The 144,179-nt window shown below is 42.3% G+C and overlaps 8 protein-coding genes across 10 annotated transcripts in view; 1 reads left to right on the top strand and 7 right to left on the bottom strand.

Moving 5' to 3' along the window:
* The window catches only part of LOC134446605 (meiosis regulator and mRNA stability factor 1), a 42,461-nt gene extending 24,652 nt beyond the window's left edge, over nt 1-17,809 (bottom strand). For both annotated transcript variants that reach the window (XM_063195922.1, XM_063195926.1), the window contains exons 1-11: nt 17,738-17,809; nt 16,708-16,923; nt 15,559-16,524; nt 14,559-14,718; nt 13,773-13,987; nt 12,574-12,691; nt 11,880-12,052; nt 8,533-9,126; nt 6,297-6,466; nt 3,421-3,561; nt 558-747 (exon numbers count right to left, since the gene is read on the bottom strand). In XM_063195922.1, coding sequence (XP_063051992.1) covers nt 558-747; nt 3,421-3,561; nt 6,297-6,466; nt 8,533-9,126; nt 11,880-12,052; nt 12,574-12,691; nt 13,773-13,987; nt 14,559-14,718; nt 15,559-16,524; nt 16,708-16,866 — 2,886 coding nt within the window. In that variant the 5' untranslated portion in view covers nt 16,867-16,923; nt 17,738-17,809. The remainder of the gene's footprint in view (nt 1-557; nt 748-3,420; nt 3,562-6,296; nt 6,467-8,532; nt 9,127-11,879; nt 12,053-12,573; nt 12,692-13,772; nt 13,988-14,558; nt 14,719-15,558; nt 16,525-16,707; nt 16,924-17,737) is intronic.
* Nucleotides 17,810-24,430: 6,621 nt separating this feature from the next.
* bmerb1 (bMERB domain containing 1) lies at nt 24,431-55,885 on the bottom strand. The gene is made up of 6 exons (XM_063195920.1): nt 55,635-55,885; nt 51,126-51,246; nt 40,372-40,445; nt 38,015-38,129; nt 26,020-26,102; nt 24,431-24,549 (listed from the first exon to the last, which is right to left on the bottom strand). The coding sequence occupies exons 1-6, from the start codon at nt 55,735-55,737 to the stop codon at nt 24,431-24,433; spliced, it is 615 nt and encodes a 204-aa protein (XP_063051990.1). The 5' UTR covers nt 55,738-55,885.
* Nucleotides 55,886-58,189: 2,304 nt separating this feature from the next.
* LOC134446563 (mpv17-like protein) lies at nt 58,190-63,049 on the bottom strand. 2 transcript variants are annotated; one of them, XM_063195918.1, is made up of 4 exons: nt 62,371-63,049; nt 62,041-62,111; nt 59,831-59,860; nt 58,190-58,478 (listed from the first exon to the last, which is right to left on the bottom strand). In XM_063195918.1, exons 1-4 carry the CDS (start codon nt 62,672-62,674, stop codon nt 58,227-58,229), a joined length of 657 nt encoding a protein of 218 aa, XP_063051988.1. In that variant the 5' UTR covers nt 62,675-63,049; the 3' UTR covers nt 58,190-58,226. The 2 variants fall into 2 exon arrangements, with proteins under 2 accessions (XP_063051988.1, XP_063051989.1); XM_063195919.1 differs by lacking the exon at nt 59,831-59,860.
* A 1,559-nt stretch (nt 63,050-64,608) lies between these two features.
* LOC134446539 (uncharacterized protein DDB_G0271670-like) lies at nt 64,609-70,936 on the bottom strand. The gene is made up of 3 exons (XM_063195906.1): nt 70,097-70,936; nt 68,132-68,352; nt 64,609-67,678 (listed from the first exon to the last, which is right to left on the bottom strand). Exons 1-3 carry the CDS (start codon nt 70,198-70,200, stop codon nt 66,621-66,623), a joined length of 1,383 nt encoding a protein of 460 aa, XP_063051976.1. The 5' UTR covers nt 70,201-70,936; the 3' UTR covers nt 64,609-66,620.
* A 774-nt stretch (nt 70,937-71,710) lies between these two features.
* On the bottom strand, nt 71,711-80,126 carry ntan1 (N-terminal asparagine amidase). Its single transcript, XM_063195916.1, has 10 exons — nt 79,919-80,126; nt 79,612-79,714; nt 79,434-79,499; nt 79,215-79,323; nt 78,798-78,871; nt 78,371-78,424; nt 77,989-78,042; nt 76,235-76,332; nt 74,430-74,543; nt 71,711-72,597 (listed from the first exon to the last, which is right to left on the bottom strand). The coding sequence occupies exons 1-10, from the start codon at nt 79,997-79,999 to the stop codon at nt 72,400-72,402; spliced, it is 951 nt and encodes a 316-aa protein (XP_063051986.1). The 5' UTR covers nt 80,000-80,126; the 3' UTR covers nt 71,711-72,399.
* Nucleotides 80,127-84,411: 4,285 nt separating this feature from the next.
* LOC134446528 (cytosolic phospholipase A2 gamma-like) lies at nt 84,412-106,655 on the bottom strand. The gene is made up of 15 exons (XM_063195895.1): nt 106,418-106,655; nt 103,798-103,839; nt 102,803-102,896; nt 101,659-101,801; nt 100,541-100,742; nt 100,086-100,194; nt 98,962-99,108; nt 98,600-98,689; nt 96,990-97,022; nt 96,766-96,867; nt 94,915-95,088; nt 92,433-92,516; nt 91,376-91,530; nt 90,006-90,171; nt 84,412-85,621 (listed from the first exon to the last, which is right to left on the bottom strand). Exons 2-15 carry the CDS (start codon nt 103,812-103,814, stop codon nt 85,434-85,436), a joined length of 1,704 nt encoding a protein of 567 aa, XP_063051965.1. The 5' UTR covers nt 103,815-103,839; nt 106,418-106,655; the 3' UTR covers nt 84,412-85,433.
* Nucleotides 106,656-122,948: 16,293 nt separating this feature from the next.
* Nucleotides 122,949-132,140, top strand: LOC134445590 (B-cell receptor CD22-like). Its single transcript, XM_063194645.1, has 10 exons — nt 122,949-123,015; nt 123,698-124,000; nt 125,112-125,393; nt 125,684-125,812; nt 126,158-126,310; nt 127,025-127,288; nt 127,810-127,909; nt 128,502-128,559; nt 129,558-129,796; nt 130,706-132,140. The coding sequence occupies exons 1-10, from the start codon at nt 122,949-122,951 to the stop codon at nt 130,761-130,763; spliced, it is 1,653 nt and encodes a 550-aa protein (XP_063050715.1). The 3' UTR covers nt 130,764-132,140.
* Nucleotides 132,141-136,477: 4,337 nt separating this feature from the next.
* The window catches only part of crtac1a (cartilage acidic protein 1a), a 19,051-nt gene continuing 11,349 nt past the window's right edge, over nt 136,478-144,179 (bottom strand). The window contains exons 8-14 of the mRNA XM_063195884.1: nt 143,951-144,087; nt 142,151-142,233; nt 140,524-140,624; nt 139,902-140,070; nt 138,224-138,369; nt 137,445-137,487; nt 136,478-137,335 (exon numbers count right to left, since the gene is read on the bottom strand). Coding sequence (XP_063051954.1) covers nt 137,325-137,335; nt 137,445-137,487; nt 138,224-138,369; nt 139,902-140,070; nt 140,524-140,624; nt 142,151-142,233; nt 143,951-144,087 — 690 coding nt within the window. The 3' untranslated portion in view covers nt 136,478-137,324. The remainder of the gene's footprint in view (nt 137,336-137,444; nt 137,488-138,223; nt 138,370-139,901; nt 140,071-140,523; nt 140,625-142,150; nt 142,234-143,950; nt 144,088-144,179) is intronic.

Raw genomic sequence — 144,179 nt, 5'->3', positions numbered from 1 at the left:
TCACCTAGAACACACACACACACACACACACACACACACACACACACACACACACACACGCACACGCACACACACACACACGCACACGCACACGCACACGCACACACACACACAAAGTATTGTTCTGAACCATCAAGCACAGGATATTCATGTGGACACTGCACACTCTTCCGCACACACACACACACACTCTTCCGCATACACACACACACACACACACACACTCTTCCGCAAACACACACACACTCTTCCGCACGCACGCACACACTCTTGCCCGCACGCACACGCGCACGCGTGCACGCACACACGACGTGGCTTTTGCGGAAACTTGTTCTGCCTGATTCAGCATCTGAATATCATCCTTCCAATGCACTGCTGCTAAAGTGAAAATTATGATCCTTCAAAAGACCAGATAGATTAATCTAATCACAGCATTTATCACAGCATTGCATCACGGCAGTACCAGTCTACGACAGGTAAGCTCTTACCTTCCCATGCTTGCTAAAACGTTTCCTGCAGTATATGACAGTACCAGTCTAAGACAGGTAAGCTCTTACCTTGCCATGCTTGCTAAACGTCTCCTGCAGTATGTGCTGCAGCTCCTTGCGAGACATGCGGTAGTCCAGGTTGGACACCTGCACGTCGGCCCCGTCGGAGAAGGGCTCGGCAGGGGCAACAGAGTCCGGGCAGGGGCTCCTGGGGGCGCTCAGGGGGGAGGAGCGGTTGGACAGGCACGGAGAGGCACTCCTAACAAGAGGGGAAAAGAAAAAAATATGTTTTATTATAAAAATTATTTATTATTATTACTACTACTACATTACTACCATTTCTACTTTCCTCATGCAATATTGGCAGTACAAGTCTACTAAGGGCACAGGGACATACTCCTAACAAGAGGGAAAAACAAAAAAAAAGACATTCTTAGCATTCGTATTACTACAATTTCTTAGCCTAGAAATCTAGACGCCCCTAGCGACCGCAAATTGAATTTGCTCCCGGGGGCAGTCTAGCGGACCCCGGTCGTTTTGCGAGGCTGAAAGTTATCCGATGACAGGGCCAATCAAATCGCGAGGGGGGCCGGGCTACCTAGTAAACAGGAAACTTTCTAAGAAGAAGCATGGTGTCCGTCCGTGCTACGTACAGCACGAAAGTGTTTACTTAATTTAAAAAGCCTGGATGATAATACATTTCGTGGCTGACATGGATTGATGTAATAATACACCATGAACTTATCGGACACAAATAGATCTCAACACATTACCATTTGATCATTCGATGTTTTAAACTAGCTCGGTAAGCTAAGTTGAGCATTTTACAGAACCAGATAGTCACACGCTATTATCAGACCACTACTGTAGGTGTAGAATGAAATTGCTGCCCCAATTTCTAATAAGACACATGCCATTAAAAACGAGACATTTGGGAGCTTTGAAAGTCTTTGAGTAGCTCACTAAATAGATGGGAATGACACCTAGTCTACCAAGCTAGTGGCTAGCTAACCTGTCGTCAATAACACAGAGCTAGGTATCCAGCCTTGTATTATATGCCTGCCCCAAATTCTAATAAGATCCATGTCATTAAAAACGAGACATTTGGGAGCTTTGAAAGTCTGTAAGTCGCTTACTAAATAGATGGGAATGACACCTAGTCTACCGAGCTAGCGGCTAGCCAACCTGTCGTCAATTACACAGAGCTAGGTATCCAGCTATGTATTAGTTATGGGTATACAGCTAGCTAGCTAACACCGAACATGCCATGTTGACAACAATCATAAATATAACCATTTAACAAGCCCCAAATTGCTCGACATTTCGCTGGTTGATCAAGGAGGGCCATGTGGTTGAAAACGAGGCACTTTTGAACTGTATAAGTGAAAACACGATTTATTAGGAAACTTGTTTGTGACTGTGGTCATCACACGCATTCACTGCTACGACGGCTGGAAGTTGCCGCTTCACCTACAGAGGCCCTCGCTAGTGGCTAGCTAACCTGTCGTCAATAACACAGAGCTAGGTATCCAGCCTTGTATTATATGCCTGCCCCAAATTCTAATAAGATCCATGTCATTAAAAACGAGACATTTGGGAGCTTTGAAAGTCTGTAAGTCGCTTACTAAATAGATGGGAATGACACCTAGTCTACCGAGCTAGCGGCTAGCCAACCTGTCGTCAATTACACAGAGCTAGGTATCCAGCCGTGTAATAGTTATGGGTATACAGCTAGCTAGCTAACGCCGAACATGCCATGTTGACAACAAACATAAATATAACCATTTAACAAGCCCCAAATTGCTCAACATTTCGCTGGTTGATCAAGGAGGGCCATGTGGTTGAAAACGAGGCATTTTTGAACTGTATAAGTGAAAACACGATTTATTAGGAAACTTGTTTGTGGCTGTGGTCATCACACGCATTCACTGCTATGACGGCTCGAAGTTGCCGCTTCACCTACAAAGGGGCGTGTCGCGTGTACGTTGTGAAAGACAGCTGTGACGTTACACAGAAGTGTGTGGGGATTGGTTGTTCCACCATCCTATTGCGTGACGTTGAGTGCTGAAGCAACCGTTTATCCCGCCCACACTGCCGCCCAGCCCTCCTAGACCCTGGTACAGCTTTTTGCTGTACGGGTCTGGCTCGCTAGGCTAACAATTTCTACTTTCCTCATTCAATAAATGGTAAATGGACTGCATTCATATAGCGCTTTTTCACTCCTTCGAGCACTCAAAGCGCTTTACATTTGCTTTACAATATTCCAATGTTCTGTCTGTCTTTTTTTTAATTATCATTTTAAACCAAGTACGGTACGTGATGTGTACCCTTTTATACTTTGAATGTTATGTTTTGTGTATGTTATGTGGGCCTTGCAGGCTTCCAAGGTGTTTTGGTGCACACCCAATGATCTCTACTCAATCTACCTCTGAGTAACAACTCAAGAAAATGTAAGCTTAATGTAATGTAATGTAGTCTCACCGTGAGGACCAAGCAATAATTTTACAAAAATGGGAGCAGAAAAATCCTGGTTGAAGCGGACTTTTATGTTATTTGTAAGATAAAAAAATGAAAAAAGTTAAGTAATGTAGTGTAATGTGTCTCACCGTGAGGACCAGGATCCCTGTGAGAGGAGCATGGAGTAATGTTGTGCAATGTAGTGTAATGTAGTGTAATGTAGTGTAGTGTAATGTAGTGTACTGTAATGTAATGTGTAATATTGTAGTGTAATGTAGTCCCTCACCGTGAGGACCAGGATCCCTGTGAGAGCAGCATGGGGTCATGTAGTGTAGTGTAGTGTAGTGTAGTGTAGTGCAATGTGGTGTAATGTAATGTAATGTAGTGTAGTGTAGTGTAGTGTAGTGCAATGTGGTGTAATGTAATGTAATGCAGCGTTATGTAGTGTAATGTAGTGTAGTGTAGTATGTCTCACCGTGAGGACCAGGATCCCTGTGACAGCAGCATGGGGCTGAAGGTCCTCTGCAGGCTAAGCTTGCTGAAGGCCGACGGGGTGCTGACCTGGAAGTGGTCCACTGGGGAGTCACCGGCACTGCGGAACCCAGCCAAGTCCCTCCTGGAGAACCGACACGCCACATGAAATAAATGTAGTAGTGCGAGACTAACGCTCATTTAGGGGATTCAGGCCGACCAGAACGGAGCCGGTGTCGGTGCCCGCACCAGTTACGTTCCGCACTAAAGTGCTTACCTGCGAACCGCCTGTGTTCATACCGGGCTCCGAACTTTTCCCGCACGTGACTTTGTTACCCGGATGAACCTGCTGACGGCCAAGTTGTCGTCACGGTTCGCAGAGAAAAAACAACTATTTTGTGGTTCGCATTGAGAATCAACTTTCCGGTTCGCAAACGTTAATATTAGGGGTGGGCATAGATTAATTTTTAAAATCTAGATTAATCTCACTGTAATTATGAAATGAATCTGGATTCATCTAGATTCAGATATCAAAATGGCTCATTCAGAATAGGCATGCTAGCAAAATAATGACGAAAAAAATCTTCAGATTTCTTAAGACAGATGGCGCATTAGACCAGAGCTCATCTTTTGTTCCAAAATGCATCTCATCTTCAAAAAATGGTTATGTTGATACTTGGTGATGAAAAAAATATGTGTAAAGTGTGTCCAATATATTAGGAAGCATTTACAGTTATAAGATGCTGAAATTTCAAAATGAACAGCGCTATACATTGTAGAGGCAAATACAGATAAATCTATCAAACATTTAGGCTATTTAAACAAAATTACCTCAACAATTCAGCATTTCTAATGGAGAGAGAGAGAGAGAGAGAGAGAGAGAGAGAGAGAGAGAATCTGCCACTGACTGTTAAAAAGAGCAGCGGCTCCTTTAACAGAGGGAGGAGCTTTGCGCGCAGTATAGGCACAGCAGCCCTCAGCAGAGCCAGGCTACTCGCTATCTAGAACCTGCAGCACTGGCACACGGCGATTTGGCCTAGTAAACCTGACAATTGTTTTCAGAGTCAGAACGCCAGAGGAGTTACAACTCGAAATTAATTCAGTTGGCAAAAAAAAAAAATCAAGCGTGACAACCGCGAGGATTATTACCGTTTGACATGAGAATATCTCACTGAGTCGCAAATGTGCGCGATTGCAACACAAACATTCAGTGAGAGTAGATATTGACAGTTTCAGTTTGACAATCTTCAAAATGCATATCACACGGAATGTTTTGCAATTATGGCACAGGCAAGATTTCTGGAAGTTGTTTAGGCTATGTGTTCCATGCAATGCGTGAGGAAATGTAGGCTATGTCGGGCTGGTAGCCTACTCACACACAATAATGTCTCTCTATGTTCACCTTAAACAATAACGTCTCTTTAGTCTACCACTTATGAAAAAGCTTTCAAACAACACCTACCACGGCAGAGGGATTAATGTTTTCAGCATGCAAACACTTCATATTTAGTAGGTCTGCTGAAGCAGCAGGTGGAGAGGAGAAACAACTGGAGCGCAGTCTGAAAGCGTCTGTCAATTAAACGCTATGGTGACGTGCATACCCAAATTCCAAACCTATATTTTGAGAATAGATTAACGTGCGATATTTTCTTTATCGCGCGACAAGAGTCTCACATTATCGCAGCACGTTAACGCCGATAACGGCCCACCACTAGTTAATATCTGTGGCGTGAACACGACGGCCAGTTCGCGATTAGGTGCGGGAACGGGCTCCAGCACGGTTCTCAGTCGGCCTGAATGCCCTAATTGAGGTAATGCACCTGAATAAATATGGGGCAATGTGCCGAGGGGGACCCAGGTTCCAAACCGCCCAACCTCATCCCGTCTCTCCCACACATTTCTGACTAAAAAATGTAAAAAACAAACAAACAGAAAACATCAAAAAATTAAATAAAAAAGAATAGACTACAATTAATAGTACAGGTGCATGTGCGCCTATAACCCATAATTCGTATGCTATTGAAGTAGCTAATTTTGTGTTCAATTTAAATGATGCATCCCTCATCACAAAAGAATGTAATTAATGTTTGATGACATTTAATCCAATTTAATTTCTTAATCCTTGCCAGCGTCAGTGCTTGACACCTTGATGAGCAGTGATAATGACGGATCACTAGGAGATGCCTTTGCAGTGTTACCACTTAAAAGGGACACTGTGCTGGAAATGGTCAAAAAAGGTACTGCAACTATGCTGCTCATTGAAACTGGGCTGCCTATTGACAAATTTGATCTTTACATGAAAGTTTAAAAGTAATAAACAAATATTTTCTAGTATGGTCCAAGTAGTCATTTTTGCAGCTAAAAATGGTTATTTTTGGAAATTCAAAATGGCGGACCATGGAGAAGATCCCCCTTTTCATGTATGAAAAGTGCAATTTTTCCAGTCATTATGAATACTTAGAATTTGATGCTGGTGGTAAGTATTCATGAAAAATGTAACATTAGTGAATGGGCAGCATGAATTCTGGAAATAAACAACTAAAAATCTCACACAGTGTCCCTTTAAGGGCCGTACACACACGTCGCTGCTAGCTACTCGCTCAGCGAATGGACTCGATAGAATGTCAATGTGTTCCAGCGAGACTAGCAGGCGAGTACTGTACAAGCGATGCGATGTGGGCGGATCCCGAGTTGAAAATATTTTACCTTCGAGTAAGCGAGTAACCAATTGGAAAGCAGAGTTAGGTACTTCTCGCCTGTTCATTGGCAGTTAAAGTCGCGGGAACTTTCAGCGAACGTTCCATGAAAGAGTGGCGAGCAAGCGAAAAGCTAGCTTTGCGTGTGTACGCCGTTTGAGCCCCGGAATTAGTCCGTACGTACCGCTTGTTGCGGTGTGGAGCGTCTCCTCCAGCCAGGCCGGCTTGCTGGTGATTGTGGACGGCGTGAGCGTGGGCGTGGTCTCCGTTGCTGTAGGGGGAGGCTGAGGAGGCGCGGGGGCCCTTGTCTAACAGGAAGCCCATCTTGCCCTTGGTCTCCGCAGGGCCTGACTCCTGTTGTAAGTGAAGGAGGTGCAAAACACACACCAGGTGAGGAGGTGCTGGCAACCAGTAAAACACTTGCAAGAGGAGAAAAGTGCCGCACACTCACGAGTTTCATAAATACATTTTTCATTTATGCAACTCGGGAGTGTGCGCCACTTCTCTCCGCAGGGCCTGACTCCTGCGCCAAGAGAGCGGTCACATCACATGTTACAAAAAAATAAATTCAAGTGATACTCAGGCTTGTAGGAAATTCCGAATTGAATGAATTGAAATTCAAAGTAATGGCATAATACAAACACTAGGTGGTGTCATTACCTTGAATTTCTTTGAATTTAATCTACACCACGCATTGAGAGTACATAGAACACCACCACCTAGTGTTCATATTTTGGCATTACTGTGAATTTCAATTCATTCAATTCGGAATTTCGTTCAAGTCTGGTGATACTGTACCTTTTTTGGCAATAGGCTCATATTACACCTCCTCTTCAGTTAAATGATTAATTTCTACCTTTCTCTTGTACTTTCAACCGTTCTCTGAGTATGGCAGTGCAAATGTTACCTCCACAGCCGCTAGCTGGTCTCATAGGACTTAATTGTTAATTGCTAGCTTGGCTTTAACATTTGCACTGCCATACTCAGAGAACGGTTGAAAGTACAGGAGAAAGGGATCACTCAATCATTTAACTTCAGTGTAGGTACAATATGAGCTTATTTCCAAAAATGGTACAGTATCACTTTAAGTCATCAGCCAATGAGCTGACACTGGCTCTTTGCAACACTTATATAAAAAAAAATTAAAAAAAACAAGCCGTAAGCAGGGAAAATGACTCAAAACAAGCCAAAATGAGAGACAACCAGGAAGACACAGACAATGTTATTCACAGAGAAAGGGTATGGGTTTCATACATAGATGTTAACAAGCATATGTGTTAAAACAAAAATACTGTTAGTATGTTAGTTGAATTAACTGGATGCTTGTTGATTTGTAGAAGGACCAAGAAGTCTCTCAACCCATCCCCTTTGTCACTGGGTCCACCTGCTACCTCAAAGGGTTCACAAGCAGCAAGTCAGGAAAAGGGCCAACAGGCAATGGGTCATATACAAGAGACAATGGGTCATCTACAAGGGACATACAGTCATCTACAAGAGACAATGGGTCATCTACAAGAGACATGCAGTCATCTACAAGAGACATGCGGTCATCTACAAGAGACATGCGGTCATCTACAAGAGACAATGGGTCACCTACAAGAGACAATGGGTCACCTACAACAGGCAATGGGTCATCTACAAGAGACATGCGGTCATCTACAAGAGACAATGGGTCACCTACAAGAGACAATGGGTCACCTACAACAGGCAATGGGTCATCTACAAGAGACAATGGGTCACCTACAAGAGACAATGGGTCACCTACAACAGGCAATGGGTCATCTACAAGGGACATACAGTCATCTACAAGAGACAATGGGTCACCTACAACAGGCAATGGGTCATCTACAAGGGACATACAGTCATCTACAAGGGACATACAGTCATCTACAAGAGACATGCGGTCATCTACAAGGGACATACAGTCATCTACAAGAGACATGCGGTCATCTACAAGGGACATACAGTCATCTACAAGAGACATGCGGTCATCTACAAGGGACATACAGTCATCTACAAGAGACATGCGGTCATCTACAAGGGACATACAGTCATCTACAAGAGACATGAGGTCATCTACATGCTAGAAAGAGTGAGCAGAGGGTTGGATTAGGCCAAGCAGCAACAGCAGCAGCAGCAATGTTATGGTTGATGATACAGGCAAAAGTGACAAAAGCTGGCAGACACAAGGTAAGCAGGAGTTAGGGCAAAGAAGGCAAAGGGGTTTTGGGGGTTTTGGGAAAGGGAGCGCAGGCATGTTATTGATGATGATGATGATGATGATGCGGGTAACATTAACAAAAGCTGGCAGAGGGGCAGAGACAAGACAAGGAGGAGTAGGGCAAAGGGGGACTTGGGGAAGGGGGAGCGCAGGCATGCTTGCTTTGGGGGGGCCGGCGAGATCATGCATGCATGCTGACCTGATGGGGCCGGCTGGCGCTGGCCGCCCCTTTCCGGGGGCTGTACGGCCTCTCGGGCACCGTGTGTCGGGCCCCCTGGCACGGCCGCGGGGTGTGGCTGCTGGCACTGGCGCGGCGCGGCCGGCGAGGGGAGCGCGGCTTCTCTACAGGGAGGAAGAACGAGGCGGGCAGAGAGGAGGAGGCGGCGGCGGAGGTGGAGGAGGAGGAGAGCACAGGAGGCACCCGGGCTACACGTCTGGCGGCATAGCCCCCCTCCTCATCGTCATCGTCTCCCTCCTCCTCCTCCTCTGCGCCTCCCCTCCCTCCTCCTCCTCCGCCTCCTCGGGCACCCGGCTGCTGCTCCTCCTCCTCGTCCTCGGGTGCGTCGGGGGAGAACGAGACGTGAATGCGGCACCCGAAGACGTCCTCGTTCTCCATGCGCTTCTGGGCTCGCTCGGCCGCCTCCAGGGAGCTGAAGCGTAGCACGGCCGTGCCCGCCGACAGACCCAGCACCTTGCCGCCACAGTTGTCGGACAGGCGCCGCAGCCTGTTGGCTACGCTCTTGCCGTCGCGGTGCGTGGGCAGGTTGTGCACAAACAGAAGGTTGAAACCGGGCTGGTGGGCGAGAGGCAAAAGAAGACTTCAAGTATTGGCAGAGGACGCGCTCAACTTCTTGGAAAAACGAAAGTCTTTGGGTGCAAGATAAAAAGCGTCAACTTAAGGAAGAAAAATCCGCACTCACAAACTGCGTCTCATTATTTATTTATATTACCACCATGTCCAAAAAGCAAACGCACTGATGAAGGCTTGTTAGCCGAAACGCGTTTACTTTTTGGACATGGTGGTAATATAAATAAATAATGAGACGCAGTTTGTGAGTGCGGATTTTTCTTCCTTGAGAGGCAAAAGAAGACATGGAGCTACTATCGTTGGGCTGTGTCCACTGTCTGCTCTCTGTGTCCCTCACAGGGGGAGTCAAAGAGCCAAAATATAACCCGGAAAGGTCAATCAGGTTTTTTTTTTTATTGCTACAGTTGATTTCAACTCCCTGACCTAATCAAGTGTGTGCATTGCGGATGCACTGAACCTTTTCTACGGTCTGCTTTTGATCACGAAAGGTCTTAGTAATATCAGCATATTAGCAGTGGCAACAGCTTTTTCGGGTAATTGCTAACTGCCAATTCTCTGCTGTTCAACTGTGCAGTGACTTATCTGAGCAGTCTCACGAGACCATGCAAAGGTGGTGTTTCATCCGTGTATGAAACGGCTAAAACTGATGGCCTGGGCGAAGATAGTCTGGCCAAGCACAAGTTTCGAATCTCACTCTGGTCTGAAGGCAGTGAACATTTCCAACAGTTCGACGGTTTGTTTAAGGTGAAGACGCACACATCCTGGCATTGGCCCTACAAGTAGCTTAGTCAAACTTTGACCAGGAAACTTTGACTTTGAAAGGAAAGATAGAAGGGATAGATAGACGATTGATAGACACCGGTGAAGCCCGCCCTCTGTGAACTGAATTTTTTCAGCATGGCCAGACCAAGCTCACTACAGCTTTATCGTCACAAAAGCCAGGCCAGAGATTGTAAGATTCTATAGGGCAGGCTTGTACGAAAATCCGAATTGAATGAATTTCAATTTAAAGTAATGCCATAATACGAACACTAGGTTACCACTCATTACCTTGAATTTCTTTGAATTTAATCTACACCACCCATTGAAAGTACATACAACACCACCACCTAGTGTTCGTATTATGGCATTACTTTGAATTGAAATTCTTTCAATTCGTAATTCCGTACAAGCCTGCTATAGGGATATGCCATTAGCTTCCTGTAGTCTCTCTGAATAGCCTATACATGCATTTGGTCATATCTACTTCATCAATTAACTTGCTCCTTCACTTCAGAAGTCCTTGCGGATCTCGTCAACAGCAGTCTATGCCTCGGCTGCTCTCTCAGGTGCGTACATGTCTCCAATTGAGTAAAGTGTCTCTATTCAAAACAAGTCAGATGAATCTTGTCAATCGCCTTCGTAACGTTTCCATAGGCTACTATTTATCGGCTTGACAAGTTAGTATTGAAATCTCTATGCGATGAAAGCACGATTCTACATTATTATTTTTTTTTAATCTGGAGACAACAGGATGAAGCGTTTTAGATCTCCACTCAGGCAGATTTTTGTGCTTTTTACAGCCGTCGACAACGCTAACACCAATGTCAAAACAATATGGGGAACAATATTTTGCTTTTGGGGAATCATGAATAACATGAATAAGTTACACAACAATGAATATTTTTTGTAGATGCGTTAATATGGCCCTGTGTTGCTAGAGTATTGGTTCACCAACTGTTAAAAACACTTCATGCAGAACTGAGGATGCTTCTTTAATTTGGAGCTCAAACACAAGTGATGCTTCAAAAACAAAAGCCATTAACTCAGCATTAAAGAGGTCATCAGCCACATCTCAAAGCCTACATTCTTCCACAGCAGCACATCAAACACACACACACACACACACACACACACACACACACACACACACACACACACACACACACACACACACACACACACACACACACACACACAACAAAGTAGCATTCTAGTTTCAATTAAGGCAAGGGTTCATAACACTAAAAAAGCTAATCTGTGGTAAGGTTGCACTTCAGTAAGTAAGTCAGTCAGTCAGTCTCATCCATGTATCCTCGGCATATGTAAGAACTGAGGAATGCTGGGAAACCTGCCTTGAAAGGTTAAAATGCAGTACAATTAACTTGTTCAACCTTAAACTTCAGGATTCTCACACTGCCAAGCAAACTGCTCTGATAACCGCAATGGTGCAACGAGTGATTTCAATTAAGTGGTATATCGGGAAACCTCTTGGCATGTGTGTGTGTGTGTGTCTGTCTGTCTGTCTGTCTGTCTGTCTGTCTGTCTGTCTGTCTGTGTCTGTATTTATGTAGCTACTTGACACCTGAATTTCCCCCTGGGGATCAATAAAGTTTCTCTACTCTACTCTTGCAGCTGTTGAGGTATTCCAAGGTCATAGTGAAGGGATAACCTTGGCTATGTTAGCCTGCAGCTATGGTGTAGCTAAAAAAAAAGGACTGCTATCTCGTTTATTAGCCTATTCTCCGCTACCTCCAGGTTACTCCAACCTGGCCTAAAGAAAAATTCTCAGAATACCTCCCAGCTTGCCTCAACGATTCAGGGGTTTATTTCTCGAAAGCATAGTTGTTAGCCAGTTAGCAACTTGGGTAGTTGTCAATGGGAAATTACATTTCAAACAACAAAGTAGCTAACAAAGTCAGCAACTATGGTTTTCAGAAATGCACGCCAGGACAGTGCAGAGACTTGGGCAGACCTACCTGAGATTTCAGGGGCGTCCTCGGCGGCAGGTCCACCAGGAACTCCTCGAAGGCCACGTGGCGATGCGCGTGCTGTAGCAGCGCTCCGGACACCTGGTTCTTGTGCACCAGGATCACTTGGAAACCGTGGCGGTGGCGCAGGTCACTCAACTCGCTCGCAAAGTTGACGTCAGCTGCATACGCAGACACATCGAGCACCACAGAGTAAGTCAAGAAAAAGCTTCAAGGCCTACTAGCACTGCTTGTGCTACATCTAATACTGCTAACAGTGATGGGCACAATATATTCATCAGCTACATACGCAGACACATCGAGCACCACAGCGTACGTCAACACAAAGTTTCAGGGCTGAGCCAACACTACTAGTACTGCTACCACTACATCTATTACTGCTAACAGTGATGGACAAAATTGATGCATTAGTTACAATCCATTGCCACATATTCCAAATGACTTACCTGTCCAATTCAGCCAGGTGATTGGCTGGTTGAATGATCACCTGGTTGAATTGGACAGGTAAAATAAGGTCATTTGGAATATATGTAGCACTAGATTGTAAGTAACGAATCCATTTTCGGTCACAAACGACTACATCATTGAAGACACAATATTTGTGCAAGTAGTGTTCTGATTTAGAAATAATACAATGATGTGATTTGAAGTGTCGCGGTTGGTTGTCGCCTGGGTTACTCACAGGAGACGAGCACCACCGTGCCTGGGGCCGTGTGCGTGTCGGCAAACCGCCGTAAGCTCTGCCGCAGCTTGTCGTCAGCAGCGTTCTTGGCTGTGGCGTTGATGTGGGCGACGGTCACCTGTGAGTTAGTTTGAGACACAGTCAGGTTTCCTCATCAGATGGTCCGCCCCAACACAGTCTACAGCACTAAGGGAACTCCAATTATTCTCAACCTTAAAGGGACACTGTGTGAGATTTGTAGTTGTTTATTTCCAGAATTCATGCTGCCCATTGATTAATATTAAATTTTTCATTAATACTTACCACCACTATCAAGTTCTAAGTATTCATTATGACTGGAAAAATTGCACTTCTCATACATGAAAAGGGGGATCCTTCTCCATGGTCCGCCATTTTGAATTTCCAGAAATAGCCATTTTTAGCTACAAAAATGACTGTACTTGGGCCATACTCATGAAAATATCAAATTAGGCAATAGGCAGCCCAGTTTCATTGAACAGCATAGTTGCAGTACCCTTTCTGACCATTTCCTGCAGAGTGTCCCTTTAAAGTGATACGGTCGTTCCGTAGAGTCCGCACCTTTGTGTGCAGCATCACAGCAAAGAAAGTAGATCTAACAAGAAGCGTCATTTTGTTTCTTTTCCGGTATCCACTTTATGTCGGGTGAACGCCCCTTTAGGAGACCTTCGGTTAGGAGACCTTCGGTTAGGAGACCTTCGGAGTCCTGAGGTTGAGAATCAATGAAGTCCCCTTAGCGCTGTAGATGGCGGTAGCACCCGTCGTGTGCAAACACCACGAAAAGAGAAGAAGAAGGAGGGACAACGCCCCCTTAGGAGACCGAATTTTGAGCACTCGCTTTTGCATTGAGTGGGCGTGTTTCGAGTCCTCTTTATTAAATATCCAACCTCTTTGATCACAGTGTTCATTGAAAGATGCCTCTGGGTCAAAGACGTCCAAAAAGGAATTGTCATTTAGTGTAACGGATACCTTCTGCTGACTAACTGTAAAAAAACATGATTTTTAAATTGTTTCAAGTGAATGGATGACAGCCGAGGCTTTCATGAATTCACTGGAAAAAAATAAAATATAAAAGAGTCATGTTTTTTACAGTTACAGTCAGCAGAAGGTATCCGTTACACTGAATGACAATTTCTTTTTGGACGTCTTTGACCCCTCTGCAATTGATGCGATTGTGTTACCTGGCAGTTGTTGAGCTCCTGGATGACGTCCTTGTTCTCCTTGCTGATGTCGCAAACGCAGATGAACTCGGCCTCACGGTGCCCGGGGAAGAATCGTGCGCGGAGCCTCTGCACCACGCTGGCGGCGGAGCGACCCGTGGGCACCGAACAGTTCTCGATGTCCCAGAAGACGCCCACGGGCGGCAGGCTCTCCTGCGTGCCACTGTCCGGTGATCCTGAAAACACGCACACACACACATACACACTCGATTAAAAACTTTCAAGATAAAAGAAAAAAACAGCCCGGGTTTACAATATGAATCCAGGCAACTCCAAGTGAAAAAGAGGAAGTGCATTAAAAAGCCTTTATTATCTTAGGGCTAAAACATGATTAAAAGAGCGAACATGTTGTTTCGACCACACTGGTCTTCATCAGGGCTTTGTCATTCCTAATGCTTTCGTTGGCCATAGTTTGCGAGGAATTTTAAAACCGCTTCAGAAAAGTATACTAGCCACCACATTTGACAAAAAGACTACCATAAGGGGCCTTGCATAGTTGAAGCATCGTTGTGGCTGAAAGGCTACGCATCACTGCACTTCAGTCTTTCTGTTTCATGTGTAACAGTCAATATTGTTTTTCTCTCATCAATGAACCCTACACCAATCAACTGGTTTGTGCAGATGCAGTGTCTGAAAGGCTTGATTTGTGTATTGTGAGATTAATGCTAAATCGTTTGTATGCATGTGGTGAAACTGAAGACGAACTTCCACATTCTGGACAATAAAGTATTCGTATTCGACACTGACCATATTTCTGGGTGGTCTTGCCCATCAGCAGGCCATCTGTGGAGGCTCCTCCCACTCCGCAGCCGTTGCACACGGGCACAGGGATGGGGGCGGACTTGGCATGTGGCGGCGGGATATTGGGCCACAGATTGTCCAAGTCGGACACAAAACTGCGAGCAGGCTGAAATAGTTTACGACACAGGTCAACAAACACACACAAATGATGCACTTTCTTCAAGGTGAATATCATGCAACTTTGCAACCATCCTCAACATTTTCAAAGCCTAATGAAGACACTAGGGATGCACCATGCATCGGCCAGATGTATCGGTATTGGCCGATATTTGACATTTTTCAACACAACGGACATCGGTCCGATGATTAAAACCGGGCCGATGTTAATGCCGATGGTTTTTTTTATATGTTACGGTTCTAAAAGATTGGACTTGACTGTGACTTTCATTGTTTTTCTTCTAGTTTGTTTCTATTTTTATCTAATTTTATCACAGGGAGCGAAAAAGTGTTTTTGGAAATAAGAGGACATTCAAAAATTCAGTTTGTTTGCATCATTGTCAGTCTGTATTAAATGTTATCTCTTAAAAAAAAAAAAAACATCGGTATCGGTTAATATCGGTTATCGGCCAAAACCGCAATATCAATATCGGCCGAAATTTTAACATCGTGCATCCCTAGAAGACACACAACCAAAACAGAATTGATTAACTGAAAAACCCTGAAATAATGCCGCACATACTGGACATTTCTCAATGTTCTAGTGTGCGCCCTATGTATTGGTGTATACTAGTTAGTGTATCAGCCTAATTAGTCACGCCCAGTGATTGGATACTCTTTGGTGAACTCTGCGGTGTATCCAATCACTGGACGTGACAAATTAGACTGATACACTTAGAAGGGCGCACACTAGGAACATTGGGAGATGGCCATTGACTTGCATAACATAATGTACAGTCCTACCATCTCCGTAAAATGCAAATTAAGACAAGAACTCGGTCCAACCAACCTTGTGCAGACAGTCCTGACAGTAGTGCAGCCCTGTGTGACACCCGGTGCACTGTACACTGTGGTGGTGGAGGTGGTGGTGCACAGGGCGTGAGCGGGCGCGTGCCGGTGAGGCGTGAGGAAGGGGATGGTGCTGAGAAGAGGAAGAGGAAGAAGAAAGCTTCTCTGCCACCGCCCCAGACTCAAGCTCCCCCCCACTGTATTGGAAGTAGCTGGGGGCTGGCAGAGCCGGCTGCGTCCCCAGCCCCAGCCCAAGCCCCTGCTGCTGGCCATAGCAGGCCTGCGAGAGCTGGGGGCAGGTGGGGGCGTGAAGAGGCTTCAGCAGGCCAGAGCAGCAGGGGAGCTGGGAAACGCAGCAGGCCGCGGGCTGGGAGGTGGCCACCAGGGGAAGGGAGGAGGGTGCAACCACCTGGCCAAGAGGAGGAGGCCCCGAGAAAAGAGACAGGTGATGAGGAACCACCACAGCAGAGGAGGAGGAGGTAGAGCTGTTGGCTAAGGAGGAGGGGGAGGGGAGCGAGGGGAGTAAGGAGGAGGAGGTGAAACCCTGACATACAGTGCAGGAATTCGCAGTAGCACCCAAAGGTTTGGAAAGATAAATGGAAGAACTGCCGCCACCACCACCACCAATAGTGCTGCTGCTGCTGCTACCATCCCCACACACATCTGTGAAGCCGCCTCGAGTCGGGGTGCCCTGTAGGCCGAGGCTGGGATACGGGGGGTGGTGGTGCAGGCCGGGAGCAGCAGCCTCACACTGTGAGCAGGAGCAGGCGCTTACTTTGGGGCTGCCAGGCTGGAGGAGCATAGTCGTAGTAGCAGGAGCTACTATGGGGGCTCTCGGGGGAGGAGGGCATGAGGGCGGGAGGGGGAGAGGGGCAAGAGGAAAGGGCTGGGAGGAAGCAGCAGGCCGCGGAGGTGGGGGCACATCCTTCAGCTCCAACACAGGTGCTTGACTGTCCATGTACTCTTTCTGTGCGTTTTATGTGGGGACGGGACACAAAAGACAATAAAAGACCAAGATCAGCACACTGTATATTCGCTATTCTACTATACATAACAAAAAAAACCCTCCCCACCATACCTTTACATAAACATTATTAGACAATTAAGTTACCGTTATTCGTCCATTTCTACACAACACAATTGAGGTCACCTGATTTCCTGCAGACACGGTCGTCTTTGAGGAGAAGCAATCGGTGAGTTTCCAAAATTTCGACGGCGGGGTCAAGATTACTTTCGCATCTTCTGGTCGCTCGAGCCATACCAAGGATCTAGCGTTGCATATCGAACTTTCCTTCCCCGATCTGTCCATTGTCTTTCTTCCAACACGAGTGTCTGGTCATTCTTTCAAAACTCCCGTTCGTGCACCCTGAAAGCGACAAACATAACGCGTTGAGCCCGGACGTTGGGGGGGTGGGACTTGCTAGCTTCCCCAATTCAAACCCAAACAATACCTGAGGTAGAGCTTACTGGCTGTTGGTGCCCACCTCTGTTTTTACAAATTACTGAGTGAACCACTTCTTTTAACCGAGAAGATTTGGTGTTTTCAGACGAGTTAAGTTATGTGCTGCATATTATGCTGTCTATGACCATTAAGTGTTATAAAATCATATATTGGGCTTAAATGTGCATACCACCGTTAGCTTGATCAACATGCTAGGCAAAATGCAAAATGTAACATAGCTCACTAGCGTTACCAGAGCGGCCCAAATGAAGCCAACATTTCCAGCATGCCATTCAAAATATATAATATTCTCGGTCACCACGCGTTTCTTTGTCCTTGTATGTGGCGTTTTAAAACTATGCTTATCAAACAATAGTGTCGCTGTTGCGCAAGAGTTTCACCCCCGCGTAACGTTTGTTTTTCTCCCCTTTTCGGCTGCCAAGAATGAAACAAAATGAAATTTGCATACAGTTATCCTCTACCAGTAATCCATTTCAAGGCTAACCAAATTCTAAAAAAGCGAAAGAACCAGCTCCTATTGCATATTATATTGTGTGCCACAGAATTCAGCTAGTGTTGCTCTTAGCTAAATGGTAAACACTAGCCTACCGTGCCATACACAATACAAAACTAAAGTGTGCGCGAATTTGGGGTGAATTACAGGAGGACACGTACTGGTACACACTAGCAAGACGCGATACGGTGTTTTTTTCTTTAATAGAAAAACGAAAGCACTTGCCTTGCCTTACATGCTACCTGTGTCCCATCTTCCCACCTAGCCTGCTCTCCGAGCAAGCTCGCGCTACTGCCGAGTTTCCTAGTAACCCGACCTTTATTTATGCCTTTTTGAGATGCCACAAAACTGTACCAGCTGTCGCAAATGAACAGACAACTGAATACTGGTGATTGATTAGAAACTTTTTTTTTCACCTCGTCTTGCAACTCTACTGTTGAATAATCCTACAAAGACCAAAGGGCGTTCTAAGGTTAAATGTCCATTGTATTACATAATTAGCCTACATTTAGAAACTTTGCCCAAGCAATAAGGGCATAGCCTCAGCCTACAAGTACGGCCTAGGCCTACTGAATATATTCAATAATTTAATCAAATCAATAAGCATCAGGAATATGGGATATTACTACAACTACTACTAATTCTACCACTAATAATAATAACAGAATAATAATAATAGGAATCATAATTTATTCTATCCATGAAAATGTACTACTACAGGCTACTACTAGGCTACTATACTACAACTAATAATAATAATGACAACTACAACTAATAACAACAATTACAACTAATAACAACAATTCAGATCTTACCACTTCAGAAAATCAGCATTGGCAATAGGTGTGTATTGGGGTCATTATCAAGTCTATGTCTTGAGGGCCATTTAGGGCTCTTGAGGCCGTTTTATCCGGCCCCCGATAGCCTATAATTTTAATGTTATGCAGCTTCACACGAAATATGAAATATTTTGTAAAGGAATCTTAGCATAAAAAGAAGACAATCCGCACACTTCAGGTCTATTTTTGTGCAAAGAAGCTTTACTTGACTTGCAAGCTTTCGGTCCTTAGACCTTCATCAGGCACTCTCTCTGGCACTCTGGCCTATCACTATTGTCTGGCCTGTCACTATTTTGGGGCTGGTTTGCCAAGGTTTATAAAGGTGGTAAAGTGTCTTATTTTTCATGTAAGCCGTTGTCTTGCTTTAACCCTATCCAGACTGGGGGAGGGGCTAAAAGTGCCAGCACCAACTTTGATGTTGTGTAATTCCTTAACGACTTAAAGGGACACTGTGTGAGATTTTTAGTTGTTTATTTCCAGAATTCATGCTACCCATTCACTAATGTTACCTTTTTCATGAATACTTACCACCACCATGAAATTGTAAGTATTCATTATGACCGGGAAAATTGCACTTTTCATACATGAAAATGTCGATCTTCTCCATGGTCCGCCATTTTGAATTTCCATAAAATGGCCATTTTTAGCTGCAAAAATGACTGTACTTGGGCCATACTAGAAAAATTAAGTTTATTACTTAGTAAACTTTCACAAAAAGATCAAATTTGGCAATAGGCAACCCAGTTTCAATGATCAGCATAGTTGCAGTACCTTTTTTGACCATTTCCTGCAGAGTGTCCCTTTAAGCTATGACTACGAAACTTGTTGACTTTTCTTAAGATTTAGTTGGCTACAGCTTAGTACCAAAAGATTAGGTTTATCATTTTTGCCGTTGCCATGGCAACGGTTTTCTGACAGGTATGTCTGAACAAAATTCACTTTACCATATCTATGACGCCATATATTTTCATATTTTTTTGTTATTCCCATTAGCATCAGACAACCTTGTGAGCATTTAAGTGGTTTGAAGCATAAAATCATTAAAATGTAAGTGCATTACCTAAATTTGATGGAAAATACATTATGGCGAGATTTTGGGCATAATAAGATAATGATGTCATAATGATGTCATAATACCAGATAATTACACAAAAATTATGTCATTCATAGATGTCCATATGTAGATCATCTCCCCCAAGTTTCGTAGTCATACTGTATTCCGTTCATGAGTTATGAGGGGGGGGGGGTCAAAAGAGCCCCCCCCCAGGCCCAGGAATGCCAAAAAAGCCCAGTCTGAATAGGGTTCAGATACGTTAAAAGAGGGAGCATGTCGCTAAGCTAGTGAAAGTCAATGAATCCGTGTAGCATGCTGACGAAGTGTAACGAAGATGCACGAAGCACTAGGGGTCTCGCAACAGCCAGGCTACGTTGTCCCCTCCTTCTTCTTCTCTTTCTGTGGCGTTTGGTGATGGCTTGCACAAGCTGTGCGCTATACCGCCATCTCCTAAAGGGACGTTCACCTGACGTCACATGGATCCAGGAAACATACTGGCTTGATGCATCTTCCTCTAGTATACTAGAAGATGTTTGGTGTTGTGGCCAATAGGGCTGCACAATTAATCGAAATTAATCAAAAATCGTGATGAAGTCAGAAATCTGTCCACCTAAGTTTCATGCTATCGCCTTTACATAATTATTTCAATTCATTTTATTTTGCTCATCCCGTATATAATTAATTCTTGGTAATATTTCATCTTGTTATAATTTTCAAACAAATCTGCAAGAAAAAATCAATAATCGTGATTAATAATCGTGATTATGATTTTGACCAAAACAATCGTGATTATGATTTTGACCAAAACAATCGTGATTATGATTTCGACCAAAACAATCGTGATTATGATTTTGACCAAAACAATCGTGATTATGATTTTGACCAAAACAATCGTGATTATGATTTTGACCAAAACAATCGTGATTATGATTTTTTCCATAATCGTGCAGTCCTAGTGGCCAACATACTGGTACCAGGCTTGTACGAAATTCCGAATGGAAAGAATTTCAATTCAAAGTAATGCCATAATACTAACACTAGGTGGTGGTGTTGTATGTACTTTCAATGGGTGTTGTAGATTAAATTCAAAGAAATTCAAGGTAATGACACCACCTAGTGTTCGTATTATGGCATTACTTTGAATTGAAATTCACTCAATTCGGAATTCCGTACAAGCCTGACCGGTGCACATCACTGCGTTGGATCTGAAGGAGCATGAATAAATAAACATATTGATCTTCCAGTGAGGTGAAACAGACATTTGTGTGCCATTTCACAAGAGCAGTCCAGAAAGATGCCATTTTATTTAAATATATATTTACAGACAAAGAGAAGAAATAGTCACATTTTGCATAATAATTACTGATACTGTATCTTGCAAAAAAGGTCCTAAGAGACTTATACATACACAAATACCAATTAGTTGAGGTGAGTACCAGATCTTTCATTTGGCAATTCATTACTAGTCTAAATTCTACTGACTGCCGGAACTATGACTGCTTTATTTTCAGAGCTTTATTCCGTAGAGTATTTACAAAAACTTTGCATTCCCATTTACATGTACATTATATAATGTCCTTTTTTTCTTTCTTTCTTTTTCGCTTTTGTCAGCAACTGAAAAAGTCCAGAGGTTATATCAATATTGATGTTCATAATAAAACCAATAAATAAATACATCTGAAATTAGTAAGGTAACACTTTATTTTAGTGTTACATCTATTAGCACTAATACATACCTGTACAATGCTAATGCCTGTATAAGTAACTTGTAAGGCATGTACTAAGCAAAATAAAAAAAATGTGTTAGGCATGTATTCGCAAATGTTTTGTTGATGCACAATTAGGGATTTATTACTAATGTGACGTTAGTAAGGACCTAGTAGGCCTTGATTTTGCTTTGTACATGCCTTACAAGTTAGGCCTACTTATACAGGCATTAACACTGTATGTATTAGTGCTAATAGATGTAACACAAAAATAAAGTGTTACTGTAAGTAATCAATGCATAATATAACATTTGTGTGTTTGCATATGAAAGTAAAGGGATGAGGGTCAGGGCTCATTTATGAAGGGCTCAGATATCATTAGCTACTTGGAGAAATCACTTCTGTTACAGATGCAAAAACAGGAAAGAAAAAATGAGATCCACCTTCAGAAATTGGGAACTCAACATTGCAAGCTGCAATGCCAAACCTGGTCTGATCAGAGACTGTGTTATATTAAAGGGTTGCAATGGAGTAATATTTTTGTATATGTACACTATACCCGTGATACATCGTTCCTGTACATGGTAAGATAACAACGAGGGGCGACTCCTCTCAACCACCTGAACTTTGAGAAATCTGGGTGGTGCGGATGTGTAAAAGCATCAAGGTGCTTGTGCTTACCTGTGAACATGAGTCATGACAAACATGCATGCTAATTTCATTTCTTTCTAAAAACAAAAAAAACATTGCTAATTTGTGTTTGAAGTGTTACTTACATTTTTCGCCTTCTTCTATGCTTCCATTTTTTTATCGTGTTAAGAGCAAGAAATCAAGATTGTCAAATCATCATTAGGCTGTTGTTTCAAAGCAGATCTTTACAAATCTTCAGATCTTCACACATGTTGCTGCTCCCACATGTGGCATAAACAGTTTTGTGAAGGAGGTATAAAGGAGGGGGTCATAACTATTGAACACTTTCAGCTTACACCTCTGGCCTGTGTTGTGTTTGATCACAGACTGCTAAGAACCAGAGGAATGGACTTTCACTATGTCACCTTGATTTGTCACAAAAGTACCTCAAAGCACACCTGTTTACAAAGGCCTTCGATAGTAGTAGATCTTCCATATACACACATACAGTCCCAGAAAAAAGTTTGTACACCCTTTGCCATTTCTTACATTTCTGTCAAAATTGGTCATAAAACATAGTCTGATCTTTCCAGAAATCACAAGAAGGAACAACCAGAGTCTGCTTTAACTAATTCAACCCAAACATTTACAAGTTTTCATATTTTCATTGGCCATAAGATGTAAACATTCACAGGACAGCAAGGCATAAGTAAGTACACCCTTGCATTCAATAGGTTTTAACCTTAAGTTAGTCGCAATAACCTCAACCAGATGTTTCCTGTAGTTGCAGATCAGATTAACAAAACAATCTGGATGTATCTTGTCTCCCTCTTCTTTAGAAAACTGCCCTTCTTCAGCAAGGTTTCTGGGATATCTTTAGTGAATAGCTTTCTTGACTTCATGCCATATCATCTGAAATGTTTTTGTCAGAGCTTTGACTGGGCTATTCCAGAATGTGTATTTCATTCTTATGAAGCAATTCAAATGTCAATTGCCTCTAAAATATGGGTAGTTGTCCCATTTCAGCACCCATCCTCTTGTGTGCCTCAACTGTGTGACAGACTACCTCACATTCTTTCTGTAAAATATCTCAATAAACTTCTGAGTTCATTGTTCCACTGATAATAGCTAACTGACAAGGGCCTGAGGCACCAAGGTAGCCGCATATAATGATGCTGCCGCCACCATACTGAAAAGTGGAGATGATGTTTTGGTGAAGGTGTGGTTCTCCAGTTCTCCTCCAAACATGATACTATGTGTTCCCCTGAAAAATTCAACTTTGGTTTCAACGTTGGTCTACAGAATATTTAGCAGTAATTTTATGAAGCATATAAATGCTTTTTCGCAAACCTCAAAGGTGCAGCAATATTTTTTTGGACAGAAACCCCAATAATTTTAGATTGGCAGAATGAACCCCATTTTTAGCTTTTCTTGGTTACATCTCCACATCTGAGTATGGTGGCGGGAGCATCATTATATGCGGCTACCTTGCTGCCTCAGGCCCTTGAAAGTTTGCTACTATCAGTGGAGCAATGAACTCAAGTTTATTGTGATATTTTACAGAAAAAATGTGAGGAAGTCTGTCACACAGTTGAAGCACACAAGAGGATGGGTGCTGAAATGTGACAACAACCCATACTTAAGAAGCAAATCGACATTAGAATGGCTTCATAACAATGAAGTACACATTCTGGAATAGCCCAGACAAAGCCCTGACAAAAAAACAATTGAGATTATATGGCATGAAGTCAATAAAGCTATGCACTCCAGACATCCCAGAAACCTTGATGACGAGAGGCAGTTCTCTAAAGAAGAGGGAGACAAGATACATCCAGATTGCTTTGTTAATCTGATCTGCAACTACAGGACAAGTCTGGTTGAGGATATTGCAACTAACTGAGGGTTAAAACCTATTTAATGCAAGGGTGTACTTACTTATGCCTTGCTCTCCTGTGAATGTTATAGCCTTATGGCCAATAAAAATATGAAAACATGTAATTGTTTGTGTGGAATTAGTTAAAGCAGACTCTGATTGTTCCTTCTTGAGATTTCCAGGAAGATCAGACCATGTTTTATGATCTATTTTGACTGAAAAGTAAGAAATTTCAAAGGGTGTACAAACTTTTTCTTGGGACTGTACATACACATAGGCCTCCACCCATTGTTAAGTAATCTTGATCTTGATTTGAAAATCAAATGTATTATTATTATCTCTGCCAAGGAGATCGTGTGATTGGCCGAGTTTGTGGGTGCACTCGTTTGCTTGTACGTCTGTAGTGCATGTGTGTTTCTGTCCACCAGAGGGCGGATGTGCACTTTTTCGATTCATTAATTTCACTTCTGGCAGGAGAGTTCTGATGGACACCCAGGTTTCTCAAAGGAGCAGGGGGTGGTGTGAGGCGAGGGCTACGTGGGAGAGACACAGGAGGGAGGGAGGGAGGGAGGTTAGACATGGTGGATGTGGTTGGTTTGGGGTGGTGGTGGTGGTGGAGATAATGCCTTTGTTACAACACTTTAGATTCTCTTTCACTTAAGACATGTAAAAGTTTTGTCTTTTCCCTGACATGTGATACCGTCGAAACATGTCAGGGAAAAGACGAAACTTTTACATGTCTTAAGTGAAAGAGAATCTACAGTGTTGAGTTAAACAGTTAGACATAAGGATCGTAATACATATATAATGCCTTTGTTACATGATAGTACACTGGGTGGCCCCACAGCAGTCCTTGATGATGGCAACGCTGTTTTTCACAGCGTCTGGCTTGTTGGGTGGGCGCTCCAGCACCGTTGTCTGTGGTTTGGGAGGACCTGAGGGAGTCAAAAACAAGAGGCAAGGAAACATTGGTTGAGGTTTGGTGGAGGACTCTGATGAAGACGCATGTCGAAACGTTAGTCTTACTGCATTGAGAAAATAAATGACAGAAAATAGACATCCGTGTGGCACCAGATTCTTTTTCCTTTGTACTTATAATTTAGACCTGCTCTGGTTGCACCGGATTGTTAATTTAGAAGCGCGGAGTGCGTATCTCCTTTGTTTTATTGGTTGAGATTTCTTTCATCAAAACATGAGCTGAATCTGAAATCATTCACTGCAGGTTGTGTTGTGAGCAAGAGTGCATTGGTGCTTAAGGGGTTAATGGCGCTTTTGCAGTAGCACACGCCAGGGTGGCATCGTTCCAGAGAGCCGGGTTCGATTCAGGAGCAAGGACATTTGAAGGCTTTATTTGCAAAACGGTGTATCTCCATTTTGTAGAATGTTGGGAAATTGACATTTTTGTAATGGGCATTCCATTAAATTGCATTGCAAAATGCATTTTATATAGGTTGAAAAAGTATGTTCTCAAAATATTTGAATGGTAAGAATTCACACATAGGTGATAGGCCCCCTGAACAGTCATTTACAATAATAAAATGCAAAAGTCAAGAAATGGAGATACACCGTTTTGCAAATAAACCCTGATCCTTCCCCTCTCTCTTTTCCCTTCACATTCTCACATTGTCCTATCAATAAAAGGCCCAAAAAAAGGGAAAAAACCTGGCACATGAGCACAGTACTGGCTGCAGTGGTGCTCATCCTGAGCCACGTTGGCACCTGCCAACCAGCCAAATGCTGGTAAAAAATTGGCTGTGGCTAGTAACAAATTCAGTCTCATTAGCCACTTTGGCAGGTAACCTATTCTTTGGTGTGACAAACCAAAGTAGTTGCATCATTTTTTTGTATTTAAAATGCAAGAATATTCTAAAGCAGAAGAAAAAAAAACGACAACAACACCCTGGCAGAAAGTCTAAAGGGCTAAAAGTGATTCAGGAAAACTCTAGCCACAGTGGCCGGTGACAAAAAAAAGGTAAAGGGGTATGCCACTATTTTGGGGTAAGGGAGTTGAATCACAATGGACATGTTGAGAAAATATTGATTATGCGTCTGCGACGGGTTTTTTGTCAGTGCCCCGTTGACTCCCGTTGTATGGCGGTCTGTGGAACTCGAAAAACCTAATATCTCACAGAAAGCTTCAAATCGAAAAAAAATGCCACAGGTATGTAGGAAAGTGTAAGATACACCTGAATTAAGGCTCCAATTGCAAAATACCGACCTATTCCTTTAATACAGTTAAAATTGTTGGCTGGGGTTTATAAAGGTGGTAAAGACAAGTTAAAAGAGGGAGTATGTCGCTAAGCTAGTGAAAGTCAATGGATCACTGCTACAGTAGCTTCACTAGCTTAGCGACATGCTCCCTCTTTTAACTTGTCTTAAAGCAAGACAGCGGCAGTGGTACTCACCCTCTGCCACGCTGGCGAGCCGCTCCTGTGGTGTGAGCTTCAGCCTGAGATAGTCGGCCATCTCCTTATCCTCCTCTTGCTCCCTGTGGAGGAGAGAGAGGAGAGGAGGACAGAGAGAGGAGGGGAGGACAGAGAGAGGAGGGGAGGACAGAGAGAGGAGGACAGAGAAGAGAGAGGAGGAAAACAGAGAGAGGAGGGGAGGACAGAGAGAGGAGGGGAGGACAGAGAGAGGAGGACAGAGAGAGGAGGGGATGACAGAGAGAGGAGAGAAGGACAGAGAGAGGAGAGGAGGACAGAGAGAGGAGGACAGAGAGAGGAGAGGAGGACAAAGAAAGGAGAGGAGGACAGAGAGAGGAGAGGAGGACAGAGAGAGGAGAGGAGGACAGAGAGAGGAGGGGAGGACAGAGAGAGGAGAGGAGGACAGAGAGAGGAGAGGAGGACAGAGAGAGGAGAGGAGGACAGAGAAAGGAGAGGAGGACAGAGAAATGATGGGAGGACAGAGAGAGGAGAGGAAGACAGAGAGAGGAGAGGAGGACAGAGAGAGGAGAGGAGGACAGAGAAATGATGGGAGGACAGAGAGAGGAGGAGAGGACAGAGAGAGAGGAGGACAGAGAGAGGAGGACAGAGAGAGGAGGACAGAGAGAGGAGAGGAGGACAGAGAGAGGAGGGGAGGACAGAGAGAGAGGGGGGCAGAGAGAGGAGAGGAGGACAGAGAGAGGAGAGGAGGACAGAGAGAGGAGGGGAGGACAGAGAGAGAGGGGGGGCATAGAGAGGAGAGGAGGACAGAGAAATGATGGGAGGACAGAGAGAGGAGGAGAGGACAGAGAGGAGGAGAGGACAGAGAGAGGAGAGGAAGACAGAGAGAGGAGAGGAGGACAGAGAAAGGAGAGGAGGACAGAGAGAGGAGAGGAGGACAGAGAGAGGAGAGGAGGACAGAAAATGAAACAGAGGTCATATTCCACCAAAACTATTTGACCACAACAAAACATTTCATAGGCTTTTCCGGGCACGTTTGCTAGTGTTTAGTAGGCGCCGTGTTCTGCAGGCTGTTCAGTGCACCTTGTTTCTGTTGAATTGAATCTGTTGCATTAAATGTTTAATGCGTCTTTGAACAGGATGACTCATAGGGCCTCAGGCGCTGAGTGTGGGTGGAGAATACTACAGACTACACAGTCTGGCCAAGTCCACAACCACCAGCACTACAACCACCCACTATTCCACCCCCCCCCCCAAAACACAGCATCCGTACCTCTAGGCCCCTGGCCGTGGGTGGTGAAAAGTGAGGCTACAACCTTCTGGCCAAGACCCAGACATACTATAGACCCATCACCAGCAGCTCATCACAGTTGTGGCTCAGTGGTTAGAGCACTGGGTTGGCAACCCAAGGGTTCCCGGTTCAGCACCCAACCGAACCACGGCTGGAGTGCCCTTGAGCATGGCACCTAACCCCGACATTGCTCCCCGGGCGCCGCTCAGCAGGCAGCCCACTGCTACGGACTAGTGTGCGTACTTCAATGTGATTCACTAGTTCAAATGGGATAAATGCAGAGAAATAATTTCCCACAGGGGACCAAAATTGGCTCCAATTGGCTTCATCATCACAACCACTACAACCACCATGCCATTACCCGCATAACACAACATCCTTACCACCTGACAAGAACAGACTAGTATAGTTCGGGGGTGGGGAACCTTTCTCATTCGAGGGGCCACTGCAAATTCCTCCAAGGGCTGTAAAAGTCCTCCAAGGGCCACTCTATGAACACAACCCAGGATTTCACCCTGCACTTTAGACCTATATTAAAAGGCACTCACCTTAAAAAAACACCTTCTCTAGGTCCCCTGAATATAACTTAATTGTAATGTGACTGTAATTTCTAAGATTCCTAAACAAAATATGTCATATTTCATGTGAAGATGCATAACATGCATATCAGGGGCCGGATAAAATGGCACTTGAGACATAGGTTCCCCACCCCTGGACTAGTTAATCGCTCTAACACAGTGATTCTCAAAGTGTGGTCCGGGGACCACTGGTGGTCCGCGACAGAGATCAGGTGGTCCGCTAGGGGATTTCTACTTTTCCAAGACAACCTAGCAGTATGCTATATTCGTAACATTATTACAAAGCTAAACGTAGCTGAAGTCTTATTTTCACCACAAGAAGACAGGCTTATAATGTGAATAAAAAGTTAGATGATCTGCATCGAAATTAGCAGTGTCCATCTAGCACTCGTCAACTATCAATTCAGTTGACAGGTGGTCTTTGAACATTTTTTGGGGGACAAAGTGGTCCTCGTTCTGAAAATGTTTGAGAAGCACTGCTCTAACAGGAGTTTTCTCTCCCTCTCTCTCGCTCCCCCACGGCCTGCAAACCTTTGACTCCCCCACTAAAGGGACTGTTTTCCAGATAGTCAATAAACACAACATGAAGACTGATGGGGGTTCTGTCGGGGTTCGTTCATACCCTCATCTTTGATCCCTCTGGGGGGGAAGTTGTTAGTCTACACATGACCCAGGCTGGACTTGAACTTGGGTCCCTATGGGCATTCAAGCGCCTACGCTGGGGACATATGAAAGAAAGTGAAAGCCCATTGGGAAACTCCAACTCCCATTGTCATTGTGACACAGCACTCCACAGCACACAAGTGAACACTGCACACTGCACACAACGAAATTGCATTTATGCCTCACCCGTGCAAGGGGGCAGCCCTCAGTGGCGCCCCATGGGGAGCAGTGCGGTGGGACGGTACCATGCTCAGGGTACCTCAGTCATGGAGGAGGATGGGGGAGAGCACTGGTTGATTACTCCCCCCACCAACCTGGCGGGTCGGGAGTCGAACCGGCAACCTCTGGGATGCAAGTCTGACGCCCTAACCGCTCACCTATGACTGCCCAGATATGGGAGCCATATGGAAGCCAACTGAGTGAAATTCGCTGTTCCATTCTGCCAGCTCAACAGTTAACAGTTCATTGCGGTGAATCAAATCGATGAGTTTGCCGAGTTGATAGACCACCGCAGGCAAAATTGCATATATTTGCAAATATTTACATAAGATTAAACTTGGCAAATACTTCACTTTGCTCTAGACCAGGGGTGTCAAACATACGGCCCGCCAGAGGGTTCCATCCGGCCCGGATGTAAAAAAAAATAAAAAAATATATATTTTTTTATTTTTTTAACTTTTTTTTTCTCAATGAAATAACCGAAATGCGCAATTACGCCAATCGGGACAAAATCGAGACCTGCATGACATTAACCCAATGGTCCCTCTGTTATACTGTATATATGTAGTAAAGTGCACATCACACTTCTATTATAAATGGTGAATTTGTACTGTAACAGGCATTTGATAAAGATCATATATTATAGACCTCATATATAGAGATAAAATGTTAATACTTCTTATTCGTATTGTATTGGTATTGGTTGTAATTAAATAATAAATATAATTGGATTTGTATTGGTTCCTATTAAGCTGAAACTGGAAACGGGACGTTAGAATGCGTGAAAATGCAAGAAATTACATCTAAGAAATACAAAATTTTCTGGGGGAAACCCCCAGACCCGTGCAAAACGGAACGGTCCCATATTTAATTCATTGACAGTTGGCAATGAATGAATGAAGTCAAGGATATGTTGCATAGGATTTTCAGTATTGCATTGCTTTCTACATATTCAACACATTTAAAACGTGATAGTACTGAACACTAATCCTCTGCTTTACGTTTTTTTGCGATGATGTTACTAATGCGGCCCGCTTGAGGTCCACATGGGTTATATGCGGCCCCCGGACCAAAATGAGTTTGACACCCCTGCTCTAGACTCTACAGACAGGAGCGCAGTACATATAGTTGCTTCAATGTGGTTGAGGTAGAGGTGCTGTGGCACTGCATGGGAACGCTGGGGACATATACACGCGAATTTGCGAAGCGAAGTGCAATTTGACATTCATTCCTATGAGACAAGCGACGAGAGGCAACAGCAAGCACACTGGGCGAAGCGAAAAATATTTGGCCAAGTTTAATATTTTGCAAATATATGCAATTTCGCCATCAGCTCTGCAAACAAATGTTCATCGATTTGATTCGCCGCAACGAACTGTTAACGGTTGAGCTCGCAGAATGAAACAGCGAATTCCGCTGTTCCTTTCCTTTGCTCGGTTCGCCTCCATATGTCCCAGGCGTAAGACACTTGCATGCCCATAGAGGCACAAGTTGGAGTCCAGCCTGGATCATACCCCAAATCCTACCCCGTCTCTCTCCCCTCCTCATTCCCTGTCTCTATCTTCACCGTCCTGTCCCAATAAAGGTTAATATAGTATACACACAAATACATTTTTCAAATGTGGCCACTCATGCTGATAGTGAGGTAGCCTATGGCAGTGTTTCCCAACCTTTTTTGACTCGCGTACCCCCTTAGCTTTTTTGTTGTACCTTGAGTACCCCCTATCCCATGCTCTCTATATATATTCCTTTATCCCAGTAGACTACTCTATTCAATTGTCATTATCACATTTTTCCGCGTACCCCCTGAGGTGTGCTCGCGTACCCCTAGTGGTACACGTACCCCTGGTTGGGAAACACTGGCCTATGGGGTAGAAATTCTGACTGCAATATCATTCAACCTTTATGTGTATCGTCGGTGTGACGGGAATGTTCGGACAGTGAAAGTTCTATAGAATTCTGGGCGTCATACAATACAATTTGGAATTTCACAATCTCACATCGTTATAGAACGCATTCTTTTCATAGAATGCTCAAAAACCCACACTCTTACAGGTTAATCAGCATATTGGCTGATAGCCTTTACTCACTACTGCCTAACTGCCATCCCACCACCAAAGCTGTGTGTAGGATATTGTTATAGGACTGGGTTCTTCTTGTTTCATTCTATGTTCAACGGGTGTATGAAAGAACTTTTACTTTTTTACTTTTTTTTTTTACTTTTACTTTACTTTATTTGTTCAGGACATTGCACATTAATGAACATATACATACATGTACATATATGTAAACATGCCAGATTGTATCCCAAGGGCTAATTTCCATCTGGTGTCCAATAGGCAGGCTACATGTTTACAAGCAATAGACTTTAAAATAAAACAAACTGTTAGTAACAAAAGAAATAAAACCCACTACAGAAGCAAAAGGCATGCATGTAAATAAAAGGAAAAGAGAAAAGAAAAAGGTCCCAAAAAATAGGGCCATGTGTTATGTGAGTGTGTGTGTGCGTGTGTGCGTGTACACTGTGTAGTGGCTCAGACCATCAGTGTGAACATGTTTGTTGGGCTCGAAGCCACTTTTTATACTCCATCTTAAAGGTGGCTAAAGAGGGACATTCCCTTATATGCAGAGGAATAGAGTTCCATAATATGCCGCCTTTACTGGATAATGCATTTTGACTGAAAGAGGTTTTCCTGAAAGGAATCTCTACATCTTTATTGACCACTGCTCGAGTTACTCGTGTTTGACGATATTTTATAAAATCCTGTAAACAAGGTGGCGCCAGGCCATGCAAAGTCTTATAAAGAAGACAGCTATAGGAGAATTTACAGAAATTGTCAAAACTCAATAGGTTGTACTTATCTAAAATGTTACAATGGTGGTATGAAAGAGGTTTTTTATCTAAAATTTTAAGTGCTTTTTTAAATAAACTCTCCACTGGTTTGAGAGTAGTGGATCCCACCATGGTCCAGCTAGTAATGCAATAGCTTAGGTGAGAAAATATCATTGCATGCAAGTATGTCAGAGCAGCACTATAGAACATATGTTATGATGCAGGCCTACGTAGATACTGTATTCAGGGGAGAAAATAAGTGTAATCCTCAGATGGGCAGGGTAAGATTAAGGTTGTTTTTTTTTCTGGATGAATTCCTGACATTCATCACACACTGTGAAGGTGTTGCCTCTGAAGAATTATGGACAGATAACAAATCACACCCACACCCCTCTCTCCCTCCCTCCATCCCTCCCTCTCTTCCTCCCTCCCTCTCTCCCTCCATCCACCTCTCCGCCCCCAAGGAGAACAGTAATCCCTCCTCTGCTATACTCACAGTTACTGGCTACATCTCGCTATAAACAATAAACGTCAACATTGGTGAAGATTTCTCAGTGGGACGACTATTATATTATATTACACGGATTTCATGATGAGCCCTTGCTCCCCTCCCTCCATTCCTGTCACCCACCAGGGGTGAATTTCTCAAACCCAAAGTTGCTTACTACATTAGCTACTTTGTTGGCAACTACCGAAGTTGCTAACAGGCTAACAACTTCTCTTTTGAGAAACTCACCCCAGGGTTGCCAGATGTGACTAAATGATGATTTCCACCCAAGTAAAAAAAAAGTGTACTTAATATATACTTAATAAGTACGTTTTATTGTATTTAAAGTGTACTTCAAAAGTGTGTATTTAAAGAATGTTATTTTGGGACAACTTATAGTATACTTAAATGTACTTGAAATATAATTAAGTAGAGCTTAAACACATTTTAAGTTGACTTTTTTGTACTAAAATTAAACTTTGTATAAGTGTACTTAATATACTAAAAATATATTTAACTTTAAGTACATAATACGTATACTAACCAAGTCACTTTAAAATGTGTTTAATGTGAACTTTAGCATGCGGATAAGTGCATTTTAAGTACATTAGAAATCTATTTCAATGTCATGAGAAAGTACTTTATAGTATACTGCAGAAGTACATACTTAAGTTGTGTTATTTTGGGACAACTTATAGTATACTTAAAAACACTTGAAATATAATTAAGTAGAGCTTAATCACATTTTAAGTTGACTTTTTTGTACTAAAATCAAACTTTGTACAAGTGTACTTAATATACTAAAAATATACTTTACTTTAAGTACATTGTAAGTATACTAACCAAATAACTTTAAAATGTGTTTAATGTGTACTTTAGCATGCAGATAAGTGCATTTTAAGTACATTAGAAATCTATTTCAATGTCACAAGAAAGTACTTTTTAGCATGCTGCAGAAGTATATACTTAAGTTGTGTTATTTTGGGACAACTTATAGTGCACTTAAATACACTTGAAGTATGATTAAGTAGAGCTTAAACACATTTTAAGTTTACTTTTTTGTACTAAAATCAAACTTTGTACAAGTGCACTTAATGTACTAAAGCATACTTTACTTTAAGTACATTTCAAATATATTCACAAAAATCGCTTTAAGTACATTTTAAGTGTATTGACTCTAAATGTATTTTAAGTATACTACAAGTAGATTTTACTTTAAGCACATTTCAAATATATTTATTTTAAGTACACTTTAAATATATTTCAAAAGTATATGAAAAAAACATAAATGTAATTTCTAATTACTCATTTCCATTGTACATTGTCTTGTTCACAATCATCAGCCATTCACATGAACCTTCCTTTCACCTTCACTTCAGACAACAACCACTGCCTCAACCAGGATTTGAACCCACAATTCACTGAACCACAGACCTGCACTCTAACCACTAGACCACAACTACCTGTTCTACAACAGGCACAATTACGTTCTTGAAGTAATAGTCTTGAGCAGTACACTTTAAGTATACTTTTATATACTTCATAATAATACTTAGAAATCATTGGTGGTGGTATGCTTTTATCGAATTAAAGACACTTTTACATGTTTAATTTGTGCACCAAAAAGTACACTTAAAGTGCACTTAATACACTAATAACACAACTTAAGTACAGACTTCAGTATTGTGCTTAAAAGTTTAATAGGTAAGGCCTTACATGCCTTTTTAAGATCTGTTTGTGCTCTTCAATATGGTGTTTTTACCATGAAAATACATTAACAAAATGGAAGGTGGAAGGTTATTTAATGTTACAAAGCATAATGAATAAATAAGCCTAGGTTAAAATACACTAAAATGATGGTTAAAAAAAAGTACCCAGGTGAAAAAAGTGTACTTAATATACTTAATAAGTATGTATTTTTGTATTTAAAATATACTTCAAAAGTGTGTATTTAAAGAATGTTATTTTGGGACAACTTATAGTATACTTAAATACACTTGAAGTATGATTAAGTAGAGCTTTAACACATTTTAAGCTGACTTTTTGGTACTAAAATCAATCTTTGCAGAAGTGTACTTAATATACTAAAATCATACTTAACTGTAAGTACATTTTAAATATACTTACTAATTCACTTTAAAAGATGTTTAATGTGTACTTAAACATGTGGTTAAGTGTAACTATTTGAAGTATGCTACAAATCTATTTCAAGGTCATGAGAAAGCACTTTATAGCATGCTGCAGAAGTACATACTTAAGTTGTGTTATTTTGGGACAACTTATAGTATACTTAAATACACTTGAAATATAATTAAGTAGAGCTTTAACACATTTTAAGTTGACTTTTTGGTACTAAAATCAAACTTTGTACAGGTGTACAAAATCATACTTAACTTAAAGTACGTTTCAAATATTCTTTCTAATATAATAAAATAAAATACAAATACACTTAAAATACACTTAAAATATACTACACTAATAGTATGTTTTCAAATACAATACATTTAAATACAATACACTAATAGTGTATTTTATAATACTACACTTTAACACATTACTTTTAAAATACAAATGTACTAAAAATAGACTTAAAATTGAATATACTAATAGTATATTTAACAGTACCACACTTAAGCACATTACTTTAAAAATACAAATGTACTTACAATACATTTAAATACAATACACTAATAGTGAATTTATAATACTACACTTAAGTACATAACTTTTAAAATACAAAGATACTTAAAATACACTTAAAATATAATACACTAATAGTATACTTTATAATGCTACACTTTAGCACATTACTTTTAAAATACAAATGTACTTAAAATACATTTAAATAGAATATACTAATAGTATATTTAACAATAGCACACTTTAGCACATTACTTTAAAAATACAAATGTATTTACAATTCATTTAAATACAATACACTAATAGTGTATTTTATAATACTACACGTTAACACATTACTTTTAAAATACAAATGTACTTAAAATAGACTTAAAATTGAATATACTACTAGTATAATTAACAATACCACACTTAAGTACATTACTTTAAAAATACAAATGTACTTACAATACATTTAAATACAATACACTAATAGTGTATTTTATAATACTACACTTAAGTACATAACTTTTAAAATACAAAGATACTGAAAATACACTTAAAATATAATACACTAATAGTATACTTTATAATGCTACACTTTAGCCCATTACTTTTAAAATACAAATGTACTTAAAATACATTTAAATACAATACACTAATAGTGTATTTCATAATACTACACTTAAGTACATGACTTTTAAAATACAAAGATACTTAAAATACACTTAAAATATAATACACTAACAGTATACTGTATAATGCTACACTTTAGCACATTACTTTTAAAATACAAATGTACTTAAAATAGACTTAAAATACAATATACTAATAGTATATTTGACAATACTACACTTTAGCACATTACTTTTAAAAAACAAATGTACTTACAATACATTTAAATACAATACACTAATAGTGTATTTTATAATACTACACTTAAGTATATAACTTTTAAAATACAAAGATACTTAAAATACACTTAAAGTATAATACACTAATAGTATATTTTACAATACTACACTTAGCACATTACTTTTAAAATACAAATATACTTAAAATACATTTAAAATACAATACACTAACAGTATATTTTATAAAACTATATTTAAGTACATAACTTTAATAATACAAATGATTTTAAAAATACCATACTTAAGTACTGTACTTGATAAATAGAGTGTACTTAAAATATACTTTCAGAAAATTAAATATATTTAAAGTACACTTAAGTACACATTTTTTTGACCTGGGTCCACTCCAGGCCAAAACATGGTCAAAAACCTCCAGCAGGTAATAAATAATCTGAAATAAATTCTATTTATCTCTATGGTCCTACATCTACGGAAAAACCCATCCGATTCATTTTTTTTACTCATCCTGAACAGCCCAACTGGGCGGGAAAGCCACCCCATCTGGCAACAATGCCACCCACCCACCCATCCGCCTGCTGGGAGAGTCCTTCCTCCGCTCACCGTAATCTCTCCACCTCTGCATCGTCCACCAGGAAGTCACTACAGACATTATAGAAGTCCCTCTTCTATACTATAGACACTATCACTATAAACCTGCAAACCTCTGATCACCTCTCTAACCTTTAGGCCACGGCTGCCCACATGGAGGGCCTTATACTTTAGAAAATGAGGACTCCAGGCTCTTCTATTAGATGATTTACCTCTTAACTTATCCTGGTTTACTCCTGAACCAGCTTCGTAGTATTGCATAGGTCCCTGAACGGCCCTATTGGGTGGGAGGAAACCACACCCCATCTGGCAACAATGAGTCCTTCGCTCACCGTAATCTCTCCACCTCGGCGGCGTCCACCAGGAAGACACTATAGACACTAAAGACACTACAAACCAACCATATGATCTTAAGCAGGGCTTTGAACCGGTTCAAGGAACGAAAACGAAAACCGGGAACTTTTTGTATTTTACAGGGAACAGAAACGAAACCGGAAACGTTATTATTTTTTATGTTCTGGAACGGGAACACTTATTTAAAAATAATGGTAACCGGTTAATACCGTTTAATACCGTTCCTCAAACAAAAAAAAGTAATTATTTTCCTGCGCACGTTACCATGACGGCTGAGGTGAGTGTGACATCAGACATTCTCTGACTGAATGGAGAGAGAGCTGTGGATTACAAAATCTCCACTCCACATCTGAAATAAGAGAAACCACTGTCATACAAAAGGGCAGAGTTTCCATTGCATCATTGTAAGACATTGCAGAGAAGCGCGTGTAAAACACACCGAGAATGTTCAACGTTATTGGGCATCCATGGCCGCTTCAAATATGCACAAACTCACGATGTCCATCATAGTGCTCCCCGTGACCCAAGTCAGCGTGGAGCGATTTTCATCATTGTGGTTTATTCTCTGCTTCTACGCTTAGGTCGTCCCTGAATGACAAAATTCTGGAGGATATTCCTTTCATCCACTTGAATAAACAGTTTGGAATGTAGGCTGACTCATTGCACTTCCGTCTTTCTGGTTAACTATGGGGAGTAATCATCTGACAGGAACGAAATTAACCGTTCCGGGAACAATATTTTTTTGTTCTAACCGGTTCGGGAACGTCAATTTATTGGTGGAACTCATAACCGGAAACGTTATAATTCCGTTTCTGTTCGGAACGGAACGTTTGGAAAAAAATAACGGTTCAAAGCACTGATCTTAAGACCACCTCCCTAACCATTACGTCACAGCTGCCCACATCCTGAACAGCCCAACTGGGCGGGAAACCACCCCATCTGGCAACAATGCCACCCAAGAACGCAGAGGTCGCGAGCACATCACAGTGGCACAGGTGCTGGACACAAAAGAAAAGAACTGAAGTAAAAGATGAATCTCCGCAATACTGTTAATGCTCCTTAAAAAATCGGGGAGCATTAACAGTGTTGTGGTGTGGATATTCATTCTTTACTTCAACGATGCCACCCACCCATGCGCCTGTACCCGCACAAATACACCTACCGCGACAAGAGCGAGGCAAGCGACGGAAGCAATTGACTTTGTATTGAGTCGCGCGACAAAAGCGATTCTGGAGACTAGAGCGATTTGCGCGACGAGCGCGACAGTTTGAAGTTGAAATCCTTTCAACTTTCTATGACGCGGTTCGGCGACAAGCCGCGACAGCCAATGACTGTATAGAGGTCAGTGACCACAGCCAATGGGAATGCTTGAATGCTTTGCCCTCTGCCTGTACGGACATACTCTAGTCTCTTCAACCGCTCGTATCGCTTGCTGCTGCACTCTGTCGCTTGAATCGCATCGCGCCTGGTCTATTCGCGCCTGTACTGCTGGGAGAGTCCTTCCTCACTCACCGTAATCTCTCCACCTCCGCATCGTCCACCAGGAAGTCCCTCTTCTGCACCAGGTTGTTGATCTTCTGGAGGAGCTCCTCCTCTCTCTGCCGCTGCTTCTTGCTCTTATCCTCCTCTGACGTTACGGGACCACAGGGACACACACACACACACACACACACACACACACACACACACACACACACACACACACACACACACACACACACACACACACACACACACAGACACACACACACACACACACACACACACACACACACACACACACACACACACACACACACACACACACACACACAGACAGGGACACATAGAGCAGAGAAGGGGGTTAGATCAGCAGAGATATTGGTACACACACACGCGCACACACACACACACGCACACGCACGCACGCACACACACACACACCACACACACACATCACGCACGCACGCACGCGCACATGCACACACACATACACACACACAAACACACACACCCTTCAAATGGAGCTATTATTTATGGTCCCACATTGTAAAAGTCCTCATGAATCACCCTAAGCTATAACATCTTCAGAAATATACAGTAAGAGTTCATTCATTGGGGTTTTACAGAGTAGGGATATGAATACATTCCAACCACACTACTGCCCTACAATCTAAGAACGCAGCAACTCTGAAAACGGCAAACTGAGAAAAAAGGCTTCAAAGTTTTCCATATGGCGCGACAACTGTGTTGTCGGTAAATTGGTGGTGACACTTCCTGGTAATGCTTGTTTAGGATAGAAATTTAATGCACACAAAAAAACCCAAAAAAATAACATTTATGTGTCTTTTTGCCACAAAAAACAGAGTTACTGCGTTCTTGGCTGGTATTACTGCCACAAAATGGAGTTACTGCAGGAGTTACTGCGTTCTTGGCTAGTATTACTGTCTACTCCCAAACCAGTCCCATTGGAACGTGCAGCAGTAACTCGCCGACTTACTGCGTTTTTGTTTTGTACGACATAACCTGTTAATACAACAAGCAGTAACTTTTTTTTGGTCATTTTTGCACTTTCAAAATGAGTTTTCTCCAAAACGGGACGGTGTTGGACCACCATTTTTTGACACAAGACAAATGAGGTAGTCTAAAACCCATTTCCGATATAAAAAAAAAATCGACCATTTTGAGTTACTGCGTTCTTGTTTTGCACGGCAGACTAGGCCTACTGTATGTGCTGCTGCTGCTGTATATGGAAGGATGTTGACATGAGGATAGCTCCAGGATAGCTCAAGAAATAGCTTCAGTCTTTAATTTTGAAGTGTTGTATTGTTGGTCCCCTACAGTGGTGTAGTCTACTTTTTTATGGTGGGCATACTGTATATTTGAGATTTTTTTTGAAGTGGGTATACTGTATATATTTGTGCTATTCAAAACAATGGATCAATCAATTTTAAGTGGGTATACTGAAACCCCTGAAATTTAGAAGTGGGTATACTCCGTATACCCGCGTTCTACGTAGACTACACCACTGGTCCCCTAATAAGATAACAAGATGCAAGATACATGGATGTTTTTTCATCATATACGTAGAGACATTCTCGTGTCACACGTAATGTTATGAATGGCCAGTGCAAAAAAAAAAGTGTGCAGAAGAAAGGTGTGTGTGTGTGCGCGTGTATAGAAGGAGCTGGTGTCAGCCGGCAATTGGATTGGCCCACCTTGATATACTATTAGGGGGCGGTGGCGAGGGTGTGCAGATCCGTCCAATGGGAGTCGTTCATTTGATTCCCAGAGTCTCTAACGGGCATGATGTTTATGGCGGGGACAGTTGACCACATTAATGTTTTAACCAGACTAGCCCCGGGGGATGCATCTCTATAAGCTCGCTTACAGCAGTGGTTTGTACTTGTAGCTTTTATTACTGGGGGCCAAACAGCACAATTTTGGCCAAATTTAAGATGCCAAACTGTCCCTGATGTAGTATTTATTTAGGTTCAAAGTTAGGCACCTAACCCCAACACTTCTTCAGGGACTGCGACCCAATACCCTGTACTAAAAAGAACAGCAACCCAATACCCTGTACTCAAAAGAACAGCAACCCAATACCCTGTACTAAAAAGAACAGCAACCCAATACCCTGTACTCAAAAGAACAGCAAGTTACTGTACTTTGGATAAAAGCATCAGCTAAGGGTAAAGTAATGCAATGCAATGTAATGTAATGTAATGTAATATAACAGAATGTAATGTAATGCAATGTAATGTAAGGTAACAGAATGTAATGTAATGTAATGTAATGTAAGGTAACATAATGTAATGCAATGTAATGTAACATAATGTAATGTCATGTAACGTGATGTATTGTAATGCATGTAGACCTGCCAAGCTTACCTGGCACTGTCACGATCTTCCTCAACTCTTGCTTCAGGTTCATGATGTCTTGACACAGTTGGATATCGTCCATCCTGAAACAACCACAACCAGATGGGACAAAAAGCAGGTGTTGCTGAAAAGGTTACTGCAACGTAGATTTTGAGCCAACCAGCATGTCCTGCTGTCTGACACAAAGCCGCACTCCCTAATCCACTCCCCGGCTCCCCATTGACGGGTTTAATTCCATCAGAGGCCTGCAGGGTTTGAGCCTGGCATGTTTTATTAAATGAATACATTTATAAATGAACTAGAAGCACTCAGAGAGCGCGGACCTCCGCCAAGGAAGCTGCTCGATACATTTGACTATGTTGCACCCTAAAGCTAGATTTATGCTTTGCTCGCATAGAATCTGCGTCCGTCCGTTTTCTGTCTATGCGAGTCCACGCCCCCCTCTCAGAGGCTCTGCGCCCGTCGTCTAGCGCCTCGAAAAAATTCTAACTATCCGTCGGACGGACGCGGAGTACGCAGACAAAAAGGCACTATGATTGGTCGTCTCGCTACTTCCTTGTTCTGTTCTTGTGGCAGCGCAATGCCAGTAGTTTGCGAGAGCAGAGCTGTATTCTGTTAAAAACTTTATTAATGCCTTGTGTGTAAATGTGTGTAAATACACGAAGCTAAGCTAAGTAACAAACAATGAATCAGTTGAACACTCGTGGCACAATGCCTGCGGTTTTACTACCGTTCCTCCACCGAATGTAAACACACATCGGCAGAATCAACTGTCTTTACATGCTTGCATTTTCTGCTCGTGAAAACAGACTGGGTATGTCAAATAATTATACCACTGCATTGCCTTTGCAATTTGTGTGAAAACTAACCGGGATAGAAAGCAACATTGCTTAATAATGACCGCAGTGCTTACAATGTAGTGAAAGTAGCCTAATCGCGCAATTTCAAATGTGGCTGGCAACGAGACCTCGGACCTCGCAGAGCTCGCAGATGCATGAATACAAAATTGGTTCGTGGCCACTCCCACGCGACTTTTCACGCTCGCAGTTGCTGAAGTCTAATCTGACCTTAAGACTTTCTGCCTTTTTTTTGTGGTGTTCCCGCAATTCAATTTCTGGCCACTAGGAGGCATCTAGATGGTGAAGAATCTTTTGATAAGTCCTGAGGCCTCATTTATCATCAGTTCGTAGAATGTCTTCTAAATTGTGTCTTACAAGTGAAATTTAGAATGTTCGCAAGTACAGAAATATCGGGATTTATCAAACGTGCGTTAGCTGCTCCTATACGCACACGTCTGCGCGATAAATCCCACACCTTCCAAATCACTGTGCACGCGCGCATTCGGGGTACTTTGCATCCCGAAACGCCTCCAAGTAACCATATATGGTATTAACATATATTCAAATGCCATGTTAATTCGAAGGCGCCACCCTGTTTGGACACACATGAACACACGCGGACACACGCGCCAGTCGAAGCGCTGGTGGGAAGTGCGGAGATAGAAACATTTCCGCAGCAGAAGTGGAGGTGCTTTCGACAGGAGGAGGACAGTGTTTCAAAATAAGTAAAAGAAGGAGACACACATGGACGAAAACACTGTAAAATAGCACGCTGTCATACTCCATTGTCATTCAAAGTAAACTGTACCTTGCACGGTACCTTGTTTGCAATTTCGTGTTTCTTCCACTTGCACGCATGGTCTGAGGTGTGCGTAGATTTAGGCACATTTCTACGTTCAAGTACATGTTCATAAATCCCACACTTTGCTCAGGAATGATCGCACGCACGCTTTACGCACAGATCTGTGCCTAAGAACGCTTGATAAATGAGGCCCCTGGTTCCGGTTCGTGATCCAGATCACCAACAGAATTTAATCACTTGTTCATTGGGTCATTACTAACAGCTCCACAAATTTTCGTCGAATTCCGTTGATTAGTTTTTGAGTTATCCTGCTGACAGAATCTTTAAAAAGCTCCTGGTTCCGGTTCGTGATCCGGATTACCACCAGAATTTAATCACTTGTTCCTTGGGTCATTATCAACAAACCCACAAAGTTTCGTCGAATTCTGTGGATTAGTTTTTGAGTTTTAGTTTTTATGCTGCTGACAGACAGACAGACAGACAGACAGACAGACAGACAGACAGACAGACAGACAGACAGACAGACAGACAGACAGACAGACAGACAGACAGACAGGATGAGCATTCCCTCTTATAGAGATGCTAGGACGCATCTAGAAAGACCACTTGTGCATTTGCGTATGCGCTCCCTCCATTGAGGCCCATTGGGAAATACCCTGTGTGTGTGTGTGTCTGTCAGATAACCAGTCCTGGCCAGTGGAGATGTACTGTAAGTAGAGTCAAGTAATTGTATTAATACCGAGGGAAATTAAGGTGTCTGTCTTCGACTTACATAAATACACAAATAGAAAAATAAACAAATACAAATAAACATTATTACACATGGCAGTAAACATATAGCACGCACTGCAGCAGTTCACACACACACACACACACACACACACACACACACACACACACACACACACACACACACACACACACACACACACACACACACACACACACACACACACACACACACAGGGCAGCACAGTGTGGTGGCATGCCATCTGTTTGTGAGTGGCAGTCCTGCTCCACTCACTCCCTGAGAGCTCTATCAGGGTGCAGTGGCAGTGGCAGTGGTCCCCTCCTACTCCCCTGGCTTGGCTTAACTGTGCTCGTGCAGGGCTGGGCTCATAACTGACTCACCGGTGGGCCCGCACTCTCGTGGGCCCCTATTTTCAGAAATGTAATTAAAAAAAAAAAGTTAACATTTCTGAAAATAGGGGCCCACCGGTGAGTCAGTTATGAGTGGCCCCTTAGCCAAAAGTGCCCGGGCCCTATTTCTCCCCCCGCCCAGCCCAGTTTGCTTGTCTCCGCTCCGCTCTGCTCTGCAGTGACAGCCACCAAATAGACCTCATCCTCACAGTGACAAATAAGCTGATGACTCATCCATACGCTTCCATACACCAGCAGCAGCAGCACCACCACCACCCTCTTCCACCCCTCTCCCGCTCCTCCCCTGTCATCATCCCCCTCTCCCTGTCATCCCCCTATCCCACTCCTCTCCCGCTCCTCCCGTCATCCCCCTCTTCCACTCCTCTACCGCTCCTCTGTCACCCCCCTCTCCTCTCCCTGTCTTGTGTTCATGCACTCTCCTGCTGCCTCTGACAGCACGGTAAATAAATATCCTGCAGTGTTGTTATTCAACACTATTTTGAGCCAGCCTTATAAATTAACTGTTTTCATCTGGAGCCAATGTGGATAGTAGATGTTAAATATACTCTGTACAACCAGTAAAAGTGACCATTAAAGTGATACTGTCCCATTTTTGGAAATAAGCTTATTTTACACCTCCCCTTGAGTTATATACTTTCAACCGTTCTTGCTTATGGCAGTGCAAAATTTAACCTCCAAGCTAGCAGTTAACATTGAGTCCTATGTAGAGATGTCCGATAATATCGGCCCACAGATATTATCGGCCCGATAATAGCATAAAATGTAATATCGGTCAATATCGGTATCGGATTTTTGATCTATCAAAACCAATATAATAATGCTTGAATTACTGTACACTTTTCCCCTTAATTATTTTTCTATTTTGCACAGACAATGTTAATATTTGGAAAGCTTTGTTGCATCCGAGAATGCATCTAGTGGGGCATTACAATAAAATTAAGCATATTTTGTTCCACAACAGGAGATGTGTAATGTTACCTAAAATTTGTTTTGAGGAAAAATAACCCACATATATCGACATCGGTATCGGCCGATATCGGAATCGAAAATTGAGAGTTGGACAATATCGGCATATCGGATATCGGCACAAAAGCCAATATCGGACATCTCTAGTCCTATGAGACCAGTTAGCCGCCAGCCGCCAGTTAACTGCTAGCTTGGAGGTAAAATTTGCACTGCCATACCCAGAGAACGATTGAAAGTACAGGAGAACGGTAAAATCTTATTATTTAACTCAAGGGGAGGTGTAAAATAAGCTTATTTCCAAAAATGGGACAGTATCACTTTAAGTTTGCTTTCCCTCCATGCAGCGATAGGGGTTGTGAAAGACTAACTGAAAAGCCTAGGCTACGTAAAAAGTAGAGATGCCCCAGATCCTGATTTTTAGGTAACTGCCAGATACCGGATCCATTGCTCAAGATCCTGCCGGATCCGGATAGTCAGAAAAACCCTATTATCCTGCCGGATCTGGAACCGGATCTTGGATCCTGTACATCTCTAATAAATATATAACATATCTCTTTGTGTTAATGTTCTGGCGGCTGCAAAATAAACATTTAAAACGTGAAAGTCATAAGGGAACGGATCAGGCAGGCGGAACGCGTTGGGCACCTACAGTACCTTCTGCTTGCTCCGTCCCCTTCTGGTTGGTACTCAGGCACCCTCACGCTGCCTCTGACAGATTCTGGTATCTCTACCTCCATCTGTTTCTGAGAAGGGTGTGCTGTGCGTGGGTGTGTACATGTGTGTGTTTTGTACATGCAAGGGGTTTTTGTTTGTTCCTTCATGTGGATGTTTTCATTTACTGTGCATGAGTATATGCTTGCACTGAGTAGGGAGTTTGGTGTAATTCTGATTGAAGATTCAAAAGCGTTATTGTCTAACATGTCGCCATGATATATTTGTGTGTGTGTGTGTGTGTGTGTGTGTGTGTGTGTGTGTGTGTGTGTGTGTGTGTGTGTGTGTGTGTGTGTGTGTGTGTGTGTGGGTGTGTGTTGGTGTTTGTGTGTGTGCATGCATGTCGTGTGTGCATGTGTGTGTGTGTATTTGGATTAGGCATGGTACGGTTTGCGTTGCAAACCGAGACCGTACGGTTTGCATGTCACGGAACGGGGTAGTGGGCAACCGCACGGTGCCCACGGTTTCAAAAAAAAATAAAAAATAGAGTGACCACCGGCGGACGACGCTATTAAAATCCTACTACTTTTACAAGCATAAAACACAAAGACTGCGTAGGATATTGAGTGTGGAAAGACTGATTTCTATCAGCCAACTGAAAGGCATAATGTAACAGCATGCGCCAGCTGGATAGGCTACAGTAGCCTACAAGCAAGTGCAGGTCGGTCAGCAGCGTCACCCTCTCCCCCCTCTCTCTCCACGTTAGCGCAAGTGACTGTTCCCAGCCTTTATGCTGACCATTTTAAATTAAATGAACATGAATTTACAAACAATGACAGATTAGCAGAACAAAGTAGACTATGACTTACGTTACAGTAGTGTAGGCTATATCCACGTGGCATTGAATGGGGATTCCGGACGGCAAAATGCGAGATAATTGAACATATCCATCAGATTCACTGCGCTGTCCTTAACTGCAATCAACTGTAGGCCTAATTATATGTAGCCAGTTAAACTCTGATGGACGGAAGGGGACTTTGTGCTGTTGCCTAGTTAATATTGATGTTAAACACTATAACAAAAATAAAATTTGACTGTTTTAAAAGGCTCAGCTTCACAGGAGCTTTGTGAAACATTCTTTTGCATACACTTCAAAAAAAAACCTATCTTTTAAAATTATTTGTTACCTTAACTTTCACATTTTAACATAACATAACCCTATCACTTGTTCACTTAAAATTGAATTTGACTTCTGATTTTACTTCTATGCTTCTCACGGCCGGTGTTCTGTCGAGATGTGTTGCCTCGTCGAGATGAGCGACCGGTCGCCCTATTCGATAGTGGTGTTCTATCGATTTGCGATGCCTCATCTAAATGAGCGACCTTGGTTTTCCGCGGAAGGCGTTTCAATCGGTCCACGTAGGACTGTTTTAACAACCCATACTTTGTTTATTTCACGGACAGGGGTGTGCAATCGTTCGTGCGGAGTTTAATAAGAACGTGCGGCTGCTGACAACTAAAACACAGTGAGCCTCTCGTTTGAGCAAGTTAAGAAACGTGCCATATGAAAGAGACTGAGTTGAGTTTGCGCAAATACTGGAGAAAGTGTTTGGGATCAGGGCCTGACTACGGGTTGTTTAATGCAGTCATTTGCTGTTGGTTTGGTTTCAATGCGACGTGGGCTCGCAAGGCAAATTGCCACATGAAATCATGTGCTATGGGGATTAAAAACAGCGTGGTTTAGATATTCCCAGATAGCAGATAGCGTAGCCTATTGTGGCTTTGTTTTGGTAGATGTCTGTCTTTTAATGACCGGAATCATATTTTCATAACATCCCCACCAGTGCATTTCTTATTACCATGTTCAGGCATTTTACAATGCAGTCGATTCAAATTATTAAGTGAAAAGGGTGGAGGGAGCATTTTAGAGGTGGCAATTTTTTTCCATTTTGCAATGAGAACGCATCCTCTGCATAAATAGTCTTTTCTGATCAATGTTACAATGTTCGAGGCTGAGTGTGTGAGCGATTACGGTTAGGCAACAAAGTTGCAAATGTTCGAGGCCACGCTATTTCGCAGATTTTCCAATGATCTGCTGGATGATCCACGCAATTTCCCGTTTTCCCCCCAGGGGATATATCGTAACTTTCAGTCCATGACAGTCGGTGGACAGGCTACAGGCTAACTAGACTATGGATGACTGGTGGTAACCTCGGAGGACATAGGCTACAGTTTGAGTCACTAAAGTTGACAGTCTCAGGGGATCCTATATGGTAACTTGCGGTCTCACAATTCGATGGGCAATCACCCGCGAAAACCACAGCGAGGGTGTGCGCATGCGTGCGCATGCTCAGTAGCGAAGAGAATCACATCTCGACGGGTCGCTCATATAGACAGGACACCGGCAGTTTCATGATAGGAAGCAACTGATTCATAAGCGCAAAACTCGCAGAAAGCGGTATCAAAATAAAAGTCCAATTCGTTCTCAGTGTGTCATTAACCAAAATAGTCATACTGCACTGACCTAATGGTCCCATTGCCTACAGGAGTGTAGCTGTTTTATTTTCAGGTTTCAGGTTTCAGGTTTATTTATTTAAAAAGGGACAGCATATATTACCAGCATTTAAAAAATGCTAAATACACAAGATTATAGCCATGAGGCTAATTTCCATCTTTTGTCCCTTGACAGGTTTGATGTTCCTTAAAAAAAAACAAGGTTAAAACAAAACTAAAAATACACAGTTATAGTACACAGTTGTAAAATTATAGCCAAAGATATGTCAAACAGTTTAAAAAATAAATAATACAAAATACAGTTACAAGATAAAATACCCAAATAAGTTAGAAGAGCAGCTGCCAGTAGTAGCCTAATTATGTTGACAGCATTGAGAATCTAATAACCACTGTTTTAACTGTTTGCTGAATGAGTGTACTGTTGGCAGTGCTTTAATTTGAGTGGGAATTGTGTTCCAGGTGTGAGAGACTCTGTAGGAGAAAACAGCCTGACTAAAAGCGCTCTTTCTAAAAGGAACAGAGCAATCACCCCTGGAACTGGCTCTGGTAGCCCTATTTATACTTTTTGTAATAAATATTTGTAGAGGAGGAGGGGCCAGGCCATGGAGAATTTTATATAATAATATTGAATCATTATATTTAATGTAGTTATCCCAGTCCAACAGTTTTATGTTTTTCAGTATTTTACAGTGATGATAAGTTTTGGGCTTTCTATCCAAGATTTTCAGTGCTTGTTTGTATAATGTTTTAATGACTTTTAAGGTTGTGACATTTGCTGATGCCCAACTAGTTAGACAGTAGGACATATGTGACATAATCATTGCGTTAAAATACAGTGTAGCTGACTCAAAGGTTAAATTATTCCTAATGTACCTGAAATTAGCTAGATTAAATTTTATTTTGCCTGTAGTTTTTTTAACATGTTGCTTGAAACCAAGTTGTGCATCTATTATAACCACCAAGGTATTTAAACTCTTGGACAACATCCAGTTTCTCACCATGCACCATGATGCTGGGGTCTGGTTCAGTAGTAACCCTTTTAGATAAATACATACAAACAGTCTTTGACACATTGAGATGAAGACGTGAGTGTTGTAGCCATGTACACACATTGTTCATGACTGATGTTAACTGTTGTGCAGCTAGACGTTTGTCTTTTGCGTGGATGTATAATACTGCATCATCTGCATATAGCTGACAGGGTTACTGATGCAGGACAACAACTAGACAAGTCATTTATATACAAGCTGAACAACAGTGGACCTAGTATGGACCCTGTGGTACTCCAAGAGAGTTGATGCAGGTGCTTGATTTAGTATGCTGCACTCTAACACACTGTGTCCGTGATGCTAGGTATGACTCCATCCATTTCAATGAGTCAGCCGAAAACTTAAAGTGAGTTAGCTTTTGCAAAAGTATCTGGTGGTTAAAAGTGTCAAAAGCCTTTCTAAAATCTAGGAAAACAGCCCCAACCACACCGCCAGCATCAAGTTTTAACTTTACATTTTCCAAGAAGAAGCAGACAGCCGTCTCTGTTGAGTGATGTTTTCTGAAACCAAACTGCATGCTGTTAAGCATATGACTATTATTTAGGTGCTGTATGAGTTGTTCTGCCACTATTTTCTCAGTTATTTTGGATATAGCGGGAAGTATGCTAATTGGTCTATAGTTACTAGTTATTGTTGGGTCACCAGATTTGAGGATTGGAGTTATAACTGCACTTTTCAAGCTGTCTGGGAATACCTGCTGGGTGAAAGAGTCATTGACAATGGTTGTGAGTGGTGAAAGGAGGGATTGCTTATGGGTTTTAATAAATAGTGTATCCATGCCATGTGCGTCTTTAGCTCTGGAGCTTTTTAGCCCACAGATGACCTTGTCAACCTGCGCCTGAGACACCGTGTGTATGTTAAAAACTGGCGCTGTGGTGCTGATGAGTGTGTGACCTAAATTTATAATTTCAGTGTCAGTGCTTTGTGTTAACTGTGTTACTGAATTAATAAAATATGTATTGAGTGCTGTTGCAATATCCTTAGGGCCCTCTATTATAGTGTTATCTATCTGCAACTCTTTAATATCTCTATGTATGTTGCTGTTGTTTGTAAGTTTTTTAATATTCGTCCATATTTCTTTGGCATTTCCCCTAGCGTTGCTAATTACATTGATGAAGAATGTTGCTTTCGCTGTTCTAAGAGCCTTCACCACTTTGTTTCTTAGTGACACAAAAATCTGTCTGTCAAGAACAGTTTTTGTTTTAAGAGATATCTTGAGTGCATGGTCTCTCTGTTTCATTAAGGTCCATATGCTTTCGTCAAGCCATGGTAGGTGTGTTTTTTTGTTGGGCTTTTGTTTAACCTTTTTCAAGAATTGCTCCATAGTATCCTTGATTATCTTAATAAAATCTTCACAGTTTTTGTTTGCATCACTATTTACTAAGTGATCACCCCAGTTTATTTCATTTAGAGCTTGTTTTAGGTTCTCTGTCTCGTTTTTTGGTACTCTTAAATGCCCATTTGTTTGAATGGGTGGGCGTAGCAGTCTGTTTTTAGATAACTTCCGTGAGAACAGAACCAGGTTGTGGTCTGACAAACCTGTGAGCAGACTGTACGTTTTATGAATCCTATCACATTTTACACGTCAAATGTGTTATAGCATGTAATATTTGAATATTTGTCAACTTAAAAGTTAGGACTTAGTTCTCCCTTTTTGTGAAATAAATGGAAGCATGTTAAAATCATTGATATCTTTCCTCTTTCAGTTGGGTTAAATTAAGTCAAATTCAACATACCCATGATAAGCTTACATTTTCATTCTAATTTTTATATAATACATTTTATTAAAAAAAAAAAAAAACAGAACCGTACAAAACCGAAAACCGTGACCTTGAAACCGTGACATTTGTGAACCGTACCACCCCTAGTGTGCATGTGTGTGTGCATGTGTGTGTGTGCATGCATGCTTACGTGTGTGATATTGTGTGTGTGTGTGTGCGCGAGCATGCTCCTCAATTTAACTAGTGCATTTTCTGCACATGCTCTTGATGTTTGGGTGTTAGCGTGGCGTACGGTACCCTACTGTATATCTGGCTTGCGTGGCGTACGGTACCCTACTGTATATCTGGCCTGCGGGGCGTACCGTACCGTACTGTATATCTGGCCGGCGTGGCGTACGGTACCCTACTGTAGATCTGGCCTGCGGGGCGTACCGTACCGTACTGTATATCTGGCCTGCGGGGCGTACGGTACCCTACTGTATATCTGGCCTGCGGGGCGTACGGTACCCTACTGTATATCTGGCCGGCGTAGCGTACGGTACCCTACTGTAGATCTGGCCTGCGGGGCGTACGGTACCCTACTGTATATCTGGCCTGACCACTCATGAGGGCTGACGTGGCCAGGCTGCCTGCCCTGCGTTGCCAATAGCAACTGTAGTGATGCTGATGGCGTGGCAGAAGATGGTGACTCACACACACACACACACACACACACACACACACACACACACACACACACACACACACACACACACACACACACACGCAAGCGACCTCGGACTTGCATGAAACGCAGCTCTGACCCCCCCACACATGCCCAAACGCACACACACAAACGACCTCAGATTTACATGAAATGCAGCTCAGACTCTCGCCGCACACACACACACACACAAGCTCAGACTTACATGAAACGCAGCTCTGACCCACACACACTCACACACACACACACACACACACACACAAGACAACTTCAGACTTACATGAAACGCAGCTCAGACACCCGCCCCCCCCCACACACACACACACACACACACACACAAGACAACTTCAGACTTACATGAAACGCAGCTCAGACTCTCGCCGCACCAGGACCTCGCGCAGGCGTTGGATTCGTGCCATCTCCATCTCAATCTGGTCAGGAGACATGCTGCTCTCTGCCATGCACACGTCCCCCGAGTCTAAAGGGAGGGACAACAAACACGCCACAGTGTGGGACAATGTGCAGTAATCTCTATGGTGTGGACAGGGGCGCAACTACAGTATATGCGATGTATGCGTTACAGGGGGGCGCCAGAGAGAGGGGGGCACCAAAGAGAGGGCAATTGGAGGGCGCCAAATAATTATTAAGTGTTTTATTTTTTGGGGGGGGCACCTAAATAGTTCTTGCATACCCCCACAGAAATGAGTAGTTGCACCCCTTGGTGTGGAACAACGTCCCAATGTTGAGGTGTACACGTCCCCCGAGTCTGCAGGTTACAGTAAACACGCTTGAGCCAAGAAGTCATCAAAGTCTTTGCTATAAGGAACTGTTAACCCATTTTGTCCTAAGACCTTTTTGAGAAAGGGTGCCCTCTGCCTATTAAATCCTAAATATCTCAGCCTCCGAATCATACACAAACATGAAACCAGTTGTATTTAAAAGCTAGGACCCTCGTTCTGCCTTAGAATGTGTTCATTCAGCTCTAACTTACGCACATTTTTAATAAAACAGAAACCTGAATGCAGTGTATATGTGTCTCCAGGACACAATGGGTTAAACATAGTTGTAGATATTCACGGTTGCATCCCATTAGTCCGACAACACACGTTAAAACTATGCCCAAACCTAAACAATTCCTAACCCCAACCGTCAGTAAAGGCATGTTCTGTCAGTATACAGTTATTTTAGTGTCATAAGTTTATAAATATTTACTTTTTCAAGTTTACTGAAAAGTAAAAACTATGCCCAAACCAAAACAATGCGACAGTGTGGGACAATGGCTATGTTTACACGAAACATTTAATTCTGAATTAACTCCATTTAATTCTGAATAAATCTTAATCCCCCTTTGAAAACGTCATGTAAACACCTCTTAATTCAGAATTATAGGACAGATGAAAGTAAACTCGATGGAACTATTTAATTATGAATTATTAATTCGTAATTAAAAACATCATGTAAACGTAGTGAGTGTGCAGTAATCTGTATGGCAAGGAACAATGTCCCAAATGTGTAAGGTAAACTAATAACTGCTGGGACAATCTGCAGCAAACTGCAGTGCATAGCTAGTCACAATGTCCACAGCATTGACATGTTGGTAGCAGGGGAAAGCACAAAGTCTCAACAATAAAAGATGCCAAGAAATCTAGGAGAATTCATTAAAGGGTGATATTCACACCCTAGAATTGAGAATTCTATCCTTCCAGTGCTCCAAACCTTTAAATTGTTTGTGAGGACAATGTTTACAGTGCAGTGTAATGCAAAAGAAAAATGCCATATTAACTGGCTATGAAATTTCAAGTTTCCAAAACAATGTGCAAACCTGGAAAACAAAAAGTGTTTTTTGCCTTATCTTTTTCAAATCAGCACTGGACTAACAGCCTGTAACTGTGTACTAACAATATTTTATATTTATGGACATACAATTTAAGACACAGTCAGTTCAGAAGGCAGCGTATGTTCTAGGCCTAAGCTTACAGCTCGACACTACGCTATAACTCGGCCGCCACTTTTTGCTTTTCGAATTGGCACGACACAGCTCAATCATAAAGCAAAAAGTGGTGGCCGAGTAGCGCTGTAGGCCTAATAGAAAACCGGCAGTGGCAAAGAGGCATAAGCTGCCTGTTGTCCAATGGAGTTTCACTGCAGGAAGTTAAAGACCCAGTAATCTTTTCTTACTCTCATGTTGGGCAATTATAAATGTTCTGCTTCGGTGAAGCAAGGGACAAGATAAGTGCTGCTAACGTCCTGTACCGTGTCAGAAAACACAAAACAAAGATAACTGTTCAGCATTAAGCTAAGCTGCCGTTGTTTTGTCAGTGAAACTTCCAAACTGCGCAGCTAGAATGAGATTAATTTTTAAAAACCCACCAAATTTCTTGAACCAACGGCTGCCATTAGAACGGTTTAACTGCATGTGACAACACAGCCATGTCTGCACAGTGTTAAGCCTTCCCCCAACAACTCACTACACCGATTCAGACAAATAACCTGGTACACGCAGATACGTAGAGTACTCAAAGCTATGAATCTCCTAATATGCACAGCCAGGTGCTGGTGAAGTGCAGTCACAAGTAATCCAGAGAATAGGAGAAGAATAACAGCACACTGGTGGACTCAATTTTGCTGATTTTTTTAATTATTATTATTGAACAACGTATTTCGCTTGTGCATCATCAGGTGTTTCCTCTCCTATTCGGACACATAGAGAGTGTTGTGGTTGAAGGAAGGACTTGGCATCCTTTTAGACTCTGATGGTGGCGTAAAAGACCAACTCAAAAATATTTTCTGCAAAAGTAACACACACAATAACCACAGATGTCTAATGTCTTCGTTGTACAGTCTTTGATAGCCAAAAGAGTTTCCAGTGGGAGGAATCTATGCATATATGCAGTCATGATACAGTATCGCGGTGCAACATGGCAGTATCGCGATACGCCCTTTTCAAACTTCTGTTTCCCTTCAGTCCAAACAACAACCACCTGATGTGATAACACTTCCACGTTTTAAATCATCATCCTTATCACTCATTTTTAACTTTTTAAAATTATTATTAGCCTCATGTAACCTATTCTACTTGTAATAGGCTAATCGTTCATCAAAAAGATATATTTGAAAAATCGTGGGGTGTATTGAACTGTAGGTCAAAAATCGCGATACAAATCATGAGTTGAGTGTATCGTTACAGCCAAGGGTTTCCAGTGAGAGACACCTACAGTATCAGGTCAGCTCCATTACAGTAAGCCTATAGCCAGCTCAAATAACTGCTGCTCTGCTCCGAGCCGAGAGAGGTGAGGCATGCTAGGCTGACAACACTGGAGTCAGCACAAAGTGACAGGAGAGAGAGACAGACTGTGGATCTGGCCCATAGGGAACGGACATTTGTCTCTGTGATATCTTTTTGCATAAGCACACACACACACACACACGGAAAAATAAAGAGGCCTACCAAAAAAACAACAAAAAAAAGGAACCGAGCCAAGAGAAAAACAGGTATAACCACCACTGTGATCGTAAACATACAATGCACATAATAGAGCAAAGAACAAGACACTGACATACTGTACACCCCCCCCCCAACACACGCACACACACACACACACGCACACACACACACACACACACACACACACACACACACTAGCCAGCAGCCAAACCTTTGATAATAAAATCCAAAGAAAAGCTTTGAAACAAGCCCAGTGTCGTCTTCGCCACCCCCCCCCCTCACTGCAGTTCAATACAGAAACTGTGGACTCATGACAACACAGAACAAATGCAGTCCAATTGCAATAGCAACAACAACAACAACAACAACAACAGCAAAAACAACAACATTAATATGCCTAATAGGCCTAATAATAACAATAATAATAACAATAATAATAATAACTGTGGGAATACATCTACTGATAATAATAATAATAATAATGCATAAGGCAGCCTTTTTGTTGTTTCTTTTAACTTTAAGGTACTTGTTTAGTAAGTATATAGTAAGTAATATTATTATGCTTATGATTATTATTGGAGTAGGTATAGTAGCCTAGTGTGTTGTTATTGTTGCGTGAGAGTGTGTGAGTGCTAAAAAAAAAAAAAGGTTAAAACGGTTCCTATTCACACTGCACCCCATGATTAATCTTCAAGTCTATGTGTGCACCCGCCATGATCTCTGTATCAGACCACAATGCATCCATGTGATGGGTCTATGGTGGTCAGATCTCTTTTACTTGCTAGGAATTCAAACAATAAGGGATTCTCACTCTCTTCTAGGCCTATATTGAGAGACTTTTGGTAGTAGCAGGGATTATAGGCAGTATACTGCTATATATAGCCTCGTTGAAAAGGCAGTGAGTCACCCTGGAGTGGCATGCAAGGTTTGTTTTGAAGTGGGCTAACCATCACACTCTACCATAAAACCCAACTCCCTGATGCTCACTGATGTCTTTGTAAGCATATTTCCTGCAAACATGGAGCAGTTATGCTACAGCCTTTGAGCGCCTATGTGTGACCTACTATTTTGACAATGTCTTGTAACATTACAATTGTGGCAACCTAGCTGCCTGCCCAAAAAAAATGTTAAGCTGGCGTTTCTTATCGTGTCTCGAATTAGAATGATCAGCAATTCGTCATCTAAAAATACCTCACTTCAATTAACCGCCTGGTGACCATAGTGAAGTTAGATTAGCCTACATAGGCATGCAAATGGCAGTGATAAGAGGCCAGCACAATAACATGTTATGGTCACAAATATGCTAATAGCCGAGACAATGTTTCCACATCACCTTCCACGCGGTATACGTTCACAACGTCTTTTCAAAGGAATGTCCTCAGAAATCTTTTGGGTCTTAAAAAAAGACAAATAACCCTCACCTTTCTCCGTGCTCCATTCGGTGTCTTGCACGGCGCCGTAGCTCTTCAACGATTTATCTGAATCCGACATTGACTTCTTTAATTCTATAGACAAACACGACATATTTATGTATCCACGAGGCTTAAATAAGAAAAATCCGTATTATCCCTGCCACCCTCAAGAGCCTCCACCTGGTTCCAGTTCGTTCAGGCGAAATCAGTGTTCAGAGCTCTCGTGCAAACCGAGAGGGTGAGGAGCATCTTTCTGCCAAGACACACGGCTTCTTTGACGTCTAGGATGCTGAGGGATGCGGTGAGCATGCGCGCAACGGTATGCGAGATAGGCTATGCAAGATGCAGGGCAAACGAACAATATGGACGGTGACGAGTCGTATAGGGCCACATGGGTAATTTTGCGATCTAGCCTATATTTGTACATTTTCCATTTTTTATTCGTAGGCTTGTCACGTTCTAGCTGCATCGACCAGGTTAGGACTAGCAGACTTAATACTTCAAAACAATAGGCCTACTTAAAAATAGAAATAGGCCTAGAAGTCTGTATCCACATAGGCCTACAAAAAATATTGTCATTTTGCCAGAATTTTAAATAAATGATTGAAAACAGATGGACTTGTCAATATTTATTTAATATAATTTAATATTTACTCAAACTCATGGCACAAATTTACACCACAACTACATTACAAGAGATCAATAAATTAGAGGACTATTCAGCATAAATATGCCTGATCATTAGGAAATGAGTAGGCCTATAGCACCAACCGATCAGTGTGTAATCTGTGTATACAAAACAGTACCGAGAGACCTTAAATGGGGTGTTTGGTTGTCCTTATGTGCATTTGAGGTTGAATGATATATTATGCCTATTTAGTGTTTGCATTTTCAGGTCAGTCAGAAAATATTTCATTGCACAGGTCTAACAAAAAATCCTACCCCTGTGTAAGGAACAAAAACCCCAATCACCCCATATGCGGTCCTCTAGGCCTATATTTCATAAAAGCATACAGCCTACATTCACATGTATTGCATTTGCATAATTTGTCCTTTGCTCTGGACATTCAAATTCTTCATAAAAAAAAATGTTCATTTTCACTACAGAATTGTTTCATCAAGGTCAACATTAGATCTGCCAAATGGTTATGTTATCATAATGTCAACATGTGCAAACTGATGAAAAAACAAAAACAAACAAACAAACAACAACAACAACAACAAAACAAGCAGCAGCAAAACACAAGTTCATATTCTACTCTACAAATCAGAATATGACCCAATACAAGCACAATACATCTAACAAATGTTGCAGTGTTCATTCAACCCTTACAGCGTAGGGCGGACACTATGGGTGTACAATTCAACTCTGTGTTGAATCAGCACTGCCAAATGTACTGTGTAGGTCAATAGATTATATAGCCTCGTTTAATATGTGTAAATGAGTGTAATTTCAAGTAAATGAAACACCAATAATTTCATGCAAAATAAATTTAAAAAATCAAGATTGGTGCACTTATAGCTACCATAAATCATTGACCTACTTATGACAATGAATCAATTTTGGTTAAGATTGGCGTGCAGCTGGCTCGATAAGTAATAATCTAGCTTCGTCTTGCCGATTCTCTGAGCAATATGACCTCAGAGGCACATCCAGACTGGCTCAAAAATGTTAACTCGTAACAACTTAGTCTACTTACTTTCTAAAAGGGTTTGATTCCAGTGGCAAGCAGGAGATGATGAAGTGTGCAAAATGTGTGCCAGTCAGGATCAATAACAATGATAACACAAATAATAACAGTTAGAGGGAAAACTGGGACTAAAATCTTGTAGATTACCAAAATATAGGCCTAGTTGTTTCCTAGAAAATGGACGGAATTTAATTGAAGGAAATCTTGACTGGTCCCATAATAATGTTATTGTTGGAACAGAGAAGCAGACAGTGGAATTCTGGGTAAAAAAAAAGAGTGTAAAAAATTCAAAAGTAAAAAAAAATTAGTAATGTGATCAATGTTCAAGGTCATCAAGTATTGGTTGAAGTGTGCAGCAGTCATTTGTCTGCACTGCAGCTATTAAAGTAACGTGCAGTCAGTCACTCCCTCAGTAGCATGTGGCAAATTAAAACATGAATTTGAAGGAATTAGTTAGTTCTTCTTTTGGTTGTGTGCAAGCATGCACACACACGCACGCACATACACCCACACACACCAGGGCTTGACACTGGCACCTGCCAACCGGCCAAATGCTGGTAAACCTTGGCTGTGGCTGGTAACAATTTCAGTGTCACTAGCCAATTTGGCAGGTAGCTTATTCTATGATATGATATATCAAAACAGTGTATATTCTTCCCTTTGTGTATCAATAGTTTGCATGTAAGTTCAAGAAAAAGCTCAGTTATTTCTATTTGTTCGTTTTAGTTCCGTGTAAAAACCCATACACTCATCTTTTTGCTTTAAGCACCTCATCTTCTGAGGTTAGATGTACAACAGCATCATGATTTAAAAAAAGTCAATGTCAAGCCCTGACGCACACATACACACACACACACGTAGACACACACACCCTGAGATTCCATTTCTTTTTATGCATCCATCTCCGTGTTCACTTCTTGTCTTGTGCGCTTGGTGCTGAGATGTCTGTCCCAGAGGCTGGTGCTGAGATGTCTGTCCCAGAGGCTGGTGCTGATATGTCTGTCCCAGAGGCTGGTGCAGGGCGCCGCATCCAGGCGAGGGCCGCCATGGCCGTCCCGTCCCCGCTCTGCTGTGAGAAGCAGAGGAAGACGGCCCACACGAAAGCACAGCAGCCCGTGAACGCCGTACGCACATACAGGGGCACCAACGCAAAGTTGAGGAACTGGAACCAAGAAGAGGAAGAGGGAGTGGCCATCAAGAAGACAGTAGGCATACAACAGGACACATAACTAGCTAACATAATACCAAGAAGACACACAACCAGCTAACTTAATACAGTCCAACAGGACCCTTCACTATGCTAGAGGGAGTGACACAAAGAAGACAGTAAGCATACAACAGGACACATAACCGGCTAACATAAGACCAGGAAGAAGGAGTGGGAGTGACATAAGCAAGACTACAACATACAACAAGCATACAACAGGACACATAACTAGCTAATTCAATACAACGTGTTGTACGCGTCACAATGACAAATATATTCTATATTTTCTATACAACAAGACACATAACCAGCTAATTTAATACAGTGCAACAGGACCCTTTATTATGCTAGATTTGGACTTATGGAGGTGGCTGCATCCTGTAATGTGAACCAGTGAAGGTGTTACAATATGTGTGTTTTTTTGTTTTTGTTTTTTTGTTTTTTAGAAAACGGGACACATAAACAGCTATTTAAATACAACAGGACACATCACCGGAAATACAACAGCCAGGTGTCCCATAGCATAGCAGGCCCCAAAAGCAAGAGGGCCAGACAGGGCATGGCCCAAATAACTTTTCTTAGCTATTCTCAAACTGTGGGCCTTCTCGATGCCCCCCTAGGGCTCCTCAACGACCCCTGGGGGGGGGCTGTAGCGCCCTCGTTGAGAAACACTATGCTAGAGCAGTGGTTCCCAACCTATGGGTCGGGGCCCACCCTATGGGTCGCCAAAGATCCACAGTGGGTCGCGAAGCCCTCTTGATTTTAAGGGGATTATTTATAATAACATATATAACCAATGTTGAATAAATGACAAAGCATTTAAACTACTATAGAAGTAGCAAAATGTAAGTGATACATTAAACATGTAGGCCTATTATATATTTGACTGAACACAAATTGCGGAATAAACTGATAACTAATGAGTTTTCGAATGAAATAGAATATCGTGTGACTAGCGCTCGCGCGATTGGGTCACCAAAGCTTACAATGGTAAAAATATGGGTCCCTGAAGAAAAAGGTTGGGAACGACTATGCTAGAGGCTATATATAGGCATTAAGCATGACATGCATGACTGGGTGTAAATGCTTCATGTGAGGTGCAGTCCATCAACAACCAAGTAAACAAATAACTGGAGAATCTTACCCCACGGCCCACGCTTCTCATCATGTGGCCATGATTTAGAACTACCATCTAGCACAATTGTGTGTTACTACTATTCACACTTGAGTTTAGGCGAAGCATTGTTTCTATTGCATGAAAAACAATGTGATGATTGATGATGTGTCTGCAAGAGTTGTCACCTTACCTGTACAAATGGCCAGTACATCAAGCCAGTCTGAAATAAATAATTAGAAAAAATATATAGCCTAAGTAGTGTGCAGTGTGCTATCTGTGCAAACAGAATAAAAACCAATGGAAGCCGTACTAAGTAATAAATACATGTTTTCTAGTATGGTCAAAGTACAGTCATTTTTACAGCTAAAAATGGCTATTTTTGGAAATTCACAATGGCGGACCATGGAGAAGATCCCCCTTTTCATGTATGAAAAGTGCAATTTTTCCAGTCATAATGAATACTTAGCATTTGATAGTGGTGGTTAGTATTCATGAAAAAGGTAACATTAGTGAATGGGTAGCATTAACCCTTTGAGGAGTACCATCACAAATATGTGATTAGAATTTTGCCAAAATTTTGAGTTCTCATTATGATGTCATAAGGACTTTTCAAGATTTTTAACACGGACTTCTATGGGAGCTGTAGAGTGTTCAAGTACAATTCTAGAAGAACTGGGGGAAATTCCTTACTCCTAGGGCTGTAACGATATTTTATCGAACCGAGAAATCGTGATACAAGGACTCACGATACTGTATTGTGATACAAGGAGGCAGTATCGTGATACACCCTTTCAAAGTTTTGACACCCATCAGTCCAGAAAACTACCACATGATATGAAGTGATGGTGCTTCCAAGCTTCAAATCATCATTATTATTATATTTAAACTTTTTAAAATTGTGTGTAGCCTCTTGTAACCTATTCTACCTACAACATGTCATAGTTTTATTCATAATTTTATTTTATAACATTGGCAAATCTGAAATCGTGGGGTGTATCGAACCGTAGGTCAAAAATCGTGATACGAACCGAATCGTGAGTTGAGTGTATCGTTACAGCCCTAAAGTTAATTCTGGAAATTAACAACTAAAAATCTCACACAGTGTACCTTTAATGCCGCCGTCATAAGCATGACATGACAGTGTCATAGTGTCATAACAGTGTCATGACATATTCATGGACAAGTCATTAACATTATGTTCATGTCATAAACCTTTTACAGTCATGAAAAGTTGACATTGTTAGGGCTGTCTTTAACTGAATACATGTTTATGACACGGACATGACTGTGTGATGACAATGTCATGTTATTCAACCCCTGAAAGATTACCATCTTAAAAACAGAGGTTCAATCAAAACTGTTCAATCAGGTGTTTAAAAGACCAGTAGTCGTGAGCAGAACCATAACGAACAGAGACAGAGCAGATTTGTGAAAGGACTGTGATACCCAGCTTCTTCTAGAACCTGACTGGTATCTGGTAACTTTTACTTGTATCATGATGAAGTCGAGGGAAGGGCCAAAGATGTCAAAAAAGGTGACCATTTTTCCTCACAGGAAAAGTTATGGATATAAAGACATTAAATATTTCAAGAAACAAAATGGGAAGTCTTAAGTTATCCTCCAAATCTACTCGTACTGTGCCTCCCATTCCCGAACTGATGTAGTTGACGAGGTGGCAAGTTTGCGGCCCCGAGGGGGACGAACTGTGCAGGAACGTGTGTGTGTGTGTGTGTGTGTGTGTGTGTGTGTGTGTGTGTGTGTGTGTGTGTGTGTGTGTGTGTGTGTGTGCAACATGTTTGACCAGCATTGCACCTTGTGTACTTTGATAGACTGATTTGGCCACAAACTCCTGAGCATTGTTGGTTTGGTTCTGCCCAGACTAGATTCCACCCCTTTCACTCTTCTCTGCATGCAGAGAGGGAAACTCAGGACTCATTGACCTTTCTTGCTTTTGCATGGCTGGCAAGCAACAGACAAGGTCAACTATTCAAATCATTAACTCGTGTAATGGATGAATTTTCCAGATTGAGTTCAGCTGGAAGAAGAAGCAAGAATAAGGTAAGGGCGTGTGTGTGTGTGTGTGTGTGTGTGTGTGTGTGTGTGTGTGTGTGTGTGTGTGTGTGTGTGTGTGTGTGTGTGTGTGTGTGTGTGTGTGAGAGAGAGAGAGAGAGAGAGAGTGAGTGTGAGAGAGAGAGACAGAGAGTGAGTGAGTGAGTGTGAGAGAGAGAGACAGAGAGAGAGAAAGGGAGGGAGGGAGAGAGAGAGAGAGAGAGAGAGAGAGAGATGCTGTTACCACATTATTACAATAGGGGGCACTAATTGCCTACATGGGCTCTGCATGAGGTCCTCCACAGTGAGTGAACTTCTAGTGCCCCCTTTAGACTTTGATGTGCTAGTTACCCGGTAAGTATTGAAGAACTTCTGCCTCCAGTCTTGGAAAATATCGTCTTTTCCTTCGAGAAAACTAACACCTGGTATAAAAAAATAAAAATAAAAGACACATTGGTCATTCCCAATGATACAGTAGCCCAGGCTACGTCCCTGATAGGCCTGTAGAACTGGTTGTGACATGATGACCTGTGTTCTAATGCGCGTGCCGTGAGCGTGCGCAAGCTCACACTACGTTACATTGTAGCACATCTACGTTAACAATTAACTTTGTGTCATCTGGCGTACACCTATAGTCTACGACTGTTACTGTACCCCGAATGACCTACCCAGGCTACTCACCAGTGTAGAATACGCTTGTAACCAGTGGCGCCGCCAAGGTCTGGTCCAATAGAAGTTTTCGTACTACCATCCTCACTGAGCTGCCGGGAAACTGGCGTTCCAAAAGCCTCATCCAGACGAAATTAAAATTACCGTGAAACGTGAATGCCACCACTGCTACATTTCTGGTGTGTTGCCAGTCCATATTTTCCTTTCCCGATAACCATTGATGGACGACATCTCCACCGGCAAATAAACTGCCGTATAGGGTTACGTTAGTTATCCACGGAAAACGTTTCACTTGTTTTAAGATGACCTTTATCATTATACATAATATGCATACGAGGAGCCTATCGTGCTGCTGAACAGTGGGACGTTCTCAATCAGCGTTCTGTTGTTTTACAACCGGCTGCCTGGATGACCTCTCAGATTAAAAATATATATTAATGCCGGGAAAGATCGCCATGCAATTTCCGTGTCGAGCTTCTGTCTATTCGCATAGTCGAGTGTATTCACCTAAAAACGCAGTCTTTTACCTTCGTGCTCCCCGCATTTGGGATTCCATAGCCTATCAACACAAGCGAACGATGAACGTGTGTGTAAAACACGAAATGTCAACCGCTGTATGGTTGCACTGAAAAGACCCTCAGTCAGGTGGCATCACCGACCATCTTTGACAGAGAGGCGAGGCTGAGGCCAGAGAGAGCCCGCCCATTCTGACGTAGCCTCGGCCACAACCACCACCGTGGCTGTGACTGGCATCAGAAGTTGTTAAGACGTGGAGCAAGCCTGGTTTGAGAATGCATGGCATGGGAATCAGTGAAGTGTGATGGAGGGTGGGCAAAAATCAGTTTGGCAATTAAATATCCATGGTTTCAGTCACTCAATAACAAATTTATATAGGCTATGCACACATTTTTTTTTACAAACCTGCTGGCAATTCACATTTCATTTTAAAATTTGGATTTGTAATGAAAATAGTTGCTAGGTCTGTCTGGCATGGCAGCTGTTCAGCTGCAAACAAGACAGTAGCGGCTACTGAGTAGCCTATGGGCTATTACTGGTGGTGGTGAGACAAGACACTATGGGCTATTACTGGTGGGGGTGAGACAAGACACTATGGGCTATTACTGGTGGGGGTGAGACAAGACACTATGGGCTATTACTGGTGGCGGGGGGTGATGACTGCTGAATCAGCAGATCACCCTGACCAGCCATTCGTTTCACACTGCTCCAAGAGAGCCCAGGATATAATCAGACAACTACACATTCACACAGCACACAAACTGTTCTCCCCACTGACATCAGGTTGGCAATACCACCAGAGCCGTATAAAAAAGTAGCCCCCATCCAGGTTCCCTATGTACTTCCGCCAGCGGATTGGCTCCACTACTAATGAAATGGTAGTATTATGGGATGGTCAGGACCAGGCTAGGTTCCCTAGTCGTAGCAGATCATTTTGGGCCCTATGTGCAATCAGCTCCAATGGAGCCTGTAGCTGGAGCCTGTCTGTAGCTGAGTTTAAAACCTATCTTAATGACACTTTTAAATCTGTCTGCACTTGCTTTTAATATTTTAATCTCCTTCTAATGTTGTTTTATGTTTATTATTTTATGGTTTTTATTGTGTAATTTTATCTCTTTATCCATATTGATTTGTTCTGTTTTGTCTGTGTCCTGTCTGTAAATGTAACTGTTATGTGTGCTGCCGCCTTGGCCAGGGCTCACTTGTAAAAGAGAATTTTATTCTCAATGTGATTTTATTTCCCTGGTAAAATAAATGTAAAATAAAAAAAAGCCTCCCAGTCGTATATCTTCATAAATCGGACAGTGTGTGGGCTCCATATATGGGACCCTGGTGACTCAGTCACACTTTACCCCCTGAACCACAGCCCTGAATACAATACCGCAGCATGTTGAGCTGCACATACAGCCTGGCTGGGAAACTGATACCGCAGGCCTAACTCTTTCCACAATGCTCATCAACACATTGTGAAACATTTCATGCATTTGCACTTTTTTACTCTGGTGACATTACAAACTTTCACATTGACCTTATTATTATTTTTTTAAATAACGTTTACTTCAATGTGCTTGAACAGCTACCAAAAAGGTAGCTCAGGCATTTCTGCTTCAGGCCCAGGAGGTTTCAACAGTCAATTGGTCTTAACTAGTGTTAATTAATATGCTGGTGTGGCCGTAACAGACAAAACGCTCCCTGCCGTGTGGCTGTGGATTCAGCCTTTGTTGTGGTGCTCACACAAGAACAAACACCCTCAATACAAACACATACACGAGGAGGATGCACACATGCATTAACATTGACAATCTTCCATAGGCCTCAAGTAGGCTCACCACTACCAACAGACGTTTGTTTTACGGACATTGCAAGTAATGGAAATAAAAAAGCTTAAACAATGTCAAAATACCTTTCTTTATTGTACTTCAAGTAGTTCTGAAACCTGGGTACCTGAAACATCAATATAGCATACTGATGTTTTTAAGTGCTGTCCCAAGTGTTCGAGAGGGGAAAAATCCATAAAGTCCTCAAACACTGTCAAGGCAGATGCTGTCATTTACAACAAGAAGAAAAGAATGAATAAATAAATTATGAATGATTCTCGGAGGAGTAGGTTGAAGCCCCCGTACATCCAAAATGTAACTTACAATCTGGGAGCAGGAGAGCCAAATAACCGGGCCGGAATCGAACCCGTGTCCCCGGCGTAACAGTGCAGTGCCGTCCCATTTGTGCCATGTTTTAAAGCAGTGTTTCTCAAACTTTTTCAGACCGAGGCCCACTTTGTCCCCCCCAAAAAAATTATCGGGGACCACCTATCATCTGAATTGGCAGTTGATGGATGCTAATTTGACACTGCTAATTTTTATGCAGATCACTTACTTTTTATTCACATTATAAGCCTGTCTTATTGTGTTGAAAACATGAAAATGTTACAAATATAGCCTACTGCTAGCTTATCTTGGAAAATTAGAAATCCCCTTGCGGACCACCTGAGCTCTGTCGCGGACCACTAGTGGTCCCCGGACCACACTTTGAGAATCACTGTTTTAAAGGGACACTGTGCAGGAAATGGTCAAAAAGGTACTGCAACTATGCTGCTCATTGAAACTGGGCTGCCTATTGCCAAATTTGATATTTACATGAAAGTTCACCAAGTAATAAACTAATATTTTCTAATATGGCCCAAGTACAGTCATTTTTGCAGCTAAAAATGGCTATTTTTAGAAATTCAAAATGGCGGACCATGGAGAAGATCCCCCTTTTCATGTATGAAATGTGCAATTTTTCCAGTCATAATGAATACTTAGAATTTGATGGAGGTGGTAAGTATTCATGACAAAGGTAACATTAGTGAATGGGTAGCATGAATTCTGGAAATAAACAACTAAAATCTTGCACAGTGTACCTTTAGTGATAGCCTACTGTCCCATTTTTGGAAATTCACACCTCTCCTTGAGTTAAATGACTGAGTATTATCTTTCTCCTGTATTTTCAACCGTTCCCTGAGTATGGCAGTGCAAATTTTACCTCCAAGTTAGCAGTTAACATTGAGTCCTATGAGACCAGTTAGCTGCCAGCTGCCATACTCGGAGAACGATTGAAAGTACAGGAGAAAGGTAATACTCAGTCATTTAACGCAAGGAGAGGTGTACAATAAGCTTATTTCCAAAAATGGGACAGTACCACTTTAAGACAGTGGGAGAAAAAAAAACTCACATCAATCCCTCACATCAACGCCACAGATAGTAGACAAAGTAGGAGCCGGTACAATCTATTCAAGGCACCGACAATCTATTCAAAGTCCTTGGTGACGTGGTGATGCCAGCTCCATCAGCACGACGGCACCTTCCTCTACTCACTTCACAGTGGCTGGAGTTATGCACTTGGGCAGTGCAAGAAAGACAGACAGCACTCATTTCTCCAGGACACTGCCTGCCTCTGTAATCACAGGGTGCATTCCAATATACACACTACTGTCCTTCACTTGTGCTTGTGGTCTCGCCCCACCTCCTGGCCCCGCCTTGGTGTAGGAAACAATTAAGTTACCCAGCTGTCAGCATAGCCACAACAACTTTTGAGGGACTGTTTTCATTCACCATTCCAATTGCAAATGAGAAAATGACTTTACAATTGAGTTTTTGCAAGATATTGAATTCATTTTCTGGCGTCAGTGACATTATATCATGAGGTCACAAGCAGGCAAGTGAGCAAGGGAGGACAGAAGTCCGCTTATTGGAACGCACCGACAGTCTCTAGGTGCAAGTCTGGGCTTTTGTCAACTCCGCCAGACATTTCTCTAACTTCTCAACCTTTAATCTCAGTCTGAACGTCCTCATTCGCTCCCTCTGCAACAGTCGGAGATGCTTGTTAGGGTCCGGCTTGGTACATCGCGGATGTCGAGAGTACCAAGTGGCCGGGTCCCAGTCGATGACAATCTCTGCTACCTCATCAAGAGGAGGAGGGGAGGAGGAGGAGCCAGGTGAGGCCACACCTGCTCCCGCAGCAGAGAATGAATAGGAGGAGGAGACTGGTGGAGGAAGAGGAGTAGAGGAGGAGGAGGAGGAGGAGCCAGGCGAGGCCACACCCGCTCCCGCAGCAGAGGATGAATAGGAGGAGGAGACTGGTGGAGGAAGAGGAGGAGAGGAGGAGGAGGAGGAGGCTGTGGCGGCGGATAGACCGTAATTATGGTGTGAGCCCACGTATACTGATTTCCTTGATCTCACTGAGGTGTAGGGCAAACGTGCACTTGTGGAGCAGGGTGAGGAGGAGGAGGAGGAGGAGGAGGAGGAGGAGGACGCACAGGCAGATGCTGAGCTAGGTACGGCCACACACACTGCCGAGGATGAGGAGGCTAAAGTCAGAGTGCTGGTGGAGGGCGCTGTGACCAAGCTGGCATCAGCGATGCGTTGTTGACGTCCGAAAGCGTTTCGTTTGGCCACCACACGCGCCAAAGTTGTGGAGGAGGGCGAGGAGCACGGCCGAGCAGAGGAGGAGGAGGAGGAGGAGGAGGAGGACACACACGCAGAGTCTGAAGAGGCCGTAGCCAAGTGGGCGTCAGTGAGGGGTGGACAGTACGCCTCATGTGAGGCCACTACACACGCTGCTGAGGAGGAGGACACCAATGCAGATGCTGAAGAGGATGGAGTCATGTGGGTCGAGGTGGAGGAGGAGGAGGAGGAGGGTGTGACACTGTCCGCTTCAACGATGGACAGATAGTAAGAATGGCAGATGGCCAAACGCGCAGAGTCCGAAGACAGGCTGGGCGAGGCTTTGAACATGTGGGCTTCAGGGAGACAGTAGTCATGGTCAACTGAAAATGACAAACAAAAACACAAAGCTTCAGCCATGATGTATTTCCAGTGTTGCCAGATTTGTCTAATCAAAACCCGCCCAAAAATGTTCTCAAAAAACGCCAAAATGTGCTAAATTCCGCCCAATTTCAACAAATTGCATTGGTTTCTATGGGCACAAAACGGCTTAAAAAAAACGCCAAATGGCCAATTTTTCCCGTTTTTACCCGCAGACGGCCGTCCCAAGTAGCCCAATTGGGCGGGCAACCATCCAATCTGGCAACACTGTGTATTTCAAATAGATATATAGATTGGATTAATATAATGCACTAAAAATGTAGCCTGATAAACGAGCCAAAATGTGAGATTGGATGTCCAGCGAGTGGCGCTGGTTTACTAGGCTATAAAATATGCACAACATTTCATTACTGTGAATATTGAATGTAATCAATTGATCAATTTATGAAGTTCACCTAGCGCTGAATCGGCGTCGATGGCCATCTGTGGACTCTGGAGTACTCTGGAGTGGTGGAATATAGTTGGGATTGCGTCCCTCTTAAGGCAGGCTTTCGAGCGGCCTATAAACTGGTCATCTTCAAAATGTTCTCCACACAAGCGGTGGGAGTGCGACAGAGCACGCGAGGGCTTGCCCAGTAAGTCTGTTCTCCGACAGTTTTCCACCCATTTCTGAGACCTACAGGTACAGCCAGGGAAAATGGTAGTAGAGTAGAGTAGAGTACTTTTATTAATCCAGAGGGAAATTGAGGTGTTTGACTTGAGCTTACAAAGATACATAGGTATAAGACATAAACAAATACCTAATACAAATTATTGCACATTGCAGTATACATATAGCAAAATATGAGTATGTGTAACGGAGGCTAACTAGCACAGAGTTGGCGTGGAACGTTGGTAAACCTCCCTCCGATAGCCTCATACAGTCTCGTGCCGTTGGGCCGAGAGACTAGTCTCTTGGCCCAGCGGTATCGTACTGTGTCTCCCATTGCCGAACCGTTGTAGTTGACGAGGTCGCACGTTCGATCCCCGAGGGGGGTGAACAGGTGCAAGATGACCTCCGTCACAGTGGTGCCGTGACCCGGATGGGAGTGAGGTTTAAGGGGGAGAGTGTAACAGAGGCTAACTAGCACAGAGTTGGCGTGGAACGTTGGTAAACCTCCCTCCGATAGCCTCATACAGTCTCGTGCCGTTGGGCCGAGAGACTAGTCTCTTGGCCCAGCGGTATCGTACTGTGTCTCCCATTGCCGAACCGTTGTAGTTGACGAGGTCGCACGTTCGATCCCCGAGGGGGGTGAACAGGTGCAAGATGACCTCCGTCACATATGGGCAGTCATGGATAAGCGGTTAGGGCGTCAGACTTGTAGCCCAAAGGTTGCCAGTTCGACACCCGACCCGCCAGGTTGGTGGGGGAGTAATTAACTGAAAACTATCCCCCATCCTCCTCCATGACTGAGGGTGTCCTCTCTTGGGGTGCCATTGGGGACTGCCCCCTTGCACGGGTCAGGCATAAATGCAATGTCATTGTGTGCAGTGAACACTTGTATGCTGTGAAGTGCTGTGTCAGAATGACAATGGGAGTTGGAGTTTCCCAGTTGGGCTTTCACTTCACTAAAGCAAAATGCCTTACATCAGTTAACATAATCTCTCTCTCTGTGGGTCAAAGACGTGCAAAATGGCATTGTCATTCAGTGTAATGGATGCCTTCTGCTGACTGTAACTGTAAAGAACATGACTCTTTTTTTATTTATTGTTACAGGGAATTCATGAAAGCCTCGGCTGTCATCCATTCACTTGAAACAATTTAAAAATCATGTTTTTTTGCAGTTACAGTCGGCAGAAGGTGTCCGTAACTGCTCATTGAGGCAAATTCAGCCAATCAGCCAATCACATCGTGGCAACTCAATGCTTTTTTGCATGTAGACATGGTTGAGATGATCTGATGCAATTCAAACCGAGCATCATAATGGCGAAGAAAGGTTATTTAAATGACTTTGAACATGACGTGGCTGTCCATGAGCAAAAAAAATCCATAACATAACCATAGCCTTTCTCTATAAACCCTCTCTGACATAACCCCGGACAGGATCCAGATATCGGCGTGCGTGAAGCCAGCGACAAAACAAAACGTCAGTTCCGCCAGGGAGACAAAATTAAGAATCGGGTAAAAAAAAATATACTAGAATTCGTCTGTTGTACATCAGTTAACATAATCTCTGTCTGTCTTTCTCTCGCGCTCTCGCTCTCTCTCTCTCTCTCTCTCTCTCTCTCTCTCTCACACACACACCTACCTACTACACGACGCAGTATATATTTAGTACAGCAGTTAGTCTGATGAGAAGACACAAGATAATAGTGCTGTAGGTCTATTTGGTTTGTATTTTCACGTCAATACACCAAAGATGGGGAAAAACATACTCTACCTCTCCGTATTGATTGGGAACCTGAAAAATGACCATTTGGTAGGCCTATCTTTTGACCCACGGGAAGAGTGCTTGCAGTGTGGAGCAGAGCATTGGACTGGCATGGCTGTTGTTGATCATGCATTGGTTGTTGTTGTTGCAGTCTCGCAGCGATGAGCGGAAGGTCTTGGTTATTATCAAAGAAACTCGACACCGAAGAACAATCTGTCGGGGGGGGAATGCATTGAATGGCCACGGTGTTGTACGGGGGCGTTACCGGAGGACACGAGTGGATGGAAAATTAACTCCCTTGTGCATGGTCATTGGTCAGTGGGTGCGATGGATACAATTTCTGTACTCCCTTGCGCATGGTCAGTGGGGGCGACACCATGATGGATCATTTGTGGCCAAATTAACTGCAGCTGTTGGTCAGCAGTAATTGCTGGGGGTAATTAAGGACAGCTGACAAACATTCACGCTGTCCTATGACCTGTTCCACATTCCGACCCTCGCGAAAGTGGCATTGCATGCTTCCCTGATGCTTCCAACACTGACCATAGAAGAATACAATTTCCGTAGGCCTTCTCTCCTCGCCATCTTTTCGCATTAAGCTGTCAGTAAGCCCTCCTGTCTCTACTCTCCTTGGTACATTCCGACATAAACATCTTGAAGTTCAGAAGTTACCAGCTAGTTAAACAGCTGAATTCCATGGGCAGCAGAACATTGACAAAATCCCATAACATAACCCCGGACAGGAAGTAATACCGAATCATCTATTGGCGTGCGTGAAGCCAGCGACTGCAGAGATTTTTCTCTTCAAAATAAAAGATCAGTTCCGCCAGGGAGACTGTACGAGCTCGTCTCTGCGGAGCTGGATCTGGCAGTCAGGTAAAAGAATACTAAAACAATGAGTTGTGCATATGTACATTCATTGTCGAAACACCATTCCCAGATCATTTAAGCATCTCTATGGGTCGATGGGGATATACGTCATGTTGCCACATGGGGGCAACAGTCAGCCCATACCCTACCCTAAAATAGATATGCAAACTTATGTAAAAGCCTATGTGTAATAAGTTATTCATAGCAAATTATGTAAAATAAATAAATAATAATAATAAAATGAAAACAACAACACACATCATATCAGTTTTTTTTTTAATTTACCAGACATGTAATTGATTGATGCTCCTGAAACAGTTTAGTAGTTAATGAAGACTTTGTCATATGGATATTTTTGATTACCAGTAACTGAAATTCCTGTATGGGTAAGCTACTCTTTATTGTGTGTGTGTGTGTGTGTGTGTGTGTGTGTGTGTGTGTGTGTGTGTGTGTGTGTGTGTGTGTGTGTGTGTGTGTGTGTGTGTGTGTGTGTGTGTGTGTGTGTGTGTGTGTACGTGACGTGTGAAATCACCTGAAGAATTTGAGCTTTTTAACCATGCAAGAACACCGACTCTGAGGCAACACACTGTGAGGAGAGAATCATTATAAAGAACTCATACACACTTATCCTCTATACAGCTGTGATAATCTGATCTAATCAAGACTCAAATGTTCTTCTCAAAATCATTTTGTTCTCAGAAATAATCTTATCCTCTACTTGTGTAGTTTATGAACTCATCAAAGGGTCATTAATGTAGAGGTTTGTTTATTTGGAATCTGGTTTACCTAATGATTTGACATTTAAAAAAAAGCTCAAATGTTCAGGCTTGGAGGAGTAGCATAATGTAGTCAACACAACACACGTCCATTTAGAATGGTGCTGCTGGTCGGTCATAAGGCCCACGTAGGTGAAACATTTTAACAAAAGCCCCAAAAAACTGAACATTATTATTGAGGGCTTGGGTGAAAGCAAAAGACTATTTATAACACCTCTATTGTTTAGATGTTGTTTGTTTTCTACGAAAGTCCGCTTATCCACATTCTTAAGATCATTTAGTTTTTTTCCCCGTCACCATTTCAAAACAGGAAGTTGAGATAGAGGTTCTCTCATGGACATTCCATGGTTGTTGTTGTTGTTGTTGTTGTTGTTGTTCAGACGATTTTCAGTAAAGTGACTTTCTTGACATATTGTTGTCAAAAAGAACATGCTGGCTGTGTTCATTCAGAGCAGAGTCAGCTGATGTCTTCACATGTCCATTAGACCCCTGCGTGCGTGTTGCCTGTTGCTAACATCATTGGCCCTCCATCTCCAAAAGTTCCCACCGAGGCATGTAGGGGAAGAAGGTCACAGTGATTTGTTTTTTTTTGTACTTAAGGAAAAGATCCGAGTTCCACGGTTCCTCGAAAGAGCCTGCCGTGCCGCGCCGCACCGCACACCCCCTTTACTCCTGCGGAGAAGGGGGAGAGGCTGGAGAAGGAGAGACGAGATCCCACTCGCCCTGCGGCATGCGTTTGAAGATCTGGGGCTGCGAGCCGGGGAAGCAGCCGTCGGCGGTCGGGTGGTCGAGGAGGAACTGGATGGTGGACTTGATGTGCTGCACAAAGTGTGGCGGCTCCGCCATCGGGGACGTCGACAGGTACTGGCGGTGACACACAAACACATATAAACTTTATTACAGGTACTGGCGGTGACACACAAACACAAAAGATCACACCAATGAATGTACGCAGGCAGCGTTTGTGAGGGGAACTGCAGTGAGCATAGTGTGCCTCGTATGCTCATATGCATGCCGTACACTAGAAAGTGTAGTTTTGGGGAAAAGTCACCCAAGTAAGGGATAACGGCCGACACAAATATATATAAACTTTATTACAGGCTCTAGGTCCAATAGGCAGACACACATGATAGTATACATAGAAAACAATAAAATATAAAATAGGTAGGAAAAGAAAAGGAAGAGAGAAAGAGAAAAAAAACAAGCACACGTAAATACAGAAGACCACACAATGAATGTACGCAGCGTTTGTGAGGGGAACCGCAGTGAACATACGTTGTGTGTCTCATATGCTCATATGCATGCCGTACACTAGGAAGTGTAGTTTTGAGGAAAAAGTCACCCAAGTAAGGGATAACGGCCGACGAGGTGACCGGCTATACGGGGTTAATGGCGAGGCGGCGGCTCCGAACTCTGGCCACGTGTGCAGCCTCCGCCAAGCCATTAACCTCGTATAACTGGTCGACCTCTAAGGGCGTTATCCTGCTTATCTGCCGTTACGGTAGGGTACTTTTTTTTACTTTCTTACTGTCTGTAAAGTTGTAGGAACCATGTGAACTGCACCAGAATCTTGAGAGCAAGATAGTGCACCTCACTATGTGGGCGTCTAACTTAAAATGCGTTTAGAATCTTCATTTGGAATTCTGACGTTGTGATTATTTCATTTTCCGTAGACAACGTGCATGGTTTATTTAGATACCGTCGCCATTCCAAGTGAAGGTTCTATGCGCGTTGCACGCTTGACGCCTGACCGATTCTCAGGGATTAATGGCCACCCCATCAGCCAATCAGAAAAGAGAATTTCGTTGCATAGGCAGATCATTTATGTATAGTCACAGCCACATCATGCAACCAAATCGTACAGTTCCCAATTTAACTATTTTGACAAACATGACCCGAGGTGCGTTTCTCAAACAACAACATAGAATAGCATTGCACCGCTGGACTGTAAAGAATATCCACAAATACATGTTAACTAATGTTCCTTAATCCCATGGGTATTGGTGTAACCTTTCACCCTTTCTTCTCCATTACATTACATTACATTGCACTTAGCTGACGCTTTCATTTATTCATTCAAAGCGTCTTACAACTACTACTTATCAGGGTATTGGTTACAGTCCCTTAGGTGCCTTGCTCAAGGGCACTTCAGCCATGGATGGAGATGTAGGGGGAGGTCAGGGGTAGGGGTGCACCGATACCACTTTTTTGAAAACCGATACAAGTACGAGTAATTAATGTGTGTACTTGCCGATACCGAGTACCGATACCGATACCTTTTACCACCAAAATACAATGAAAATAAATGCATGGCCTTGTTTTTTTCCGCCTGTGATATTTTTATTGTCCATTTCCATGTAGATTTAAATGTTAGTAAATGTATGAGGTGGCACTTTTTTCCATGCTGATTTCAAGTCCACAGAACATGACAAGATTTTGCATTGTTTTGAGTAATGGTAGTACTCGTAGCTGGTATCGGCAAGTGCTTGACGAGTACGAGTACGAGTATAATGAGCAGTATCGGGAGCCGATACCGATACCAGTATCGGTATCGGTGCATCCCTAGTCAGGGGGGATCGAACCTGCAACCCCTAGATTGAAAGACCAACTCTCTAGGCCATGGCTGCTCACAATCTCTAACCTCCAACACTCTCTAACCACTAGGCCACGGCTGCCCACTTTCTTCCCAATCTTACCTGTAAGATGGTGTCGTCATCCTGTGCTAACCAGAAGGCAATATCCCTGTTGGGTGACCACTTGCATGGGGCGATTTCTACTTGCTCTTTGCTGGAGTTGTAGATTTCAGCCATCTGAAACCAAAGAGACATCACGCCATCACACCAGTGAAAATACACTCATTCTACGCAATTTTCCCTTTTAGTTGTTGATACGCTCTTCCGTTTGGTGCGTCTCCAAGTTGAATAAACTCAGCAAATGAAGAGGCGGATCGCACTCAGGTTCTTCTTTTCTTCTTTTTTTATTTTTTTACATAGCAACAGGAAAACAGACAAACGTTTCGGCTGTTGCCTTCGTCAGTGTCTTAAATAAAATAAAAAACAAATGGCGACTAAGGTCATCAGCAACATTTTGAATGGTCAGCTCAATGAGAGCTGAAAATGAGATGAATATCTGTCCGGCTTCAAGAATAACACACACATTCAACAGACATTGCAACCCAGCTGCATACAGTGAAGATGCCACATCTCAGTGGTGCGCCATGTTGACATATTTTGCATAATGTTTGAAGGGTGAAGAATGCAAAGGGGGCCCTTGCTCCTTGCTCCTGATCTTAATAAACCGATGTATTGCTGCATTCTTTTGGAACTCGATTGTCGGAAACCCAGACCTCCGCCTCGGGAAAGTGCAAAAGAACGGGTACTCAACTCGGGGTTCCGAAACACAAACTCGCAGCACTCCGGTGTACTCCGAGTTCGTTTAACATTAGTGTTTTCAGACGTTTGTATTGTCCCCAGCTGTTTCAATTTAATTGTCATGAAAAGTTGACATTGTTAGGGCTGTCTACCATAAGCCAACGTCACTTAATGACAACAATGGAAATGTCCATCCACGTCCATCACTTCGTTACAACACTTTTATGACATGGTCACGTCATACCTATGACGCTGGCGTCAAATTAAAGAGGCACTAGGTAGGATAACGTCATTTGCGTGGTGCCCGTGGCATGCCCGTCTCAAAATCTACACCGTAATGAAAAAACTGCTGTTCAAAAAAACTGGCGGTGAGACTGTTTTTCATCACAGAATGCCAGCAGCGGTGAGACTGTTTTTCATGAATACTTACCACCACCATCAAATTCTAAGTATTCATTATGATTGGAAAAAAATGCACTTTTCATACATGAAAAGGGGGATCTTCTCCATGGTCCGCCATTTTGAATTTCCAACAGCCATTTTTAGCTGCAAAAATGACTGTACTTGGACCACACTAGAAAATATTTGCTTATTACTTAGTAAACTTTCATGTAAAGATCAAATTTGGCAATAGACAGCCCCGTTTCAATGAGCAGCATAGTTGCAGTTCCTTTTTTGACCATTTCCTGCACAGTGTCCCTTTAAGAAGCCAATGACAAGGGTGGATTTTAGGTTTTCCTCTCAGCATAGCCGTGGGAAGTAGGGGTGCAGGGGGTGCGGCCGCACCCCCTGCTGTGGGAACTAGCGGTGCAATGGGTTACAAGCACAATAACTTTTCTGACCATTTTCAGCCCCCATAGGGTAGCCAGACGTCCGTCATTCGGACACTGATTAAAATGCATTAAAATGCATTAAAATGCAGGAAATTGCATCGAAGACACACATTTTCTTGGGGGAGGACCCCAAAAGCCCCCGTGCAAAAAATGCCTGCACCCCCTGCACCCCTGCACCCCCTGTCACAGACGAGTTCCCACGGCTCTGCCTCTCAGAGTTCTTCAATCAATCAATTATGTTTTGCCACCACAAGATGTGAGCCCCTTTAAGTGTTAGCGCCAACTGTCCTTGTTTACCTGTCCCCCTGTGAAGGTGCGTGCTGACCGCAGCTCCTCCGCAGGCCCTCGGGTTGGAAAGGAGGCCGGGAACACCTCACCCGTCTTCACATTTACACCTGCAGACGGAAAGGAAAGGGATGACACAAAACATACGCAGATAGATGGTTAAATATAACATACCCGTAATATTATGCATTTATTTGTTTATTGCATGATTCTGGATTCCAACATATAATTTAAAAAAATTAAACCTCCTTAGTCAGTATTCTGAATTTCCACAATTCTTCAAAAGAGTAAGGGTATGCACATTCCACCTCTCTGAGGCCAGGTGCAGGACAAAAGGCATATCTGACAGTGATTGTGGGTAGGAGATGGCATTTTAAATTGTTCCGGTGAGCACAGAGACTATTTAAAATGACACCTCCTACCCACAATCACATGCCTGATGAAGACCCTGTTGGGTCGAAAACGCTGTATGACCTGAATACATTTCCAAAGCAGCGCTACAGTGTGTGAATTTCCACAATTGCCTAGATTACAGGGATAAATACTAATAACCGATTGTTTACATCTACGGTTTTACACCTTGGACTTTGGAGCAGCACCAACAGTGTTGCTGTAATCTCCCTCACAAGCAGAGAGCTAAAAACACTCATGCAAAGTAGCCGGTAAACAGTAAACAAGACGCTGTTATTGCGCAGTCTTATGAACATTTGCAGCATTACATTACATTACATTGCACCTAACTGACGCTTTCATTTATTCAAAGCGACTTCCAACTATTATTTTTCAGGGTATTGGTTACAGTCCCTGGAGCAATGTGGGGTTAGGCGCCTTGCTCAAGGGCACTTCAGCCATGGATGGAGATGTAGGGAGAGGTCAGGGGGGATTCGAACTAGCAACCCCTAGATTGAAAGACCAGCTCTCTAACCACTAGGCCACGGCTGCCCTTGCTTGGCAGCAAGTGTAACTGAGGTGATCCTGCGCTAGTTCACCACTGTGGGCTCGAACCCGCTACCTACCAGTCAACACCGCAACCCCCCCCCCCGCCACCTACCAGTCAACACCGCACCCCCCCCCCGCTACCTACCAGTCAACACCGCAACCCCCTCCCCCGCTACCTACCAGTCAACACCGCAACCCCCTCCCCCCGCTACCTACCAGTCAACACCGCAACCCCCTCCCCCCGCTACCTACCAGTCAACACCGCAACCCCCCCCGCTACCTACCAGTCAACACCGCAACCCCCTCCCCCCGCTACCTACCAGTCAACACCGCAACCCCCCCCCCGCTACCTACCAGTCAACACCGCAACCCCCCCCGCTACCTACCAGTCAACACCGCAACCCCGCCCGCTACCTACCAGTCAACACCGCAACCCCCCCCCCCTGCTACCTACCAGTCAACACCGCAACCCCGCCCGCTACCTACCAGTCAACACCGCAACCCCGCCCGCTACCTACCAGTCAACACTGCAACCCCCCCCCCCGCTACCTAGCAGTCAACACCGCAACCCCCCCCCCCCACCCCCCCCACCCAGCAGTCAACACTCCAGTTTGGGCACGGGAGGCACAGCACAATACCGCTGAGCAAAAGGTCCAGAATGATAGCTCAGTCATGGAGGAGGATGGGGGAGAGCACTGCTTAATTACCCCCCCCTACCAACCTGGTGGGTCAGGAGTCGAATCGGCAACCTTCTGGATACAAGTCTGACACCCTAACCGCTTACCCATGACTGCCCTATTATTACTAAATTATTTAGACATACATACCTATTCCATACACCACTGGACGATGCACACCACCCACAAGCTCGTCGTTCAACTCTGTACAGGATTTAGAGAGAAACTTGTTACAACCTTACAACAACAACAAGAAACGATGAGCATCAGTGCTTAGAGAACTCATACGCAAAATTAAGTTTGAGTTAAAGTTTGATTTAAGTTGACACAAATGGCTGTAATTCAGTGGATGAATGTCGAGAGCGGCACGATCACGAGAAGTCCGTTCTCCAGCGACAACGAACATGTACGCATACATGCTTAGTCCGAAATGTCAGATAGTGAACTAATGAAATGCCTGTAATTCCGTGGATGAAAAGTGAGTGTGAGTGTGTGGGCCACTGGTGTGAGAAGAGAAGAGAAGAGGTCTGACCTGTAATGCAACATGTCTCTAGATGGATCTCCTCATCTTGTTCGTGAAAGGCCACTAGGATCAGAAGAAAAAATCACAAAAGGTTCACAAGTCAACAAGATACACTGTAACACTCAGTGCGGATAGAGGTCAATCCAACCTCGAATTTTGAAACTGAACAGGACAACTAATATATATAATTTTTCCAGTCATAATGAATACTTAGAATTTTATGGTGGTGGTAAATATTCATGAAAAAGGTAACATTAATTAATGGGAAGCATGAATTCTGGAAATAAACAACTAAAAATCTCACACAGTGTCCCTTTAACAAAAGGTTCACAAGTCAACAACATACACTGGAACACTCAGTGTGGATAGAGGTCACCTCGAATTCTCGACCTCGAATTCTGAAACTGAACAGGACAACTAATATAAAAGGGCATACCCAGAAGATTAAGGCTGAGAGTGTGGGAAGTCTGGGATTCGTCATCAAATCCTCCAACAAGGTGAAGCTCAAATCTGCCACAGAGAAATCACACAATATCATGGATGACACATATTGAATTGGATGCCATGTTGCTATTATTGTGTGGTATAAAACTGTTAAAAAAGAGAGCTAATGCAGCACAGGTGTCTTTTATTTGGACTGAACTGCTTTCTTTTTATATTGTTTCAATGCCTGCTCCCGTCGCTGCACTGGAATGTTATTTCCAGAGTCACTGGGTATGTTCTCCTTTGTTCTCTATGGTTATTCTGGGTTGGTGTAGCAGCACTGTAGTCACTACTGTAGAACTGTTAACACTTCAAACTGCCACCATCATTCAGCTAAGTTGACGAAAAAAGTAAAACCACGACATAATACCTGCCATCCTTTACAGCACCGGTTAAAGAGGCGACAGCCTTTGTTATAAGGGACACCTCCGACCACGTCCTTGAACCATCACAATGAGCAAGGCAGGTCGCTCCACTTCCTGGAAGGATAAAAGCAAACAACGCCACCACAGTTCCGTGACAGTTTATGACACATGCCCATTTCGTAACGTCATGTACAATCATAAACAATACACCTGTCATTTCTTACCTGTGTGTCGCAACACAACTAAGTGACAGGTTGTGGCATCCGCAGACCCGATGACCGTGACAGATTCTGTAAACAAACACACAAACACACTGGTCATTGATTATCTGAAAGAATAGGCAAGGGTACAACCACTGATGGCCACAGCACCAGATCATGGGGACAGAGTAAAATAACTCACTGTCTGAAGGGGTTGTGGCTGCATACTCGCGTTGCTGTACATACAGCAGACATTTCGGGTCGACAGTGGTCGGTGTTTTGCTACGAAACACACGAGCGTTTTCCTACAGAGGACAAAACAGCGTTCAGCGTACAGATGACAAAAAAATACAATTTCCTCAGGTAATGTCTACTGGTGATGTATACGAACACATACACTTCGAAACAACCAGAATAATTTAACCAAAAGTGCAGAACTTTGAACCACTGTGCCATTGAGGCTATATAACTGTTAGCGAGCTAATCGTATGTAGACCTGGATCCATTACCTGCAAGTGTGAATGCTTGCCGAATAACTCTGCCGTTGTGCTCACTCGATCAATCTGCCGATTTTGAAGGAATAGTGGCATCTCTTCGCGCGTGGTGTCTAAATCGGATCATGACATTTTATCACTTCACCGTGTTTAACTAAGTTAAACGGGCTACAAACTAGCTAGTGATCAAACTACCATCCCAGTCCCAGCTACTCATGGCCACTTCCTGGGTGCAGCGCCGTGCGCGCCCACGTCGCCGACTTGCTGCGTGCCATCACGTGCGTTCTCATTGGTTTAGAACAGTGATTCTAAAAGTGTGGTCCGGGGACCACTAGTGGTCCGCGACAGAGCTCAGGTGGTCCGCGAGGGGATTTCTATTTGACCAAGACAAGCTAGGAATAAGCTATTTTGTAACATTATTACAAAGCTAAACATAGCATTTCACTACAATAAGACAGGGTTGTGAATATGGATAAAAAGTAAGTGATCTGCATCGAAATCAGCAGTGTCAACTGTCAATTCAGTTGACAGGTCAGGTGGTCCCTGAACATATTTTGGGGGGACAAAGTGGTCCTCGGTCTGAAAAAGTTTGAGAAACACTGGTTTAGATCTAGTTAAATCGAAGGTCCATTCAAAGTGCTCTGTCTTGTGCGCACTTTAAATATTCTAGTCTAGTAGTTTAACATTTCTACTGATCTTCCATGCCCCTGCTTTTTAAAGCATGACATAGACTTCTCCTATAGTGTAGGCCTGAATATGCTAGTTGTAACTAACTGGTTTGTTAATGGACTAGTGCACTGTTTTGAGTTGTTGACTTGTCCCTTTTCTGAGTTGTTTTCAAAGTTGTAGAGCCCCCCTCACCTTTTTTGACGTTTGTTGCTGTCTCCATTATTTGGTTTTTGTCTCTCTCAATTGGCTTTACAATGGCCATTAAAGGATATAGTGGAGAGGAAGATCCCTCTGTTGGATCGCAACGTTGCCTTATGTTAAAATGAAATAAAGTATTTTTAGAGTTAATACACAGTGTGCAGCGCTTCATCACACTACCCACTACCTTTTGTCTGGCACCTGGACAACTACTTGTGGATGTTAGCACCCTACCTCTAAACATTAAAGGATATATCCAAACATGTTCTTAAACTGGGCCTGGGTGCAGTTTAAACCTGCAACCCCCTCTGAATATAAGACCACCTCCCTAACCTTTAGGCCAGGTGTGGGGAACCTATGTCTCGAGTAGAGATGCACCGGATCCTGATCATCCTGCCGGATAGCGGATCCACTGCTTAAGATCCTGCCGGATCCGGAACCGGATACCGGATCCTACGAAAGGGTTGAAACACATAGCCTACTCACACACGTGGGCCCTTTTTATTACGTTGGCTCAAACTATTTTTTAGACTCATTGGCTTACTGCCACACTGCCTGCACTGGCCACTCCCAAAGTTCTTTCACTCCACGCAGCAATTGGGGTTGTGAAAGACTGATTGAAAAACCTAGGCTAGAGATGCACCAGATCCTGATTTTTAGGTAACTGCCGGATACCGGATCCACTGCTTAAGATCCTGCCGGATCCGGATCCTGTGAAAAACCCTATTATCCTGCCGGATCCGGATCCTGTGAAAAACCCTATTATCCTGCCGGATCCGGAACCGGATCTTGGATCCCGTACATCTCTAGTCCCGAGGGCCATTTGCGGCCCTTGAAGCCGTTTTATCCGGCCACATAATTTTAATGTTATGCAGCATCATATGATCATATCACATCATATGAGCATCATAAATGAATAATTTTTAAAAAGGATCTTTCGATTTTTGCTCTTGATAGTTCTGCTTGTCTTGTGTTCCTTTCCCCCCCGCCGGTGGTAGGACATGCTATTGTGGCAGAGGAGATGAAACTCAAGGTTAATGTCAACCAACCTGATGTTCCAAGACGAGTGTGACCAGCGCAGTGAATCTCCTGTGCAGATGGTGGTGGGGGTGAGTGACCAGGCCAGCTCTAGTCAATTTGGTGCCCTAGGCCAGTGTTTCCCAACCTTTTTTTACTCGCGTACTCCCTAAGCCTTTTTGTTGTACCATGAGAACCCCCTATCCCATGCTCTCTATGTATATTCCTTTATCCCAGTATGACTATACTCCATTCAATTGTCATTATCACATTTTTCCGCGTACCCCCTGAGGTGTGTTTGCATACCCCTAGTGGTACACGTACCCCTGGTTGGGAAACACTGCCCTAGGCGGGCCGGGCACCCCATTTCCTTTTTGGACAATTAGAAATTGGCATCTGTAAACATACCATTACCGTGGTACATCTTATCAAGCACATGTGACGGAGGTCATCTTGCACCTGTTCACCCCCCTCGGGGATCGAACGTGCGACCTCGTCAACTACAACGGCCCGGCAATGGGAGACACAGTATGATACCGCTGGGCCACAAAGATATTTCCTATAAAACATAATAGTTCATAAAGGCTGTAACAGACTTCACCTTACAATAGGGGTGGTACGGTTCAAAAAATTCACGGTTCGGTTCATATCACGGTGTCAAGGTCACGGTTTTCGGTTCTCTACGGTTCTTTTTTTCTTTTTAGTTCATGATAAATGGTGCACTGGGAATCTTAACCTGCGCTTGCACTTAAACTGTCATCAGCTGATGTGCGCTGTCTGAGCGTTCTAAATGCCCTCTGTAAATTGGCTAATAGAATCAGACTCATCACTAAATATCCTACATAGGGTTTGTATAGGCTTATAATGTGAAAATGGTGAGATTTTAATTGTGTTATCCTCTGATTGATCTCATACGCTAATGTTTTAATCAGAAAGACTGGATAAGATACTCCTAGAATCTGTTTTACATATTTTTCTGAGCAGTACATGAATTGCGGTTTGCCATGGATTGCACGGTTCGGTTCGGTATGGGTGTGAATTGTACGGTTTCGGTTTTCGGTGCGGTTTGTGCCATCCCTAACATACAAGTGTATCTTCTTTTGAGAGCACTGACCAAAATTTTATAAAACTGAAAAATGAGAAAAGGTTGCACCATGCATAGGTTCTTTATTATTACACAGACACGTTTCGACGTTCTGCCATCTTCATGTATTCCATATATTTATGGAAAATGTCGGTTACACCAATTGACACAAACCTGTTACAATTGGTGCAACCACTATTTTCTGTGTGAATATTTTGATTTTAATGACAGTTTATTCTGTCAAGCAACATAAACCTTTAATTTTTTATGTGAGGTTCTCTTTTAAACTTGCTGGCAAAACGAAAAAATGTCGACAACATGTCGACAACAACAACAACAACAACAACAACAACAACAACAAAATTCCTGGTTCAACCCCATGGCTTCGTGGACTTGTGGACTCGTACCTGAACAGATGTGTCAACTAGGAGGTGGCAAGTTCGCGACCCGGAGGGGGACGGACTGCGCGGGAATACCTCGGTTACACTGGTGCCGTTGACCCGGGATGGGAGGAGTGTGGTTTAGGGGTTGCCTGATTATCATAGACTTGCAATCGAGATTCGTACAATCGTAGAAGCAGCGCCGCCGAAGGTGTTGCGTCACTAGGAGGGCGCAGCCTGGCTAGTTTAGGGGGGTGAGTGTAATGGAGGCCAACTAGCAGAGTGTGTGTGGCGTGGGACGTCAGTAAACATCATACCGTTTCGATAGTGCAGGGCTATCAGACTGGTCCTTAAGTCCAGCGGTATCATGTTATTACTGTATTACTCTACTCATTGCATGTTTTGGGCTGTGTAAAATACAGTCCCTTAGCATGCCAAACTGGCCATATGATACTGGAAGGACTAGTCCACAAGAAATTATTTTTCTGCTCAATATTTAGGCCTAGACTACAACTGTAATTACCTCCACCAAGGTCGCGTTGGTTTGTCTGTCTGTCTGTCTGTTTGTTTGTTTGTTAGTTTGTCAGCAGCAGGGCTTGACAATAACGTTTGTGCTTGCTGGCCATTGTGGCTAGTGGTTTTCTCGAGATACTAGCCATTCAGCTATTCTACTAGAATTGCAGGGACTCCACAAAAACAAGGCAGAAAGACCATGGGCGTAACATAGTGAAATGTATCAAGCAGCTTCCTTGGCAGAAGTCTGCACTCTCTGAGTGCATCTAGTTATGGAAATGTGACCTCCAAGATATGTTCATGATATTGACATTGCCTCTTTTTGTGACTAATAAATCGGCACCCTCACTCTCCCTTACAATGGACTGATCCAGAGCTGATCAACTGTGTGGTGGAAAAGGGATTCTCCACCAGGGCTTGACCTAGCCTCGCGTGTGCACCATCCTACATACTTCCATCAACAGATTGACTCCACTACGGAATGAAATGGTAGTATTATGGGATGGTCAGGACCAGGCTAGGCTTGACCCTGTCCGAGAGCAGGTTGAGCTGAAAGACAGGGGGGGTGAGGGCGTTATATTCCTGTGAGAGAAGGAACCCTTTTTTAGCAGAGACGCACCAACTGCAAGGTGATATAATGTATTTTATTTGAATATGTTTTTGTTCGTTTGTCCACATCAACAGCAGGTTGTGAGGTATGTTAATACATCCTTAGGAGGCGATCACGGGCACAGAAGTCACACACACACGCACACGCACACGCACACACACAGACACACACACACACAGACAGACACACACACACACACACCAGTCCAGAATTCCATAAAAATAAACTCGATTTACATTTTTGTACACATACAAATAAATTAAGCATCAACATAATTTACTTAAAGGGACACTGTGCAGGAAATGGTCAAAAAAGGTACTGCAACTATGCTGCTAATTGAAACTGGGCTGCCTATTGCCAAATTTGATCTTTACATGAAAGTTTAAGTAATAAACAAATATTTTCTGGTATGGTCCAAGTTCAGTCGTTTTTGCAGCTAAAAATGGCTATTTTTGGTAACTCAAAATGGCGGACCATGGAGAAGATCCCGCTTTGATGAAATGAAAAATGCCCCCTTTTTATGAAAAATGCATTTTTTCCAGTCATAATGAATACTTAGAATTTGATGCTGGTGGTAAGTATTCATGAAAAAGGTAACATTAGTGAATGGGCAGCATGAATTCTGGAAATAAACAACTAAAAATCTCACACAGTACACCTTTTAAGGTTTCATTTTTGCATGTTTGTTCAGTATTGTAACTTGAGTCAAAATATCTAATTTGTGTCAGTCACTGAAGTAAACAAAAATATTCAGTTACCTTGTCATTTTGTGTAACTGTTCCAGGTTGTGTGTGTGCGTGTGTGTGTGTGTGTGTGTGTGTGTGTGTGTGTGTGTGTGTGTGTGTGTGTGTGTGTGTGTGTGTGTGTGTGTGTGTGTGTGTGTGTGTGTGCAAGCATGTGTCTTTCACAGTCAGTTCAACAAAGAACACTGGGTTTCTTGTTTGCAGGTGATTGACCAGCGCAGCGCACGCATACGTGTACTGTGTATGTGTGTGTGTGTGTGTGTGTGCGTGTGCATAACACAGGCAAGTAATCTTCAATGCCATGTAGTGTAGTTGTTTAGAGAATAATACACGGTTGCTGTTTGTTCCGCTCGGCCGCCTTCTGTATCTGGTCCAGGATGACATGGCTGCTCCTCCTCACGTTCTCCGCTGCCAGGTCCGCCAGATGCTGCACCTTGCGCGGCTCGCGGTACGGCATCTGGAAGGTGCGGTACTCTTTTCGCTTCTCCTCAATGGTGGCAGTGTCTGAAAAATAAGACGGGGTAACACTTTAGAATAAGGTTCTTCTAATAAGCGTTTATAGTTACTAGGAGAAGGGCGATAGCAAAGAGGTTGGATAAGAAGAGTTCAGATGCAAAACCCCTTAACTCCATTTCTGAAGTACTGCACTTCTATATTTTTAGAGAACCCGGTTGTTGGTTTGGTTTAAATGTATGTACTTGATAATACATATAAATAGTTATATTACATGAATAAAATAAAAAAGTATGCAATTTTGATAACTTTGTATTAAATAAAAATGAATTAAGATTCATTTCTGAAAAGGCACTTGGGGGGGTTTTGCATCTGAACTCTTCATATATAATAAGAGGAATCGAAACACGGCCACTCAATGCAAAAGCATATGCTCAAAATTTGGTCTCCTAAGGGGGCTTTGTCCTTCCTTCTTCTTCTCTTTTCGTGGTGTTTGCACAAGACGTGCGCTACCGCCATCTACAGCACTAAGGGGACTCCATTTATTATCTACCTCAAGACTCCGAAGGTCTCCTAATCGAAGGTCTCCTAAAGGGGGCGTTCACCCGACATAAAGTGGATACCGGAAAAGAACCCGCCTGCTTTATCTTACTCTCATATACGATTCTCTGGCGATAGTATAGAGTAGGGTAGAACTTTTTTTTATTATGAATCCCGAATGAAATTGTGGTATCTGTGATCTTGCATGAATACACAAATACAAACAGACACAAAGACCTAATTTGCATTATTGCACATTGCAGTACACACACACACACACACACACACACACACACACACACACACACACACACACACACACACACACACACACACACACAGGTCAGCAGCAGTGATTGAAAATGAAAAGTGTGCAGACGAATAGTCCAAACGCCAAACAAATGTTCACTAATCACTCATTTCTTTTCAATGGTGCTTTTGTCTAGAAGATTGGAACAAGGAGAAATGAAGATGGTAAAATGATAACAAAGATGAAAACATTGGAGAAGAAGACTGTTCACACCTAGAATGGGGACAATAAGACATACTAATGGTTACAAATAAAACTATAACTTTATCACGTCTAATCAATAGTGAGTTTGCTGAGGAGGTTGAAACCAGGTAAGTGAAGATGGTAAAATAACAGCAAAGATTACATACAGCTCCAGGCCTTTTTATTAGAATACCATGAAAAAGTTTATTTATTTCCATAATTCCATCAATAATGTTAACCCCTTAATGCACGCCTCACATCCAGTGGCACGCAGTAATAGTCATTGCAAAGTTAACTACCATAGTACTACAATACTATGACAGTGCACTGGGCCTTTAGTAATGCATTACGACTTGGTCATTACCATACTGGTAACAGCTAATTTACGATGCCGTGTCTTAAAGGGCAACTCCTGTCAATTTCAATGTGCTGTTATATTGCTCACGCTACCCTTGACTTTTCAGTAGCCAGTGATGCCGCAGTTTTTGGCTCAGCCCTTTCCGAGATATGAGCTATTCTAATGGGGGCAACTTTTGTTTACATTTCAAAAAAACATTTTTATTTATTCCCAAAAACATCCAAAAGGTTGTGCAACATCAGCAGACAGCTAGCAAACAGCGATACCTTTTGGGAAAATATTTGGAGTAGGCCTATGTTCATTTTTTTTAAAAATGTAAACAAAAGTTGCCCCCATTAGAATAGCTCATATCTCGGAAAGGGCTGGGCCAAAAACTGCGGCGTCACCAGCTACTGACAAGTCAAGGGTAGCGTGAGCAATACAACAGCACATTGAAATTGGCAGGAGTTGCCCTTTAAGGGGTTAACTACCTAGTACTACACTACTATGACAGTGCACTGGGCCTTTAGTAATACATTACGACTTGGTCATTGCCATTCTGGTAACAGCTACTTTATGATGCCGTGTCTTAAGGGGTTAAACTGTCATGGATTGTAGATTCATGGCCCAGTTTTTTAACTATTCCAATCATTATTTTTTTTCTTTTTATATACGTTGGCCTTCCAGCTCAAAAAACCCATGAATTGGGGAATTCGCATTATTAGAATATTGTTATAAAATCACATTTTTCTTCATCAAAATTCGGGTCACATTAAATCAGTTGAAATTTGGTACTTTTTACATAACATGCAATGGTCAATACTTGGTTAGGACATTCTCTGTCTTCATAATGGCCATGATGCGTTTAACATTGAAGTCAATGGCAAAAACAGTGCATGGGAGTTATGGAAGCCCAGATATCCTTGATGCTTTGCTGTCAGCTGTTCTCGTTTGTTGACCTGGTGCCCCACACTTCCCTCTTCAATATACCCTGTAGATTTCCATGCCACGTTTTGGTGTTAACTCACCAGTTTAATTCTAACTCAACAGAAATTAAACCCCATTCATTTTCAATGGGGTTTCATTTCTGGTTATTTAGAATTAAACTGGTGAGTTAGCGCCAAAACGTGGCATGTAAATCTACAGGGTATATTGAAGAGTGAAGTGTGGGGTACCAGGTCAACAAACAAGAACAGCTGACAGCAAAGCATCAAGGATATCTGGGCTTCCATAACTCCCATGCACTGTTTTTGCCATTGACTTCAATGTTAAACGCATCATGGCCATTATGAAGACAGAAAATGTCCTAACCAAGTATTGACCATTGCATGTTATGTAGAAAGTACCAAATTTCAACTGATTTAATGTGACCCGAATTTTGATGAAGAAAAACGTGATTTTATAACAATATTCTAATAATGCGAATTCCCCAATTCATGGGTTTTTTGAGCTGGAAGGCCAACGTATATAAAAAGAAAAAAAATAATGATTGGAATAGTTAAAAAACTGGGCCATGAATCTACAATCCATGACAGTTTAACATTATTGATGGAATTATGGAAATTAATCAACTTTTTCATGCTATTCTAATAAAAAGGCCTGGAGCTGTATATAGTGGTGTGGATTGGCACTGCCCTCACGATCCGATTCGATCACGATTCGGGAGGTAGCGATCCGATTCGATTCTATGCGATTCGATCCGATCCGATTCAATTCTACAATGCATTGCAATGCATTACATTTCTACTGAAAGCAAAGCAAATGTTTCATCAGTCATGATGAGGCAATACAAGTAGTCAGATACTGAGCAACAATTTATTGGCTGTTTTCTGGATCAGTCTGGATCAGTCTTGCAATGCTATGATGGCCGAATCGACCATTATTAACTAACTAACATATACTGTGCTATACTTCACCATACTAACATAACTAATTCTACTCACCTTGTAGCAGTTAGTTTTTAGCCTCTTTCCTTAGTCTTAGTCTCTATTTAGCCTCTAATGCAGGGATGTCAAACTCAAATTGACTGAGGGCCAAAATTGGAATATGGAATAAAGTCGCGGGCCGAACTCGGGCCCACTCATACTTCTGAGACACACCACATTTTCTGTTCAAGTCTTGGTACACTGTAATACACATTTTAAATTATCTCATGGGCCGAATAAAATTACTCCGCAGGCTAGACTTGTCCCCCGGGCCTGAGTTTGACACCCCTGCTCTAATGTCTTTCCCTAAGCCACTGCTTTTAACACCTCTTATGTACCTAATATCCTTATGTACTTAATTTGCTTTTTAACATCCTTTTTAAATTCTTTGCTTCATCCTTGTGTTGGACGTGTTGCAACTGTACACTGCGCCTAGATGTCTTGCTTATTATCCAATATGCCTTGTTACGTTATTATTTAATGTTGCTTCTGTTACCTTGTGTTGGACAATGCTGTCAGTGTTGCAACTACACACTGCACCTTGATGTCTTGTTTAATTTCGGCTACTTTTTAATGCATCGTCTTCTTCTTTACTCTCATTCTCCTAACAGCAATTTTCTCGCTCATCCTTGGTATTCCCTCGTACAGGATTTCATTGGTTACATGTGCACCATCGCTGATGTTAAGCACTGCACGCACCCATCAAGGGATTTCATTTCTCTAGGGTTGGCTTCAGGGTCCAGCATTCACTGCCATAGAGGAGAACAGACTCTACTGTCGCGTTGAAGAGGACAGCCATGGACGAGTCATAAACATGATTTCAATGTCATAAACGTTTTATGGTCATGAAAAGTTGTTTGGGCTGTCTTTACCATAAACAAATGCCACAGCAGCCATAACATGTTCATGACATTGGCGTTATGTTAATGACACATGCATGACTGTGTTCTTTTGACACTGTTATGACACTGCTGTTTCATATGTAGGCCTATGACGCTGGCTTCAAGTAAAGTGTTAACAAAAAAGACTATAAAAAAGCCCCACATTTTAAATAGGCCTACCGGTGGAGTAAAACAATGACAAGATTATTATAATAAGATTCAATGAAATAAATAACAATAAATAACAATAAATACCCACCTTTGCAGTTTCCCCTGTTGAAGAGAGGAATGTGGATGACCGTCGGTTTGCCCTTCTCCTCAAAAACGTACCAGGGCTTTGGGCAGGCTTCATTCAAGCCGCTCAGATTTATGGTTGGGAAAGGCCGTTTGTTCATAGCAGCGTACTCCATGGCTCCCTTCAGTGTCTATGGCAGATGTGGAGACATCAATGCATTACGATGGTTGTCAAACTTCATTTCATTTCATTTTTCATTTTATTTGTCCTGCGAGATTTTTGTGCAAAGAAACTTTACTTGACTTGCAAAGCTTTCGGCAGCCGGATGAAGATATATATTTCATATATATATATATATATATATATATATATATATATATATATACACTACCGGTCAAAAGTTTGGGGTCACCACACTTTCCTCCCACAATACTTCTTTCTGACAGTTTAACTTATTCCTATTCAATTTCAGTTCTGGTATAAAATCAGTGCATAGAGTTATTGTTCCCTGAAATTAATGCATGCAACAAACAAGCAATTTGATATTGGAAAAAGTAACTGTTCAATGGATATACAATGCATAAAATAGACCAAAATGTATCACTAACTTTTGACTAATCAAAGTGTACCTTTACTAATGTAGTGTCTAGGCAGGTGTACTAATGAAAGTCACACCTTTGGCATTAATAAGGGCCAGTTGCGGTTCTACAAATTCATTCCCGGGATGAGATGAGGTCCAGAATTGCCCAATGAGCTCTTTGAGCCCCATGCATGCAAAAGTGGATGTCTCCTCCTGTCGATCCATACAATGCCGGATGATATACATATCATTTCAAAGAGGAGAATCTACACTTTCCAACGATGTATGGCACTGGCTTGCACACTCAAACATGGCTGAGACAATGGATCGTGCATTAATAAGTAGGTTCATTCTGATGGCTAGAAAATCATGCAGCTGCTTTGACTTGAATTTGTGGGCGAGGTGGCAACTCAACAAATGTCATACACCTACCATTGGAAAGGGCAGACACTGCGCTTTCCAATAGTTCCATTGATTATCTGATAAACCAAAGACATTTCTGTAGAAAAATGGACTAAAACAAGCATTTCTACGTAATAAATGGGTGAAAAAGCTTGGTTAGATTTCACTCTTCTGTCCAGTTTAACCAATTGTATGGGTAATAAAACCTTTTTCCACGTGTGGCTGTTCAGTACTTTCCATTATTCCATTTCAAGCTATTTAAAAGATGTCTGCGACTTGAATTGCAAAACAATAACTGGTAAAATGAAGGTGACCCCAAACTTTTGAACGGTAGTGTGTGTGTATATATATATATATGTTTATTATTTTTTATATTTTTTATTTCATCTATTGTATTTATTTTTTGTTTTACCTGGAAAGGTTGGTCCTCACTGAAGTCAAAGGAGACGATGATGTCAACGGCACGTCCTTCCCTCAGCACGGGCGGGTAGGCGGAGTTCAGGTACAGACCTGCGTCTATCAAGTGCATCATGTCCCTCTCACACATGTCCTTTGGCACCCTGGAATCTGCACACAGGCATAATATAATATAATATAATATAATATAATATAATATAATATAATATAATATAATATAATATAATATAATATAATATAATATAACATAACATAACATAACATAACATATAATATAATATAATGTAACATAATATAATATAATATAATATAATATAATATAATATAATATAATATAATATAATATAATATAATATAATATAATATAATGTAATATAATATAATACTATCAATTGCATCATCTCCCTCCCACACATGTCCTTTGGCACCCTGGAATCTGCACACAGCAGGCAATTTGGTTGTGTGCAGTGTGCAGTGAACACTTGTGCTGTGGAGTGCTACTAGGTGATAGGACTAGCCTGATAAACCCGCCTAAATGTGAGACCGGAGTAATTTAGTCTGGCCCCAATGAACGATACCTCCAAAGATTGTTGATGCGAACAACCTGTTGTTTTTTCAAACCATGTCGGCACTCTGACCAATCGGTGATCTTTGCCGTTCATGTGCTTTCCCAATGGTGTTGCAAGGTTCGGCGTCACTCCCTCAAAACCCTGCCCGCTTTAATTCAAAACAAATCGCTGCGTTGTGATTGTTTTTCCCAGACTCAGGGCACAGCGTTCAAAACGTTCTCAGATCCGAGGCCAGACCCACTCGTTAGCTGAAAAAATTCGGCGTCCAGCGGGTGGCGCTGGTTTACCAGGCTATGATAGGACCTCTGAACAGTCATTTCCAATAATAAAATGCAAAAGTAAAACATGGTGGATACACCGTTTTGCAAATAAACTCTTCAATATTTTCAGTAGGTTGTTTCCAGAATAATTTGCACCCAGAATTCACAAATTTCATCCATTTTGTGAATATATGAATATATTAGCGACATGTTGATACGTTACCTCGTAAGTTGTAGAGAAAGTTGTCCGTGTTTCCAAACTGCCAGCTGTAAGCTAACTGCAAAATCTTTGTGATGACCCAAAGTCCTGATAGAGAAGAAACAAATCAATAAGAAGTTAGTTCAAGTGCATCTGATACAACACTGTTAGGAGTTCACAAACCACTGGACAACATAAGCATAATAGTTGAAAGATGTTTTTAAAAATGCACTTTGAACACATTCATGTTCATGCAGAGATTTTTGGGTAAGCTTGTTGCCACCAAAATGGTAATGACCAGGGCAGGAATTTCGCGAGGGCCATGAGGGCCATGGCCCTCGTGCCCTCCCACTTTGGCCTTGTGCCCTTGAAAAAAAAATCTGCCATAAGGCCACAGTGGCCTTGATGCCCTCTCTGACGCCCAATTAATTAAAAAGCATTAAAATGCATGAAATTGCATCTAAGAAACAGAAATCTTATTGGGGGAGGACCCCCAAACCCCCAAGCCAAAATCATGTCCTCCTTTTTGCTGGCACGAACATGGTCACACCACCCTTTACACAGTCTTGTATTTTGCACATCATTTGCTCTGAATTAAAACCAGCCGGCCTGATGAATACTGGTCACATTTCAATTTGATTGCTATATAAAAAGAAGACAATCCGCACACTTCTATTTTTGTGCAAAGAAGCTTTACTTGACTTGCAAGCTTTGACTGCTATAAAAAAAGTGTTTTTTTAATATATGGCCTTGGTGCCCTGGCTTTTGGCCTTTGTGCCCTTAAAATGATGCAATTCCAGGCCTGGTAATGTCCAATAATGTTCCATAAGGCACTGCTCAAAGCAACATGTCCATAACTACCGGGACACTGTGTGAGATTTTTAGTTGTTTATTTCCAGAATTCATGCTTCCCATTCACTAATGTTACCTTTTTCATGAATACTTATCACCACCATCAAATTCCAAGTATTCATTATGACTGGAAAAATAGCACTTTTCATTCATAAAAAGGGGGATCTTCTCCATGGTCCGCCATTTTGAATTTCCAGAAATAGCCATTTTTAGCAGCGAAAATGACTGTACTTGGGCCATACTAAAAAATATGAGTTTATTATTTAGCACAAATATATACAGTATACCCACTTCAAAAAATGCTCAAATATACAGTGCCTTCAAAAAGTCTACACACCCCTCTTCAAATGTCAGGTTTTTGTGATGTAAAAAAATGACAGAAAGACGAATAAATTCACAGCTTTTTCCACCTTCAATCTAAACTATTAACCTGTACGATGCAATTGAGAAACAAGCATAAAGCTTTAAATGGAAACAATAGAAAATACAAAACATCAATTAACATGGTTGCATAAATATACACACCCTTAAATTAATACTTAGTTGCAGCACCTTTGGCTTGTCTGGGCCATTCCAAAACCTCAATATTATTCTAGTGAAGCCATTCTTTAGTAGATTTAGGCGTGTGCTTAGAGAAATTGTCGTTCTGAAAGATTTGTTCCTCTGCATCTTCACCTTTATAACAGGGGGCCGAAGATTTTGTGCCACTACCACGGCCCCTGTGGAAATGTTCATAATTCCCTCCTCCCTAATGAAGGCCCCAGTTACAGCTGAAGAAAAACAGCACAAAAGAACAATGCTGCCACCACCATACTTCACGTTAGGTATGGTGCTATTGCGGTGATGTTTTGTGCCAAAAATACCTTTTGGAATTATGTCCAAAATGTTCAACCTCAGTTTCACCTGACCATAACAAATCTTCCCACATGCATTTGGGAGATTACAGAAGTATTTTTTGAGAAATTTACCTCACCAAGATTGAACTTTTTGGTCATAATTCAAAAGGGTATGTTTGGCGCAAAACATCACCGCAATAACACCATACCTAACATGAAGTATGGTGGTGGCAGCATTGTTCTTTTGTGCTGTTTTTCTTCAGCTGTAACTGGGGCCTTCATTAGGGAGGAGGGAATTATGAAACTTTTCACAGGGGCCGTGGTAGTGGCACAAAACCTTCGCCCCCCTGGTAGAAAGGTGAAGATGCAGAGGAGCTAATCTTTCAGAACGACAATTTCTCCAAGCACACGCCTAAGTCTACAAAAGCATGGCTTCACTAGAATAAGATTGAGGTTTTGGAATAGCCCAGACAAGCCAAAGGTGCTGCAACTAAGTATTAATTTAAGGGTGTGTATATTTATGCAACCATGTTAACTGAGGTTTTTTATTTTCTATTGTTTCCCTTTAAAGCTTCATGCTTGTTTCTCAATTGCATTGTACAGGTTAATAGTTTAGATTGAAGGTGGAAAAAGCTGTGAATTTATTTGTCTTTCTGTCATTTTTTTACATCACAAAAACCTGACATTTGAGGAGGGGTGTGTAGACTTTTTGAAGGCACTGTACAGTATACCCACCATAAAAAAGTAGACTACACCACTGGTCATAATGACAATGGGAGTTGGAGTTTTCCCAATTGGGCTTTCAAAGCGATTCTTACCGTCGAGATTCGGGTTTCCCGAGCGGGCCCGGCTGTCCACCATTTGCAGCTTCAGGGACTCGGCCAGTTCATCCAAGATGAGTTTCAGACACTCCCTCTTCTCCTCAGTGCTCATCACAGTCCAGGCTGTGGTCTCCATCTCAATTAGTGTCTTGCTGATCAGTCCAAAGTCATCTACATTGACAAGTTCAAGTTCAAGTTCAAGTTTCAATTTTATTGTCCCCAAAAGGGGCAATTAAGTGTGCAGCAAGTCAACAACATATAGACAACAGATAACAGGACAAACCATAAAGTGCAGGGTTTAAAACATGACCATAAATAGAGTTAAAAGTAGCATAAGAAACATCATAATAAATAAAACAAAATAAAAATGTAGACAGACAGAGGGTTTGGTGGTAGTAGTAGTAGTAGTAGTAGTACAGTGTCGGACGGTAGTATCAGTAGTAGTAGTAGTAAATGTATTGTCCCCTGTGGGGGAAATCTCTTCTGGTAAATGGAGCACAAGACATGAAAACAAACATTATGTACACAAGTACGGTATTTGCTTGTTGGTGTTATTAGTAGTGTTGCACCGATACCGATACCAGTATCGGTGGATCGGCACTAAAATGGTGGTATCGGCGAGTACCAACAAATAGGGCACCGATACCATTTACAGATGCTTGTATGACACTTTAACAGCCTTGAAATTAATTATTTCATAGAGGTATTTAAAAAGTATAAAAGGTTTTGCTGGATTCACTCTGTATTAGTATTTTTCCTGTTTCAAAAAGGTAGGCAGCAGCCTGACAAAGCCATGCAATGATTTTACATCCAAGTATTATGCACTACAGCCCTTCATATATATATATATTTCAAATAGGGTGGTATCGGTATCGGTATCGGTATCGGTATGGTATCAGTATCGGCCGATACTGCACAGCCAGGTATCGGGTATCGGTATCAGGGCCAAAAAATGGTATCGGTGCAACACTAGTTATTAGTGAGTCTAATACAACACTTTCTTCAGTTCCTCCAATTCCTTTCAAAGCTCAGCTAATTTACAGTTTCATCTCATAGTTCAAGTAACAGAACTTGACATTTAAGGTTTGAGAACTGAACGGTCCTGCCACATAGCCTTGTAGGCCTATGCCTGACTAGATGTGACTAGATAAAAATCCCGTCTGAACTCGCTTGTATCATACAGCAAAAAGCTGTATATGCTGCATTGTACTTAAATGTAGAGTAAACTATGTAGCATTGGGGCTAGAGTAGGTATTGAAAAGAGTAATTTTCTTGGAATACTTTGGAAATTCATTGTGTTGGACGATACTCCTGAAAAAGATAGCCTAACATTTCTAAACGGGCAGCACACATTCTGGAAGTACACTACTGAATACATGACAAACCGGCAGCCATGGATCAATGACTAGATCAGTGTTTCCCAACCTTTTTTGTCCTGCGTACCCCCTTAGCAACTTTTTCATATGATGAGTACCCCCTCGCCCTCATTCAGGCTCTGTTCCTCTATCCCAATGTGACTACACTCAATATATTTGTTATTATTACATTTTTCCGCGTACCCCTTGAGATGTGCTCGCGTACCCCTAGTGGTACACGTACCCCTGGTTGGGAAACACTGGACTAGAGTGCTGGTCTTTAGATCAGAGGGTTGCAGGTTCAAATCCCACCCTTATCAGCACCGTCATCCATGGCTGAAGTGCCCTTGAGCAAGCCAACTAATCCCACATTGCTCCAGGGTCTGGAACCAGTACCCTGTACTGTACCTAAAATAACTGTAAGTCGCTTTGGATTAAAAAAAAGTGTCAGCTAAGTGTAATGTAATGTAATATAATGACATAGGTTCTTTACCTTTAAGTTGAGACTTCAGCTTCTCCAGGACTCCATGGCTAGCCTCCATGTCATCGAAGTCGTCCACCAGCTCCATGAGAAACATCAGAGCCTGCTGCATGCCTGTGAGAAACCACACATACAGTACGATGTGATATTGAAATACATGCAAATGCGATCTCGAAAATAGAATTGTTATGAATTATGAATTTATAAAGAAGACAATGGACAATAGGCTATGGTACCTCGCTTTGCCACGGAAAGACTTATCGATGACCCTGTCAGACGATAAACAGTAAGACTTCAGCTTATTTTGTGTTCATAACACAGATAAGTAGTTGAGAAACTGCATTGCAAACAACAAAGTAGCAAACTTATAGCAACTATGGTTTCGAGAAATGCACCCCTGGGTAGTACTAGTAGAAGTAGAAGTAGTTGGCTTAGTAGTAGTAGCAGCAGTAGTAGTACAGTAGTAGTAGCAGTAGCAGTAGTAGTAGTAGTAGTAGTAGTAGTAGTAGTAGTAGTAGTAGTAGTAGTAGTAGTAGTAGTAGTAGTAGTAGTAGTAGGCTAGTGGTAGTAGTAGTAGTAGTAGTAGTAGTAGTAGTAGTAGCAGTAATACAGCAGTAGCAGTAGCAGCAGTAGCAGCAGTAGTAGTACAGTAGTAGTAGTAGTAGCAGTAGCAGTGGTAGTAGTAGTAGTAGTAGTGGTAGTAGTAGTAGTAGTAGTAGTAGTAGTAGTAGTAGTAGTAGTAGTAGTAGTAGTAGTAGTAGTAATAGTAGTAGTAATAGTAGTAGTAGTAATAGTAGTAGTAGTAGTATGGTAGTAGTAGTAGTAGTGGAGTAGTGGAGTTGGGGGCAGTAGTAGTAGTAGTAGTACAGTAGTAGTAGTACAGTAGTAGTACAGTAGTAGTACAGTAGTAGTAGTAGTAGTAGTAGTAGTAGTAGTAGTAGTAGTAGTAGTAGTAGTAGTAGTAGTAGTAGTAGTAGTAGTAGTGGTAGTAGTAGTAGTAGTAGTAGTAGTGGTAGTAGTAGTAATAGTAGTAGAGGTAGTAGTAGTAGTAGTAGTAGTAGTAGTAGGTAGTAGTAGTAGTAGTAGTAGTAGTAGTAGTAGTAGTAGTAGTAGTAGTAGTAGTAGTAGTAGTAGTAGTAGTAGTAGTAGTGGTAGTAGTGATAGTAGTAGTAGTAGTAGTAGTGATAGTAGTAGTAGTAGTAGTAGTAGTAGTAGTAGTAGTAGTAGTAGTAGTAGTAGTAGTGATAGTAGTAGTAGTAGTAGTAGTAGTAGTAGTAGTAGTAGTAGTAGTAGTAGTAGTAGTGATAGTAGTGATAGTAGTAGTAGTAGTAGTAGTAGTAGTGATAGTAGTAGTAGTAGTAGTAGTAGTAGTAGTAGTAGTAGTAGTAGTAGTAGTAGTAGTAGTGATAGTAGTAGTAGTAGTAGTAGTAGTGATAGTAGTAGTAGTAGTAGTAGTAGTAGTAGTAGTAGTAGCAGTAGTAGTAGTAGTAGTGATAGTAGTAGTAGTAGTAGTAGTAGTAGTAGTAGTAGTAGTAGTAGTAGTAGTAGTGATAGTAGTAGTAGTAGTAGTGATAGTAGTAGTAGTAGTAGTAGTGGTAGTGGTGGTAGTAGTAGTAGTAGTAGTAGTAGTAGTACAGTAGTAGTAGTAGTAGTAGTAGTAGTAGTAGTAGTAGTAGTAGTAGTAGTAGTAGTAGTAGTAGTAGTAGCAGTAGCAGTAGCAGTAGTAGTAGCAGTAATACAGCAGTAGCAGTAGCAGCAGTAGCAGCAGTAGTAGTAGTAGTAGCAGTAGCAGTAGCAGCAGTAGTAGTAGTAGGCTGGTAGTAGTAGTGGCTGTAATAACACATACCTGGGAAGAATTGATGAACCCAGTTCTTAATGATGCCCAGGAACATTTTCCAGTCACCTTGCATAGAAGCCAGGACACTACCACATATACCTGTGAAAACACACATCAGTTTGGTTTTGATGTTTGACGGTTTTGATGTCTTCACTTCTTGTACATGATTTTGTTCTCTTCACTTCTTGTGCATCGATATTGTTTTATACCTGAAAAGTGCGTGCGTGCGTGCGTATGCACGTGCGTGTGTGTATGGGTGTTTGTGTGTGTGTCTGCCTGTGACGTGCGTCTGTCCGTGCATGTGTGTGTGTATAAAACAAATCACCTTGTAACTCAACCATGTCCATGTGTGTGTGTATAAAACAAATCACCTTGTAACTCCACCATGTCCATGGGTTTCCTCTCGGGCTGCAGTGTTACGTGTCCGGCATCAAAGTGCTGCTTCAGCAGGGAGGTCTTGATGAACGCTCCAGGGCAGGTGAAGCCGGCCTGATCAGGGCTCAGCTCAAACCACAGATCTGCAGGTTAATTAAGGGACACTGTGTGAGATTTTTAGTTGTTTATTTCCAGAATTCATGCTGCCCATTCACTAATGTTACCTTTTTCATGAATGCTTACCACCAGCATCAAATTCGAAGTATTCATTATGACTGGAAAAATTGCACTTTTCATACATGAAAAGGGGGATCTTTTCCATGGTCCGCCATTTTTAACTGCAAAAATTACTGTACTTGGACCATACTAGAACATATTAGTTTATTACTTTGTAAACTTTCATGTAAAGATCAAATTTGGCAATTGGCAGCCCAGTTTCAATGAGCAGCATAGTTGCGGTACCTTTTTGACCATTTCCTGCACAGTGTCCCTTTAAGGTTAGTGAGATGAGTTGTCCCCCATGGGGGAATTGTATTTGTCAGTCAAATCTAGGTGCATTTCTCAAAGCAAAGTTGTTAGCCAGTTAGCAACTTGGGTAGTTGCGCCAATGGGAAATTGCACTGTGAACGACAAGGTGGCTAACCTAGTTAGCAACTATGGTTTCGAGAAATGCACCCCAGCTTTGTAACGTGCCCAACTCAACAAAAATAAAGAGAAAAAAAAACCGGGCGCTCATTCCGTGAGAAATATTCAAAGGAAGAGAAGACAGTTCTCCTGGTTGGTTGTACTTTATTGGCCTTCACGTAGTTGGCAGAAATCGCTGGCAGAAAACCTGAACCTAGCCTGATTATCATCGATGTTCAAATCTCTTTGAGACTTGGTCTGAGACTTGGTCTGAGCAAGAGCATAACAATTATTAACATTTCCCAAACGGCATGGTTGACCCGCCTCCCTTGGTTTACTTATGGTTGTTTGCTTCCCGACACAGTGAAAGGAGTTCCTGTATTTTCCGGAGCTCAGAAAGTACTTGCATTGCTCTTGACCTGACTAGTTGCAATGCCGAAGGTGTTGCGTCACTAGGAGGACACGGCCTGGCTAACCTGAACCTGCATGAACAAACCTTTTTCTTTCTGCTCAAATCGCCGTCTTTCAATTGCACTATAGATCTGGTATGGATTGGTGGCATCGATGTCTTCGCCGCTCTCTTCTGACAGGGTCCTGGGCTCCAGCTGATGCAACAAAAACAAAATCAAATGCAGTAAAAAAAAAAAAAAAAACAACTACACAGGGCCAATATGTTGAAATATGAACATTTCTACCATTGTTATCTTGACGTATACTTGGGTCAAAGACGTCCAACATGTCCTTCAGTGCAACGGATACTTTTGCTTACTGTAAATGCAAGAAAAGAGATTTTTAAAAAATATATATATATTTTTTTTGCTTGGCTTTCATGCATTCACTTTTCAAAAAAATGTTTTGAAATGTCATGTTTTTTCACAGTTACAGTAAGCAAAAGCATCTGTTTTTCGCACTGAAGGACAGTATCATGTTGGACGTCTTTGACCCACTTACCATCGCCCCTTTGCTGAAGCAGACCACCACGCCCCAGAAGTCGGAGAGCGAGAGATGCCCCTGCTCGTCCCTCTGTCGGAGCCACTGCACGCACTCGGAAAACGTGCTGCTCTGCCCCTCGGACATGGCCTGCAGGGCCCTCTCCACTGCCGCACCTGCGTTTCTAGACCATTGGGGGTCGCCGTAGAGGGATGCCATGGCCCTGGGAAGGCAAAAAAAAAAGAATAAATCAAACGTGATTAGTTGAGGTCTATTTGAGTTGAGATCTATTTTTGATTAAATGGTGTTTTTCTCGAAGTCACCAATTTTTCACGTGTAAGTTCCTCTTAGAATGTTCAGGTTTCCGCAGAGAACCTCCATCCTTCCTCCACAGTGTCAAACAGAAGGTTTGTTTTCTGTAGTAGTAATACGATATTAAAGATGGACCGATGGGCCACCTTTTTAAAGGTACACTGTGCAGGAAATGGTCAAAAAAAGGTACTGCAACTATGCTGCTCATTGAAACTGGGCTGCCTATTGCCAAATTTGATCTTTACATGAAAGTTTTCTAAGTAATAAACAAATATTTTCTAGTATGGTCCAGGTAGAGTCATTTTTGCAGCTATGTGCAGCCAGACACCCCGGCCAGGTAGAGGAAGGTCTAGCCCAGTGTTTCTCAACTGGTGGGTCGTGACCCAAAAGTGGGTCGCGGAGGGGTCATGGGTGGGTCGCGGAGCCGTGGTGTAAAAAAAAAAAAAAAATCATAATTTAAAAAAATCATCCAACTTTTCCTGCAACAATTTATTTTTATTTTGATAGGCGATTGAACGTATGTCATCTGTCGTCATAGATAAAATCAGAATGTTTATGTGAGATAGTAGCGTGCAACCAGTCATTCGAGTATCGCAAAAAAAAAATTGGGTCGCGACCGAATGAGACTGGAAAATGGTTGGTCCCAAGACTGTTCCAGTTGAGAAACACTGGTCTAGCCCATCATCAGTGTTCCCAGTTCCCAGTTCCCAGTTTCTCACCATGTAGAGCCAGACACCCCGGCCAGACAAGGGACAAACGTTTCGGGTCTAGCACATCATCAGTGATCCCAGATCCCAGTTCCCAGTTCCCAGTTCCCAGTTTCTCACCATGTGGACCCAGACACCCCGGCCAGGTAGAGGAAGGCGTCCAGGATGTTCTCCTCCGCCAGCTGCCGCAGGGTGCCCAGCAGGGCCACGTCCGCCCTCTGCCCCCCGCCAGAGCCCAGGAGGGCCACACGAGGGGGGGCACTCTGGGGGGAGGAGGAGAGGGGGGGGGGTAGAGAATGTTAGTCCCAAAGTTAGTCCCAAACTCACAATGTCCGCCCTCTGCCCCCCGCCAGAGCCCAGCAAGGAGGAGGAGGAGCACTGTGGGGGGGGGGGTGTTACATTATTTAACCGGATCACACCACACACTCGATTAAAAGGGTGCCAGACATAAACAAGAACTGTGCAAAATAGAAAAAAATGTCTGCACAGTGCACACTTAACCCATTTTAGCCTAAGCCCTTTTTTGGAAAAGGTGCCCTCTCCCTATTAAAACCTAAATATCTCAGCCTCCGAAGCACATAAAAACTTGAAATAAGTTGCGTTTAAAAGCTAGAACCTTCATTTTGCACTTTGAACGTGTTCATTCAGCTCCAACATGCCCACATTTTTAATAAAACAGCTCAAATCTCAAGAACCTTAATTCAGCGTACATGTCGCAGCAGGACACAATGGGTTATCCAGATCACACCGCACTGAAAAGGTGCTAAACATAAACAAGAACTGTGCAAAATACAAAGAAAAATGCACACTTAAATCCTCTTTGTGTTCTTTTTAATCAGCCAAGCTTTTGGGTTTTTCATTTTTTTTTTATTCTGTTTCTGATGCTGCCTGCTTATGATGATGGTCTATTAGAATATGATACAATGATGATGGTGATGATTATGATGATGAGGAGGAGGAGGAAGAGGAGGATTACCATTTAGCATTTTATTCATAAACAAATACAATAGGCCTAAATCAATAAGTAATGTGGTCATGCTACAATAATTGAATTAAAACATCATCATCATCATCATCAACATCATCATCATCATAATCATCATCCTTGTCGTCACCACCATTTTGTCATCTCCTAATAGACCAGTTGTCAACATTGAAATACATTGCATCCCACACGTCTTCTGTCATTCACGATATTAACTTAAATGTGCAACTTGTTCATCTTTAACGAAAACCAGCGAAAAAGAAACTAAAAGGCACTTACACTTTTGCAGTGGATGTCATGACTGCGCAGACAGCTGTCTATGACTTTAAGCCTCTCCTGGACGAAGCTTTTCTCCTCATTGCAGAGGTCATGACTGGAGCGAGAGGTGCAGAGTTGTATAGTGATGAAGTATAACTAGCTACTTACAGCAAGTACTCTACTTAAAGGAGCACTGCCAATTTCAACATGCTGTTGTATTGCTCATGCTACCGTTGACTTGTCAGTACCCGGCGATGCTGCATTTTAAAAAAATCTTAACATAGGCCTACTCTAAAAAAAATTCCCAAAAGGTATCGCTGTTTGCTAGTTGTCTGCTGATGTTGCATAACATTTTGGATGTTTTTGGGAATAAATCAAAATGTTTTTTTGAAATGTAAACAAACACCTACCCCCATTACAATGACTAGGATCTCGGAAAAGGCCAGAGAGAGAGAGAAAAAAAAATCTCAGGTACTGACAAGTCCAGGGGCCTCATTTATCATCAGTTCGTAGAATGCCTTCTAAATTGTGTCCTACGAGTGAAATATAGAATGGTCGCAAGTATAGAAAAATCGGCATTTATCAAACGTGCGTTGGCTGCTCCTACGCTGTAAAATAGCACACTGTCATACTACATTCAAAGCAAACGGTAGCTTGCACGGTCAATATTATTTGCAATTTCGTGTTTCTTCCACTCGCACGCATGGTCTGAGGTGTGCGTAAATTTAGGCACATTTCTACGTTCAAGTACATGTTCATAAATCCCACACCTTGCTCAGGAATGATCGCACGCACGCTTTACGCACAGATCTGTGCCTAAGAACGCTTGATAAATGAGGCCCCAGGTTAGTGTGAGCATTACAAAGTTCTGCATGTTGAAATTGGCTTAAGTTATCCTTTAAGTAGGCCATACTAAAATGCAGTACCTGTACTTTATTGGAGTATTTCTTTTCCTGAATATGACATATGACAAGTAACATTGATATCTATAAATCCTTGGTGTAATGTACACATACCTGACCACTACATCCATGTCTGTAGATCAGCTGGAGGGGAATCTAAAGGAAACAGGAAGATAAACAACAAGTCGTGAAAAAGTAATAAACTGCTCAACATAGAAAGGACTTCAATGTAAATGGCAATTTGCACAAAAGTTTCTCCTCATCATGACCTAAACATGTTTTCACATAAGAAGTCTAAATGAAATCCTAAGAGTTACACACCTTCAAGGACATGGTTCAGTGATAAACCCACAGGAAGTGATAAACCTGCTAAGTGATAGCCCACATCTTTCATTTAGCTAACAACACCAAAACTCCAGGCTCTTCTATTAGGTGATTTATTACTGGTTAAGTGAAAGGTGCACTGGTGGCCAGAGTAGGTATTGCAGCTGTACTGCTCAGTGAAACTGTGCTTGTGCTGCCTATTGCCAAATTTGATCTTGTCATGAATATTTATTACAAAGCAATAAACTGATATTTTCTAAAGAACAGAAAGTTTTTTTAGGTAAAAACGTCTATTTCTGGAAATTCAAAATGGCGGACATGGAAAAGATTCACCTTCTTATGTATGAAAAGTGCCATTTTCCCTGCCATAATGAATACTGAGAATTAGATTGTGGTGGTAAATATTCGTGAAAAACGTAACATTTGTGAATGGGCAGCAGGAATTCTGGAATAAACTGCAAATAAACTTCTTTTCTCAGACAGGACAGTGAAGGGCTGGCAAAGGACCCGGACCGGGAATCGAACCCAGGTCGGCCGCGTCTGGCCCGGCCGCATAGTAGACTAGTGCCATACCATATCAGCCACGGTAGGGCCAGGGCACTTTTTAATCTAGTTTCCCACTGAGCCAGATTCTTGGAATGCCCGGCTGGAATTGTTCTTGAGTTTGCTCGACACATGAGTCATGTTAAGGTGTGATGAGTCGTTAAGGTTGTTACTCCTTTGCGAAGCGGAAAAGGGAGGGGGTTGGAAATATATATCGCCTTAATTTCCTGGCATGCCCTGCTCAACCAGACAAGCGACAACATTTTGTTTTCTTTTGAGGAACGAAACAAGCATAAGTCCAGTTGCATGGATAAGATGAGCTAGTTGAATGAGAACCTACAGAAGGTCCAGAAAATAAAACCTTTAAAACTGCTCTTACGTGCTGATTAACAAACAAAAAGAACAAAAAGCTCATGACTCATTATCACATGATTCATTCACAATTTTGATAACATGGGCGTAGCGTAACAGGTGATTATTATTCACGCAAGTCACCAACTATTCTCATAAGCAATTTTGATAACATGGGCGTAGCGTAGGCTAAGTGATTATTATTATTCAAACAAGTCACCAACTATTCTCATCAGCCTTTATCTTCATTCGCATGCCTATTATTTTTAATTTATTTTTTATTTTTTTACTTGAATTGTCATGCCATGCTCTCACTATTGGGGATATGGTGACAAAAAAAAAAACAAAAAAACAATTCATGACACAAAATTTTATGAGAGTAACATGACTGTAAAAGCACATTTTGAACAAAATTACATTAAGATATAAAAAGGCAATATTGGCTCTATGCCTAAACTTGGCCTAGCAAAGTTTGCTATCCAGGTCCAGAGCAAAAGAGGACTGAAACCAGACCGGCTGTATGCGCTAAAACAGTGTTTCTCAACTGGTGGGTCGGGACCCAAAAGTGGGTCGCAGAGGGGTCATCAGGGGGTCGCAGAGCTGTGGTGTAAAAATGTATAGTTCCCACTTTTACTAAATTGAGGCAAAATGCAGTAATGAATAAATTACTGCCATGACGAGGTACTCTTACTAGATAAACATATTGTATTGTATTGTTATACTTGTGATAATTACAATAAATTGACCAGCTTCTGACAACGTAATAACAAACTGGGTCACAAAGTAATGTCCATAGAAAAGTGTGGGTCCCGAGATGATTCCAGTTAAGAACCACTGCTCTAAAACATTATTATTTTTTTAGATCTAGAATGTTACTGTTGAATTGCAAAGCCAAGCTGATTGAATTCCCATTCCCATTCAAAGAGTCGATCATACTGCTGTCAGCTGATTGTACAACAAGTATACAAGTCTCCTGGTTACACAAACAGGTTACCTGTGTTGGAAGGGAACTGTGTCTCTTTTTTACTTTTTCACTTTTGTTTTGACATCTCTGGACTATGCAATGTTATGCAGCTTCCACATGACATATGACAGGTTTTGTAAAGCAGTCTTAGAAATTCCATTCCATTTATAATACAATTAACCCCTTAGTGCAGAGCCTATGATATAACCTTACTGTCACCAAAATTTAAATGGTTATGTCTGTTATTTAAAGCTCTTAGTAATGTCATATCAATATTGTTATAATGTAGTTGAGCATTTTCAGCCAACAGTGAATAGGCCGGCCAACGACCCCATCTGCACTAAGAGGCTACGTTACAGGCCTACTTTCAGGGAACCTAGTGAAGGTGTGGTCCGTTATAAAGGTGGTCGCCTTCAATATAGGCCTAAAGTGCAGGGTCCTGGTTTTTGTTCATAGTATGACCCTTGGAGGACTTCATACAATTTTAAGTGGCCCTTCAAATTAAAAAAGTTCCTCACCCCTGGTGTAGTGGGTCCAAATAGTTCCTCTTACCGTATTCTAGGCAGCAAGATCTCAGCCGTGACTCCTCTCAGCTTCTCCTGGTGGCAATAGTATGTTTGTGAGTGAAGTCCCGTAGGTATCCCGTCCTTGATTTGGCAATCACGTCAGGTAATTCTCCACCTATAATGTAGTCTGTTTAACTTCACGACAAGGTGATCATAGACGTTGATAGCGATATCTGTCACCCAGGTGATATGCTTCCACTATAAGAGGTCCCTTCAATGTGTCCTTTTGATGCAGTTGTGTGTCTGGAAACCGTGATAAGGGAGGATAAGCACCTGTACAAGTACCTGGTGAGTTATCAGAGGAACTCCTCCCACTGTTTCCCTGTCATTGGATGCTGTGTATTCAGATGGTAGGGGAGGGAAGGTGTGGGTCAGAGGTGGTGAGTCTCTGCCACAGTGAAGCATATAGGGAGGGAGGGTCAAGTCAGACTTCACTGTGTTCAATTCTCTTTCTCTCTCTCTCTCTCTCTCTCTCTCTCTCTCTCTCTCTCTCTCTCTCTCTCTCTCTCTCTCTCTCTCTCTCTCTCTCTGTCTCTCTGTCTCTCTCTCTCTCTCAAACTTAGTGTGTGATTCATATAGTATACAGTAAAAACAAAACAATGTTAAAACTAGAAATGCACTCAGAGAGTGCAGACCTCCGCCAAGAAGGTTCAAGTCTTTCTACCTTCTTTTTGTGGAGTAAGAAACTGAAATGTCAAAATTTGCCCTATACCGTAGAGACGAACGAACAGACAAACCAACGCAACTGAAAACATAACCTCCTTGGTGGAGGTAGTAATTGTAATGGCTGACCAGGGCTGAATGGAGCTAATTTAAAGGGACATTGTGCAGGAAATGGTAAAAAAGGTACTGCAACTATGCTGCTCATTGAAACAGAGTTACCTATTGCCAAATTTGATCTTTACATGAAAGTTTACTAAGAAAGTAATAAATTAATGTTTTCTAGTAAGATCCAAGTACAGTCATTTTTGCAGCTAAAAATGGCTATTTTTGGGATTTCAATATGGTGGACCATAGAGAAGATCCCCCTTTTCATCTATGAAAAGTGCATTTTTTCCAGTCATAATGAATACTTAGAATTTGATGGTGGTGGTAAGTATTCATGAAAAAGGTAACATTAGTGAATGGGCAGCATGAATTCTGGAAATAAACTACTACAACTCTCACACAGTGTCCCTTTCATGACTTCTACTCATTTCTACTCTGTTTCCATTTTACTCATCTCACTCTTCATATACTGTGTTCTCTTCTCAAGACAGAGTAGCGCACACATTTCCCAACTCACAGAATGTCTTTTTGCACAAATTACCTTTTTACATTTTTTTTTTTTTTTTAACATTTTTTACATATTTACATTTTCACATTTTTTATCTTTACTATTTTTATTTTCCTCTCCCTGACTTTTCCTGTGTTATTTGTGTCTTGAAATGTCCATATGGGCATTTGTTTATTTGTGTATTTATGTAAGCTACTGGATACCTGAATTAATACCTGGGGATTAATAAAGTTACTGTACTGTACTCTACTCTACTCTACTCTACTCTACATTCTCTCTCTCTCTCTCTCTCTGTCTCTGTCTCTCTCTCTCTCTCTCTCTCTCTCTGGTCAAGGGCGAGGCCATGTTGCAATGTTCCAATCAGGGTAGCTTTTAAGTTCATTATTCACTTGGGTAGCTACTGTGTGATTAGCCAATATTTGCATGTGATAAGCAAACCCATTTATTTTCTGATGAGGTCCAGACTATTGTTCCCGGCCTGGCCTGAATGGGTCAACCAGTTAAACATGTTAGCACACGCACAAATGGACAGAATCGAGAGCGCTGGGTGGGTATACTTGACAGAGGGGGGACCACGAGGATAGTTGTCCCGGCCCCAGGGACAGAAGGGGCCCAAAATGGGATCCTCATTACATTGGGCTGGGGGGGGGCCCTATCAGATGACTTTGTCCTGGGCCCAGCAAAAGCTGTCAGCGGCCCTGCTTGCAACAGCTTGTCACTGGGGAAGCATGACAAGAACAGTTGCAGAACAATCGATTACACTTTACTTAATAGGCCCCATTCTGCATGTTTCTTTCTGCATTTGTTGGGTGTGTGTGAAGTCCTCTTTGTGCTTCCTCTTGACTGTCTCCAAATTCCTTTCCCTGCCAACCAACCATTTCATACAACTTGCTGAACAGTTGGCATCACATTTTTTACAGTAAGGGAAGTGGTCCCAATGCCAGATAGCAAAATACTGGTACAATATACAAATACAAATGCAAACTGATCCAATGGTTTTATATAAAAACATGATTTTGGGATAAACACCAACATATACAGGAGCCCACTATACTACACTGCCCTACAAAGTGCAAAGATGCCAATATCGAAACTAAGAAAAATGGCTACAAAGTACTGTTATTAGATTGGATATTTACTGTAATTTGACATTACATTACATTACATTGCATTTGGCAGACGCTTTATAACCAAAGCGACTTTCAAAAGAGGACATAATGAAGCCAACATCACAAGCACATACAAAGTGCACAGGAGATATACAGAACAACAAGTGCAGTTGCAAAGAGGGTTAGTTTTTTTTTGTTTGTTTTTTTTTTTTCCATTAAGAGTAGTAATATATCTCTACAACGGGACCCATTAGGACCATAAGGTTTTGTCACAAGCTATCATGAAGCCCATTTTCAGCTAAATTTTGACAAAGAAATAGGCTTAGTTAGTAGGGGTGTAAATCACAGCCTTCATGACGATACGATACGGTATCGATTTCTTAAATCAGGGATTCGATTCTTTTCGATTCTTAAGAATGCCCCACGATACGATGTGATTTGATTAAATCGCCGGCCGATACTTCCGGTACATTGATACTTTTCGATTTTATTTACAGTCAGGAGCCCACTTAACCACACGTCCAAAATATACAGTCAGGAGCCCACTTAACCACACGTCCAAAATATACAGTCATGAGCCCACTTAACCACATGTCCAAAATATACAGTCATGAGCCCACTTAACCACATGTACAAAATATACAGTCATGAGCCCACTTAACCACATGTACAAAATATACAGTCATGAGCCCACTTAACCACATGTACAAAATATACAGTCATGAGCCCACTTAACCACACATGTCCAAAATATACAATCAGGAGCCCACTTAACCACACATGTCCAAAATATACAGTCAGGAGCCCACTTAACCACACATGTCCAAAATATACAGTCAGGAGCCCACTTAACCACACGTCCAAAATATACAGTCATGAGCCCACTTAACCACATGTACAAAATATACAGTCATCTCAAAACACTAGCTACCAGACCAGGAGTTTCCCACATGTAATATTTCCCAATGACAGCAAGTAGAAACTCGCAGAGCTGGTGAGCTCCCGAACATGTGCTTTTGCAAGGTAGTGTACATTCTTACAAGAGAAAACACTCACCTTTAGGCTGATGACTGTTTACTTTAAAGTGATACTGTCCCATTTTTTGAAATAAGCTTATTTTACACCTCCCCTTGAGTTAAATAATAGGCTTTTACCTTTCTCCTGTACTTTCAACCGTTCTCTGGGTATGGCAATGCAAATTTTACCTCCATGCTAGCAGTTAACATTGAGTCCTATGAGACCAGCTCGCGTCTAACTGGTCTCATAGGACTCAATGTTAACTGTTAGCTTGAAGGTGAAATGTGCACTGCCATAACTAGAAAACAGTTGGAAGTACAGGAGAACAGTAAAAGCCTATTATTTGACTCAAGGGGAGGTGTAAAATAAGCTTATTTCCAAAAATGGGACAATGTCACTTTAAGCGCTTTACACCTTTGATGGAAATCTTGTTTAAATTCAGTTACTCAATGGTGCTTTATTTTTTTAGTTTCGACTTATAGTTTTTAGGCCCACTGCAGCCTGTAAATATGCTTACTATTCTCTCACCTAACTGAAATTCTAGGCATGATTACCTGAAAGAGGTTGTGCAGCCAAGACGTGAGCAAGAGCAAATGCAATAGAGCAGCAGAACAGAGCATTTGGTGACATCCGTTTGAATTGTGAAAAAGGGAAATTTGATTGCGCCATAATGAATACCACAGAATTTGACGTTATCAAGTAGATTGCAAAACAAATACACCTACTACAGAATAAGGTGTAACGAAAAGCTCTCCTACAACTACATCATGGAGATTTTATTGGTCATAAAGGAAATCAATTCTGCTACACAGCTGCCTGGTAACACACAATCCTTAAAGGCGCACTGTGTTACATTTATTAGCAGTTTCTCTTATAATAATAATAATAATAATAATAATAATAATAATAATAATAATAATAATAATAATAATATTTGTATAGCACTGTATCATACAAGGCATGCAGCTCAAAGTGCTTAACAAATGGGGGAAAAAAACATGGTTTGTTTGTTAGCACCTTACCACCATCAAATTCTAAATACTCAGTAGGCCTATTAGCCTAGAAATCTAGACGCCCCTGGCTGCGCTAGGCTATAGGCCTATTATATGCCTGAGAATCACTCTTTTCATACATGGCAAGCTGGACCTTCTCCACATCTGCCATTTTGAATTTCCAGAAATAGAGGGGGTTTTTCTACTTACAAAACGTTTTGTACTTTGGCCATAGTAAAAGTGGTTTGTTGTTTCATAAATATAATTGCATATTTCCCTACAGTTCATGTTTTCTGCCAACAGAGGGTGCTATGCTGCGTGGATTTGAAGAGAGCACATAGAACAGTACCAGGTGGCGCTGACTGGACAGCAACAAGCTCTCTAATATTCTTAGAGGGTCTTACTGGTCTGTTCTACAGAATACATACAATAATGAATGAAAAATGAACACATACATAGGCCTACATACGTACGTACATCATACACAGCCTACACACATGCATACATACATAGGCCTACATACATACACACACACATACATACATACATACATACATACATACATACATACATACATACATACATACATACATACATACATACATACATACATACATACATACATACATACAGTGCCCTCCATTATTATTGGCACCCCTGGTTGAGATGTGTTTTTTAGCTTCCAATTATTATTATTTTTTTCTAAATAATATGGGACCTTAATGGAAAAAAAGAGAAAAATCCAACCTTCAATACAAGTGCATTTATTCAGTGGGGAAAAAATCCCACATAAAGAAATAATTATTTGACATCAAATAATGTGTGTCACAATTATTAGCACCCCTGTTGTTAATATTTTGTACAACCCCCTTTTGCCAACAAAACAGCACCTTATCTTCTCCTATAATGTTTCACAAGATGGGAAAAGACAGAAAGAGGGATCTTCAGCCATTCCTCTTTGCAGAATCTCTCTAAATCATCCAGAGACCTGGGTCCTCTCCTCTGTACTCTCCTCTTCAGCTCGCCCCACAGGTTCTCAATGGGGTTGAGGTCTGGGGACTGAGATGGCCATGGGAGGAGCTTGATTTTGTGTCTGGTGCAGGCGCGGAGTGGCCGTCGGGACATCAGGGACTTGTCCCGGTGGGCCGCGGCCGTGAAATGTAATATAGCGGCCGCACTGCGTTTTTACCCAGCCCTGGAATTTCAAAACTGTACATAGAAGCTCTGACTTCCCACTTTGTATTTTCATGTGTTTTACCCTAGCTGACTAGCCAGTATTTATACCGTATACCAGACGGCAATACCTCACTGACGGTGTCAAACAGTAAATTGGCCACACCCCTTCTCTACTGATAATTTTCATACACCGTAGATCGCGGAAGTTTACAAGATCTTAGTAACACAGTTTCGTTTTCAGTATTTGAAGAACCTGTGATATGTATATTGGTTACCAAAGGATGGAAATATTAATAAATTATGATTTATTTTCCGATTTCCACACGACTGTTACAGTTTACAGTCTTTCCAGTCCAGATTCACTTGCTCTGTGGTTATTGACTTGGGTTACGAACAGACTCCACCAAGTGGTAAGGAAGAGAACTGCACCTAACAGAAGCAATGGGTTTTGTTTTGATTTGTTAGACCTACCAGTATATCTCCTTATAGTCGAAATAATATTATTATCATACATATATTTATATGTGGTACATTTAGGATGTAGCCTATGTCTGAAGAAATGGAACAAAATAATTACCACAAGATTCTGATGTGACCAGTGCTGGGTGTGGAGTTGTGTGCAGGCTAATAAGCTGTGGATTTAAGTAGAGTGATTGCAAGAAACAAAGACATTTGCTGCGACGAAGACAGCGTTTTAAGGTAGGCCTACACCGTTTGGTTATACATTTTGTTGACTTATGGTTGTGGTTTGAAGTAGCTAAGTTTGGCTTATTTGCTGCATGGTGGGTTTATTGCACAATGTAGACAGACTTTTTGTAAGCTATAGGCTACTATACTATATTTTGTAAGCCTACTCTTCTAAAAATCCCCACACTCAAAACTTTGTGCCCATGCTCATCCTGTCTTCCTTAAACGATATTTCAATTTCAAACTGTCAAAATGACAGTGGAGTGCACATTTGCATGGAACAGTAGCGTGATGTAGCCTAACCTAGTAGGCCTAGGCCTATGAATGCTTTGGACTGTGATGATGGCTCCAGTGGTGTAGTCTACTTTTTGAAGTGGGTATACTGTATATTTGAGCATTTTTTGATGTGTGTATAGTCTACTGTATATATTTGTGCCATTGTAAATAATGGATCAATCAATTTTAAGTGGGTATACTGTAATCCCTGAAATTTTGAAATGGGTGCGTATACCTGCGTTTTACGTAGACTACACCACTGGCTGTGCATTTCATCAAGGTGTAGGCTACAATTCTCCACTTCAGGTTGATATTTTGACAGCACTAATGTCCACATGTAGTACGACTGCAGATTTCGTGGCTTTTGTCTTTTTGGTTAGGAAACCATGTTGTTCGCTTTGTTTTTTTTTGTTTTTTTTAAAGAGGGCCGCCAAGGGGAAAATTCTCCCGGTGGGAAAAGGTGGGCCACTCCGCCCCTGGTCTGGAGAACCATTTCTGTGTAGATTTGGCCATATGTTTAGGGTCATTGTCTTGCTGAAAGACACAGTGACGGCCCATCTTCAGCTTTCGGGCAGAGGGCAACAGATTTTGATTTAAAATGTCCTGGTATTTCAAAGCATTCATGATGCCATGCACCCTAACAAGCTTCCCAGGGCCTTTGGAAGCGAAACAGCCCCACAGCATCACTGACCCACCCCCATACTTCACAGTGGGTATGAGGTGCTTTTCAGCATGCGCATCTTTCGTGGCACGCCAGACCCACTTAGAGTGTTTGTTGCCAAAAAGCTCAATCTTGGTCTCATCTGACCAAAGCACACGGTCCCAGTTGAAGCCCCAATACCGCTTGGCGAACTCCAGACGTTTGCGTTTATGATTGTGGGTGAGGAAAGGTTTTCTCCGTGCATGCCTCCCAAACAGCTTGTTGGCGTGTAGACAGCGCCTGATGGTTGATTTGGAGACTTTGTGACCCCAGGATGCTACCATTTGTTGTAATTCTGTAACAGTGAGCCTTGGAGATCTTTTGATTTCTCTTACCATCCTCCTCACTGTGCGTGGTGGCAAAATAAACTTGGGTCCTCGTCCAGGCTTGTTTACCACTGTTCCAGTTGTTTTGAACTTCTTAATTATTCCTCTCACAGTGGATATGGGCAGCTGCAGTTGAGTGGCAATCTTCTTGTAGCCTCAGCCTGACCTGTGAAGGTCGGCGCACATCTGCCTCACTTGTATGCTGTGTTCCTTTGTCTTTCCCATGTTTAAGAGTGGATAAGAGAAATGGCCTCGGTGTCACATCATATTTATACCCCAGGGAAACAGGAAGTGATGAATTACTAATTAAATGTTCCTACATACTCTGGTAAACTTTGTAAACTACTGTAGAAATGACAGAAATGCTTCAATTATATTTATTTCCTGGGAATTGTTAAGGGTGCCAATAATTGTGGAACAGGTGATTTAATGAAAAATAATTATTTTTTAGTCAGGGATTTTTTTTATTTTCCTACAATTCATTTGAGTTGAAGGCTACATTTTCCTAACATTTTCAGTGTGACAGTATTCTTCTGCAATAAACACTGAATTTATTTTAAGGCTTTTAACACATCTCAACCAGGGGTGCCAATAATTATGGAGGGCACTGTACATACATACAGTTGAGGACGATATTATTAGCCCCCCTCCTGAAATTAGACTTAGCCTATCTCTTGATTTCTCAGTGAGAAGGACCATTATGAACCGTTTCTGTTATTCTGGAAACAAATACACTGATGGAGATTATGTCCAATGAGTTGAATTTGGATTTTTCAATTTTCACAATGAGTTTAAACAAAAAAGGGTAAAAATGGCAAGGACAAAATGATTAGCCCCCTTACCATTACCGTAATAGTCAATAGAGTCCCATTTATGAACCAAAACTGACATCAGGCACTTCCATTAGTTGTTAACTATGTTGGCACATGCCCTACCAGGGATTTTGACCCATTTTTTTCATTGCAAATAGTTAACCTGATCCAAATTGCATGGATGTTGAGGATGGACATTCATTCTCAGCACTCCTCAAAGACTATCTAAAGGATTGAGATCCGAACCACAACATCATCATGGTTTTAGTTACCTTGAAGAACATTTGAACAGTTTTGGATGAAAGTTTAGGGTTATTATCTTATTGAAAGATCCAGTGAAGATCTTAGCTTCCTCTATGATCATATTCTTGCATGGTCACCTTTCACATTCTACCATAATCTTCTGTTTTTATGGTGCCTTACATCCAAACAAGGTTTCCTGTGGCTGAGGCTGCCACAGAATGATGCTTCCACCACCATGTTTAATTGTGGAAACCATGTTATGAAATTTCAAGGACTATCCCTTTCTTCACCTGACAGAAGCAGAATTCATGCATCAAAGCAGGTGCAATTGAATGTCATCAGATGAAAGCAGAGACTTTCAAAACTAATTTTTGACTTTCAAATGTTCATAGGCAAAGCTCAATAACACTGGGATATGCACCGCCTTTAGTAAAAGGGTTCCTCTGTGATGATGGCCCCAAAGCCCAATATGTTGACAAGCCCTAACAGATGTCTTTCTTGAAATAAAAACTCCAGGTGAGGCCAGGTCAACAACAATCATCTATGCAGGTGTCCAATGCTTTGTTGGTCTAATGAGACTAAGCAGTTTCCACAGTTACATATAGTGGTGGGGGCATCCAGTTTTTAGATTGTTATTCAGCCTCAGACACAGGGAGTCTGGGTCTGGATTGCTGGGTCCTCCAACAACATTGTAACCCAAAGTAAACATTTAAATTAGTTCAGAGGTTCTTCAAGGACACTAAAACCATGATACTGGAATGACCCGCTCAAAGTCCAGTCCTCAATCCCACTGACAGTCTGTGGCAAATGTCTATGCTCAGCATCCATGCAATTTGGACCAGCTAGAACACTTTGCAGTGAAGAAATGGGCCAAAATCCCTAGTGGAGCCTTTGCCAACCTAAGTAACAACTGATCAAAGTGCCTGTTGTCAGTTTTGGTTCATAAATGGCGTCATATTGACTATTAATGATCAGGGGGCTAATAATTTTGTCCTTGTCATTTTTGCCCTTTTTTGTTAAAACTCATTGTAGCGATAGAAAAATGCAAATTCAATTCATTGGACATTATCTCCATCAGTGTATTTGTTTCCAGAATAACAGAAACAGTTCATAATGGTCATTCTCACTGAGCCAAACCAAATCATTAGCCAAACCAATCGAGAAAAACTGTAAGGACACGAAATTCGTGTCCAGGAGCACGGATTTGGCCGAATTTTGCCATTTTTTTAATGACAGGTTAAGGTTAGGGAATGTTTTGATCAGGACACAACTTAAATTGCTATAGCATTATTTTGCTTTGGATTAGCATCTGGTATGTATGTTCTAATGATAGAGTTAACACAGTGCTGTGGGAATATAGAAAGCACTTCCGTGTGCATCACGGAAAACAATTCTGTGTCCAGGAGCACAGAATTTTGGCAAAATCCGTGCTCCTGGACACGGATTTCGTGTCCTTAACATCCGTGTCCAGGAGCACAGAATTTTTGGAGATCAGGCTGACTAGCCACTTTGAGCCATTAGACCTCAAGTTGACCTGACCTGACCTCAAGTTGTCGTAATGATGTCCAAAAAAAAAACCATCCGTCACAACTGCTGGTCCTGACACAGTAGTGAATCATGTTCATTTCCATCCAACTATTGCAGCAAAACACTGTTGGGTCATTCCACGTCAAGAGAACACATCGCCAGGGCACGACTGGGTCATTCCACGTCAAGAGAACACATCGCCAGGGCACGACTGGGTCATTCCACGTCAAGAGAACACATCGCCAGGGCACGACTGGGTCATTCCACGTCAAGAGAACACATCGCCAGGGCACAGGAAAAAGTACTGCAATAAGATGCTGATCATTAACACGCATCAACATTAATATGATAAAAAAAATGTTGCGGTTTCGAAAAGGCACCTTGTTTCAATGTGATGAAACAAAAATACACACTGTCTTCGCATTGGGAAAGCCCCATTGCCATTGTAACACAGCGCAGTGTTAGGCCCGGGCATAGGCAGAAATAATAAAACAGGTGGGCCCAGAAAAAAACGGACGGGCCCAACCCGAAAGCGTGTAGGTAGATATTATAATATCGTGCTCAAAAATGATACTTTGAAATTGAAATCATTGAAATCACAGAAGATGAACCAGACTTTTGACAAAATGATTAATTATCACTCAGTGCTATGCCATTAATTATAGTTCAATTAGGCAACAGTTGACTGTCAAGTGAATGGGGTGGGTTTGGATGTCAAGTGGGCGGGCCCAGGCCCACCCCTGGCTACGCCTATGGTGTTAAGCCCGGTAAGACACAGCGTTATACTGCAAAGTCGCTGTTACCTCCGCCAAGGAGGTTATGTCTTTGGGCACGTTAGTCTGTCTGTCTGTCTGTCTGTCAGCAGGATAACTCAAAAAGTCATGAACAGATGTTGATGACATTCTGTGGACTTGTTGGAAATGACAAAAGGAACAAGAGATTCAATTTTGGTGGTGATGATCCGGATCACGATCCGTGGATCCGGCCGGGTTCGGGAATTTAAAAAAAAAAAAGATTTGGGATTACAGGATAGGGCGAATTTTGACACTCCACAAACACAAAAAAGAAGATCAGGTAGATAAATAATGAGCCACTCAAGGATGCATTTTTTAAACTTTTTTATTTGGCTACAAAATAGCTATTACAGCATTCCCACTGGTGGAACGGCATGCTTTATGCTTCTATGCTTCAAAGCTTTGGAACCAGCTTCCAGATGACGTAAAAAAAGCACCCACTATTGATAGCTTTAAATCTAGACTCAAGACAAAGCTGTTCTCAGATGCTTTCCCCTAGCTTAAATTCTTATTTTTTATTTTTATGTTTAGTTTATTTTATTTTTTATTTTATTATTATTATTATCATTTTACCTTATGTTTTATCTAAATGTTCCTTGACTCTAATTTATTTCCTTCTTTCTGCCATGTTTCCTTTCTTTTTGCATTTGTTAATTTTGTGAAGCACATTGAGTTGCACCGGTGTATAAAATGTGCTCAGAGGCGATTCTAGGGTAAATTGGGGCCCCAATCGAAAATTCAAAAGATGGAACATTCGCAACAAATTGCCACTACTGTAGTTTTAAGTCTTAGCTGTTATTCACCATCTGGCTTGGGGGCCCCAAGCGGCTGCCTGCCTAGCCTGGTGACAAGATGCGCCTCTGAATGCGCTATACAAATAAACTTGCCTTGCCTTGCCTTGCCTTGCCTTGCTTTATGGGGCTACTGACATTATGATTCAGCAATGTCATTGCCATTTAGTCGTGTTTTCCTTTATTGTGCAATACAGTCGGCAGTTCCTCTAGACTAGAGCATAGTCAACTGGAGGATTTTATTACTTCCCTAACCCATTATAACACACACAGACACACACACACACACACACACACACACACACACACACACACACACACACACACACACACACACACACACACACACACACACACACACACGCGCGCAGCAAGCCAGAAAGTGAGCTAGCGGTGTGTGTGCGTGTGTGTGTGTGCGCGTGTGTGCGCGTGTGTGTGTGCCCATGTGTGTGTGCATTCTCACTTCAGTTTCATATATCTTTTTTCAATAACTTCATTTGTTCCTTTATTTTAGTCACCTTTAATTGTTTAACCCTTTATGATTCCCTCAATATCCTTTTATTTAATTTCTCTCCTAATTTTCTCAGTTATCTCTTATTTTTCTCTCTTTTCGTATTTTTTTTAATTTGCTGTTGTAAAATTATGAAACTTTTACCCCACTCTAATTCCAGCCAAAAGGGGCCAGGAGTGGTTCATTCGGCACAGACGCATTGTTAGCTTAAAGGGGCACAATGTAGGATGCCATCGTTTGTGCGGTGCCCGTGGCATGCCTGCCTCAAAATCTACAGTCATGAAAAAATGCTGTTTTAATAAACTCGCTGTGAGAATGTTTTTCATCACAGATTGCCAGCAGTTGATACAAATATGAATACGGTATGTAAAGCGATTTTTCATATGAGAAGTGTTTCCCACAACACTCGTTCGGACCGCTCTATCAAAAGTTGCATTTGGGGTTTTCTGACTGCGGACCGTGGAAGTACTCTTGAGAGTCATCGTTCACCTACTAATGACTCAAACAAGGTATGGCTGACTCGGGACAATAATTAATTGAACTTTTAATCCAACCTAGAGTCCCTTTAAAACACAGGAAAGGCAAATGGCATGATACAGATGAGGAGATACAAATGAATGGATGCTACTTGACAATCGAATGATCAACTGCATGCTCACATTACACTTAACACAATGCTACTGTAGGTTACATAGGATACAGTGAAATCAAATGCAGATAGATAGATAGACAGAGAGAGAGAGAGAGAAACACACACACACACACACACACACACACACACACACACACACACACACACACACACACACACACACACACACACACACACACACACACACACACACACACAGACTTTACTTGAATACTTATACTTATTTGTGCATTGACTAATGTAACACTTGATTTGAATAGATATTTGCACAAGTTTCTAGAAATGTAGCCCATACCCGGAGTCACTCAGGATGTACACTGGCAGGCCTACTGTAGGCTACTGTAGGCCTGCTGTACTTGGTTCAAAGACCCACAGATGGACAAAATTCACATAATACCCTCAGTGTGGATTGAATCTGTATGCTGGGCCTTGCTGTGAAGGGTTTCCATGCACTAAAAATAACGTGTCACCTTCATAGTGTAGCATGTGGGATGTGTAGTCAGAGGAGTATGTGCACAACATTGGGAGATTGGCCTTCTGGCTTTTCTGTTTTTTTGTTTTTTACAGGTCTTACCTGTGGGTTGGCAGGGTGGGGTGCTAGGACCCAGGGGAAAAGTGGCCAATGATGCATCCCTCTCAGCAGCATAAATTGCACTTCCGGGTTGACCCAGGTAGCTAGACAATTAGACGCTAGGTTTGGTACCTGAGCTCGTTTGAGCTACCTGGCAATTGCTTGCCGTTTGTGCGCTGCTGGTTATCGTGGCAGTGGCGTTGGAGATTTGGTTGAGTGTGTCAACTTAAAGCCACTGGGCAAGGTAGGCTCTTCACTGGTTATAGTTGTGATGAAAGTGCATACTAGTAGCTTGGTTAACGATTACTAATGGGATGCTGTTTGGCCTTAGCTCTACTTGTGGGGTCCAGTGGAGATGAAGGACCTTTCAACTCCTAGCCCACTCTGCCGTACCCACTGAGGTAAGACATCACTGGAGATGGCCTTAATGTGATGTGTGATGTGATAATTGTGTGAGGAGTATGATGTGTCCCTGATACTAATTCTGCCCTTATGACTTCTAGGGTTAGAGACGCATGTTACTGTTGGGGGCGGGGGGACACCGCCGTCTTTTCCCTGGTTTGTTTTGTTTTGTTTTACTACGAGCTCTTTTAGTAAGCAGGAGGTAGTGAGTGGCTTGTTTTAGGCCTACGCAGGTGTGTACGTTTTCTCACTTTGTGCTGTCTGGCCCGACTGGCTCCGGTCATCCACTCCTGGGGCCAGGAGTGAATCACCGGAGACCAGTTGGTTGGCTCGGTTTCATTGTGTAGACTTATTGTGGCGGGGTTGACCCACCTGAATTAGTGCATAATCTCTCATCGGAGTGGTTTGATTCCTGAATATTGCTTCACTGTGAAATATCTTGTGTGCTGTGATTTTCTATCTCTTTGAGTTATTTACTTTGGATTTATTTCTCATTTTGGCGTTTTATTTAGGCCTCTATATTTTCCTTTGTGTTTGATTTGCTGTGGTTGTTTTTGTAGTTCACAGTGTTGCGATTGTTCATTTAAATATATATATATTAGGCTAGGCCTACTCGGTGGCATCAGGCCTCAGCCTTCTGGTTTACACATAACCATCGCCTACTACCTTGTGGAAGCTTGTGTGTGAATATCTAGTGAACTGTACTTGTCCTCCTACCTGCCTACCTGCACCCTTTTTAAAGAAAGACTTGATGTGCAAGGAGAAAATAAAGAGAATCATATGTATCAACAGCTGTGTCCTCGTTCCTCATCCAGAACCTGTCGGGGGAAAATTGTGTATTAACACCTGGGTTGTCACCCATTAACGAGACTGGCGTAGTCACCTTTTTAAAACCTAATCAAGTAAAGGTCTGAAATCTTAGGAAACTCCACTCTGCTACATTAGTCCAGCCCCTACAGGCAAAACGGCAACCGTTCATTCACTTGTGTTTGTCACTGTGCTACATTGTTGCACTTCATTAGTTACAAATTACACTTTTAGTGTACAATTTCTTGCTTTGTAGACCAAAATGTATGCACAGAACATAATAGTGAAGGTGTCTGTGGAAGTTTTACAAATTAAATGAAATAAATTATTAAAACTCATTATGAATTCAAAATGGCCGACACCATATGACGTCATAATATGCCAATTAGATGGGAGAATTTACTCCTAAAATAAACTTTGGGTCATCCTCAATATTTGTCTCATTTATTGTCAGGCTCTATCTATTACCCATGTCAAGCCACAGCCTTTTGAATATGGCATGTCAAAATCATCAGTTTTGGGCAAAAACCTGTGGCGCCCAGACAGAGGGTTAAATACTACAACCCACACACCAAACACACAGTGTCCTTTGTCTTGCTAGGGCCAGTGGCACCCCAGGGGGTTGGGCCCGCCACGGTCTTCCAAGTCAACTTTACCAGATAACAGCAACAGTAACAGCAACAATATCATTTCTGGGTCATCAAACAATCTCCATACCATTCTTACACTGTATTTTATTCTGTTCTTGTTTTTCAATAACATTTGATTCCACATGATTTCGTTTCATGTTTCTATTAGGGTTTCAAGCACAGTGAGCTGCTTGTTGGAATGAAAAGCGCAATGTAGGCTAACTAAATCCTACATGCCCTTGGCTTTTATCATGTTTCACTGTATAAAAATGGCTGGACATTTCTGCCAAAAATTCCACTTTGTGTGTAATACTTGTGAATTCATACTACTGTGTAATGCTATGTGTTGTACTGAATGTCCCCCTGAGATCCTGAGTTTCGTTTGTTGCTTTCATCACAATCTTGAGAAATAACGGACGTGGGGTTTCACACTATTATTGGCATCTAAACGGTCACAACTTTCACAGTTCCACTTCCAATTTTCACTGAACATCTTGATCGGGTAGGTTGTGTTGATTTTAAGTGTTTAACCGTTACTAAAAGTTGATGTAGCCTACCAATCCCTTGTGCAGAAATACTTTGGTTGGATTTAAGTGTACTGTGTTGAAAATAATGTATCCCTTGTTCCTGAACTATTTTTTTGCCTATTTAAGTTACCTTAGGCTATCTTAGTTGAGGGTTAAAACCTGCACATGAGAACTATTAAAGGGTAACTTCTGCCAATTTCAACATGCAGTTGTAATGCTCACACTACCCTGGACTTGTCAGTACCTGAGATTTTTTTGTTCCAGGATTTTCCGAGATCCTGGTCATTGCAAGGGGGGCAAGTGTATGTTTACATTAAAAAAAAAAAACATCTTGATTTATTCCCAAAAACATCCAAAAGGTTATGCGACATCAGCAGACAACTAGCAAACAGCGATAGCTTTTGGGAAAATATTTGGAGTAGGCCTATGTTAAGATTTTTTAAAAATGTAAACAAAAGCTGCCCCCATTAGAATAGCTCATATCTCGGAAAGGGCTGAGCCAAAAAATGCAGCATCACCGGGTACTGACAAGTCAAGGGTAGCGTGAGCAATACAACAGCATATTGAAATTGGCAGGAGTGCTCCTTTAAATACAGCATTATTAAGAACTGATGCAGGCTACATCTGGGCACTTCCATAGTTTAACTATTTTCAAATCATTTCTTTTTTTCAAAGGCAGAACAGAAACCAATATGTTTTCAAGATCAGTAAATGTACAGTACACAGTATTACTTTTCACCATTATTCAGAGTATACCAGGTGAGTTTCCACCTTTTTATAACTTTAACAATCTCAAATACTATTAACGCTTTGCACAGTTATAACCTCACTGTCACCAAGATTGTAATGACCATGTCTTAATCTGTTATTCAAGGCTCTTGTAATATGCATACATTACATAGTACATGCACACACAATAACTTTTTAATATATTTATATTATTTATAAAAGAATAGATTTTTGCATTGCTTTTTATATAGCGCCTTTCATGGAACCCATTTTTAGCACTCATGTAGAATGACTGTTGATGAGTATTTCTGATGAATCGTAGGCCTGAAGGCCATTGCAAAGACCTTAATAGTGAAGTGAACAGACATGAAAATATGATATGAATATATGAATGCAACAACATATTATGAAAGTTTGATGAAGAGCAGAACTGACTGTAACATACTAGATATAAATACAGACAGGTAAAGGTAGACAAAGTGCACAATATTGTTCCTCCAGCCATGCACAGAACTGCTCATTTCAGGGTTTTTTTCTTTAATCTAAAAGTGTAGAGAACATATCCTTTATGTAACATATTGCATACACGGGAAACAAGCAACAACTACTTTAATCTCTCACAGTGCAACACGTCAATGATTTAAAATTAAACTTGTGTTGTGAAACTGAAAATTTAACCTCAACTTCCATGTATGTGGCCGTTGTGTGACAGGTGTGTGGTGTGCCTATAAGGTGACCTACCCGTTAACAGAGGTCTGCGGCCTGAGGGGGGCGCCAGTGGTGCTACCGTGTACCTTTACCTTCTCCTGGATAGGGCACTACAGAGGGGGAGGATGGTACCTGGCCAACAACAACAGGGTCAGCAGACACCGTTATTCGTCGACCTATCCTAATGACTGCAGCTTGAGGATCGACAAGGTGTCAGAACGGCACACAGCAAGATATCGCTTTTGGTTTTACACCAGCTCGCGTGACTGGATGACCAACAAATATGCTGTTACATTATCAATTACAGGTATGATGATGATGATGATGATGATTGATTGATTGATTGATTGATTGATGTGTGCTGAACTCCAGAGAGTCATTTTTATAAACTGTTTATGAACAATGTTTCTTTGAAAACACCCTTGAGTAGTTTTCTTCCTTTCAATATTTCATAACTGAGTTCAGTTTATAACCTGTAGAAGCACCCAAAGGCAAAAACTGCTCCATAGACTGCTCCATAGATTGAAGTGATTTACATAGCCTACCTAGCTGGGGACACATGCAGGCGAAACAAGCGAAGCGAAGAGAGGCGAAGCACAATGGTCAACAGGTCATCGTAGCGGGGAAGTAATTTTTTTTTTTTTTTATATATATATATTTTTAGAGGCTTTTATGCCTTTATTTGATAGGACAGTGTGAGATGGTGACAGGAAGCAAGTGGGACAGAGAGGCAGGGTGGGATCGGGAAATGACCCCGGCCGGACTCGAACCGTGGTCCCATGGGCATGCAAGCCCAAATGTGGGGGGCTTAGCGCGCTGCGCCGCGGTGAAGTAAATTGATTGAAACACTTATATTGTTGATTTGATTTGCTGACGCAAGAGAATTTCACCCCTCATTTGCATGATGTCAAACCGAATATGATGACGAATATTTTTTGCTTGGCTTCACCCCTTCTTTACTTTATTCATCCCTGAGGGCAATTCCATTGTGCCAGGGGCCTTAAAACGTTATTATTATGTCATTATCAACTTAGTCTCAATGGGACCTTCCTAGTAAATAAAAGTTGCATTGAAACAAATAAATAAATACATAACATATTTATAACATAAGTATAACAAAATAATAATATAAAAGAAATAGGGCCTATAAAAATAAGAGAAAAAAAGAAAGATACATCACCCTATTGCTCCCGGTACGGTGCCAGTCATTCTGGTTAAAATGCACATCTGCCACATGTGATGCACTGTCATGAATGATAAGAGCTTTTGTCAAATCAGGTCCCTGAGGGCAATTCCATTGTGCCAGGGGCCTTAAAACGTTCTCTATTTCTTTTATCTTTACATTTCTTTTATTTTATTATTTTATTATTTTGTTACGCTTGTTAAATTACGTTCCATCTTATGCCCTTCCACATCAGATCTGCATCTGACAGCAGACCGCAGCACAGCCACAGAGGGTGAGAGTGTGGCGCTGACCTGCGGCACCACCTGCCCTCTGAGCTCCAGCCTCTCCACCTTCGTCTTCGTCTGGCTCAGGAATGGCCGTCAGCTGCCGCTTCCTGCCGCGACCTCTACCCACAAGGTCAAGGACAATCGGCTGCTGCTGGAGCCGGTGAGCAGCGAGGATGCCGGCCGCTACTCCTGTGCTGTCAAGGGCCAAGAGAACATCTTATCTTCTACGCTGGACCTCAAGATCAAATGTGAGGGGTTTTTTGTTTTTCCATTTTCTGCTTGTTTGATATTAGCCTACGGTGATGTCTCTTTTCCTTTGCTGACCATATACAGTGGTGCAATGATGGCACATAGTGAGGACTCCTGGGACAGAAAAAAACATTTTTCATTACAACAGAGTGTGTGTGTGTGTGTGCGCGTGTGCATGCGTGCGTGAGTAAGTGAGTGAGTGAGTGAGTGAGCGAGAAAATAAGAGAAGAGAAGAGAAGAGGAGAGAGACAGACAGATCGTCTTGGTAACTGTTTTTTTTTTTCATCAGATGCACCAAAGAATCTCACGGTGTTGGCCACTCCCTCTAGACTAGTGGAGGGCGATGTGGTGACTCTGTCCTGCAGCAGTGATGCCAACCCACCGGTGCACACCTACACCTGGCACACGATCACGTCTGGTAGGGCTGGGCAATGTGACGATATATATCGTTATCGTGATATAAAAGTGTATATCGTGATAGTAATTTTATCAGTCTTATACAATTGAATATCATTTCATTACATTTCATGTTGTCACAATACACACTATAAGTTAATGTAGTAATGTAGTAATGTATAAGTAACTGTAAAAATAAGATTAAAAGATCCATTTTAAAGAAAGGTTGTTTTGCGACATGAAAAAATAAAGAGCAAATAAAGAGAATAACTGAAAACGTATGTAATTGTGCTATATCGTGATATATATTGTTATCGTGATATAAAGTAATCCATATCGTGATATATTTTTTTTTCCATATCGCCAGCCCTAACGTCTGGTAATGACAGTGTCCAACTGGGGACAGGAGTGACGTACACCATCAGTAATGTCACAACTGATCACAGCGACCGCTATTACTGCGAAGCCAAGAATGACATCGGACGCAATCGCACAGACGTGGTACACCTCAACGTGCTCTGTGAGTACTAGGCCTACACTGTAAAATCCGAAGGTTCCTCCAAGAAACTTGGTTCTCTTGAAATGAACAGTCAGCAAGTGCATGAAAACACAGTGTTTGTCTGTGAGAGAAGCCATCTCCATCTCTCTTCCTCATCTGCGGCTGTTAATTAAGGTGTTTCGGCGACTAAAAATGAATTGAGCTCGTCATATTTGGCAGCTAATCGATCAGAGCATCTCTACTTTTTACAGTTGCCCAGAGTGTTTCAATTAGGCTATTGACTGAAAATAAGTGAAACATTTGAATCATTTGTTGAAAAAAAAAGATTTACTTTTGACTTCACTTTTTACTTAACTTTTTTATTCACTTCCACCCTTTATTTTCAGATTCTTTCTTCCCTTTTCCCAACCCAAAAAATCATAGGTCGAAACTAGTTTATGTTGACACTTAAATACAATGATAGTAAGTGACAAAAGCATTAACTATACAGAATAAAGATTCGGATTGTAATGAAGTTGTAATTAGAAAATATCAATCCTGCTTCTTTTTTTCTTCTCTTAGTCTTTTCTTTTTTTCGTCTTCATTTTTGTGCGGTTCTGTTACCAGACAACCAAAGCCATAACATGCGGAAAATATTGTGATTTGTCGTTTGATGACTGTGATTTCTTCGTCATTCTGATTATTACACCAGAAAAAAAGACAATGTTGTATCATACAGTATTTTCACCTGTCCAGACTTTCCAAAGAACACGTCGGTATCTGCCAGCATGTCCGGTGCTCTCCCAGAGGGCACTCCTGTGACTCTGTCCTGCAGCAGTGATGCCAACCCAGCAGTGCACACCTACACCTGGTACACGAGGAGCGGTAACGAGTCTCTCGTTAGGGCCAAAGGCCACAGCATCAGCTTCAATGTCACCTCGGACACCAGTGGACTTTACCACTGTCAGGCCACCAATGACATCTCCTCAAGTAATTCAACTACTGTTGAAATCACTGTTGGTGGGTGAGCTTATATTCCTAGATTTCATATTCATTTTTGTAATATTTATTATAACCATTATCATTCAAGCTACAGTTATATTGCCCAGGGCTGCTGACAGCTTTCGCCGGGCCCAGAACAAAGTAATTTGAAAGCCCCCCCCCTACCCAATATAGCCAATGTAATGGGGACCCAATTCTGGGGCCCCTATCTACCTGGGCCCAGGACAACATACCTGTTTACGGGCTTCATATTGTCCATTAGTTCATATACAGTGAATCATGCACAGTGACCTGAAAAGTGAGCTGCCTGTCCGTGGCTCTTCAGCTATAAACAACTGGTTAGAGTTCATATTGGTGCTTAGTTTTCTTTCTTCTAAGTGCAAACCCAAACCAGTTACGTAGGCCTCAGCCACCACATGTATTAACTAAAGCATGTTTCATGCATACAACTTCTTCTGTCCGCGACCCCGCCACATTTTTGGAAACATCTTGTTTTACGGTTAGTAGATCTGATAATGTTTTATTCTCGTTCTTCACAGTGGAACGGGAGAAGTTTTCAGTCCTGAGAGTCGAGGTCATTTTGACGATAATACTGACGGCCATCGGCCTGCTTATCATGCTAGGAGTTGTTTGGCTCAGGTGGGTACAAAAGAGTGTTCATATATGTGTGACGGAGGCTAACTAGCAGAGCCTCATACAGTCTCTTGCCGTTGGGCCGAGGGACTAGTCTCTTGGCCCAGTGGTATCGCACTGTGTCTCCCATTGCCGGACCGTTGTAGTTGACGAGGTTGCACGTTCGATCTCCGAGGGGGGTGAACAGGTGCAAGATGACCTCCGTCACATATGCAGGTGACTTTATTAGATTCTACATTGCATCTGCATAAGAAGCGGTAGGCGTGCAATCTGTGTTACAATGTGCGATATTATTTAGAGCTGCAATTGCATATACGGTAGATACAGCAAGTTAGTTAAGTACATAGATAGATATAGAAAACAGTAGATAGATATAGATATAAATAGGTCTAAGTATAAGCATGTAAGTACATGGGTAAGTACATATCAACATTACTAACGAGTAAAGTAAATGCTGTTATGTTACATATTAATTTTGCATAGTCTACCCTGTTATCTAGATACACCGTTACAGTGACATCATGAAAGACAGTTAGCTGTGGGAAAAAAACATACCTGTGATAATGATGTGATCAACTGTTTCCATCTTCTATATAAGAATTAGACAGAAGAGACAACACCATGCTGAACCAGAGGCGAAAGACGTTATCGTAGAGGTGAGACAGTTGCACAAATTCAAGACAATGTTTGCCTACTCTAATGTTGTATACATTACCTCTCTGTCCTTCCCTGTATCTGTACTTTCAGATAGGCCCATTTAGTTTTGGGGGTGTGCGATTCCAACCATATGATTTGTGTATCGCTCAGTTGTCCCACAGTCTGTAAGAGGGCTGCACGATATATCGAAAATGTATCGATATCGCGATATCACAGCTTGTGATATACGTATCGCAAATATTGTGCACATATCGCAAAGAGTTTTTGATTTTTAACAATAGCACATTTGGTTAGAAGGTTAAAAAAATGCATTAAAAATGTTGTCATTTTAAGTTGATGCTGTATATTAGCCATGTTTTTTTCCTAATAAAAACTAATGTTGGCAATGAAACATTGCTCTCAGTTGTTTTATACACGATAAAGTGTAGAATGGCAAGTAGAGAGGGGAAAATATATGCATATATTAGATCATCGCGATTAATATCAAATATCGCATATCGCATTGCATATTTTTCTAATATCGTGCTGCCCTAGTGTAACCTGTGTTTTTCCATTGCTTCTGAGATGCCCTGATCTCTCTCTAATCTGAAATAGCTACCCGGAGATGTCACCAAGCCGTCCACCAAGTGGAGGGACTTGGGTTGATTCCAGTATGCGGACTCCTGTCCTCCCTTGCTCACTTGCCTGCTTGTGACCTCATGATGACATCAGCAATGACATAAAACTAATTCAATATCTTGCAGAAGCACACTTTTAATGTCATTTCCTCATTTGCAATCGTTAACGTGAATGAAGAACAGTTCCCCCCCCCAAATTGCTGTGGCTACGCTGACAGCGGGGAAACTTTGTTGTTTTCTCCATGGAGGCGGGGCGTCAACAAAATGCGAGGCCACAAGCACAAGTGGAGGACGGATGTCTGCATATTGGAATTCACCCATAGAGAACGACGTCACAGATACTCTCCTGGGCTCAGTCTTGTCCTCTCTCTTCCTGTTAGGATGACGACGACAACGCCGTGTACGCTGACATCTCCACAGTAGCCATGAGGGCTGCATTGAAGTCACCAGAGGACTATAATGCACCAGAGGATGACGTGCAGTACGCCAGCATTGACTTCAGTGCCTACAATACGGCCAAAGATGCTTCTGAGCACTCAGACATTCGGCAACACAGAGGAGAGGAGCTGGAGGTGGAGTACGCCTCAGTCAAGTTCTCCCAGACCACTACTGCCACCCGGTGGGTATTTCAAGTCACGCATGGACAGCAGAATTACATTATTTTAGGCCTATATTAAGGCTGACACTTTTGAAAGTGAAAGCCCATTGGGAAACCCCAACTCCCATAGTCATTGTGACACAGCACTCCACAGCACACAAGTGAACACTGCACACTGCACACAACGAAATTGCATTTATGCCTCACCCGTGCAAGGGGGCAGCCCTCAGTGGCGCCCCATGGGGAGCAGTGCGGTGGGACGGTACCATGCTCAGGGTACCTCAGTCATGGAGGAGGATGGGGGAGAGCACTGGTTGATTACTCCCCCCACCAACCTGGCGGGTCAGGAGTCGAACCGGCAACCTCTGGGATGCAAGTCTGACGCCCTAACCGCTCACCCATGACTGCCCTCGCTCACCCATGACTGCTCTTTTGTCCAAAGAGGCAGACTATTTAGGTACAGGCAGGGGCGGATCTAGCTATTTTAGGGCCCTAGGCAAAATATAAACCTGGGGCCCCAGAAGTCACTCTTTAAACACTTCACCAATTGACAGGGAAGGAGCAAGGGTGCTATTTTAGTGTTTTGTCTCGTGTATATCTTAAATTACTTTATGTAAGTGACAAATTAAGATTAGGCCTACTTGTTTGTGTGTTTACCGCGACTGGTGTGACAGTTTGGGCAATTGCCTAGGATTGCCCGCCTCTGGGTACAGGGTACTGGTTCAAAGCATTTTGTTAGAGATGAGTTAAGTCACTTCTGACTACTAGGCCCATCTCACCTACTGTATATTTGTTGTTGATCACTTCTCTTTTCACTTCACTTTCTGTATGTTTTGTATTTGTGTATGTATGTAAGCTGACGACACCTTAACTTCCTTCGGTATTAATAAAAGTACTCTACTCTACTCTACTACTCTACTCTACTTATAGATCTGAGGACAGCTCTGCCATCTACAGCACAGTGGTGAAACACAGTCAGAAGACGTGAGCTCTGTTCTTAAAGGTGGGGTTGCAGGTTAACCATCTTAAGAAAATGTACTATTATGACATCACGTTGGGGGTTCCACAGGCTCTATAAGCAGAGAGAGTGGAGAGAGAGAGGTTCCATTGGCCCATTGTTTCCGGGTTCTATTATTGGGGGGGGGAATCCCCCTTTAGGCAGACCTAGGCAGACCTGAGGACTGTTCTATTCAATGCTAGGAGCATTATGACACGGCCCTTTAGGCAGACCGGAACCTGGTCATGTTAGGTGCCCATAGAAACCTATTATGTTGGCATATCTCTATACTTAAAGAATCTCTGCTATAAGTCTATAGAAAACTGGGAGAGTCCCCCCCACGTGATGTCATACCTGCAACCCCACCTGTCCTGAACCAGAGCGACAAGAGAGAGTGGTCTGCAGATCCTCTTCATCATCACTTGTAAATGTGTAAAGCTTGGTCTATTTAACTGAAATACAACACGTGTTCTCAAGCAATAGCCTAGGACTACCTTTTGTTTGTTGATTTAATTCTGTATATGATATTATATATCGTTGCTTGTAATATAATCATGATTGTGTTTTTTTTTTATCATTCTTATTTTGTGTTTTTGTTGTTATTATTAAATAACTCAGGAAATGGTAATGTGCTGAACATGATATGCATACATTCTTTACATCTGTTTTGGATTATTTATTATTTTGTTGTAAAAAAAAAACATTGTACAAACACGAATAAATATATAGGCTACTGTCAAGAAAATTTGACAATTTCGTATACAATTGCAATGAACAGATACCGACAAGAGTAGTAAGGTACAGTAAGAGGAGCGTTTCTCAGAGAACGAGCTCTGTCCAACAGTAACTCGGGCCATTTGTGAAGTCTTTACGAGAAAAACAGAAAAAAATCAACTTTGAGCCTCGTGGGGCCTTTACGAATAGCCTCGTTTCTCGTGGTTGGGCGACGAAAGGCGGAATTGACAATTGGGGTAGTTTGGTTCTGGGGGGAAGAATAATGCGGACGGACGTCAACAATCAACGAGCTCTGTCTCATAGCGAACCAATCTTGACTCTCACCTGGTTTAGCAAAAGCAAGAGTATTGGTTTCATAATTGACATCATAGATGACAGTTGCAAAACATACTGTAACACTTCCTATTTCTAACAGTGTATGTGCCGTCTGGTCTCAAGATCCTCATTTTCACTTCAGCATTCTGAAAGATATTCCTCTGGACTATTGAACTTTCTGTAGAACTCATGACTTTCACAGAGCTGCACAACAGACGTTTTTACAGATAATAACAATTTTAAAATTATGGATTTATAATTATTCTTACAGCTACTCATGTGCAATAATTTACTTTACGTTGATATACATTACTTGAAGTTCACACACAGGCACACACACGCATTCTTGCGCTTTCACTGTTCTTCTTGAATAACCGAGGTTGCATCATTTATTAGTCATGCGGATGGCAGCCACATTTTGGGAAGCGGAAGCTGGAAGCTTTCTTCGTCGCAAATAGTATCTGGAAATTGTAGGAAATACAACATTATTGAAGTGAAAGTGAAGTGAAAGCCCAACTGGGAAACTCCAACTCCTAATGTCATTGTGACACAGCACTCCACAGCACACAAGTGTTCACTGCACACTGCACACAACAAAATTACATGTATGTCTCACCCGTGCAAGGGGTTATTACCTCAGATACCAGACAAAACATGTCTGTAAAGATCGTCAAGCAGCAATGTCATGCTACTCAAATAATTAAGCAGCTAGCCTTTTTTTTATTCCATCTTAAAATAGAACTGCTTTGAAACACTGAAAACTGATTTCTTATTTTGACTAACTGAAGAAGTTCAAGTTGAAATTTGAACCACTCACCTGTTGATGGGGATGCTTGCAGCTCAGAGGGCTACTGATGTCAAGATAATTTGGTAAGACTTCACTTGACGCCGGCATCTTACGTACGACATAACAGTGTCATAACATATCGTAACACAGTCATGCACATGCCATCATTATTATGCCAATGCCAGAAGCATTATTGTCATTAAGTGACGTTTATGACTTTGAAATCGTGTTTATGACTCATCCATGAATGTGTCATGACACTGTTTTGACACTACTATGACACTGTTACGTCAAATGTATGACGCTGGCGTCAGGTAAAGTGTTTATAAAATTTAAAAATAATAAAAATAAAGTTGGCATTGTGGCGTCCACGTTATCTCAGTCCCAGCAACAGACATCCAACAGGCAGGATGAGATAGCCGAGCTCCGCCCTACTGGTGACGCAACGCCTTCGGCTCAGCTACACACAGTCTATGGAAATCAGGCTAAGGACGAGAACCAGGAGGCTGCTCATCTGGAGCTGAGGAGGAGATCTGCTCCTGTACTTCTGAGCCACAGCTGTGTGGTGGGAAGATTTGAAAAGGTGGAAACACATGCGGAGAGAGAGACAGAGAGGCAAACAGTTAGTTAGAGCAGTGGTTCCCAACCTATGGGTCAGGAGTAGGGGCAGGGGCAGGAGAAGAGACAGGGGCAGTAGAAGAGACAATGGCAGGAGAAGAAGCAGGAGAAGAGGCAGGAGAAGAGACAGGAGAAGAGACAGGAGAAGAGACAGGAGAAGAGACAGGAGAAGAGACATGAGAAGAGGCAGGAGAAGAGACAGGAGAAGAGGCAGGGGCAGGGGAAGACACAGGGGAAGAGACAGGAGAAGAGGCAGGGGCAGTAGAAGAGGCAGGAGAAGAGACAGGAGAAGAGAAGAGGCAGGGGCAGGAGAAGAGACAGGAGAAGAGAAGAGACAGGAGAAGAGGCAGGGGCAAGGGAAGAGGAAGGGGCAGGGGCAGGAGAAGAGACAGGAGAAGAGACAGGAGAAGAGAAGAGACAGGAGAAGAGACAGGAGAAGAGACAGGAGAAGAGAAGAGACAGGAGAAGAGACAGGAGAAGAGACAGGAGAAGAGACATGAGAAGAGGCAGGAGAAGAGACAGGAGAAGAGACAGGGGGAGGAGAAGAGAAGAGACATGAGAAGAGGCAGGGGCAGTAGAAGAGACAGGAGAAGAGACAGGAAAAGAGACAGATGCAGTAGAAGAGACATGAGAAGAGGCAGGGGCAGTAGAAGAGACAGGAGAAGAGACAGGAAAAGAGACAGATGCAGTAGAAGGGACAGGAGAAGAGGCAGGAGAAGAGAAGAGGCAGGGGCAGTAGAAAAGGCAGGAGAAGAGACAGATGCAGGAGAAGGGACAGGAGAAGAGGCAGGGGCAGTAGAAGAGGCAGGAGAAGAGACAGGAGAAGAGAAGAGGCAGGGGCAGGAGAAGAGACAGGAGAAGAGACAGGAAAAGAGACAGATGCAGGAGAAGGGACAGGAGAAGAGGCAGGAGAAGAGACATGAGAAGAGGCAGGAGAAGAGACAGGAGAAGAGGCAGGGGCAGGAGAAGAGACAGGAGAAGAGACAGGAGAAGAGACAGGGGGAGGAGAAGAGAAGAGACATGAGAAGAGGCAGGGGCAGTAGAAGAGACAGGAGAAGAGACAGGAGAAGAGGCAGGAGAAGAGAAGAGGCAGGGGCAGTAGAAAAGGCAGGAGAAGAGACAGGAGAAGAGACAGGAGAAGAGACAGATGCAGGAGAAGGGACAGGAGAAGAGACAGATGCAGGAGAAGGGACAGGGGCAAGAGCTTTCTCGACTATAGGCAATTTATTTTTATTTACGGATTATTGTCACATGCTTTTGGTTGTGAAGCATTTGTAGATTACAGTGTCGGACAGCAATCTCCAGATTTCTTCTGTTTATTCGCCCACAAACGTTTCGGGCAGAGCCCCTTCTTCAGCGTGTAATGGCGTTTTGCCACCCATGGGATTCAGCACCCAGCTAAGAACTGATAATTGGCCTATTTAGGCGATAATGTGAGCGCATCTTCTCCACTCTTAGATTATAGTGTCATCATGGACCACACTACTGTGTGACATGAGTTTTTTGTCTAGCATTGCTAAGGGGCAGGTGTCTTAGCGCCACATTGTTCCTATCTGTGCACCCCTACTAGGTTTCAAGTTGCATGCATGTTGCTGGCAGACTTTAATTTGCACATTTAACCGACTTGAAAGGTTCTTTCTTTTACTGTGTAAAAGCCATGCCACTCATGCCTCTACAATATCCAACCTAATACCATATAGGCTTTGAAGACATTGTCTTCAGTTTTAATGTTGGTGTAGTTACCACACTTTGCCTTTTTTTTTTAATGAAGCCAATTGGAGATTGGAGCCAATCTTTGGTCCCCTAGGGGAAATTCTTTCTCTGCACTTTATCCCATTTGGACTAGTGAATCACATTGCAGTACACACACTAGTCCGTAGCAGTGGGCTGCCTGCTGAGCGGCGCCCGGGGAGCGGTGTGGGGGTTAGGTGCCTTGCTCAAGGGCACTTCAGCTGTGGTCCGGTCGGGCATTGAACCAGGAACCCTTGGGTTGTCAACCCAGTGCTCTATCCATTTAGCCACGACTGCAGGGCAGAATAGCACTGCACAGTAAGTCTCCACTGTGTGGCCCATTTACCTATACTACAAGCACAGCGGCCTAGCCTGATAAACCAGCCTAAATGTGAGACCGGAGTAATTTAGTCTGGCCCCGATGAACGATACCTCCGAAGATTGTTGATGAGAACAACCTGTTGTTTTTTCAAACCGTGCCGGCACTCTGACCAATCGGTGATCTTTGCCGTTGATGTGCTTTCCCAACGGTGTTGCGGTGTTCGTCGTCACTCCCTCAAAACCCCGCCGCTTTAATTCAAAACAAATTGCTGCGTTGTGATTGGTTTTGCCAGACTCAGGGCACAGCTTTCAAAACGTTCTCAGATCCGAGGCCAGAACCACTCGCTAGCTGAAAATTCTCTACGTCCAGCGGGTGGCGTTGCTTTACCAGGCTACCAGCGACCAGTTGCAGACCTGCACTCCATATCCAGGCTGTCATCATGCTTTAGCGTATGTATCGCATGCTAGTGCATTCAGTGTGTTGGTGCGACGCATTTTGAAGTTAAAGCGTTCTCCTCAACGCAACGGTAAAGCGCTTTCATGCACTTTTCACACGTGACGAGGTTTGCGCAGTTTTCCCGCCGTGTCGGCGATTTTGTATATGCTTTGCTGTGCCCTAACCAAAACCACCCCTAAACCTAACCTGTCAGTAAAGCAATGTTTCTGCTGCTTTACTTTTGCCAAGAACAGCGAGATTAGGCGATTTTCTACCTAAATTGTGCCTAAACCAAAACCATCCCTAAACCTAACCTGTCACAGGGCGTTGTGGACTAATAACACACTTCATCTTGAGTAGAACATTTCAAGCTGCATGCATGTTGAATAGAACTGGCGGACTTTCATTTGCACGTTTAACCGACTTGAAAGGTTTTGTTTTTCAGTGTAAAAGCCATGCCACTCATGCTCCTGATCAGTGGTCGAGTGGTAAAATCAAACCAGGTGGGATGATCAGAGATTCATTGTGATTATTGGGGGTTCGGGGGTTTGGGGGTTTCTCCCCAGAGGAAAAAAATAAAAATGTAGTTGTTAAAAGTGTAATTTTAACACAATATGTGAAGAACAGAGGCCTGTTTTAGAGGGGGATGATTTTTGACCATTTTCATTGAGGGGGATGATTTTAGACCATTTTCATTGTCGGGGGGATGGCATCCCCCCTCATTCCCCCTACAACTCCAGCCCTGCTCCTCATGCCACCACAGGGGCAGACAGACAGACAGACTCACCCACGCAGGCGCGGCCCCCTTTGGCTAGCCTGTACCCAGCCACACACTTCTTCTTGGGCTTACACACAAAGCCTCCGTAGAGATTGGTGCACAAAGGGGCCGACTCTGCAGAGCACGCAGGGGGTTTCACCCTGCACTCATTCACATCTGACGGCGGCGGTGGTGGTGGTGTGAGTGTTGTGTTGTGTTGCAGCGGTAGGGGTGAAAGTTCAAAGGTCAAAGGGTGAGAAGAACAAAGATGTCAGACAGAGAAGAAACATCTGGCGTCCAGCACATGAGAGGAGAGCGGGCCGTAAAGTGTCAAAAACATCACCGCGGGGGTGGATGGGTTTTGTTTGGAAAATAAAACAGAAGTTTATTGACAGACTGGTCAGGCCAACACGCATAGGGTACTACATACAATCCTCAAACATACAACAGAAAGCAGACTCTTCATTCCTTTAAGGCGTAAACAGTGTGCGGAGAGAGTTGTTAATACAAAAAAGTCATAAAACAAAATCTAGTGCAAACTTAATCCAAAACAAAACAAAAGTACATTCCGTTTCAGCATTGCTTATCCCATCTCTCTCTCTCTCTCTCTCTCTCTCTCTCTCTCTCTCTCTCTCTCTCTCTCTCTCTCTCTCTCTCTCTCTCTCTCTCTCTCTCTCTCTCAAACACACACACATACATATTCTCTCTCTCTCTCTCTCTAAGTCATTTCAGTTGAAATTGAATATAAATTGAACTGTAACAGCATCAATGTGAAAAATACTTTTTTCACTTGGAATAGTTTATCTTTGGAATAGTTTCATTGATCAGATCCTCATCGTCTTCTGTTGGAGATCAGTTTGTACCTGCAATAGAATACAGAAGAATGAAGTTGAAAATGTAGAAAATGGAAGTTTATGGCCCATCAATTTATGTTGTGTTAATGCTACTGGGAAAAGAGGAAGTGACACAAACCTGTACAACGTCCTTGTTCGTTCAAGGTGAAGCCACTCCCACACTAAAAGTAAAAATACACGCATTAGTGTTCATTTGGAAAAAAAGGCGACTCTCAATAGAATTATACAGACAGCCGAATGACAGTGGGAGTAAGTCATTATGTGCAGTATTTTAAGGTGAAGCAACAATTTCGCCCACATGTTGTACATGTTGTCACCGCAAATACACAGTAATAGGCACTCGTCTAATATTAACCTGCCATTTCTGAATACTTCGCTCTCGTCCCCCCACCCCCCTGTAATTTCTCTTTTTCAGTGGCTATCATACTTCACACACACACACACACACACACACACACACACACACACACACACACACACACACACACACACACACACTCCTAATTTGGCACGCAGGACATTTATCAGTGGGCCGGGAGTCCTCTGGGGATTGGCCCACAATTTTTTGCCTTCCAAAAACCACAACGTTGCGGGACTGTCCAAACCAGCAGTCTCTCTCTCTCTCTCTCTCTCTCTCTCTCTCTCTCTCTCTCTTTCTCTCTCTGTCTATGTGTGGGTCAAAGACGTCCAACATGACACTGTCCTTCAGTGCTAACAGATGCTTTTGCTTACTGTAACTGTGAAAAACATGAAATTTCAAAAACATTTTTTTTGAAAAGTGAATACATGAAAGCCAAGCCAAAAAAAAAAAAAAATCTCTTTTTTTTTGGCATTTACAGTAAGCAAAAGTATCTGTTGCACTGAAGGACATGTTGGACGTCTTTGACCCGTGTATACCTGAGAATCTGCAGTCAGTCGTGACTCCTCTCCCTCCTTGGGGTAAGTGACTTCCACGGTGGAGTTTGCTTCCTCCTCCCTCAGCGCTCTGCTGATGGACTTGCCGTCTGGCCAATAGACTTCCAGGCTCACCACCTTGTCATCTCCTGTGGACCAATGAGGAGGGCAGGATTGGCTCACACACACAACAGAACAAAACAAAAACAAAACAAAACAAAACAAACAAAACGTGCTTCTATTGATTTGAATGTCAACCCCACCCTCCCAGTGTTCCCCCACTGTTCTTAAACTGAGCAGAAAATTGTTTTACAGCAGAAAGTACATTTGAGTACTCAGATTCCCAAGAGGGAATTAGCTGCAATTGGAACAGCTGGAATTAAATTTGAGTACTCAGATTCCCAGGAGGGAATTGGCTGCAATTGGAACTTTAGGAGTGATTCAGGCTCTGGCCATGTCAGTATTTGCAAACGATCTTGTCATTGAACCATGAACCATTGGGTTGGTAAAAAAAAACTACAGACAGGGCAAACCATTAGAGCTATTACATTACATTACATGACATGACATGACATTACATTGCATTACATTACATTGCATTTGGCAGACGCTTTATGACCAAAGCGACACATACACAGCTATCCTTCAACCATCCATCGTATCCATTGCTCTTGACCTGGTGGTCTCTCGGTAGATCAGCATCCTGTACCCTTCTCAGCTCCCTAGCGTAGAGTATACGTGTCAACTCTGAGTTACCAAAATTCGGGACAATTCCCATATTTTAAGCCAAAATCAAATGAGCATAAAGCGTGAAAAACAATGAATGATCAGTTTCTCCATGTTATTTTGTCGCTACAGTTGTCTGGGGCTCGTGCAAAAACTACGTGCTGGTGCAGGTTGTGATTAAGGTTAATCGCATGATTCGCTGTTCCGAGGCTGTTTACCGCTTTGTAGCCTATGAACTGAGTCGACGGTTTCTGAGGCGAGTTGGCGCGCACACGCCTACGGAGCTCGAGGGTGACAGCTCGCATTTTCAAGGAACTTGGTGGCATCTGGCATAACATCTACTGGCAAGGTAGCTTGCCTTGAAGACACTCTCAGTCTCTCTTCAGGAGGGGGTGTGGCCGTGCGGGCTTACTGACAGGGCCGTGGGGTCGGGATAATTAGCCTACTGGACCGTCCGACGGTGTCTTTTTGACAATGTGAAAAATCTGGATATTTATGGGGAAGATGTCAAATCGGGAAGAATCCGGGAAACGAGTCAAAATTAGGGAGTTTCCCGGAAAATTAGGGATGGTTGACAGGTATGACGTAGAGCCCCCGTTGAGAACCGCTACTGTAGACGGACTTTACCCAGGCCAAAGTGAGCCACCGCTACTGTAGACAGACTTTACCCAGGCCAAAGTGAGCCACCGGCTCCATCTCGCAGAGGTAGCCCAGTGTTTCCCAACCAGCGGTACGCGAACACATACATAGGGGTACTTGGAAACATGTTATTTTATGTAATACATGTAGCTTAGTTACAGCGGGATAGAGAAAGCGGTATAGAACTTGACTTAGGGGGTACTCATGGCACAACGAAAAGGCTTGGCGGTACACAAGACAAAAAAGGTTGGGAAATACTGCTGTAGACAGACTTTACCCAGGCCAAAGTGAGCTACCGCTATTGTAGAGGACTTACCCAGGCCAAAGTGAGCCACCGGCTCCATCTGGCAGAGGTAGCCCGAGCCCCCGTCGATGATGCGCGTGTGGGATCCGCTCTGGCCGGTGAAGACCACCACCTTGGCTCCGCGGGCGAACGCGCCGTAGCGCGTACGAGGAACCACTCGCAGCCAGTTATTGGTGGAGCCCTTGGAGGAGGAAAGAGGAGGAAGGAGATGAACACATCAGATGGACACAAGGAGTGACAAGACTAGGTTTGTTAAGAATTTAGCAGCGGTGAAGCACAAATGTCTTGTTTTCCCAGTTCAATCACGTTTTGATTAAAAAATTAAAATTTAAATTAATTAAAATTTAGCGTTTTATCTATACTTCTTAGATTTAATCAGGATTTGTTCTAGGAAACATTGAGATTTGGGTAAAAGTGGGCAGCTTATCTATCTATCTATCTATCTATCTATCTATCTATCTATCTATCTATCTATCTATCTATCTATCTATCTATCTATCTATCTATCTATCTATCTATCTATCTATCATTAAGGTCAAACTAAGAATGAATTAATTGATCCTTAATGCATCATGCATCCCTATGTAGTCCACAGATGGCATTGCCTAATGAATCTTAAATGTAGCACATGTACCTGTGTGACCTTGTAGACTGATATGGGCTGCTTTGCACTCTCGCCATGAGCAATCAACAGGTCCAGCAGGCCATCGCCATCAAAGTCAGTCACTGTGGCACCTGTGCAATGACAAATAATGTTGCATCCATTACATTCATATTGACATTCAAATTCAAAGTCAACTCCACACACTTCTGTTAACATTTGGTGCAACAACGAGGAACAGAGCAACAGAGCAACAGAAGTGTTCAAGTCACTGAAGAGACACAGACACAGAATCTCTGTTTTTTTTTTTTTTTTACATTTTTATCAATGTATTCGAGTATGCTTTTTTGTTTTCAGTTTTTATTCTCTTTTAGTTTATGCCTTCTTTTCTTGTCTTTGCCACGATTGTGTGCTTGTATCTGTATCTGTTGCTGTGTTTTATCTCTGTACGTTTTTGTAAAGCACACAGAGTTACACAATTATGTGTATGAAACGCTCTATAAAAATAAAATTGCCCTGCCTTACATCTGTGTCACTACGGGCTTCTCTTCACTTTAAACTAACTAACTAACTAATTGACGATGGTAACTTACTGAATGACTAATTCATAGCTACGTAAACTTTTTTTATGGTGGGCTTTTATGCTTTATTTGTGAGAGGACAGTGACAGAGGGACAGGAAATGAGTGAGGAGAGAGATGGGGAAGGATCGGCACATGACCCAGTACAGGCCGGAAATCGAACCCGGGTCGCCGGCTTGGTATCCTAGTGCTCTACCATTAGGCCAGGGTACCCTTACGAAAATGGACCATGGTTTATTATGATATTACTATGATTATCATGGTTCTACCATAGTAGGTCATGGTTACTCTAAGGACTCTGAACCTACCATAATTGTACTATGGCTTACTATGGTATCACTGTGATTTGTAGGTAGTAACATGGTTCTACCATGGTACGTCATGATTACTCTACCCTTGCGAAAATCGACCATGGTTGTAATGCAATAACCATGGTTTTACTACCACATTTCATGGTGATTCTAAGTACTATCAACCAACCATAGCTCTAGTACAGTAGCTGTCATAGTAGTAGCCCTTACAAGATTAACCATGGTTCTACTATGAAAACCAATAATGGTTTTACCATAAATTTATCATGGATTATAGTTAATCATGGTTTTCAGTGTAACCATGACAACCATGTTTTGTGACTATGGTTTAACTTATGGTTTAACCCTAGTAGACTCTTTGCCGTAAACCATGCCCATAGCTATGTAAACGTATGGCAGCTTACCTGTTCCTCTATCTTGAAAGTGATGGGCTCTAAAATTAAATCACATCACTTCGTAATTACAAAGTGTTAGCACACCAAATTTTGTGACAATCCAGTCACCCATTTAGAAGTTATTGCATTAACGCTGTAATATCATATAATTTGGACGCCATCTTGAATTTCTTGGTAAGCTCAAGGTGGATTCCCGGGGACTTTTAGTATGTTGTTCCTAAAGGTATTCTGAACATATTCTGAGAAATCCAGCTTGTTACTAATTTGTTCCGGGTTGGGTCTATTTTTGAGCTAATACTCTTGGCCTATCTGCCCTGTGGTTCCGCTGCCAGGTCGCCGGCTTGGTATAGCTACGTGAACGTATGGCAGCTTACCTGTCCCTCTGCCCTGTGGTTCCGCTGCGTCCCCTACGTTCAGCTCCTCAATGCTGGGGTCCGACCCCGATCTCCTGCTCACTCTGCAGGGGACATGGAAAGGGCATGTCGGATATTGTAAGAAGCTCATGTCCTCCTCATCACAGCACACGTGACGTCTTTTTTTTCATATTGTGTGTGTGTGTGTGTGCGTGTGCACTAGGGCTGTACGATATATCAAGAATGTATCGAAATCGCGATATCAAGAGTGGCGATATGCGTATTGCGAAAATGACTTAATTATCGCTAACAAGTAAAACATTTCTGTGCTGTCCAATCACTAGCTGTCAACAAATGTGCAACAAGTCTGCCATGACCAAAGCCACAACCCCTGCACAGACCGACAAATTAGTGACACGAAAAACAATCGGCTATATTTCTTAACATCGTTTAAATATCGTTATCGAGGTATTGCATGCTGCTATCGAGTATCGTTTTTTTTCTGATATCGTGCAGCCCTAGAGTGCGCACGTGTGTGTGTGTGTGTGTGTGTGTGTGTGTGTGTGTGTGTGTGTGTGTGTTAGTTATAATAGAGATGGCAAACACATAATATCATACCAGTAAGGATACACTGTATGTTTATGATTGTCACGATAGGACAATTGTTAATTTAACTAATTTATTAAGACGCGTGCATTACTGGTCCTTGTGTGTGTGTGTACTGTAAATTTGTTAGAAGTCTTTGACATGAGCCGTGTTACCGTCAATGGTGTTACAATTAGCTATGACAGTTGAGGAGGAGTACGTTTTTGCCAATTTCCATATTGACAGACAAACAAACAAAATAATTTGGGTTCTAGGGAGATGGGTTTGTCTGCTCTGTTTTTTCTCCTAAAAAAGTGCAGACTTGTTCCCCTGCCCTGTTGACCATAACACAGTTGAGAAACACGGTTGACTGTTTTGAGAGTGTTTTTGTGCTATTGATCCTTTATGTGTTGGAAAAATTCTATGAACAGACACTAGGGATTATCTCTGGAGAAGGAAGTCTTGTGTAAGGAGGGTGACTAAATTCAAATCAGACGTTACAGGGATTTATAATGAAAAATGTGTCAGTCTGTATCACAGTGAATCATAAAGTCCTACTTATGAAGCTCAACAATCACATTTTCTATATCAGTTGCACAGATCTATGACAACATTATTGCTAAGGGACATAAGCACTTTCAAACGTATGTTGTTTCAACTCTGTAGTATTTTTATATATGTTTGAAATCGCTTTCATTAGAGTATTTATCAAATGATTTAAGATTAAGCTTGGTAATTTGTTTGTTTGGAAACTTAAATATATACACTATATAAACATCTAGGTCATTTAGTTGAAAAAAAATACTGATAATTGACATTTTGCTTATGCCAAAAGCGTAGGCGAATCGTAGAATCACTCATATGCATGGGTTTCAACTTGAGGTAGGCCCAAGCAGACTATTTGGTCAGAAAAGGGAGTCAGAAGAACAGGAAACCAATTAATAAGCAAAAAGTAACAAGTAAACAAGTAACAATCCCATCCTGAAAACTAATATGCAAGTGTTATGATTTCAAATTAACATTGCACCTGACTCAATGTCTATCAGGAAAATTTCCGATATTTTGGGGAAATTCCGATCCGATCTGATCCGATCTTTGAAATATGTTGATATCTGAACCCGATACCGATACACAGATACCGATATCCCATCCCTAATTAAGACACATGCATTACTGGTCCTTGTGTGTGTGTACTGTAAATGTGTTACATGTCTTTGACATGAGCAAGGCTGAGACCTGAAGATGCGGTTGGGGGAGTGTCCTCTGTAGGCGATGTTGTTGAAGAAAACCTCCAGCTGTTTGTCATTGTCAAAGTCGGCAGCGATGACCGTCCGAATGGGAGAGGGGGAGGAAAAGGCTTGTGTGGCAATGTTCTGTTGGGAGAAAATATGTATATTTAAAAGCCCTTCTAGGGATGAGCATTGGAAACTAGCTTTTTGCTATAAATACTATGATGCTTGCTGTT

The sequence above is a fragment of the Engraulis encrasicolus genome, chromosome 1, assembly GCF_034702125.1.
Source record: "Engraulis encrasicolus isolate BLACKSEA-1 chromosome 1, IST_EnEncr_1.0, whole genome shotgun sequence".
NCBI lineage: Eukaryota > Metazoa > Chordata > Actinopteri > Clupeiformes > Engraulidae > Engraulis > Engraulis encrasicolus.
This window is presented reverse-complemented; position numbering and strand designations above follow the sequence as displayed.

What these genes read in the sequence shown, in the direction of transcription:
- ntan1 (XM_063195916.1), bottom strand. Translation starts at nt 79,999, where the DNA reads ATGCCACTATTCCTTCAAAATCGGCAGATTGATCGAGTGAGCACAACG. An exon ending in AGTTGTGTTGCGACACACAG is followed by an intron (nt 79,324 to 79,433) that starts GTAAGAAATGAC and finishes TTATCCTTCCAG; the next exon opens with GAAGTGGAGCGACCTGCCTT. An exon ending in AGAGACATGTTGCATTACAG is followed by an intron (nt 78,043 to 78,370) that starts GTCAGACCTCTT and finishes AATCCTGTACAG; the next exon opens with AGTTGAACGACGAGCTTGTG.
- LOC134446563 (XM_063195918.1), bottom strand. Translation starts at nt 62,674, where the DNA reads ATGATAAAGGTCATCTTAAAACAAGTGAAACGTTTTCCGTGGATAACT. An exon ending in TACAAGCGTATTCTACACTG is followed by an intron (nt 62,112 to 62,370) that starts GTGAGTAGCCTG and finishes TTTTTATACCAG; the next exon opens with GTGTTAGTTTTCTCGAAGGA. An exon ending in AGTTCTTCAATACTTACCGG is followed by an intron (nt 59,861 to 62,040) that starts GTAACTAGCACA and finishes TATTTATTTCAG; the next exon opens with ACTGGCTTGATGTACTGGCC.
- LOC134446539 (XM_063195906.1), bottom strand. Translation starts at nt 70,200, where the DNA reads ATGCCAGTCCAATGCTCTGCTCCACACTGCAAGCACTCTTCCCGTGGG. An exon ending in TTCCCAATCAATACGGAGAG is followed by an intron (nt 68,353 to 70,096) that starts GTAGAGTATGTT and finishes CTGTACCTGTAG; the next exon opens with GTCTCAGAAATGGGTGGAAA. An exon ending in CGACGCCGATTCAGCGCTAG is followed by an intron (nt 67,679 to 68,131) that starts GTGAACTTCATA and finishes TGTCATTTTCAG; the next exon opens with TTGACCATGACTACTGTCTC.
- LOC134446528 (XM_063195895.1), bottom strand. An exon ending in GGACATGGTGGAGTTACAAG is followed by an intron (nt 98,690 to 98,961) that starts GTGATTTGTTTT and finishes GTGTTTTCACAG; the next exon opens with GTATATGTGGTAGTGTCCTG. An exon ending in GTGAGGACCAACCTTTCCAG is followed by an intron (nt 90,172 to 91,375) that starts GTAAAACAAAAA and finishes CATCTGCCATAG; the next exon opens with ACACTGAAGGGAGCCATGGA.
- LOC134445590 (XM_063194645.1), top strand. Translation starts at nt 122,949, where the DNA reads ATGTTTTCAAGATCAGTAAATGTACAGTACACAGTATTACTTTTCACC. An exon ending in TGTTACATTATCAATTACAG is followed by an intron (nt 124,001 to 125,111) that starts GTATGATGATGA and finishes CTTCCACATCAG; the next exon opens with ATCTGCATCTGACAGCAGAC. An exon ending in CAGACCACTACTGCCACCCG is followed by an intron (nt 129,797 to 130,705) that starts GTGGGTATTTCA and finishes CTCTACTTATAG; the next exon opens with ATCTGAGGACAGCTCTGCCA.
- bmerb1 (XM_063195920.1), bottom strand. Translation starts at nt 55,737, where the DNA reads ATGTCGTGTTTGTCTATAGAATTAAAGAAGTCAATGTCGGATTCAGAT. An exon ending in GAGTCTGAGCTGCGTTTCAT is followed by an intron (nt 40,446 to 51,125) that starts GTAAGTCTGAAG and finishes TGGTTGTTTCAG; the next exon opens with GATGGACGATATCCAACTGT. An exon ending in GCTCGCCAGCGTGGCAGAGG is followed by an intron (nt 24,550 to 26,019) that starts GTGAGTACCACT and finishes TGACTCCCTCAG; the next exon opens with GTCCTCCCAAACCACAGACA.